This window comes from Hakea prostrata, chromosome 2 (genome assembly GCF_041222555.1).
Source record: "Hakea prostrata isolate BN-2017 chromosome 2, UWA_Hpros_2, whole genome shotgun sequence".
Classification (NCBI taxonomy): domain Eukaryota; kingdom Viridiplantae; phylum Streptophyta; class Magnoliopsida; order Proteales; family Proteaceae; genus Hakea; species Hakea prostrata.
This window is the reverse complement of record NC_142601.1, coordinates 16,142,291-16,286,469: the sequence shown is the minus strand read 5'-3', so window position 1 is coordinate 16,286,469 and position 144,179 is coordinate 16,142,291. Positions and strand designations below refer to the sequence as shown.

General features: G+C 39.1%; 1 protein-coding gene across 1 annotated transcript; it reads left to right on the top strand.

Annotated features, from left to right (window-relative positions):
* Positions 1 to 115,932: 115,932 nt before the first annotated feature.
* LOC149023879 (BAHD acyltransferase DCR-like) lies at positions 115,933 to 117,589 on the top strand. Its single transcript, XM_089142857.1, has one exon. It carries the CDS (start codon positions 115,985 to 115,987, stop codon positions 117,446 to 117,448), a length of 1,464 nt encoding a protein of 487 aa, XP_088998983.1. The 5' UTR covers positions 115,933 to 115,984; the 3' UTR covers positions 117,449 to 117,589.
* The last annotated feature ends 26,590 nt before the right edge of the window (positions 117,590 to 144,179 follow it).

The window sequence follows — 144,179 nt, the reverse complement described above, 5'->3', positions numbered from 1 at the left end:
ATCCCTCGGGACAAACCTTGGCAGGGGGTTAAGTCAACACACTCTCTCACAACCATTTGGTATAAGTACCGGCACATGTCGAGGTAAAACCTAGCCAAATGCAAGTCTTCTACTTAGTTACATCAAGTCGGATCCAGATACTTCCATTCCTCGTCCCCGACGATCCTTTCCGGTATCCTTCACACTAGAGTCAGCGTATCCTATGGCACCGACCAACTCGGACTACGGACTCATCAACCCTATTGATCATCCACATATGGTAAACGGGAAGCTCTCACGTCCTCTCACGGGTTGGTTACCGGTCTTAAGCGCCCGTGAGCCCAAGTCTAACCATATGCAACCCTACCAATAAATGGCCCCCACAATGTGATTCCTGTCCTCTCACGGGTTGGTTACCGGTCTTGAGCGCCCATGAATCCCCATTGCTACCACGGGTCGTTCGGTCTCAATACCCCTCCGATTAGGGTCCGACATAACAGGACATCCTAGCCAAACACTACTAGACAATCCTAGATATGTCATCCAACAGTTTAGGAAGGTGTCCAGAGGGCATCTCCGGAAACATCCCATAATATTCCCGTAGTAGTCCAAGGACAGAAGTGTCGAAAGGACACCTCTCCTTCCTAAACCATACTTAAGCATACACATGCATCAATTCATATCATCACATATATGGTAACTTCATATATGGAAAGAAATCAGTAATTACAATCACTTGTATATAATTGGTAAGTAAATCATACATGAATCAATTTATTATGAATAAGTAATGCTACTGTAATCAAAGTTATGCAACAGTAGTATATCATTGTAAAAATCTAATTTAGGAAACATATTAATGATATTCAAATATAGAAACTAGATTCATGCTATCTATGTAATTAAGGAAATAACCATCCTTACCTTTTATAACTCGCAAGGAATCCTAAGAAATCAAGTAAGATCTTGGCAAACTTGAGAAGAAGGTCCTAAACAAGTATATACAACATATTAGGAAAGATCCCTAACAGAAAAGATATCAAAACATCCGAAACAGACCAAATCTGGAGTTGCTGTACCCATTGGTCGAGTGGATTGGTCGAGTGGTCCAGTCGACCAATCAGTCGACCAATGCAGACAGAAGCCTATAAAATCAGAGTTTTAAGATATGAAATCCGAATTTGGTGGTTCAAAAGGGTACTAATCAAGGGGTAGACTACATCAGTAGTATTCTAACAAATAGGGGACCTCAAAACACCAATCAAATCAAGATATCAAGATCCAAATTAGGAAACAAAAAGTTACCATAATTAACTCAACCATGGATCTTGATGAATTTGAAATAGAAAACAAAGACAAGAACAATAAGAGGATGGATCATTGCTTTCGGTAATGAAAACATGAAAACATACATGGATCTTCATGGAATAAGGCTTAGAAGCATAAATCTAAATAAGGAAATAAAACCTACCATATATGTAACTATCATGCATCATGAAGAACACATAGTATGGTAGAAGAGAACAACTAGAAATCTATAGATTATGGATCATGGAAAGAAAACACAGTAATTAACTACTAACATGATCAACATAGAAGATCCAAAGAGATCAGAATTCAGATTAGAAGTTTAACAGAGATTAAATCATGGTTTGATCATGATTCCTTCAAAAGCTTGCAATGATCATGGTTAAGATCATTGTTCTAGCCTCAAATCCTTAGGATGATCATGAGAACATGTTCAGAGATGTTTGCAATAGAGAATGCAGCATCTCTTCTACTGTCTCAACTCAAAAAGGAAAGAAAAACAAAGATGGAGGAGAAGAAGAGAGAGTAGACATACCTTTTGATGCAAAAAGAAGAGTTTCGACGAAGATCCGTCAAGAAAACACCAAGGATGCAAGAGAGATGACTTGCGAGAGGTCTTTGGTTCGTTCCGAGAGTTTGGAGGCAGCAAATACGAAGTGGACTCGAGATTGGACTTAAATAGAGCAAGAACAACCTAATTGCCAAAGACAAGCACTCATTGGTCGAGTGGATTGGTCGACTGGCCCATCGACCAATCAATCGACCAATGCTGACAGCAAGACCAAAACAGGGAATTGAAGGTCCAGATCAAATCCAATCCTAAAGGGGTTTTGCACACAAGTCAAGTGACTTACCTAATAGGTAGAAATGCCTTCAAACCCAGATAGAGAGCACTCCAAGTCCATCAACTAATTAGATCTTCATCAGGATTCAGTTTCCATAAATAGAACCTCATCATCAACTTTCATGGATTCAAAGCCAGACACCAAGTCCTCTACTGGGATGGCCCAAAGCTGACTTCTTACTTTACTTCGGGTCATCGGACCTACAAATAACAAGGTTTCCGGGTCAAGGTTAGGGCTGGGTTTTACAAACAAACCAGGCTACACGCCAAGACTGGACCAAAGACACCCCAACTGTTTGACGCGAGGCACGATGTTGGTGACACCGAGACCCGGTTACTAAGAAGGAGGTCTAAACTTTAAACTTTAGTAGATTCTTTTCTTCTCTTTTTTATTTTTTAATTTTAATTTTTCATATTATACTTCAATTCACTTCACATTTAAATAGTCTAAAATCGGTCTCAACTTGTCACCATAAGCACAAGGCAATACAAGACAACTAGATGGTCAAACCTTTCGGACTACTTGGAGCTCCTATTTTTCCGATTCAACCTCAGTCTTAAAATGTAAAACCCACTACTATGCTCTCAAGAGGGTGCTCATTACATCAGATGGAATTTCTAAAACACTTAACTCTCATTTTGTATCTAAGCAAGGAATTAAAACATTTATCTTACCAAAGCCAGAAAAAAGTTGGGTGCTTTTATCTTTGTGACAATGCTCTATCAACTATCAATGAGTCTTACTTGAGTTGACACCCCCCCCCCCCACATACACACACTTAAATTGTGCAATGACCTCAGTGCATGGAAGATATAAAAAAAACATGATAGATACAAATAGAGGAAAGAGTGTACTCGATGTTTGAAACCGTGATAGAGCACGCAACAGTAAAACCTAAGAAAAAACAAAGAAAGAGAAGAAAAAGAACAAGAAATTGATTGCCTCCCATGAAACGCTAAGTTTAGAGTCTTCAGCCAGACTTAGTGAGATGCAGCCAATGGAGGTGGAGGCTCAAATCTAAATGTGAATGGTGATTGCTCCAAAGAAGTTGAAGAGTCCATCAGTGTGTTGACTTCCTCAATATTTAGGTCAGATTCCCCAATTGGCAAGTAATAATGTAGGGGATCATCAATAAACAGGTTTGGAGTATAATCAGCCACTACCTCATCAATCAAGTTAATCACAAAGCACTCTTCATCCGTATTTGGGCTTAAGGATGCATTGAAGATGTTGACTCTAAGTTTCTTATTTCCAAATGATATGTCCATGACACCCAATCTACAATTGATGCAAGCATTCGCAGTGGCTAAAAAGGGTCGTCCAAGAATGACTGGTGGTAACTTATTAGTAGTTGTATTGTCCATATCTAGGATAAAAAAAATTAACAGGAAAATATATATCCTCAACCTTTACCAAAATGTTTTCAAGTAGCCCATGGGGTCGTTTGATTGAGCAGTCTACCAATTGTAGAATCACATCAGTGGATTTCAAATCTCCTAGACCAAGCGCTATCATAAACTGAACCGGGTAAAATATTCACATTGGCTCCCAAATCAAGCAATGCTTTACTTATGAATAAATCTCTCATGACACATGAAATTAAAGATGTACCTGGATCTTTAAGTTTAGGGGGAAGTTGGTTGGAAATTACTGAGTTGACTTATTTAGTTAGGTGCACAGTTTTAGGTGTTTGAGTCTTCAACTTACGCTTTTGGGTGCATAAATTATTTAGAAACTTAGCATAAGCTGGGACTTGCTTGATAGCATCTAATAGTGAGATTGATACGAACTTGTTGAAATAAATCAATAATCTCTTGCATCTTAGCATTCTTTCTAGAATTTGGATTTGAGGACTTAAGAGCTTCAGGGAAGGGGGCTTTGGGAGTGTAAGATTTAGGAGTAGGACCCTCTACAATCAGAATGTGCATTGGTGTCTCTTTACTAGGCTTGTGTGCATCATCACCAGTCTCATAGGTCAAATCAACCTCTTCTTGACTCTCAAGATCGATGCGCAATGGCTTAGGAGTAGGCAAATGTGCATAATATTCCTTCCCACTACATGTCACAACAGAGACTGCTTGGACTTGGTCTTTCTTAGACCCAATTTGATGATTAGGGTTAGCTATTGGTTGACTAGGTAACTGGCCAACCTCCCTCCTGATGGCATCAACTAGTTGACTAAGTTGGGTTTCCAATTTGTTAATGGATTGAGAATGGGAATGCAACAATTGAGTGTTTTGCTCTAGTCTACTAATCACCTTTAGTACATTACCCTCAAATGATGAATTATGTGAGGGTTGTGGAGATGATGGTTGCTCATTCCTATAGGCATTTTGTTGCATATTAAATGGAGGTGGCCTATAAGGTATTTGATTAGAGGGATTGGGCATTGAGTTTCGCCATGAAAAATTGGGGTGGTTTCGCCATCCTGGGTTGTAGGTATTCGGGCAGGTGGACATCCAGCAGGAGAAAGTCAAGTTGGGATGATGACAATGTGCAAGGTGAGAGCCTCCTACATGTTGATTAAGGTTGAAACAGTGTTAGGTGTTGGTGCTATTTCTGCCGATCGTCTCGAACCGTAGTTTTCTGCACCGAACTCCTCAGATCTGATTCGATCTGGTTTGCTCTTCGATCGATCAACCTCTCACTCCTGAAAGAAACAAAATTTCAGTAAGAAATGGAGCCGATCGTCTCGATCGGCGTCTCGTCTCCGACGATCTAGTCAGTATGGTGAAGATGATGTTTCAGAGCTCTCTGGAGCTTCTAATATGCTAGTAATGGAGTTCAATCAGAGTGAGCTTAGCGTTTTGGTTGATTCTAGAGACTTACCTTGTTACGAATCTTCCCTCGTTTTATACTAGCTTTCCCGCTTATAACACTTTTTCAATCATAGCCGTCGGATCATCGCTCCTCTTTGGACGTCGCTGATCATCCTTCCTTTATCTCTCAATCGAACACGGCTAAGATTGGTTCGACCAGTATGAACCGGCAGTGGACATTTTAGTCATAACATTAGGGATCAACCAGAAGTGCATAGCACCCAACTACTGAAAAGTACTAGGGGCAGTTTCGTAAGGCGGTTGATTGGCCAAGCATCCACCACCCCTGACAGTTGATTGCAAATTTTGGCCAAAAATGCTTGTTTTGCCCTCCGACACCCTATTTAAGGTCCCTAGAACCTAATTTCACATTATTTTAATGCTCTAGACTGTTGGAGATGGCTGCAACGTTAGAAGGCATGTGGAGAAGAAGAGGACCTTGATTTGCAGAGAGTTTCATGGAGATTCGGTTGACCGTTGAGCTCTAGAGAAGGTTAGTTAGACTACTATCTTATTCTATTAATTCTTCACTTTAAAGAGTAGTTGTATCTTTTGAATGTTTGCTAGAAGATGATTGGGGATGAAGAATATTTATTCTATTGTTTCCAATTAGATCGCTGAGAAAATGGATATTAAAGTATAATGAGCATCATCCATGATTCATAATTAACAAGTAGACAGGCATAACAGTAATTACAACAAGATATAGAGTCAATGTTATGTTTAAAATAAAACGCATATCAACATTTCAAACAATCCCAGTTATGTAAGTCACTGCGTCCTTACCTGACTTAGCAAAAAAATACGGATAAACATGCTAAGTCCTCACAACCAACAACTCCAATAGATCCTAGAAAACCCCTAAATTATGAAGTTATGTTAGAGTTTAGGAATCAAACTAGGCAAAAATAACCTCAAAATAGGCTCAGGAAACTGATTAGTTGCTTAAGGTGGTTGGTTCAATCAACTGCCTTAAGAGACCACCTTAAGCAATCACCAGCTTTTCTGGCAGTTTTCTAAGTTTGAAATTCAGACTTTTTGATTATCTGCCTTTGATAGATTTTGGGATGATTTGAAGCCTAAATGATGTTCTTAGAGCAACATAGTAGCCTCTCCAATCTCAAGAAACTAAAAATACAAACCTTGACATGGATTTGAGAATTAACAACTCTCTTTGAAGTAACTAGCATTAAGTCCGATTACTTCGAAATTCGAAGGGGAGTTCCCCAGAAAGATAATAAGACTATCTATGAAGGTCTAAGCACCAAACAAGGTTAATGGAATAGAGTTCTAATCAAACCATAAAAATTAGGGTTTTACCAAAGAGGTTCCATGTATCTCATGGAAAGACTAGAGAAAATGGGGATTCACTCTAGGAAAAAAAGAATAATATTTAAAATTAAGAATTGGCATTGGGAAGGGTCTAACAAGAATGAAAACAAGGTCTTCAAATGGATACCCCTTCTTGAAGGTTACCCTAAAATTTCCTTCAAAATAAATCCATAGTAGATTCTCAAAGTAAAAGAGAGAAAAGGGATTCACCCAAAAATTATGGGGACAGAAGGAAAGGTTGTAACAATGGTGTGAGACCTTCCTCACAATCACAGAGGTTGATAGAAAACAAAGGGAGAGTAACTCATGGTCTCATGCCAAATCAAAAACATGGAACATCACCATATGGCTTCAAGGAAACATAGAGTGAACGGGGATTCACTCTAAGACTGAGGATTATAGAATAGGCCATTACAAAAGTGTAATACCTTCCTCACAATCAAAACAATTAGAAGAAATAGAAGAGAGAGTAGATCTAGAGAGAAACAGATCGATTACTAACCTTGAAGAAGTAGATTCGATGGAGAAATTCTAAAGGATGCTTGGGGATCTTCCTTGGCTTCGAAGAGGAGGTTCTAAGGTCCTTCCCACGTTCTCCAGAGGCTTAGGAACATAATGGGAATGATTACCACTAAATTCCAATAATTACAGCTTCAAAAACCCTAAAAAACAAAGTTTTACCAAACTGCCCCTGCCTGTGGGTTGAGTGGCCCAGTCGACCCAGGTTGACAACAAGCCCAAATCAGTGAATTGAAGCTCCAAACTTCAAAATTTTCAATGGGGCTTCTCCCAACTCAAAAAGCAATTTACCTAGCATTGAGGGACCTTCCAAAACATGTCCAATTAGGCCTCAAGTCCATCAACAAAGCTCTTCAACATCAAGATGTAGTTCATCTCCAAAATAGAAAAGGTTTCCAAGAAGGGAACTCCATCATCAATCTCCATGGGTTTTGGATCAAACACCATGTCTTCCATTGAGATGGCACACAAAGTCTTCTTCCTTCTCTTTGGGTCTTTGGATCTACACTAAGGGATAGGTCTGACTTGACTTCCTAGGACCTTCCAAAGATATCAGCACTGTACTCAAGGTCCAACTTCAAGGTTAAACAACAAACAAGTTCTTCTTCATCCAAAACAAATAGGGTGTCTAGGTTAGGGTAATGTGGGATTTCACACCTCCTATGTCTAGATCCATTGCATTCAAGATCTCAAAGGTAAATGATCTTGAACCCATATTTGCAGTAAATGGTTAACAACCACAAAGTACATAACATCTGATAAAGAATATAGATGTTGTGGTGGATGTACCGGAGCTACAATAGAAACCACATTCAATACTTCCTCTATGTTCTAGCATTGCCACTGCCTTCAGCAGCTCAACTGTATGGGTTAAATAATAGTGAGATATTTTATCTCTATTGTTAATGTTTGCACTGAAATAATCATCTTCAGTCTTGAAAGAATCATAAACCACCTGCATTTTCGGCTACAATCCAGATATGTCATCTAAAATAATTGACATCAGTTCCTAGAATTTCTCAGCCCTATATCAACATTTTATTTTAAGAGACGGATTTCACTTGACTATGCTATTAGTATGACATGCACCCTTGAACACAACTATCTTGGGATGTCTAAAAATGATCATCTTACTGCTTTATAAACAAATGAATTCCATGTAACATTTTTTAAATGATTTTATAACTGAACATGTTCTTTTTCCCCTTTTTCCTTTTGATCATTCTTGTACAAATATAGGACCATGCATCCACAGATGGAATGAGCTTTTGACAGGCTTCTTTGCCTCTCAGTTTGCAAAGGTTTAGTGACCAACCTTTGGAGAATCAATCATGTTTCCGGATGGGTTTGATGGGATTCAAATTGTTCAGGCTCAGAGTGAAATCCTACATGGTTCTCAAACATGCTTTTGTACATTTATGTTTGTTGGGTATCACTAGCAAGTGGCAACACTCCAGCAAATGGTGAAAATGAGTGACCACAGAGCCAGTGGGAAGCAAATCAAATGGAAATGATGTTAAAGTGGTAAGATTTATCTATTTATAATTAATTCAAATGTTCATTTCCTTGTATATGTGTTTGTTATGTGGATTTCTGCTAAAACTTTACTGACATTTGCCGTAAACTAAAATAAGAAAGGTTGCAAAAGAAGGTGGGGCTAAATGAAAAGCATGAGCGATAAGGTGATTAAATAGTCATTTCCATAGCGATGTGGGAGACTATGGGAATCTACTAGGTAGTGATAAACTGCTTTTTACTTGCATCAGAGAGTTGGTCCAAAAACTGTATTGTTTGAAGTGTTAGTTTCAACCTAGTTCACATCTTCAAGGAGCAATAACAGTAGTAGGGCGTAACCGGGAAATTCACTCTAAGACAATGAGGATGAAGAAGTAGGTCATTACAGTAGTATAAGCCTTCCTCACAATCACAACAATGGGTTGAAACAGAAGAGAGAATGAAGGGCTTGATTGAAATTGAATAGAAACATTCAAAAACGGGATTTTTCCTTCTTCATTATCTGAATATAATTATTTTTCCTCTTTTTCTTTCTTTAATCAAATCACAAATAGGAAATAAGATATTGAGGTATGCAATGACTCTTTTCTCCATTTGGACTCTCTCAATAATATCTCTGTAGATTTGATTGATAATTTATAATCTTAGCCGTAGATCAAATTTGCCTTCTTTATCTCTTAAATATTTCGTAGTTGGCTCATAATCATATCTCTCGCCTATCATGCTTTAGATCAAGCCCATTTTTACATTTGAGAATTTGAATGGACCTCTTGACGTGTAAAATTGCATGATTCATACCCAAAACTCCAAATATTTGCTTAAATAATGAAAAGTCCTAAAATCTGCAAAACAACATAAAACCCAAGGTAGCTCCACTCTAAGTGTGTAAAATGCATGTTTTATGCCCTAAGATTTCACACATAAATGTGCTCATCAGTTGCATTATTGTATTGATTTAGATTCTGATTGGTTATTTGTTTGTGAACTACTCGCTGATTTTTTCTGAGCTCACCCTTCATGGTTATTTGTTTGTGAACTATTCGCTGATTTTTTCTGAGCTCACCCTTCAGGGACAATGTTGTTTTAAACTTTGTTGTAGATACACATGTTACCAAAATCCAAGAATACAAGACACCAACGATCGATCCGTGCGATGTACAAGGTTTTGGCGACTATGAAGTTCACGGTGAAGAATGTTCGTGTCTCGACTACGCATACCAGAATTAGCTTGACTCATGAGTTGATCTATACCATTCACAATACATAAATTTTTGAATTTAGGAAATATATTTTACTTAAGGATACCTACCTAATGTAACACTTAGGATAGTTTTGATATTTCTTTAGGAAATATAGTTTCTTATTTTCTTATAGTCTGATATTGCATTTGTGAGATTGTAGCCTATTTTCAATCAATTTCACACACACACACACAACTATTTTCACCAAACTTTCTTACTATAAAACTAGATCTGCTTATGAACCTATTAGTCACTATTCTATTTCTTATTTCTTATTTCTTATTTCTTATTTCTCATTTCTCATTTCTTATTTCTCATTTCTTTTCTACTTTCAAGATCAAAAAAAAAAAAAAAAAAAAAAAAAAAAAAAAAGACATGCTCTCCCTCCCACATCAACAACAAATAAAAATAGATAATTAATAAGAAAAACAAAATCTTCGTCGTATTTTGACCTTTCATAGCGTTTTATTGTTAAGTAAAGTTATGATTTTTTGGTTGATCTATTAAGCAAACTTTACAACGTTACAAAGTTACAAAGAGCTTCAAGACATTATAGCTATCCTTGGGCTTTTCCAAATCCAAGTTTTTCCTCTATTTGTGTGTAAAAAAAGAGGAGAGAAGACTAGAGAATAAATAGGGAGAAATTTTAATGACTTAGTTTCAAATTGGAAGTTAATTGTTTCCTCCTTAAAAGTTAAATTTTAATTATAACAGTTAGGTAGAAAATAAGGAGTAAATTCCTAAAGTTTAGCTTTTCCAAATCTAACTTTTCCCTCTATTTATGTGTAAGAAAAGAGGAGAGAAAGGTTAATCTGGGAAGTTTTAAGAGGACTTCCATAAAAAGGTTTTGATCTTAATTAGAAGCAAGAGGCAAGTGCGAGAGAATGCTGGCTGCATAGTCCAGTAGCCGCCAGTTAGTCACTAGATTTGAATCCCATGTCTTTGTATGTGGGTGAATGAAATCTGAAATAGAATATGGGACCTTACAGGGGAGTGGGAATGGTATTGATAGGGGAGGCTTACCTCTTACTTGAACCAGTAATCTGTCCAAGCATTAGTTGATTGTCCATCGCCGATATTTTTCCATCCAAGCATTAATTGACTGTCCATCACCGATGTTTTTCGTTAATCCCTTATCAAAAAGAACTCCTGCAAACAATAAAGATTTCCATCCTCATGAAGCTGATTGGGAGAAAGTAATTTCCATGCCTTCCCAGCCAAGAGGGGTTGATTCAAATTCTCCACATTTTTTATGTTTAGATGGATGGTTAGGAACCTGATTCTCAGTGGAGAGGTCATGGGTTCAACTCCTACCGGCGGCATATGTAATATCCCTATCCCTATATCTAAAAAACTGTCTTTTGTAAAAAAAAAAAAAAAAAAAAAAAAAAAAAAAAAAAAAAAAAAAACAACTATCACCCCTCTTGGATTAGGAGATCTCTTTGTTGAATCTTTTATAAGTGAGGGGGAAAAAATATTTAAATATCAGTCTTGATTGCTTTCTCACGTAATAGTTTTGCAAGCTCGGGGAGTAAATTACTCTTATTTTAGTGCTCTTTGTAGAAGATGGGATAGATATAAATAAGGCTGGGCTGGGCCTGTGCTACTCTCAAAGTTGGGCTGGGCGTTCTTGGCCTTATCAGGGCAAGTCCGACTTAATGGCCCATCAACCATGAGATTGAGGCTAGTCAGGTCAGAGTTGGGTGTGTGGACACCCAAGTAGGTCAGTCTGAACATGGGTTTAGGTTAAAAATCCTAGGGTTAGGTGAGGGTTAAGCTCAGCCTGATAGGTTGATACCCTTATTTCCATCGAAATGAGGTCAGCTACATGGATTCAGCCAACAACAAAACGAGTCCAATTCTTCTACAACCTTTAGGGTCGAAGATAACCCTCCCCTAATAAACGCCTAATCGCTATACATTTAGGAGGGGTCTACCTTCTGAATGTGCAAAGATGGACCTCCCCCTTATGAATCAAGGGAAGATTATCCGCTATCCACAAAGGTAGAGGATCGTAATTCGAAAAAGTCAGATAGAGTTGGAATATGATTTAGACATGTAAGGAAACAATGGGTCCTATACACTCATATTTTATCATGTCTACTCAATAACTATTGGACTAATTAATTGAAGTTTTCAAGAAAGATTTGGGATTTGATGCATATTAATCTTTGTAGTGCAAGGTGAGCTTTCAAAATCTTTGTGTACCCACTTGTGGAATTTGCTCGAATCAATCCCTTAAATCAAGTAGATGTTCATTCATGATTCTTTTTCTTTTTTGTGTAGTATAAAAACTTTCCAATAAATTTGCTATAGTTTGATATTTTCCTATACACAATTACAATGTTCAAATGAAATTGTTTTGAACAATTAACTCTAAATGTTAGTGAAAAAAAAAAAAAAAAAAATTTTAAAAAACACATTTTTTTTTTTTTTAAAACCCTTTTTTTCAATTAAAAAAAATTATAAAAATATTTTTTTAAAATAAAAATTAAAAAAAAAAAAAAAAAAATAAAAAAAAAAAATTTTTATATTTTTTTTTTTTTTTTTTTTTTTTTTTTTTTTTTTATAAAAAAAAAAAAAAAAAAAAAATTTGTTGGTAATACATCAAAAGTAATTCAATTCAATTAATTGATGGGGAAAAAATTCCTTACCTGAATTCGCTTTCCCTTACTTGAAGTATTCGCAGCGGAAGTCTAGATCCACGTTCTCGCTCCACCACCAAAGGTTTACCGGCGAGATTCCTCAATCACAGGGAAAGGGAATAATATCCACAACCCAAATGCCGTGGATTAATGGAATGAAGATCGAATAATAGCAAAGAAGAAAATCTAAGCCTGCGATTCTTAGAGAGAGGGAGAGAGAGATGGAGCCGCCGTTTCTCAGAGATTCGCTCGTGCGAATGAATCACTCCGTTACTTACTCACTAATGCGGTGGTTACTAAAATATATAACCTATTTTGTAACCGCCCTAATAGTGAGTTTCCAATATTGCCCTTGAGCATTTAATTTATTAATCAAATTAATAAATTCCAACAGCTCCCACTTGCACAAGGGCAAGTGTTAATCTTTCAATGTGTCCCGGACACACTTGTATATCCCGAGATATACACATTCAATCTCTCCGCTACGTATCCCGGATACATAGACCTCTTGTGTCCTGCAGACACACATGCATATCCCGGATATACATATATATTGATCTCTTCACTATGTATCCCGAGATACATAGACCACCCGTGTCCCAGACACTAATATCCACAAGTCATACGGCAAAATGGGTTGTGCGACCGGTGATATACCTGCACGCGTGAGCCCCAAACTAGAAACCTTCCCAGAAGGCCAGAATGGCACATCACTCATAGAAACAAATCAAATAAGCATTAGTATAACACAGTGTCCTAGGTTTATTCAAACTCACCAGACTACAGGTATCTCGATCCCTCTGAGAGATCACCTTCTTGTCCTTAAAATGTTCACTACTGTAACACATACGGTTGGCCAAGCAAACACTTTTTAGGGTGCAGTTGAATCAAACCTTTCCTTTCGCCCCAGACCATCACTACACTTAGGATTGACTCCTTTCCCGGTAGTGCCCCTTTAGGTCGAATCTATCATGACCATAGGTAACACCCCAAAGTAGCCACATCAACCCTTCGTTTCATGATGTCGTCGAAAGTCACTAAGAACACTAATGGACCATAAGGTCCAGGACTCACACAATGAGAGGAGCAGGGATCCATCCTCTCATTTCCAATGATCGCTAAGCACACATAGTATGATATATGTGCTATGGTGGAGCATTCTATATACAATAGAACGTATGTCCATCTCAACACCATACAGGTCTTAGTCCAGTCGCAACCCCTTGCGCCTAACTCGAGTTACTTTATTGTCGCCACCCTAGCGCCATATAAAGTACTCGCACCTTGCTCCTATAGGCAACATGAATAGTGGGAACATTCATGTCGATTCTCTTCACAATAGAGAAACTCATCTTGATTCCAAATCAAGGCGACATCATGATTATGAATTGACCTACACAAAGTCATTCACAATCCGTCTCATCTCTGCTCGCCTCCAAGGCGCCAGAGGCGAATGCTCGTGTGAGTGAGCCATTCTCTTGCCTATTGACATATGTTGTTTTATGCTAGAAGAAAACACAATCACACAGAAAGTGAATAAAAAAATGCTGGAATGAACTCATATTATTCATTAATAAGAAAGTCTCAGTACAAAAATAAGTCACAATCTACGCAAGCCCAAGGATTTTACATGAGAAATAAAAACATCCTTGGCTATAGGTTTGGTAAGAGGGTCAGCTACCATCAAACTAGTAGATATGTGCTTAAGTACAACTTTCTTTCTTGATGTAATGTCTCTAACAAAGTGGTATCTTAATTGTATATGTTTGGTCTTCCCATGATACTTGGGGTCCTTGACATAGCTAAGAGCTGCCGTACTATCACAGTAGACAAGGGCAGCCTCTTTGGATGTCATCACAATCCCAGTATGTCGAAGGAATCTTCTCAACCAAACAGCCTCTTGAACCGCAGCTGAGCATGCCACATACTCTGCTTCCATGGTCGAGAGGGATATACAAGCCTGCTTCTTGCTACACCACGAAATGGCCCCGCCATTCAGCAAGAAAGCATATCCAGAGGTTGATTTGCGCTCATCGATGTCTCCAGCCCAGTCGGCATCACTATAGCCAACTAACCGCAAATCCGATCCTTGGTAACACAACATGTAGTTACTCGTTCCTCTGAGATATCTCAATATCCTCTTGACTGCTTTCCAGTGCTCTATGCCCGGGTTTGATTGGTACCGACTAACCAAACCCACTGCATAACAAATATCCGGCCTAGTACACATCATAGCGTACATAAGGCTACCCACTGCACTGGAATATGGAACTCTTTCCATCTTGGTTTTCTCCTCTGGAGTCTTAGGACCCATATCAAGGCTCAAATGCAAACCCTTCTCCACTGGAGTATCAATTGGTTTGCAGTTGTGCATCTGGTATCTCGTCAAGACATTGTCAATATAGGTCTCTTGAGATAAACCCAGTAATCTCTTTTGCCTATTTCTGACAATCTTGACACCAAGCACATAGCTTGCTTCACCCATGTCCTTCATATCAAATACGGAGGACAACCATTTCTGAATGGTTTCCAATAGCTCCTTGCTATTGCTAGCCATAAGTATGTCATCTACGTACAGTGTCAGAATGACATAATTATTATCAGATCTCTTGGTGTAAACACAGTGGTCTTCCTCAAGCATGGAAAAACCATTTTCCATCATAGCTTGGTGGAAGCGCACATTCCACTGTCTAGATGCTTGCTTTAAGCCATATATGGACTTCTTAAGCTTGCACACTTTGCGCTCAAGTCCATGTGCTTCAAAGCCTTGAGGCTGATCCATATAGATCTCTTCCTCAAGTTCTCCATTGAGAAAAGTAGTTTTTACATCCATCTGATAAAGCTCCAAGTCCAACTGAGCAACAATGGCTAGTATGAGGAGAATTGAGGCAAACCTAACCACAGGGGAAAAAGTTTCCTCATAATCAACGCCCTCTCGTTGGGTGTAGCCCTTAGCCACTAAACGAGCCTTGAATCTCTCAATAGATCCATCCGCCTTTCTTTTGATCTTGAGAACCCACTTGTTCCCAATCGCCTTTCGGCATGATTAACTTTCATCGACTCCAACTCTTCCTTTATTGCTTTTAACCATTCCTTTGAGCTTGACCCCGCAAGAGCTTCCTTCACGCTCTTTGGTTCATGCTCATCGACTGAAATCATCTCACGTCGATCTCTTCAGAGTTACCATGTAGGCTTCATCCTCTATGTCGAAACGTCGACGAGGAACTAGCCCGCGCCTACTACGGCGCAAGTGCATGTCAGATTGCTCACCGTCTAAGGTAGCTATCACATCTGCACTCCCACTCCCACTAGGATCTTCTGGATGAACCCCCGGGTTCATTATCCAGAATCTGAATCCCCGGAGCGACAAGACCACTATCTTGTATCTCAAAGAATTCCGATGATTCTTTGTTAACTCCCGAAAGAGATGGAAAATCATTCTCCAAGAATGTTGCATCCCTAGACTCAAGTTCCGTTCTCCTCTCATTCTCATCTAGTCCAATGAAGACATGGCCCTTTGAGGGTTCGGAATATCTCACAAAGATACACTTTCTTCCTCTCGGGTCCAAGCTTTCCATATTGGTGAGAAGTAGAGTGAACATATGCTGCACATCCCCATGCGCGCGAGTAACTCAAATATGGCTTCCTTCCGGTCCACAACTCATATGGTGTGGAAGGAACCGATTTGGTTGGAACTCGTTGAGGATATAGGCCGCAGTCAAGCAAAGCATCTCCCCAATAAGAGATGGGTAGATTTGCCTGCGCCATCATGGATCTCACCATGTCTAGCAAGGTTCTATTCCTCCTCTCAGCAACCCCATTTTGTTGTGGAGTCCTTGGAATAGTAAGTTGTCTAGATATCCCCTTTTCATCACATAACCCTTTGAACATATCAGAGAAATACTCTCTTCCTCTATCCGTTCTAAGAGTTTTAATCCTTTTATCTAATCGATTCTCAACCAAGCTCATGAATTTCTTAAAACATTCCGGAGCTTCGACTTATGAGAAATTAGATAAATGTGACCATACCTTGTATAGTCATCTATGAATGTGATGAAATAAGACTGTCCTTTTCTAGTATGCACATTCATGGGTCCACACACATCTGAATGGATAAGTTCTAAAGGAAGAGAGGCTCTCAAAGCCTTTTTAAATGGTTTTCTAGTTGCTTTTCCTGCTAGACATGACTCATAGGTTGGCAAATCAGATAGTGAACCTTGGCCTAAGAGACCTTCTCTTGCCAACCTGTTCATCCTATCTAAGCCAATATGTCCTAGTCTAGCATGCCACAAATTAGAATCAATACACACAGTATTTTGGCAAACAAAAGCATTACTAGAATTAAATGAATAATCAATTGTATCCAATACAATGAAACCATTATCAAGAAAACCATAACCATAAACTGTATCACCCAGATACAAAACCAAAGAATTGTTTTCAAATACAATTCTAAAACCATGTCTTAAAAGATAAATAACAGAAACAAGATTTCGCCGAATGTCTGGAGCATACAGCACATCATGGAGTAACAACGTCTGGCCACCTCGCAAAACTAATTTGCATGTGCCTATGCCATGAACCTCCACGCTTGAGCTGTTCCCCATCGTTATCCTTTTGCTTCCTCTTGGAATATGACGGTATTCCACGAAGCTCGAGCGTTCCCTTGTTATGTGTTCTGTCGCACTTTGAATCAACAATCCACAAAGGATTTAGTTCAGCAAGCATAGTAGAACTTGTTACATAACAAGATGAGGTATAACACACAAGACATACCTCTTGCTCAAGTGCAATCATGAGCAAAATGACCAGGCTTTCGGCACTTGAAGCAAATCAAAGCTGATTTCTTCTTGCCAAGCACTAGTCCCCCTTGAACGCTTGGGCCCACTCTTGTTTTTGTTCCCACCCTGGTTACTTTGCTTGGACCGCTGAGGTTGAGCTTTCTCTCTCTTGCGCTTGAAGCCTGCACTCTTACTAGTGCTAGCTTCAGCAGCAAACACATCACTTTGAGGGGTATCGGCCAACATCCGATCCTCATCAAGCTCAAGGTGCTTGGCAGCTTGATCGAAAGTCTTGACCTCATCAGCATGAGTCAAGAAGATCTTTATATGCTCCCAAGTCTTTGGCAATGACCTGATGACTGCGGAGACTTGCTCCTCATCGTCTTCGGCGCCCACATGCGCTCAACTCACTAATCATGTTAGACATGATGGTTATATGCTGCCTCATGGTGTGACCCTGGCGCATCTTATAACCGTCAAAAGTGAGTCCGAGCTGGCGGCCTCTTGTGGTGGAAGTCCCTCCATACTGGAACTTCACAGCCTCCCACAAAGACTTTGCAGTCCTATGCTTCTCATAACGAAGCATCAGGTCATCCCTCATGGAGCTCAGGATTGTAATCCTGGCTACCCGTCTTTCCTCTTCCAAGCATTGTATATATCAAGGTCCCTGCGATGCTGTGCAGTGGTACCTTCCTCGGGTGGGTTCATGGTCTGGTTTATGGTCTCTAGCATATCCTGCGCTTCTTCCAGGAGATATTGCACCTTTCGGTGCCGGAGGTCATAATTCCTCTCATTCAGCTTATCTCCTTTAGTGAGGTCAAGCAACAATGCTCTTGGTAGCAGCCATTTTTCTAGAGATATTACATACAAGAATGAGTTCAATAAATCTAGCATAAAACACAACTCATGCAACAAAAATCACACTAGCATAGTCAACCTATGGGATAAGCACTTAAACCAAAAGAGATGCTAAAAAAACATTCAATCAAATTCTCATGCAAACCCACATAGACTTATACACTAACTTCATTCTGTGCAAAAAAACATGATTGATAGACCCATAAATAAAAAAATAGTTTTATTAAAATAAAACATGCAATCATGTTAAAGCTATGAGGTGGTTCACACAGAACACTTCTACCTCATTAGCTCCCACTAGGCCCCAATAGGCCCTTAATGCCCAAACATCACACAGATCGTCGGGCCATTGGTGTCCAAATAAGTTAGAAACACATTCGAATCGGACCGACCAATATCCAAAAAAATCCATCTCCCGGACGGATCGCTGCCGTGCCCCAGACGGAATTCCGTCTGCCTTTTATGCCCAGACGGATGACCGTCTGCCCAGACGGAAATTCCGTCTGGCATTCTGTGACCAGACGGATGACCGTCTGGCCCAGACGGATGACCGTCTCCCAGACGGAAATTCCGTCTGGGTCAGTGTGACCACTCTGATAATAGACGGACGACCGTCTGGTCAGACGGTCGTCCGTCTGGTCCACAGTGACCAAAAAACGGCGATTTTTCAATTTTTCTTGAACGGAAAAAAAAACGGTAAAACACGTTTTTTCGCTCAAAAATCATCCAAAAACACATGAAAAAAAAAAATCCAACAATAAATTTTAAACAAAAATTTTCATCATGGATTATCAATTCATGCAAATCTCCATTAGGGAAATCCACAAGGATCTCCCACTCGGATCCGAATCAAAATTAAAGGTTTCCAAAAACCCTATCAATTCTCCCATGGGTTTCGTATTAAACCCTTGATCCTCCCATTGGATCCATACAATAAAATTAAACAATGGGGAGGAACAATAAACGTGGGAACCTGGCTCTGATGCCAATGTTGGTAATACATCAAAAGTAATTCAATTCAATTAATTGATGGGGAAAAAATTCATTACCTGAATTCGCTTTCCCTTACTTGAAGTATTCGCAGCGGAAGTCTAGATCCACGTTCTCGCTCCACCACCAAAGGTTTACCGGCGAGATTCCTCAATCACAGGGAAAGGGAATAATATCCACAACCCAAATGCCGTGGATTAATGGAATGAAGATCGAATAATAGCAAAGAAGAAAATCTAAGCCTGCGATTCTTAGAGAGAGGGAGAGAGAGATGGAGCCGCCGTTTCTCAGAGATTCGCTCGTGCGAATGAATCACTCCGTTACTTACTCACTAATGCGGTGGTTACTAAAATATATAACCTATTTTGTAACCGCCCTAATAGTGAGTTTCCAATATTGCCCTTGGGCATTTAATTTATTAATCAAATTAATAAATTCCAACATTAATAAAAGAAAAGACTAAAAAAACGAAAAAAACAAAAAAAAAAGGGGGGGAGGGGGGAAAAAAAAAAAGAAAGGAGAAGGGGGGGGGGGGGGGGGGGGGAAAAAAAAAACCCCCCCGGGGGGGAAGGAAAAAAAAAAAAAAAAAAAGAACACAAGTATTGACCTCTCAAAAATGATTCTCAAATAAACACCCTTGAAATTGCGACACCATCGTCACCACTGTAGCTAAGTCTAAACAGATAATCATACGGGGAATGTGCAGCTGTATAGTTTGTAATAGCCCCTTTCTAATAGCCTATAGTTCCATCAAAATAATACTACCCTCCACCAAGGTACTGGAAATAGAAAAAATACATTGACCTTGAGAATCCTTGTCTATAGTGCCATAGCCGCCCATCTCATTCTTGACGGCACCATCATCACAACATATTGACTTCCACCATGGAGGTGGTTTCTTCCAAGACATTGCAAGAGCCTTTTCGTAAGTAAACCTGACCTTTGATTTTCCATCGATGGAAGAAGCAGTTTCTGCAGATGGCATCATCAAGAAATAACCATTGTTGATAAGATAATCTTTTTTTGGTATCGGCAACTACTTGATGCAGCGCTTTCTTATGACATACAACAGTTTCATTGAATATCATTAAGTTTCTCTCCTCCCAAACCCGATAAATTAAAGCACTCAAGCTGAACTTTCAAACTTGCTGTATGAGTGAATTTCCTTTGAATCTGGATTATCCAATTGCACTCCGCCTGCAAGAAATTCCGGCCATGAAATCTAAGACTATAATTAAGGAAATTACCCGATCAAAGAATGATTTTTTTTTCCTTTCAAAAATATAAATTTTGTATGAATGACAAACACTTCTTGAATATTAAAATTCTATTTTATTTATTGATCGATTGATTTATTGAACACCCTGATGGTGAAAGGACTAATAAGGGTCTTTTCGTACTTTTAATTTTTTTTTTCTTGTTGATAGGTTTGGATTATTGAGAAAAAGCCAAATCTTTGTGGATTCCTTTCTAAATAAAGAGACAATGCCCTTACTCTCTCTAGCTAGGAGTATTTTATCAATCAAATTATTTCTTTTTGAGATTTTTTTTCTTGGTTGAATTTTGAAATATTAGTTCTGTTCACAAAATGATCGAAAACTCTCATTCTCAATTGAAATATCGATCTTAATTGATATTAATACAATATTACTTATATGATATCCTCATATACTATCCATGCATGTCAATACGTATCAACTTGGATTGAATGGTTATACACTTTTACCCCTAAATTGTCCGAAAAAATAACTCATTTACATATTCACCCAATGACCCTTGAACAAGTATTTTTTAGGTCATTTGAAATTGGGCTGCATAGATATTGTATGAATCATCTAATACGGCCAACCAGATACTGGTTCCTCAAATCATTTTTCTCATATCAAAAAATGTTGATTAAGTTTTTTATAATGATTGACCGACTAATAATTGCCGATGTGTAACTTTTGGAATGTTTCTATCTAGTCAAATCCAATTTAATTATGAAAGTTAAAATGCTTCATTCCACGCTTCTCAGTGGAGAGGTTGTGGGTTCGACCCTTATAGACAATGTCTCCCCATTGAGAATGTAATCAAGGTGTGTGCAAGCTGGCTTGGAGAAACCTCAACTTTCAAAAAAAAAAAAAAAAAAGCTTCATTCCAAGCCATCATTTTCAATCAATTGTGTTGATTAAACCTCACGTGATAGTTTATTAACTAATCAATGATATGAAAGTTTCAGCATTTGATAAATGATGTAACTTGTATTGGTAATATACATTGCATACATGCCACTTAGATTGTATGACTCATCATTAGTGATACACAATGAAGGTTGTCTTTCATGTAGAAACACATTCCATATTTTTCACACTCCATCTTTTCTCATCTCTTGGCCTATGGGTTCTCAATCCTTATGACTAATTTGACAATAATTGAAAAAGAAAAAAAAGAAAGAAATCTCTTGGTAGACCCTATCTCATTAATTGGATAATTTTTTTGAGTAAAATCATTAATTGGATAATGACATAATGACCCACATAAAGGTAGTTTGGATTTCTTTACTTCTTACCTAAATTGTTGCTTGTATAATTTCTTTGATGGATGAGTGGTCTATAAATGTGATTTAAAACAAAGTATTAATCACAATTATTAGGGAAGAGTGTGCAGATAGTTTGGTACCATCATTTTTACCACTTTTTCTTGTAGTGAACATAGTGCTACTCCTGAGATTTCTTATCTCATAGAAATCAAAACATCTAATTTATTGAGATCAAAGAGTTGTCATCCTGATCTATCAACCTAGATCTTGTGAATGATTAAGCCGTCAAAAGTATTAAATTTTGAACTTCACTTTATTGCTTCAACTTTTATGGAGACTTCTCTTAGAGACTTAGAACAATGATGCATTATGTGCAAGAATCTCTGTATGAAGTCAGATACTTTCCTAATTATTTTTGTTTTCCTCCACTAAATCTATCTCTAGAGTGAAGAAGTTAATCCTGCAACAGTGAGTAAAGAGAACTTTGTGACTTTGTAAGGATTAAAGTCTTCACTTCCTCACGAGTCCTTTAAAAACGATGAGAACGACATTAATTAAGTGCTTGAAAGCAAACAATATCATGATATGCATTTCTTAATACAAAGGAAGAGAACTGAATTTTACTTATTGATAGGAAATAAATTGATGAAATATGATATGGGGTCAAAATACAAATCACTTATTGGGTTGGGATTTCAGCATACTTTTGAATTCTTGATCAATAGTCACTTTGCCATGATGCTTTGAGTCAAATTTATCAACAAGATTCTTTATAGTTTTATCACAAATTCATTAATGGTGATTTTTCGAGGTAGGATCTTCTATTTGTAGGGGGTAGAGTATGTGCTTTCTTAATTTATATTCTTTTATAACATATTTAAGAGGGGACTCTACCCTTGAGCACTGACAAGATAGACCAAAGGTGAACCTCCCTCCTAACTGTGTGAGAGAAGCATGGTTCTCTTAGAGGATCCCGGCCAACTCATTTTCACATATGTGAATGTATGTGCGGTGTTCAATGTAGGACCCACTTATGTTTGATTGGATATGAATATCTTAGTTCTTATAAGTATCACATAACTCACATGCATTTATGTAGCTGAAGATTCATTGCACTCCTTCATTGGGCTTCACATTGATGTGTGCATACATTACATGACCAACTTGGCTTGACATCGGTTACACTTTTTTGTAGATAGGTTGATCTAGAAGCTCAAATTTTAAATTTTTTTCGAGTTTGTAGAAAACTTATACGGCATAGTTGTATAAGGAGAAAAACACACACTCTTGAAGACTATATTTACGTGGTTCACTTGAAAATCATATCCACGGCCAAACACTAAAATGATTTCACTATGAGATGTAGACAAAACATATTATAACCTTAAAAATAATCTTCTACCTTCAATAATAATAAAGAAGAGTTTGGAGCATTTTTTTTTTCGGTTTTTAGGATTTTGAAATAAACATTATCAAAACAGAAGATGGTGGTAGGATGCATGACCCTAATACCTAAGTGACGTTCTTCCCCCCATTCCATCAAAGCAATTGAATGGAATTAGAAGCTAACCTGAAACGACCAAGTTCAGGCCCTCTTTCATAGTTTCATTCCCATTTCATTCTTATATTAATGTTTCCATAGATGAACCAGTTGACCATTTGTGCTTCCTAAATGGGGTGAGTATGATTCTGTTTCTGTTGGGTTGTAGCAATTGGTGGGCCTCCTCATCAACCATTATCAATTAGTTATTAACGCTATTATTAATTTGTCGTTAGCACAAATTTATTTTATTTTTTTTTCTCTTACATATTCACTATAATATATTGGTTCCAGTAGAAAGGGTAAGAGTTGGTGGTGGTGACAGTGGGTGGTGTTTACTTACGTACCCGTTAAGTTTTCATTGTTTTGTAGTTTTTAGTTGGTGGTAAGGCCGCTGACATGTATGAACTCACACGGTCACACACTCACACCCCATGCTTTGCACCTTAGAATGGAATGATGCCATGGGAAAGAAATATTACCTGATGTAATTTAGTTGGTTTATATTAGTACCAGATAAAGGGTGTAAAACGATACAGTATCAATATATACAGAAAATCGGTACCTAAAACCGAAACCACTTGCAAATTTGAAACCTAGTTATCATATAATTTGTGTGATTGTAGAACTGTAACAGAATTAATTTCGGATTCAAATTCGAATCGAAATATGAAGTCAAATTTAATTCCCACTCTATTAAACTGAATCAAAACTCACCTGATTAGTGAATTTTTTTTTCTTTCTCATCTTTTACATGACCCAAAAACCTTCGCAGCCATGGCTTTCCCCTTCACTTCTCCAGCTGCAACAGAAGGATTTATCAGACTACCCTCACACCTTCTTTCTCCATCAAGCCTTGTCCACCTCGACATTACCATCTATGCTGCTGAAAGACCTCAAGAACATCAACGGGCGCAATGGCGATCTCAAACCCTATGCAGTCTTCTGGTTGGATTCCGATCGCCAAGCATCAATCCCGTCTGGAGCCAAAGCGTTACTCTTCCCATGAAACGTTCCTTCAGAAAGACTGTCCTTACACTCAATATCTTCGATTCTGATTCCTCTGGAACCTCCAAGCATCCTATCGGAACCCTAAGATTACTTTCTGAGGATCTCTCTATACCTGACGATCTTATTAGTATGAAATCCTTTGAGCTTCATTGACCGATGGTCATGAACTGGTTTGGATTGAATGAACCAGCGAGAGCGTCATCTCACGGAAGAGTCTGCTCTGTTGCTAGGGCAAGATCCTTGGGTTGGATGTGGGGATCATTCAGCTGGCTTCCTGCTTGCAATCCTAATCTAAGTGCCACCATGGCTTCTTGATCGTTTTCCCACATATGACGTCAAAAACTATTGCTTCAAAAACCTGTTTGATAGCGCGAGCGAACTAACCTGCAAAAATGTGCTCGACCGGATTGGTCGAGTTAAAACCTCCACCGACCAAGTTAGTGAATGCACAAAAACTTAGAAGAACACAAGTTGCGGAGCTCTCTATGTTAGCAAGAATACCCAAAAGAATGCGTACCTGGTAATAGTGAAGGTATGAGTTTATATTTAACCAAAAAACAAAAAAAAAAAGGTATGAGTTTATATAGATCTTAGAAGGTCACCTAGGCTATGTAGTGATGGAGTTCGACTAGAACTATCACATCCCCCAACTGGTACCCTAATTGCAATACCAGAGATGTGATGCCAGAAGATCAAGTCGAGATGTGATACCGGAAGATCAAGTCTCAACAATCATCCTCTCACATAGCACAATAGTATAATCATGAGCAAGAAATAATCATTGTATTAATATAATTAATAAAATAAACAAAAAATGGATCTCAGAAAGATCTCCAAACAATATCAGAGCGCGGAAAAATGATACTAAAATAATCAGAGTAAGAGAGTATGCGGAATTTCTTCTGTACTGATGTATGCTGATGATATTTTTATTTTTTCAAATGCTTCTTTATGTTATGTTAAAGCTTTGAAAAAAAATTTCTCGAAGTATGAAGAATTTTCGGGTCAACATATCAGTTTGGAGAATAGTAAACTTTTTCTTTGAAGTGTGCCTTCTAGTCGGAAACAGAAAATTGTGGACATATTAAATATCCCAATTGCTCTCTTTCCTACTCGATATCTGGAGGTAGATGTTTTTAAAGGAAGAGTTACTCGTGTCAGATTGCTGTTAGTTTTAGACAAGATTAAGAATCGGTTACAAGGGTAGTGTGGAAAGCTGTTATTTTTGGCAGGTAGATTGGAGTTGATACGTTCAGTTATTTCTAGCATGCCGATTCATAATTTTTCAGTGTACTGGTGGCCTAGCTCAATTATTTCTCAAGCAGAGGCTTGGATGCGTAACTTCATTTGGACAGGGATTATAGAGGCTGTGAAGAAGGTTACAGTGTCTTGGGCAAAGCTATGTACTCCAAAATGTAAGGGTGGTTTGGGTATTTAGAGATTAAGAGATGTCAATTTTGTTTCCTTATACAAGTTGGTTTGGACAATTAAACATAAACACTCGACTTTGCTCCTTTTTTTTTTTTAAAGGGAAAGATGGTGGACAAAAGGGGAAATTTAAAGATTTATGGGCAGCAGTCATCTTTGATGTTGGGATTGAGGAAGGTTTGGGGTTTTGTTCAAGCAATGAACGGTGGTCAGTTGGAGATGGTTAGAATATAAATTTCTGGTTTGACAGATGGTTGGGGAATTTTACCATTGCAGCCTATGTTGGTATTCCTCTAGATCTAGAGGGTCATTTGAAATTGACTGTTGCAGATTGTTTACAGCAAGGGGAGTGGAGATTTCCGTCAGTGGACAATGCCCCAAATTTCAAGAGGTAATCTCTCTAATTATGTTATATCCTGTTCCTTATGCTGGTTTTGTTGATGTTTGTCCTTGGCAAGGTTCGGTGGGGGGAGAGTTTAGTTTTCGATCGGCATGGGATCTCTATGTAGAAAAGGAGAACAACTGGAATGAGCTAAAAGTATTTGGAAGACTTCTTTGCAGCCTAGACAACAAGTTTTCTGTTGGAGACTTTTTCATGATAGGCTACATGTTGATGCCTTGTTGACTCAGAAAGGGATTATGCTGGCCTCTTGTTGTAATCTATGTGGTAAAGCTTCAAAGGACATAGGACATCTCTTTCTTCACTGCTCATTTTCACGTGGATGTGGAGAAGCTTTTGCAGCAAAGTTTGGTTATAGCTAGACAGAAAAGTTACTCCTACCATTTTTGTCGGATGCAGGAAGACTGGGCCTTCACTTCTCTGTCTTTAGTGCTGCTCCTCCACAAGAAATTTTTTGTTGTCTTGCTGCAGGTTGGGTTAAACTAAATATTGATGGGTCTTCTTTAGGCAATCCAGGAAGGTCTGGCGGTGGAGGAGTATTTCGAAATGAAGTTGCTGCGGTGGTTTTCAATTTCAGTATTTTTTTAGATGTTAAAATCAATTTTGAGGCTGAATTGGAAACTTTCATTCACGGATTACATTGGGCAAGGCATTTACAAATTACAAAGCTTTGGGTAGAAAGTGATTCAAAAGCTATGGGGACTTTAATACCGCAGAAGAAAATACCTTGGTATATCTTTCATATGTGGAGAGATTTACAAGAATATTTGTTGACTATAGATTGGAAGATTTCACATTGCTATCGTGAAACTAATACAGTGGCAGATTTTTTGGCAAATTCGGCAGCTAGGACAGGAACTTTTGATATTAACATTCCTTGGTCAACTTCAATCCTTAATGAACTTGATGTGGATGCCTCTAGATGTCCTAGATTTCATTTTATGAGTTAGTGGTTTTCTAATCTGAGTAGGAACCAGTGAGGAAGGGTGTATTGGGGGCAACAGTTGTTGCGGGTAAGGGAGGTTGGTTCCTTATAAGGTATTAATTGATGTATTTTTAATATTTCTTCTTCGCTTAATATAATGATCATTTTAGTGAAAAAAAAGAGAGTATGCGGAATTAAACTCTAATAGTCAAACGCGGAAGAATAGTCAACTTAAGTATTACAATTGGAAGAATTAAAGAAATCTCAAAAACATCATAAGTACTATTCATAATATGTCTCTTTATCAAAAAGGTAATGTCTATATTTAAAGATCTTTGTATCCAATACAGGGTACTTCATCTCCAGAATAGGACTAATCTTGGTACGCTTAGTCGTCACATGGACATTCTTCACTATGATGTTCGAGATCGCCAATACTCTGTATACTGTACGGCTCACCCGCCATGGTCTTGTACTCCTGGGTCTCAATGTCATCAACATCTGCATAAAAATCTAAAGCAAACCATATCTCCGAAGGGTGAACTCAAAAGAACTCAGCAAGTAGTTTGAATACAAATAACAATTACAATCACATTCAAGAATAAAGCATGATGCAATATGATATGAGACAACATGTAGGTATGCATCTAACTCTAACATATGCTAATCTCAAGTAATCCCACAAGCTTCTAACCTGCAAGGAAATCAATTGCCTCAAGATGGACGGCTAGAGGACAGGGAGTTGAAGCTGGGATATGGCTGAGCGCAACCACATGACCACTCCTAACGACTGTCCAAAGATAACTCAACAAAGGAAAAGAAAAGGTTGGTGATCCAACTCAAAAAACACATGGAGTAGCATCCATTGAATTGGCCGAGGATGATAATGAAGATTATATATCTGAAATACACGATAGTCGACCACAAGCCAACCACCATGAAGGAATGGGCGACCATAATGTTCCAAGTAGAGAGCTGCCTATGTCACACCCCACCCCGCCGTCTCGGTTACCCGCCCGACAACCCGTGGGTACGATCCGTCACAGGATCCACGGTCTTACCCATCAATAATAATAATGCAAGAAATAGATAATCAAGAACAAGAGCAAGTTCAAATAAATAAATCAAAGGAATTATAGGAGTCCAAATACTCCAATAAAGAATCAAAGAATCAAATGAAAGTACTCAAGTTCAAAAGAATATCGAGTTTAGCGGAAGCAAACAAATAAACTAAATGACCTTCTTTCCCGTAGCTTTCTCTAAAGCTAAGGTATTCTCTTCTAATTTAACAATAATGGGAGTTCTACTGTTCTTCTCCAGGGACTTCTCAAAATGCTTGACGATCTGCCTTCTCCGGCCATCAATGGGTGCTATAAGCGCACTCCAAGCATCCGCAGGAGGCTTCATGGACCACATCTCCGTCTCCCACTAACGGTGCCACATCCTCTTCTAATAAGAGATTTGACCCATGTGGAACTTCTCCCGGTTTCTGACGACGTGTAACCATCTATACAGTTTAATATAACATACCAAGAAAGGAATGAGTTCTGACGAACTCAGTAAGGATAACACATTTCTCATATATATGTCAACATAATCAACAATGCATATATGAAATGAATGATATGCAATAATATGAATGCTACTATGATCTAACTATGCAAGTCTCCAGATAGTTTGTCACATCCACCCAGCCGGTACCCTACCTGGTGATACGGAGGAAATATGATAGAACCTGGTTCGTACTAGGTTTGACCCTCGACCCCGGTCGAGGCGGAGGGAATCGACTCGCTTCCGAGCGAGCCGGGTCCAGAAGATAGCTTGCTGAGGAAGAAAAATAAATCGGCAAGAAGCACGCCCTAATCCGACTTATGGATTAGGTTAATTACCCTAATGATGGCAGACACAACTTGGCGGTTGTCACTTATCATTATTGAAGGGATAATCATTGAATAACCGTGAGATTATCTCAAGAGTCCTCTACTAGTTCAAACTAGTAGAAGTCTATCGCTCAACAGATCTAACTGTTAGAATCCAACGACTATCCGAAGAAGGCTCAAATGCATCCAACGAAGAAGATTAGAAGGTACACTCTATATAAACCTTACTTACCTACGAGGTGAGGGGGGACTCAGATCCATATACACACTGGTAGACATAAACTATTAGAGGCTTACGATCTAGATCACTTTCCCAGTTTTTCATTCCTTAGCTCTGTGTCTAACAGAGCCTTTTGTGATTAAGTTCATCAACTCACTTAGCCTTCGGAGGTGGACTCCCGACCCCAGCGGTCGGGCCACATCTAACGCTTTCGTTTTGTAGGTCATCACAAGGAGATCTAAGGGCTGAGCAGATTTTGGACGCATCATTTGGCACCGTCTGTGGGAAAGACTTATAAAGCTATGGTGACTAGATTGGCAGCAGCCACAACCGCTGCTGCACAACGTGATATTGGTGTTCAAATTCTTGGAGAGAATAACCCAGATATTCCCCAGGGAAGTCTACCTCCTCTTGAGGTAGATGGTGGTCAAGGAGGACATGATCCTCCGGGGACATTCCAAGATCAATTGAATCAGGTAAAGATTCAACTTCTGGAGGTGAGCCAAGCACTTCGTGGGCTAACCAAACGAGTGGTATTACCACAAGAACTGGATCATCGCGATTCAGGGAGGCGTGTATTGCCATGTGATCAAAGATTAACTGAAGATCGGAATATCGGTCAGAACTTTCGCGAAGGTGACCGAGGGCCTAGGAGAATTGATGATCAACCTAGGCAGGACGATCGGTTTGACAGACCACAGGAAAGTACGACCGATTCAAATACAAGGTTGGATACAGGAGTGAGGACTCACTCACCGACTGTTAGACGAACCGTTTGTGATGATCGAGCAGTTCGCGATGAGTGGAATGTTCGTGACGGACGGGCCGTTTGTGATGATCGAACAGCTCATGAAGATCGTGTTGTTCGAGGTCGTGATCGTAATGCAGAAGATCACTCGACTCATATTGGTCAGGAATTGGCCAATATCAATAAAAAAAACTAGGACAATTGGCTAGAGGAAGAATAACTGAGGATATTTATTCAGTTATTCGGGAAAACCCCTTTGCCGAGCCAATTGCTGGGTATCAGTTTCCCCACAACTTCCATTTGCCTACCTTTTCTACATTCGATGGCTTCGGAGATCCTACGGCCCACATCGGCTATTATCAGCATACCATGGCAGTTGCAGGTAATTCTGATGAAATTCTCTACAGGGTTTTTGGTTAATCTTTAACCGGAGTAGCACAAAAGTGGTTTTCGAATCTACCATCTGGAAGGATGGCAAACTTTGATGAATTGGCGGACAAATTCATAAGGCGATTCCAGAGTGGAATCCAGGTTAAGAAGACGGAAGAAAGCTTGTTTACCATCAGACAAGGAAAGAGCGAATCGATCAGAGAATATCTGAAAAGATTCAATAGAGTAACAATGGAGATAGAGAATTTGGATGAGCAAGTAGATAAAACTGCTCTATTCACTGGACTCACTAACCGAAGACCCCTGGAGTTATTACTACAGGATATGCCTACAACTTATGTTGAGTTGGTACAGAGATGCCAAAAGCAGGCTGAAGTCATGGAGATCTTAGATGGGCGCCAGGGAGACAACAAAGCCTCCACTAAAGAACCGAAGGCTCCCTGAGCAAAAGCGAAGCCAAAGCAGAATTTTCGAGATCGAGTTGGAAAGCCTCAGGCTTGGCGACAGAGATCTCCCAGTAAAAGTGAGTATACTCCATTGAATGCTCCTCGGGCTGATATTCTGAATATCATCAAAAGGCGAAATATTTTGAAGTGGCCACCCAAAATTCCTTTGAAGCCTGGAGAGCAGCAAGATCGAGAAAAATATTGCCGATTCCACAAGGATTATGGTCATTATACTAATGATTGTCGTCATTTAAAAGCAGATATTGAGAGATTAATATCTCAGGGACATTTGTCCAATTTTGTTAGTAGAAGAAGGGAGAAGCCATGTGAGGTTGCCCCTAAAAGAGATCATTCGGTTAGTTCATAACGACCGAAGGAGGCTCCAAAGTCTAAAAAAGGTAAGGAGGTGATTGATGCTACTCGGTCACCGATCCTTACAATTTTCGGAGGCCCAAAACCCGAATCACTCCGAAGTTTAAAGACAAAATCTAAATCTGTTGGAACCGAAGAGGCGCAGAAACAGAAGAGGCCAAATGGTGAAGATTCTATCACCTTTGGCGAGGAGGATGAAAGAGGAGTTTGTCTACCTCATGATGATGCCATAGTCATCAAGGTAGAGATTGCGCGCCGAGAGGTACATAGAGTTTTAGTTGATACAGGGTCTGCAGCTGACCTAATTTCTTATGAAGTGTATCAAAAGCTGAAGGTGGATGAGGATTTGATGGAACCGTCATCCACGCATTTATATGGCTTTGCAGGATCGTCCACAGTAGCGGAAGGATCTGTCCAGTTGGATTTATCTATTGGAAGTTTTCCCAAGGAGACTACCGTTCGAATCAATTTTTTGGTGGTTCGGGAACTTCCAGCTTATAATGTTATCCTTGGACGGCCATCGTTGTCCAAGATTGGTGCTATTGTTTCGACGAAACACTTGAAGATAAAATTCCCGACTGACATGGGAATTGGTCAAGTTTCCTCTGATCAAAGGATCTCTCGGCAATGTTATGTTGCCTACTTAAAGGACAAGGAGGGCCCGAAGAAAGTGACGGCCTTGCCTATAGAAGTTCGAGATGATCGGGAAGAAGCAGAAATGCAAAGGCCCAAGCCAGTAGAAATGTTGGATTAAGTCCAGTGTGTAATTGAGGATGAGAATAAGATTACTTATATCGGGTCTGAGCAGCTGAAGGAATTCAAGGAGGAGTTGAAGTTTTTTCTTCAACAAAATAGTGATGTATTCGCATGGTCTGCCGAAGACATGCCAGGAATTGATCGGACTGTCGCAGAGCACAAACTCTGGATAGATCCTAAGGTGAAACCAGTTATCCAAAAAAGGAGAAATTTCTCCATTGAAAAATACGAAGCCGTTCGGGGCGAAGTTGAAAAACTGAAGAATTCTGGTTTCATAGAACCAATTGAATGCCCAACTTGGTTAGCCAACGTGGTAATTGTCAAAAAGGCAAATGGGAAGTGGAGGATGTGTACAGACTACACAGACCTCAACAAGGCTTGCCCTAAAGATTGCTATCCGTTGCCACGGATTGATCTCTTGATAGATGCAACTGCAGGATATGAAACTTTGAGTTTCATGGATGCCTACTCAGGGTATAATCAGATTCTTATGATAAGGATGATGAAAAGTTTACAGCTTTCGTGACTGATCGTGAAAGCTTTTATTACAAAGTCATGCCATTTGGCTTGAAAAATGCAGGAGCTACATATCAGAGGGCCGTCAACAAGATTTTCAAGGACTTAATTGAGAAGAATGTTGAAGCTTATGTTGACAACATGCTAGTAAAGAGCTTTACAAGAGCAAGTCATATCGCAGATTTAACCGAAGTATTCTCAGTGCTGCGAAAATATCAAATGAAGTTGAATCCAGAAAAGTGCGCCTTTGGAGTTTCTTTAGGCAAATTTTTGGGTTTCATGGTATCGCGGAGAGGTATTGAAGCTAATCCAGCCAAAATACAGGCTCTAATCGACATGGAAGCTCCCAAAACTGTTCGTGATGTGCAGTGCTTAACAGGGAGAATTGCTGCTTTGAATCGTTTCATCTCCAAGTCTGGGGAGAAATGTTTACCATTCTTCAAAGCACTCAAAGATTTGAGGGGCAGCAAGGAAGCGAATTGGACTGAAGAGTGCCAGAAAGCTTTCGAGGAGTTAAAAGAAGCACTGGGACAGCCACCACTTTTGTCCCGACCGGAGAAGGGGGAAATCTTACAGCTATATCTAGCGGCGTTCCTTTTAGCAGTCAGTGCAATACTTGTTCATGAAAAAGATAAGAAACAGTGGCCAATTTACTATGTGAGTCACGCATTACTTGATGCAGAGACACAATATTCGCAGATTAAGAAGCAGGCTTTAGCTCTCATGACAGCAGCCAGTAAGCTACGGCCATACTTTCAGGCTCATCCAATAGAGGTATTTACGACTTTCCCTCTTAGTAAAGTTCTTAATAAACCTGATTTGTCTGGAAGGATGGTAGCCTGGTCGGTCGAACTCAGTGAGTTCCAAGTGAGTTTTAAGCCCATAACGGCAATCAAAGCTCAGGCGTTAGCTGATTTTGTAGTAGAAACTACTGCACCAATGGAGACCACTATTGAAGATCCCATTATACCAACCATTTGGGAAGTATATGTGGATGGCTCGAGTAATAAGCATGGAGCAGGCGCTGGAATTCTATTGAAAAGTCCAGCAGGATTTATCATTCGATATGCATTGAGATTTGCATTTGAAGCTAGTAATAACGAAGCAGAATATGAAGCCCTGATAGCTGGACTTAGGTTGTCAAAAGCATTGGCCATAGCACATGTTACTATTTATAGTGACTCTCAACTTATAATCAACCAAGTCCAGGGGGAGTATGGTATTAAAGAGCCTCGCTTGCAGAAGTATCAAGAGATTTTGCAGGCATTTCAAAAAGAATTCAGGACTTTGAAAGTATGTCAAATTCCGAGGACAGAAAACACAGTGGAGATGAGCTATCCCGATTAGCCAATGCCAAAGAAAAAAATCTAGACCCTTCGGTCTACATTGAAGAGATAACATTTCCAAGTTATCATGAGAAAGAAATTTTCTATATTGAAGCAGAGTGTTGCTGGATGGATCCGATAGTTAAATATCTGAGAGATGACAAACTACCTGAGGATCCGAAAGAGGCAAGATACGATCAGCAAGATTTGTCATGTAAAATGGGAGACTATACAAAAGATCTTATTCTGGACCCCTTCTGAAATGTTTAGGTCCCGAAGGAGCAAACTTGGCTCTCGACGAAGTTCATGAAGGAATTTGTGGAGCTCACATGGGTGGACGAGCCCTGGCACACAAGATTCTAAGACTTGGGTTATATTGGCCTAAAATCCAAGAAGCTGCTATGGAGTATGTTCGTCGATGTAGCAATTGTCAAATTCATGCTACAGTATCAAAGCGCCTAGGGGAAACCATGACCTCGATTCTAGATCCCATCCCCTTCGCGATGTGGGGAATCGATATCATGGGCAAATTCACCAAGGCATCAGGCGGACGGGAATATCTGATAGTAGCAATTGATTACTTCACAAAATGGGTTGAAGCCAGCGCCTTGGCAACAATCACTGAGAAAAAAGTGGAGAAATTTGTGCTTGAGTCAATCATATATCGCTTTGGGATTCCAAAGATTATCATCATTGACCATGGCACCCAGTTCGACTGTCCACAATTCGAGCAATTTTGTGGAACATATATGATCGAGCATCGTATGTCCTCAGTGGCATACCCCTAGAGCAATGGACAGGTAGAAGTTACTAACCGAACGCTGCTTGAGGGGATAAAGAGAAGACTTGAGGCTGACAAGGCCTTATGGGTCGAAGAATTGCATAATGTACTGTGGGCTTATCGAACTACGGTTCGAACACCCACAGGAGAAACTCCATTAAGGTTGGCATATGGGTCCGAAGCGTTGGCACCTGTGCAGATAATGGCGGAAACATTACGGGACAGAGAGTTTGAAGAAAAAGCGAACGGCCAAGGACTACTTGATAGTCTTGATTTGTTGGACGAAGTTCGGGCAAAGGCAATAGCACGAACTCAACATTATCAAAGAAGGATAGCGTCACATTATAATGCCCGAGTAAAGAATCGTCGGTACTTAGAGGGAGATTTGGTATTGAGAAATACCTTAGCTTCAGATCCACGCCACCAAAGAAAACTGGACCCTTCCTGGGAAGGACCTTATATGGTTGTAAAACCAGTCGGTTCAGGAGCTTACAAGCTGAAGAACATCAACACCTAGAAAGAGTTGGATCATTCGTGGAGTGCCAGGCATCTCAAAATTTTTATCCTCGATGATGATTTCAATTTTGTTCGTGATGTAACCATTTTCAACTCAATCAATGCAATTATTGGCGTTCAACAAATTATCTTTTGATTAGAAGGCATCATACACCACAAGATCCAATTACAAGGCATCGGATGAGAATCCGTGTGGGTCCTTCAACACTTATTGAATTTTTTCGGAATTTCTTAAGTCAAGGCATCAGATGAAAATCTGAGTGAGTTCCTTTCGCAAGGCATCGGTTTGAAACCCGAGTAAGTTCCTTCAAGACTTATTGAATTTTCAAAATATCTTTAAGTAAAGGCATCGGTTTAAAACCCGAGTGAGTTCCTTCTCAGACTTATTGTATTTCTCCTGAAATCCTTAAGTAAAGGCATCGATTTAAAACCCGAGTGAGTTCCTTCTCAGACTTATTGTATTTCTCCGGAAATCCTTAAGTAAAGGCATCGATTTAAAACCCGAGTGAGTTCCTTCTCAGACTTATTGTATTTCTCCGAAAATCCTTAAGTAAAGGCATCGGTTTAAAACCCGAGTGAGTTCCTTCTCAGACTTATTGTATTTATCCGGAAATCCTTAAATAAAGGCATCGGTTTAAAACCCGAGTGAGTTCCTTCTCAGACTTATTGTATTTCTCCGGAAATCTTTAAGTAAAGGCATTGTGACTGACAAAGTTCAAGATGAAGTTAATTTCTTATTTCTTCAAAAGACCAAAAGAGGCCAACCTTTATATCAAACATACATATGAGATTACAAGAGTTGGGATACAATCTTCGGTCAAAAAAGAAAGTCATCACCGGTGATCATTAAGAAATCATACAAGATCAGTATAGCTTTGCCAGAACAAACACAAGAGTCAAGCAGCAGCATGGATTCAATAAAAAGAAGAGGAGAAACAGGGATTACAAAAGCATTTCAATGTGTACAAAATCCTCTGCAATTTCATACTCTTTGTCCAGCTTGTCTAGAAGAAGTATGGTCCTCGACCAAACTTGAATTCAAGGCGAGCTCTTCATAATTGAATCCTTCCAGGGGAGAATAAACAGGAGAATCTTCTAGGTAATGCATAATATCTGGATCAGAAGGCGGAGGATCAGTCTTATTTTTGGTCCAGACAGGAGAAGGAAGACCCAGGTTGGTAAACACTTCAGGATGGCAAACAGCGATGTATGGAGTCGTATCAAAATGAGGATCTTTCCTTAGTATCGATTCCCATACTTCGTTCTCACCATCCCAGTACGCTTGCAAGTTATAAGCATTCAGCATGTCAACAAAGGGCTTACTGTGTAAATACTTGGAGATGCAGGCTCTGCGAACATCAGCTGGAAAGGATTCGGGCAAAGGAATGACAGCTTGCCTTTGAGGTAACGCTTCAGATCCTTTGGCTCCTGACTTTCCAACTTCTCGCTCCAGTTGCCGGATCGTCTCCCTGGCATCATCCAAGTCTGACCGAAGACGCTCGATCACCGAATTTTTTTCTCCTGCAACCTCCTAAGCTAGCTTCCTAAGGCAAGCAATTTCAGCATCCTTGGCTTTGGAGTCTTCCCGAAGCCTGGAAACCTCATTCCTCAGTCTACTGAGCCTAGAGGCTGCTTCCACTTGGTTGTGGAAGTTACCAGTAAGACTCCTGTAAAGAACTTTCGAGTTAAACAGGAGCAGAAGAGTAACCTTCAGAATCAAAAGATAATGAAGAAAGACTTACATCACCATTGACTTCATAAAGTCCTCGTTTGGAAGTTTGGAAAGAATTGTGCTCTCAGAAGTCATTCAAGTAGCAATACACCATTCCAACGCTTTGTCAAACTTGTTTGACACTAATTCAGGTGAAGGATGAGAAGGATGAGCTGCATCACTTGCCAACCGACGACGCTTCCTAGTGGCAAAATCCTCCAACTCCAAAGGAGAGGAAGAGGATGCCAAACAAGCATTAGAGTTGGAAATAGAAGCAGCACCTGCTGGGACCGCACCTTCATCAGACGCCAACATAGTTGCCTCAGATGTCCGAAGGGTCTCCTTCGAGGATGCACGAACAGTCTCTACAGCAGGGCCATCAGCAACGGAGTGATCAAGATCTTCCTGGGAAGAACGAGCGTTCTCTTCATGCAGAGGAAGCGTAGGAGTGGCATCAGTAGAAACTGTGGGAATCTGACTTGAAGATTCACCAATAGCAGTCGCCTTACGCTTAGAGGATTCACTAGATGAAACCACCTCACAGGCCCCAACCGCCGCCGATACTGGAACTATTTTCTTACAAGATTTTGCCCTAATAAAGTTCGGATCGATTCTGGGAGGCACTGTGTACACAGAAAAAGCCGTATCAGTACAAAAAACCAACAACACAAGAAACAAAGGAAAACCCTAGTTTTCTATCAGATTTGAACTCTTCAGAATACCCATTAAGTAAACCCCAAGTATTACTACTATGAAGTTTACTCAGGGGGAAGGAGAAGAGATTGGTGATAGCAAAAAGCTCACTTGTTTAGAGGCTGATAGAGCTATTGTTGGAGTACGAGGAATACGGATGCAGAAGACGTAATGTCGTTTTTGCAAATCTAACTTGCAGATAGAAGGATAGATGGAGAGTACCCTCGAAGGACTTAAATAGCCTCAGGTATTAAGATGACGGTTGAGAGCCAAAGGCAACCAATGGCCCAAATCGAAAAAATGCTTCGAAATCCTCAACAAGCAAGATCAATGGTCATAAGGAGGCCACGTGGAAAGGCACCTGATGCGAGAATACCTCCAACCGTCGCACCACCATTTAAATAATGGTTGTATTACCAATTCATTGAAAATAGTGAATGGTATACCAAGGCAAGAAAACGTGTGGACTTTGCAATAAATGAAGGAGTAAGGAAGAATAAAGGCTAAGGCATCTTTCCAAAACATCTCGTCATGATATCTTTACAAGATTATCATTCGTCTATGCGAAGTTAAGTGATAAGTTTTATCATTTATATTTTGATATTCAAGACAAGCTTTCGATAGGAGACGAGGAAATATTAAGGCAAACATGGAAGAAGTATCTATTCATTAATGAGGAGGATCAATCTTTACAAAAAAAAAAAAAGGGTAACTCCCTAAGCTTCTTCCTCATTGTTGCTCGAAGAGTCCTGCACAGGAGAACCTTTCTCAGGGTCCTGAGAAGAGCCTTCCTCAGGATTGTCATTATCAGAGTCCTCTTCAGCAGCAGCCTGTGACTTTTCCTCTTGAAGTGGCCGTTCGTCAGCAAGATATTCCTCATATTTTGGGTCAGATGGAAAAGGATCATCCTCTTCCTGAGCCCAGTCAAGGAGATCCATTTTTAACTTCTCGAAGACCTCTCTATGACACACCTCACGAAAGGGAGTTGTATCGAAGGAAGGATGGATTCAAGAATTTTTTCCCAAACGTCATTCTGCCCCAAGCGGTAAGCTTGGATGTTGAAGGCACCCAGCAGTTTGGAGAAAGGTATGTTGTTCAGGTACTTCCGAACACAATCCTTTCGAAGCTCCGGCTTGATATGCTCGGATTTGCTAGGAACCGCCTACTTCAGATATTCTTCGTTCTCTGCACACTTAAATTCAAGTCTGTCACCGAACAATGTGGCAGCTGCTTTCTGCTTCTTAGCCTCGCGCTCGGCAGTAACAACGTGAGCCGTTGAAGAGTCGAGGGCCTTCTTTAAGGAGTTCATCTCCTCGTCATGCTTTATCTGCAGCTCCTTGGCAGCTGGCAGCTGCCGGTCTATCTCGGAATTGGCCTTGGCCAAATTCTCTTCACAGGTCTGCAATAAGGAGTCGTTGCGGCCAACCCGGCTCAATGTTTCCATGTGCTGATAAAAACTCAACACGACATTCCTAGGGAAGAGGAGATTATCAGAAGAAGTCATAAGAGATTATGAAAATATCAATGAAAAATCAAGAAGGCCGGTACCTTGTGGACTGACTAACAAGGGCATCATCGTTCAGGGCTTCAAAATCCCGACGATCGGAGGGTAGAAGACTAAGGGAGCTCCATTCTGCAGCTTTCTCAGGGTTTTTTGTCACCCTATCAGTCTGCTATAATGTCCACTGAGGAATGAAAACCTCCTCACAATCTTCAGTATTTTTGGATTTTTTGTGGGAGGAAGCATCAATTGTATCATGCTTCCTTTTGGTTCGAGCGAAGGGGGAGATATTTGACCTCTCCACCATCGGCTTCTTCCCTTTTCCCGAAGCGCCAACCACGGTTTTGATATTCCTGATACCCTTGTAAGAAGGGTCGGGAGAGGGAACAGAAGCCTCTTGATCAGCAGTTAGGGCTCGGGGCGACCGTTGCTCAGTTGTCACAACGGCCCTAGCAGCCTTCGCCCAAAGATGCTCAGGGTTCATTCTTGGAGGCACTACAAAGAAGAACAAGAATCAGAATTACGAAAAGCCATATCACTTTAGTAAATTTGAAGGATGATGGTTAGAAGCTCACAATGAGCCAAGCCCTAGTACTAAAGGATGGAGTTGTAGTCCACCTCAAGACCATGTATCTCCTGGTACCATGGAATGGATTTGATCGTCTTGACTGCCGTCTCGTCTTCTTTGGATAAAGGAAGGACCTGGTTACTTTCAGAGTATGAAGTATACTGTTTCCAGACGATCGGGAAGTTGAGATCTGACTGAGGCACACGACAGAAAAAGTATCGTTCGCGCCATCCTTTGTGCTTAGAAGGGCAAGTTCCTTTGGCAAGAACGCTACCCCTCCAGTCAAGCTCCGTCTTATTACGCTTGGAGAGTACAACCCAGCCGGGAGGATGGGAGATAGAAAGAAGATGAAAGTGCACAAAAAGAGCAAGAGATGGCATAGCGCCAAGTTCAAAGCACAAACCCAAGAAGCCGACGATGAGACGCCAGCTATTGGGAAGGAGCATTCCAGGGCAAATGTCCCAGTGATTAAGAATGGATAAGAACAAAGGATTGAAAAAAGGAAAGCGAACCCCGCTTTCTAGTGCATCTATGTACAAGGAAAACTCGCCCGAAAGGGTCGAATCAACCCTCTCATTAGAATGGGGAGCCCTAATATGATAAGAAGAAGGAAAATCAAAACCCTGGATTGCCGGAAGAAGGGTTTCCTCCTTGTAAGAGGAGGGAATAGAACCAAGTCCGCCATTAGACCTGGAAGTTTGTTTTGACTGCCTAGAAGACTCGGCAGTCACCCTAGGAGTCTTGGAAGACCCAGACTCAGGAAGGGCAGAAGAAGTTTCGGCTTTTCTCTCTAAACTTTTATGGGAAACTTCAGCAAATTCGAGCCAGAGGATAGTTAGGGTTTTATTATCACTATCCGACTGTTCGGAAGGAAGGGAAGCAAAAGCTTCGTTACCACTACTATTACTGACAATGGGTACCAGGGAAGAAGAAACCCTATTATCCTCCATTACTAGTTTCAGTAAGGTACAAAAAAAACCTAGAGACAGGAAGTTTAAACTTTGCAAAAGGATCAGCAAACTTACTGATTCGGTGAAGCAAAGGCTTGAGAGCCAAAAGGTGCGAAGTGGACGACGAAGGTTCAAATTCCAGACAAGAAGAATGAAACCTACGAAGACAACGAACCACTTTTAAGCACTCGCACAAGTGTTCGAGGACTTGAACGATCGAGATTGATTCAGCATCAACGGTCGAGATTTGAAGACGTTTTGAAAGTTTGAATTCACGAATCCAAAACAGGTGTTCGGAAACCGTCGCTTGGGTTAGGTGAGCCATGATAGATTGCCTGCAAAGAGACGCGTGGCATTGCCCTCACAAAGCTCGAGGAAACGTGACCACCGCATTAAATGTGACATGACATTTAGAGGGATATGCAGAGACTATTGCCTGACGAAGAACCCAATTAAAAACGAAGCCCTCGGAATCGACCGAACGCTTGGTCTGGTGGGGGGCTCATGATACGGAGGAAATATGATAGAACCTGGTTCGTACTCAGTTTGACCATCAACCCCGATCGAGGCGGAGGGAATCGACTCGCTTCTGAGCAAGCCGGGTCCAGAAGATAGCTTGCTGAGGAAGAAAACTAAATCGGCAAGAAGCACGCCCTAATCCGACTTATGGATTAGGTTAATTACCCTAATGATGGCAGACACAACTTGGCGGTTGTCACTTATCATTATTGAAGGGATAATTATTGAATAACCATGAGGTTATCTCAGGAGTCCTCTACTAGTTCAAACTAGTAGAAGTCTATTGCTCAACGGATCTAACTGTTAGAATCCAACGACTATCCGAAGAAGGCTCAAATGCATCCAACGAAGAAGATTGGAAGGTACACTGTATATAAACCTTACTTACCTACGAGGTGAGGGGGGACTCAGATCCATATACACACTGGTAGACGTAAACTATCAAAGGCTTACAATTTAGATCACTTTCCCAGTTTTTCATTCCTTAGCTCTGTGTCTAATAGAGCCTTTTGTGATTAAGTTCATCAACTGACTTAGCCTTCGGAGGTGGACTCCCAACCCCAGCGGTCGGGCCACATTTGACGCTTTCATTTTGCAGGTCATCACAAGGAGATCTAATGGATGAGCAAATTTTGGACGCATCACCTGGCATACCTGAGTGTGTGATCCACAACCCCGAAGACCAAGTATCGAGTAATCAACCTCCCACATAGACAATAACATAATCATGAACAATAATAATCAATGTGCAAAAGATAAACCAAAGATCCAAATAAGGAAAGAATACACCATGTATATAATCAGAGTGTCTAAATCAATAAGTAAAGTGAGGCGGAATCCCACTCTACAACCAGCGGAATAGTAGTTCTAAAAGAAAAGAAACAGAATGAAATCTAATCCCAATAGCAGGTACAATAGGTAACTAAATTGTTCTCAATCTTATAGACAACATCTCTATAAGTATAAATCTCAAAAATGGCACAAGGGCGCTTCCACTCTATGGTCGGACTAAGCATCGTACGCAGCATAACCACCCGCGGAATCTTTATTGTAATTGTCGTAACCGCAATCACCTTCCTGGAGATATGCCTCTTCTCCTTGCACTTCTTCATACGAGCAGTCATGATACTCAGAACCTGTAGAGTAGTCTAACAAAACATTGTACAAAAGGAATGAGCTTCAAGGAAACTCAGTAAGGCAGTTAATCCATAACAACATATATAGCAGGATTTAAAAGCAAAGTAAAATGCTATATGATATGAAACACATGATGCAATATGATTGTAACACTATGTATGCTGGTCTCTATTGGCAGACATGCTTTAAGTCATGACACCGTACTTCTTTAGGAAGGTCTCATCACACAACGCCATTTGGTAGTGGGTCCAGCATCCCTCGGGACATTCCATGGCTGGGGGTATAGGTCACCACTCTCTCACATCACCATTGGTCTAAGTACAGGCGCATGTCAAGGTCAAAACCTAGCCAAATGCAAGTCTCCTACTCAGTTACATCAAGTCAGATTCAGATACGTCCATTCCTCGCCCCTGGCAATCCTTTCCGGTATCCTTCACACTAGAGTCCTCATAGTCCCTGACTACGGACTCATCAACCCTATAGGTCATCCACATATGGTAAACGGAAAGCTCTCACGTCCTCTCATGGGTTGGTTACCAGTCTTAAGCGCTCGTGAGCCCAAGTCGAACCATATGCAACCCTACCAATAAATGGCCTCTTTCGAGTATCCACAATGTGATCCATGTCCTCTCACAGATTGGTTACCAGTCTTGAGTGCTCACGAATCCCCATTGCTACCACGGGTCGTTCGATCTCAATACCCCTCCGATTAGGGTCTGACATAACGGGACAACCTAGCCAAACACTACTAGACAGCCCTAAATATGTCATCCAACAGTTTAGGAAGGTGTCCAAAGGGCATCTCCGGAAACATCCCATAATATTCTCGTAGTTGTCCAAGGACAGAAGTGTCAAAAGGACACCTCCCCTTTCCAAACCATACTTAAGCATACACAAGCATCAATCCATAACATCACATATATGGTAACTTCATATATGGAAAGAAATCAATAATAACATTCAACTTGTATAAAACTGGTAAGTAAATCATACATGAGTCAATTTAATATAAACAAGTAATGTTACTGATATCAAGATAGTACAACAGTAGTATAACATTGTAAGAATCTAATTAAAGAAATAAACTAACAAGATTCAAATATAGAAACTAAGATATACAATTTATGTTGTTAAGGAAGTAACCATCCTTACCTTATATAACTCGGAAAGGAATCTTAAGAATTCAAGTAAAATCTTGACAAACTTGAGAAGAAGGTCCTAAACAAGTGTATACAACATATTAGGAAAGATCCCTAAAAGGAAAGATATCAAAACATCCAAAACAGACCAAATCTGGAGTTGCTGTACTTATTGGTCGATTGGATTGGTCTACTGTCTCAGTCAACCAATAGAGACAGTGTCCTTCAAAATCATAGATTTTGAGAATAACCGAATTTTGTGGTTCAAAAGGGTACCAAACAAGGGGTAAACTACAATTGCAGCCTCCTAGTATATAGAGGACTTCAAACCACTAATCGAATCAAGTTTTCAAGTTACAATTTAGGAAACAAAAGTTACCATAATTAGATCAATCATAGTTCTTGAAGAATTCAAAGTACAAATCATAGACAAGAACAATAGGATGATGGATCATTGATTTTCATAAAGAAATCATGAAAGGCATGCATAGATCTTCAAGAAAATAGATCTAAGACTGAAGAACATGGATCTAAATAAGGAAACAAAACTTACCATAGATGTATCAGTCATGATTCTTGAAGAAAGCATGGTATGATAAAGGAGAAACAACTAGAGATTGATAGATCATGGATCATGTAAAGAAAACACAGTGATTGATTACTAATATGATCAATAAAATAGATCTGAGAAGATCAGAATTTAAATCAAAGATGAACGAAGACAAGATCATGATTTAGATCATGATTCCTTCAAAAGCTTGCAATGACCATGATTAAGAACATTGCTTTAGCCATTAATCCTTAGGAAGATCATGAGAGATAAGTACAGAGATGTTTGCAATAGAGAATGCAGCATCTCCTCTACCGTCTCGGCCCAAAAAGGAAAGAAAACAAAGATGAAGAAGAAGAAGAGAGTGTAGACATACCTTTTTGTGTAAGAACACGAGTTTTGACGAAGATCCATCAAGATAAACACCAAGAATGCAAGGGAGATGACTTGCAGAGGTCTTTGGTTCATTCCAAAGAGTTTGGAGGCAGAAAATACGAAGTAGACTCGAGATTGGACTTAAATAGAGCAAGCAAGACCTAATTAGCAAAGACAGAACCCATTGGTCGATTGGATTGGTCGACTGGTCCAGTCGACCAATCAGAACAGCAAGTCCAAAACAGGGAATTGAAGGCTCAAATCAAATCCAAACATAAAGGGGTTTTGCACACACACCAAGTGACTTACCTAATAGGTAGAAATGCCTTCGAACCATGATAGAGAGCACTCCAAGTCCATCAACTAATCCGATCTTCTTCAGGATTCAGTTTCCATAAATAGAACATTGTCATCAACACTCATGGATTCAAAGCCAGTCACCAAGTCTTCCACTGGGATGGCCCATAGCTGACTTCTCGCTTTACTTCGGGTTGTTGGACCTACAAACAACAGGGTTTTCCGGGTCAAGGTTAGGGCTGGGTTTCACATAGTTGACATGCTTTAAGATATAACACCAACCCTCCTCTGGGTAGGTCTAGTCACTCTGATCCCTCACAAACTGGTTACCTTTATTAGGATCCTAGGTAAAGGAGTTAAGTCCTCATCAAGCATCTATGACTGGGGTTTAAGTCAACACTCTCTTACCACGACCATTGGCATGAGTATTGCTGTATGTCAGGGTTTCTAATCCAATGCAAGGTCATACTAGTAACACACTATATGAAGTCCAAATACTTCCCCTATGGCACCAACCAAATTGGTTTCGTATCCTTCGCAACCTAGGAATGAGAACCTCACGGACTGGCTATTGTTGTTGAACTCCATTCCCTAACCCTATGGTCATCCACATATTATTGGGGCAGAATGCTCTCATGACTCCTCACGACACCCGGGCCGCTCCTTCGACGTCCATAAGCCCAACCCTAACATATGCAATCCTACCATTGCATGATCAATAGTGGACCACTGAGTCTCCGCACGGACTGGTTACCGCTGTAGGATGAAACAGAGTCATGTCACTATTCTCACGGGTCATTCGGCTTCAATTCCCCTACTGAAAGGGTAATAGCATGTAGGGTACCTAGCCATGTAATTCTAGACTCCCTAGGTATGTCATCCAACAGTCATAATAGTGCTAGAGGCATCAATGAGCATGTGTCCCATACCACAGCCCTCTAATATCTCAAGCAAAAATACCCAATTGGATACCCTTTCCATCACAACTACACCACATCATTCACCATCATAATATAAACAGTTGTTCAATATCATAAAGTGATAAAATATATTGAAACATCTCATATAGTATGTATAGAACAATATTATAATGAATTTTACAACTACAGCAAAGTACATGATCAATTATTGATGTAAGAAATTACATATTCATCATATAGCATGTTATTGCATATAAACAAGAAGGTGTGTCCTTACTTGTAATTATGTAAAAGCTTACTAGAATGCAATCAAACCACAATTACAAGATTCTAGCAAACTGAACACCTAAACATAGGGTTACAATAATATATTAAGGACATGAGTCAAATCAAAGCAAACACAAATCTCATACAGCCACTGTGACCCAGCTAGTCGCTTGGGTCAAGCGACCGCCCCTGTTACAGACAGTCTTCCAGATCCGAAATTCAGACTTTTGATCATCCAATTTCAATTCGGTTTTGGGATGATCTTAATCTAAATTTCAATCTTAATAAGTCTATAACAAAGGTGCAAATTAGTAACCTAAAATTAACACATAACCATAACCCAATGCATCTCCCTTGATTAGATCCATCCTTTATTCGAATGCAAGGATTCATTTTCGGACAGGATCATCTCAAAATCATTGATTAGGGAATAGAACTGATCACAATTAGGTTACCCCAACATAAAGGAGATGGATCCACACCATTCCAAAGTTGAGGGAAGAGAATGGAGTGAAAGGAGATTCACTTACCTCAACCAGATTCTCAAAACAGACAAGGGAATGGATCCATATTGCAATCCATGCTTCTCTCACCTTCCAGCACGTGTCTTCTGCCACCTAACCATCCACAGTAGCAATCCTGAATATAATAATGAGTTAAAAAGATGAGGTTTGCTATTTATAGAGGATAGGGAGCAAATTAGGGCAAAATCCAGCAAGCTAACCATGGCGATCGCTTGGGGCGGTTGATTGGGCCAATCAACCACCTTAAGCAACTGCCCCCTATTACTTTGTAGTACATGTGTGCTTTGCTCAAGCGGTTGATTCCCAACTCCAACCTAACCCTAAACAACACATGGGGGAGGTCTTTCCTTCAATCTGGACATCTTCAAACACCTCTTGACCCTAACTGGAACTCCACTTTCCCAGCAAAGTAGGTTCTTCATCAAGAGAATCCAGATCCATGGGTTTAGGGTATGGATCATGGACTTCAATCCGAATACTCCATAACTTAATCCGACTTGACCTTCGGGTTATCGAACCTGCAATACGGATTTCGGGTTAGAAATACGGGGGTTGTTACATCCTATGTTGATAAGCGGTTCGAAGAACTAGATGAAAAACTAAAGAAGTTGAAAGATGCAGGGAAGGATGACTTGTATTTTGTGTTGAAGGAAGACCCTTTTGTTCAACCTATCTCAAAAGTAGATACGCCAAAGGATTTCAAGTACCCTACCATCATTTTGTTTGACATAACTCAATGTTCAGGACAACATATCATGCACTATAAATCAATGATGTCCTCATACAAGCATCACAAAGTAGCTTTATGACGAATTTTTTTAGCTTCGCTAAAGCATTATAGGATTAAAAGACAGCTCAATTTCCAATTTCAAGCAGTTGGGTCGAATGTTTCTGTCACATTTCCAAAGCAGAGTAAGCACAAAGAAGAGAGAAGACATCATATTCTCAGTTAGACAAGGTCGTTCAAAATCAATCAGAGACTATCATCAGAGATTCAATAATTTCACTATTTAGATTGAAAATCTAGACAAGAAGATAGCTTCAAATACTTTATCAAAGACTTATTCATGAACGCCTACTGGAGAATCTCATGCTAGATATGCCTGAGAATTATGTGGATCTGTTCGACTGATGCCACAGGCAGGAAGTGATACCCGAAATGATCAAATCTAGAAAGAAAGAGCCAGCCACAGAGACAAAGCTAATAAAGAAAAGCTTTAGTATAGCAAGAGTTCAACTGTGACTATCAATAGAGGTGGTCGGCCAGAGCCCAAAAAGCAATCCCCTGAAGGAGCTTTCACTTCACTGAACACAAACCAATCAGAAATGGTCGGCCAAAGCCCAGAAAGCAATCCCCTGAAAGAGCTTTCACTCCACTAAACACAAGACAATTAGAAATATTGATGTAAATCAAGAGTCAAGGCCTTCTTAAATGGCCAAACAAGCTTCAATCTCATCTAGAAAATTGAGACAAAAGTAAGTGTTGCGACTTGCACAAATATCATGGTGATTAGACTAACAATTGCAGGAAATTGAAAGTAGAAATTGAGAAATTCATCTCATAAGGACATTTGAAGAAGTACATACGAACAAGATAGGAAGTTGTTTGATCATCACCCAAAACTCAAAAAAGAGGGAGATCGACCAGCAAAGAGAGGCAAAAAGTTCCTAGTAGAGATCGACCAAGCTCTAGAGAAGACAATCAAAGAAAAGGCAGACTCCAATTTACACAGTGCTTGGTCGTCCAACAGAGGAGTCTATTAGGCTGGCTAAAAGGAAGGCTCAATACGTGGGCAATGCTGAATTAAATGGCTGAATGCTAGGGTTACATCAGAACCTATTACTTTCTTTGCAAAAGATATGCAAGATATCAAGACCCCTTATGATGATGCCTTGGTGATCAAGGTAATCCTGGCCGACTACGAAGTCCATCAAGTTTTGGTCGCCACTGGATCTTCAGCAAATATACTTTCCTTGAAGGCTTTCAAAAAACTCAAGCTAAGAGAAAAGATGCTTGTCCCATGTGGTACCAAACTATATGGATTCATATGAACTTCAACTCAGGCTGAGGGAACAATCAGGTTGGATATGAGGATTGGCGAATATCCTTGTGACAAGCTCATCCAAACAAACTTTATGGTAGTAAAAGACTTGTTAGCTTGTAATGTCATCCTCGACTGACCTACCCTTAGTGCCTTAGAGGCATTAGTCTCCACCATGCACAAGAAGATGAAATTCCCAACGGTGAATGGTATTGGAGAATGCAGCGTCGACCAGAAAGCTAGTTGATAGTGTCATGTCAACTACATGAAAAAGAGAGCCAAAACAAGCTCCACCATGATAGTAGAGATAACGGATGATCAAAATGAAGAAGCTATGCAGAGAACAGAGCCAATAGAAAACTTGGAAAAGATTCAGCTTAGTTATAAAGATCAGGTCGGGGAACGATGATTGGTGTTGAGCAAGATGCAAACCTTCAAGACAAGACTAACCAAGTTCCTAGAAGAGAACTTTGATGTCTTTTCGTAGTCTGAAGATGATATGCTAGGTATTGACATAAGTGTAGCCAAGCACCGATTATGCATTGACCCTTAAGCAATTTTTATTTTCTAGAAAAGAAGAAAAGTCTCTGTTGAGAAACATGAGGCAATCCAAATAGAGGTCCAGAAGCTAAAACAATCAAGATTTATCAAACCCATAGACTACCAGACCTTGCTATCCAACGTAGTGATGGTCAAAAGAGCTAATGGCAAGTGTCGAATGTGCACTGACTACATAGACCTCAACAAAGCTTGTCCAAAAAACTATTTTCCTCTTCCAAGGATTGACCTTCTCATAGATGCAATTTCCAACCACAAGATGCTCAGTTTTATAGATGCCTACTTTGGGTAAAACTAGATTCTGATGCATCTAGATGACGAAAAGTACACTCCCTTCATGATTGAAAAAGACAACTACTATTACAAGGTAATGTCCTTTGGGGTTGAAGAATGCTGGAGCAACCTATCAAAGAGCAGTAAATAAAATTGTTGCCAACCAGATTGGCAGAAATATGAAGATCTTTGTAGACAATATGTTAGTGAAGAAAATCTCCAAGACTAACCATATTGCCAATCTGGCGGAAGTGTTCGATGTACTCCAAACATATAGAATAAAGTTCAACCAAGAAAAGTGTGCATTCGGAGTCTCATTAGGAAAATTCCTAGGTTTCATGATATCTCAATGAGGAATTGAAGCCAATCGAGAAAAAGCCAAAGCCATCCAAGACATGAAGCCACCAAGGAATATAAAAGAAGTTCAGTGTCTCACTAGTCGGGTAGCAGCACTAAATAGATTTATTGCTCAATCAAGAGAAAAATGCCTACCTTTCTTTAAAGCTTTGAAGAATGTACAAATCAGAAGGCTGAAGTTTGGAATTAGGAATGTCGTAAGGGTTTTGACAAGTCAAAGGAAAATTTAACCAATCCTTCATTGCTCATCCGGCCAACCCCAAAGAAGCAACTGGTTCTTTACTTAGCAACATCATCAACTACTGTTACTGCCATGCTCGTCCAAGAAGAAGGTACTATTCAAAACCCTATATATTATGTAAGTCATGTATTGATTGATGCTGAGACCAGGTATAATAGCCCCCATGTTCCTAACCTGAAACCCGAAATTGCAAGTCGGAGTACCCGATGCTCTAGTAAGAAGAAGCTATGGGCCATTTGGATTGAAGCCCATGTTTTGGCCTAGAGTCCATGGATCTGCATAGTATTGGTGAAGAACATGCCTTATTGGGAACCGGAAGAAGATCAGTCAAACCTAGATGGATTGGGTAGGTGGATATCCAATGTGAGGAAGATCGAGTTGGAACATGCCCATGAGCGAGGTAAGAACCCTCCACATGTTAGTTAAGGTTTAACAAAGCTAGGTTCAACCGGGAGTGCAAAACACCCCAAGCACTGAAAAGTACTATAGGCGATTGCTCAAGGTAGTCAATTAGCCAAGCAACCACCACCTGTGAAATCCCTCACAACCCTAACTTGGAAATTTATATTGTAGGTCCGAAAACCCAAAGTGTAGGAAAAAGACAATTGTGGGCCATCCAACCCCATTAGATCTGACTGAGAACCAATGGAAGTAGATGGAGATGATGCTAAGATAGAAACCTTGTTGGATTTCAGAAGATCTAACTTGAATAATGACTGGCTTGATAGATGGACCAAGAGCACAGTAATGACACAAGTGGAAGGTCCCGGAAAACTAGGTAAGACCCTTCTATTACATGGTAAAGGACCCAAGAGGAAGATAGAGATTTTGGAGGACCAAAATACGATTTTGACCAAAAAGGTAAACGTTGGCGGCCTGCCTTGGTCGCCTCAAGTGACCAACCCAGGTGACCAACCAATACCGGGGCAGAATTGACACTTTTTGGAAATTAGGTTTCCGAAGCCCTATTTAATCAATTTTACTTCAAATTTGTGCCATTGTGTCATAAGGCTGTCAGAGAATGTCAAAGGCACTCTAGAGTATCCATGAAGGAAGATTTCCAAGTATCCATGAAGTTTTTCGACCGGTGAGTCTTCTTCTACAAGGTTAGTGATCACTCTCTTCCTTCTAGTTTTACTTTATATATTGTATCTACCTAATGTAGAGACATTGAAGGTCTTAAGCTACTATAATGACCTACTCTTCCATTCTCTTAATTCTAGAGTGAATCTCCAGTTCATCCGTGAACTTCACAGTGTGATTACGGCAAAGGCAATCTATATGATTGTTATCCTCTTTGATTAGTTTGATTTCCAATCCATGCTAGATCATATTATATATTGTTTTTAAACCTTATTCTACTATCTTAGAGTGAATCCCCATTCACTCTAGTCTATCTATAAATCTGCGGTTTGATTTTAGATGAAACCTAATATAGGACTCGTTAGGTTTTCACTCCTTTGACCATGATTGATACCTAAATCATACTAGATAGTGTCCTACTATTATTTCAGAGTTTTTTTAATTAATTAAGGAGTGTTTTGGAACCCAAATGATGATTTTTGATCAATTTTAGGTTTTACTGTGTGTACACAGTAGCCTTGGTCGATTGGCTTGGCAGCCTTAGGCGACCAAAGGGTACCGAGACAGCAAAATGACTTGATCTGCCCTCTTTTCATCTGCGAACCTTTAGGGTTTGTTCCTAACATTAAATCATCAAATTATTAGGGCTTCTTTGGCAAGTTTGAACCTACCTTTTGGTCTACTATTCAAAGGTTTCAAGTCAACAACAAGGTGAGGACGTTCACTTACATATAACTTAGATTACATTCTTAATTCATAATAGAACTTTAATGCATGTTCTAGGTTTCTATTTTAGGACTTAATCATGATTGATATGCCTCTGTAATTTCATAATGTTATTTGTTATGATCAGAATGTAAACGTTTGGAATGTGAATGGATTATAATATGATGTTATATTTGAAATCATATTGTAATGTGATTGCTTAGGTTGTGATTGTGGAATGCAAATTGGGTTTTTATTTATTGGGACATCAGTGGAGGTGGTATGAGACGCTTTCCTATGCCCCATGGCTCTTTCCATGATTATTGGATGTCATACCTAGGATTGTCTAGAAGTGTTTGGTTAGAAACCCCATCATGTCTCACACTATCGGCATGGGTATTGAGGCCAAGTGAGAGGACGCAATCACATTGTGGGGGCCATTAATTTGTAGGATCACATTATAATAAACTTGGTCTCATGGGAGCTCAAGACTGGTAGACAACCTGTGAGAGGACATGAGAGCTTCCCATTTATTATATGTGGATGACCAATAGGGTTAAGAGTCCATAGTCCGAGTTGGTAGGAGCTATAGAATACAATGACTCTAGGAGGAAAGCTACCGGAATGGATTGCGAGAGCAAGGAAGGGAAGTATCTAACTCTAAGATTGATGTGACTCAGTAGATGACTTGCGGGCTAGGTATAACCTTGACACGCGTAAGTACTCATACCAATTGGTGGAATGAGAAAGTGGTGACCTGATAGTTTGAGATGGATGCCTTGGCCCAACTACCACGGTGAACCCAAAAGGCGTGCTTAAGAGTCGTGAGGGAGAGTGACTAAGACTGCCCAGAGGGGTATGGTGTTCTATCTTAATGCATGTCCGCCAATAGAGACTAGCATATGTTAGAGTTAGAAGCATACTTGCATATTGTCTCATATCATGTTGCATCATGCTTTGTTCTTGAATATTGATTGTAATTTTTATTTGTATTTGAACTACTCATTGAGTTCTTTTGAGCTCACCCTTCGGGGACAATGTTTGTTTAGATGACTATGGAGGTGAGGAAGAGATCCCAAGCCCCTGTGCAAAGGTCCCTTCCCTATATTATGCAGTTGAGGAAGCAGTGGGAGATGATAGTGGCTCATGGTACAACTCGAGTACCAATATGGAATACTATCACAGCATCAATCAACAATGACAAGCATCGCCTTGCCTGCCAATTGGATTTTGAACTTGATGTTGATCCCAAGCTACAAGAATACAAGCCCACTAATAAGAAGGCGAGAATAGAAGAAGAAGAAGAACCATTAGAGGATATATATTAGTTTTATAGTCTTCTTTAATTCTTTCAAATGTAATACTTTAGTTCTATTCTACCGCGTTTGACTATTAGAGTTTATTTCTGCATACTCTTTTACTTTGATTACATTGGTATCATTTTTCCACACTCTGGTATTGTTTTGAAATCCTTTTGGGATCCATTCTTTGATTATTCTTTTAATCACATTAATACATTGATTATTTCTTGCTCATGATTATACTATTGTGCTATGTGGGAGGATGATTGTTGAGACTTGATCTTCAGGGTGTAGATAGATCACACCTTCGGGTATTGCAGTTAGGAAACCGGCTAGGGGGATGTGACACACCCCTTAGCAGTTGATTGGAAAATTTTGCTGAAAAGCCCTATTTTGCCCCCGGCACCCTATTTAAAGCCTTCCATGACCTAACTTCCTATTATTTTATTCCTGAAGGCTACCATGGACTGAGAAGAGTCAAAGAACACATGATTGGTGGAAGAGAGCCACTTTTCATGGAGAATCTTCCGAGTTTTCTTTGACTTTCAGATCTAAGTGATGTTAAGTGTAACCACTCTCTTAATCTATTGAATTTCATCCCATTAAAGAATAGTTATTCTTCCTCTAGTTTTGTTATGGTGGTTTGGGTTAATATTTTGCCTTCCTATCAATGATCTCGATTAGATTGTACCAAGAGGAATGGATTTATATCCAATTTAATGGCGGATCTTGTCAAAGAAGATGATATAGATCTATATCTTTCTCTTCTGTGACCTGTAGTTAAAGTGGCTTCTCTGGTGTTCTAAGGACATGGTTTAGACTTGGAGTAACCCAAATACAGATCGAGGATGGGTGATCCAAAGTTCAAATTTTGGACTTGGAATTCTATTAAGACTTGAGGCTCTCACTTAGAGCAACCAGCTGGTTTCCAGAGACTACTTTGGAGTTGTCTTTGCTCAATTTAAATCTCAGACTCTGATATAACTTTATGATCTTAATCTAGGGGTTTCTTGAATCTTCTAGAGTATTTACTTATGGAACTTAGCACTTTTTTCCATACTTTTTCTTCTCAGTCAGGTAAGGACACAACTGTATATATAACTGAATTACTTAATATGATGTTTTGATTATTGATTTAAGCATGTTAGTGACTTTATAACTTTCTGTAAATATTGTCATACTTGTTTACTCATTGATTATGATTTATGAATAATGTGTATTGTATTTTTATTTCTTTTGTGGAATGTGTTGTTGTTTGGTGTGACTGTGAATTGGGGAATCCCCGGCTTGGTACTCCCAGCTTGAGATATCAGGGGCTGTGGTATAAGACACTGTCCTCTGACGTCCCCAACACTTTTATGGTTGATATACTTCATGACTAGGATGTCTAGATGCATGGTTGGGTTACCCATACATGCTACTTCCCTTTCAGCAGGGGTATTGAAAACGAGTGACTTGTGATAGCAGTGACTTGGTCCTGTGGGCATCCAACAGAGGTAACCAGTCTGTGAGGAGACACAATGGCCAACTAGTTATCATACAAATGGTAGGGTTGTATATGTTAAGCTTGGGCTCATGGGCTTCCAAAAGACATCTTGGGTGTCATGAGGAGACATGAGATGCATCTGCCCCAACAATAAGTGGGTGACCATAGGGTTAAGGAATGTGGTTCAAAAGAGATAACCAATCCGTGAGAATTTACATTCTTAGATGGAGAATGATACTGGACCAAAAGGGCACTAGGCATAAGGGAATGTATCTATACCACATGTAGTGTGTTACTATATGACTTTGCATTGGGATAGAATCCCTAACATGTGCAAGCACTCAGACCAATGGTTGTAATGAGAGAATGCAGACCTATACCCCAGCCAACAAAGGTAGCCAATCCATAAGGGATCAGAGTGATGAGACCTACCCAGAGGAGGGCTGGTGCTTATCTTAAAGCATGTCTGTTTAGATAGAGACTCACATGGTTAGACTTTTAGCTGCATTCATAACCTAGAACTTCATTTATTCATTTCCTTATCATTATGCGGTTGCGGTTTATGTATGGAATTGTTGCCTTATGGAGTTCATCAGAACTCATCTTTGTGGATTTTCTTTCTTTTCTTCAAATGTCTTTGTAGAAATAGGGAAATTCCCTATGCATGGGAGAACACCCCTGAAGAGATATTGGAGGCGCTAGTGAGACCTAGTTATGTTGAACACAAAGTTTCGTGTGGGTGCATGGAGTGCTCTTACGACACCCATTGACAGAAAAAGAGCTTTGGTTGTTCACCACATGGATAAGGGGATGAAGGAGGTTCTTATGACTCCTTTCATAGAATGACTTGAAGTAGAGTACCCCAAAATGCTGAAAGATGAAAGATGATACCATAATGAGATATATTTGTTATTTTTGCTTCCGTTGATAGTTTCCTATTTGATTCATTCAATAATCATTCTTGGATTTTGAAACATTTATTTTCCTTAATAAAATATTGAACTGTTCTTTTTTTTTCTCGATTATGGGATTATGTGTCTTATTTATGATTAATAGTGTAATTGAGATCTGTGACTGTGGGTCACACTCATGGGTTATCCAGGCGGGTTTGACTCCGTCGGGTGGGGTGTGACACCAGGTATTTAGAGGTGGAAAAACAGGTTTTAGTCTTAGTGACAGCTTCTCAAAAACTTTGACCATATTTCCAATCACACCCAATAGCAATACTAACCAATTTTCCTCTAAAGAAAATCTTATAGTGACCAAACTTAGCTAGCCAATTAGTCACCTGGGCGATTGAGTTCAGTGAGCATCAAATTGAGTTCTGTCCCCAAGCCGGCCATAAAAGGCCAAGCCCTGGAAGACTTTATAGCTGAAACTCAACATCCATAGGAAGAACAGCTAGAAGAGGAGATTGTTCCCGAGCATATAAGAAGATGGGTCTTATCTGTAGATCGATCCAGCAATGCTCAAGGCAGTGGAGAAACATTACCTCACCAGAGTTTGGGAGGATTCATAATAAAGTATGCTCTCCACTTCAAGTTTTGAGCTTCTAATAACGAAGTTAAGTATAAAGCACTACTTGTTGGCCTCAGATTAGCTACAACACTTTGAATCCAAAATCTAGAAATTAAAAGCAATTCACAATTAATTGTAAATCAAGTAAATGGAGCATATTATGGCAAAAGAAAAAAGGATGCGCAAGTATCTCACCGTGGTCAACCAGTAGAGACTCCAATTTTTAGATCTAATGATTAAGCAAGTACCCAAAATAGAGAATGACCAAGCAGATGCATTCTCATGCTTGACCATAAAAGATTTGACATTACAAAACCAATAGTCTTTCTAGAAGAATAAAAAAATTTGAGCATATAGGTGGTCGATCAGATGCAGATACAGGTTGAACAGGGGTAAATGGAACCAATCATTAGCTTTCTAGAGCATGATTAGGTACTAGAGGGACAAAAAAAAAGAAGCCCAAACTATTCAACAATGAGTTGTTCGATATACGGTTAAAGGGGGCTTACACTATAAAAAGTCTCTCACTTGACCACTACTCCGGTGTTTGGGATCTCCAAAAGCCAACTAGGTCCTAAGGGAGATTCATGAAGGAGTATGCAAAGTACATATTGGCATTCAAGCACTAGCAGATAAAGCACTGAGCCAAGCCTACTTCTGGTCGACCATGCAAGAGGATGCAACAGCTTATGTCTGAAAGTGTGACAAGTGCCAAGCTTATGCCACAATACCTCATATGCTAGAAATACCATTGGCATCAGTCCTATCTCTTATACCTTTTGCAGGATGGGGAATTGACTTGGTAGGGAAGTTACCCAAAGCATTAGGAGGAAGAGAATACCTGATGGTCGCCATAGATTATTTCACAAATTTGGTTGAAGCAAAACCTCTGGCACCAATAAATACTACTTAGATTGAACGTTTCATCACACATAACATTATATTTAGATACGGAGTTCCAAAGATTATTGTGACTGACCACAGAAAATAGTTTGAGAATGCTGCCTTCGAAAGATTTTGCAAGGATCAGGGCATCGAGCACCGTCTATCTTTAGTGGCCTACCCTTAGAGCAATGGACAAGTTGATGTCACCAATCACACCATGTTCAATGGGATGAAGAAGAGGCTCGACCAGCTAAAAGGAAGATTAGTCGACAAGCTTCCAAGTGTACTTAGGTCGTATAGAACAACTACAAGGACGATGACTGGAGAAACTCCTTTTAGACTTGCATATGGAGTAGAGGCACAAGTGTCAGTTGATGTCACATCCACCCAGCCAGTATCCTATCTGGCATACCCGGGATGTGATCCACAGCCCGAAGATCCAAATCGAGCGGCCATGCCTCCCACATACACGATAACATAATCATGAACAATATAATCAATGTATAAAGAAATAATAGATAGATCAAATGAATAAGACAAGATAGATAATCAAAGTGCAGAAACATTTAAGTATCAACTTCAAAGTGATAACATCTCAAAGAGAAGGAGTGATCAGAAGTCACTCCTTCACAAATAGCGGAAGCAGTAGTAAATCAAGTTTAGTTACAGACAGTATCATAATCAAATCCATAAAAACTGGAGAGAGAAGATTCCAATGATTACAGTCATCCAGGGAAATGGGGCCTACACATAGGTTTCTTCTATCCTAATAAAAACTTCCTCGTAGGTATGGATGAAGTGAATCCAACGTGGCCGCTCCCTCACAAGAGTGGGGCTAACCCTGGAACGAACTATAATCCTCCTCAGCACCGAAATCCTGACTCTCATAGTAGCCATCACCCGCAGGGTAGTATGAGGGACCATAGCTCTAGTCGTAGGACGCGCCATCAAGATCGTCAAGTACTGCAGGAAAATCTAACAAATTGCACAAAAGGAATGAGTTCAAAAGAACTCAGCAAGGCAAGTCGTTTCATAATACATAGTCCATTCGATACAATTCACCATACGATGCGATATGATATGAGGCAAAATGAAATATGATTCTCTATTAAGTATGCTGGTCTCTAAGACATGCTTTAAGCCGTAGCACCATACTCCTTTGGGTCGTCATTCACACCCCCTCAATCATAAGATATCTTGGGTCTGCCCGGGGAAGTTCGGTAAAGTCATCTCATAAACCATGGTTGGGGAATCAGTCACCGCTCTCTCACATCACCGTTTGTTATAAGTACAGGCGCATGTCACAGTAAAGCCTAGCCCAATGCAAGTCATCTACTCAGTCATATCATGTCAAATCCAGATACGTCCATTCCTCGCCCCCGACTATCCTTTCCGGTATCCTTCACACTAGAGTCACGGATATTACTCACCGGACTCACCAACCCTATTGGTCATCCACATATAGTAAACGGGAAGCTCTCACATCCTCTCATGGATTGGTTACCAGTCTTGAGCGCCCGTGAGCCCAGGTCTATCCATATGCAACCCTACCAATAAATGGCCCCTTTCGGGTATCCGCAATATAGTTCAAGCTCTCTCACGGAGTGGATACCGGTCTTGAGTACTCTCGCTCATATCCTACCATGGGTCGTTCGGTCTCAATACCCTTCCGAATAGGGTCTGATACGACAAGGAAAATATCCTAACCATACACCTAGACAACCCTATATATGTCACCCAATGATCCGGGAAAGTGTCGATAGGCACCATCGGAGAACATCCCATACTATTCCCTCCGATGCCCAAGGACAGAAGTGTCGAAAGGACACCTCCCAATCCCAAGTCATACGTAATCAATCACAAGCTCAATCTCATCATATCATACTTAAATCAATAATTCATCAGATAAACAATGTATATCATAACATGGTTGATCATACTTAAATTCATGAATCATAATTGAACATGATATTCTAAATGATATATGACATTATATTACTGATAAAAAGCATTTAACAGTCATGTATGGTAAAGGAAATGCTCATATTAGCATAATCATTAAATTCCCATAATATAAGCATGTTGATGTAATTAACATACTTAAGTTAACGACTGTCCTTACCTTAATCAAGTTGTAATTAAATTCAAGGATCACCAAGAATGGTTCCAAAGTCAGTGTTGTTACCCTAGATAACACACAAGCAACATCAGAGAAGAAAACATTCAAATAGGGGTTCAAACGGATCAATTCGGCTGAGTACAGGGCATTAACAACTCTTGGTTGACTGGCTTGGTCGACTGTCAGTCAGTCGACCAAGCAGTCGACCAAGACTTGTTAACTTCTGAGCAGTAATTGAAACGTGCTCAGAAGCTGCCCTTCCACTGCTCCGATTGACATGAAATTTGGAGGGCATGCTTATAACAGTAAGAGGATACTACACACCAATTTGCATGATGATCCAACGGTTCAATCAAAAATGCCCAATTCGAAATATTAGGTTCTATATGGTAATCCTCAAGAATCAAAATGGAATTTATAGAAATTGTAAAGGATGGTAGGAATCAATCAAATAAATGATAAGAATTGAGTTAGAGTCTTAATTTCAATATAGTCTAAGCTTAACATGCATCTACATATCAGATTGAATCCAAATTGATTAATATTGAAGAGGATCAAAGTGATGAAGTGAAATTAATCTTAATTGAATCATAGCATATCATGAGTGAAGATGATTAAGGAATTGAAGAGGGGAAACTCATGGTTGAGTGTTTGCAAGATTGCAGCACTTCAGCCATGGTCTCAAGATTATCAAATGATAGGAAAATGAATAGATTAGAAGAGGATAGAAGGAATCATACCTTGGATTGATGATTAACACATACACCAATGATTAGAGTCAAAGATCTTCCCAAACTTCAAAGAATAGCCCAAGAGAGTGTCCAACCTCGAGCTCTGGAGTGCCAATGATTAGGTTAGGTCCTCATTCACGAGTTCCGAAAATCTAGGGGCAAAATGGGAAGAGATTTCATGAATATTCGAATTTCATGACTCTTGGTTGACTGGCTGGTCGACTGTCAGTCAACCAAGCAGTTGACCAAGCCATGACAGCAACTTCAGGAGAGGATTCGGAGGGCTATACAGGGTCAAATCGAGCGGGGTTTTCTCCTGCAAGTCAATCAACAAGTCTAGTTTCAGAAAATACCTTCGGATTAATCACGGGGTTCCGAGAAGTACTTCAACTAATTCAATCTTCATCGATGCGCAGATTCTCACTCAATACCGACAATGTGCTCAAGTAAGGGGCATCATTTTCAATGTTCATAGGCTCCGCTTCTAGCATCGAATCAACAACTAAGAGGGCCCACAGGTCTCTTCTACCACCACTTCGGGTCTTCGGACCTGCAATAGTATAAAATCCGGACCGGGTCAGGCTTAGGATAAGGCCGGATTTTACAGTTGAAGTGCAGGTCGACTCTCTTAGAGAAAAAGAGTTTGATGAAGAAGCCAATATCAAAGGAATGACAGCCAACATAGACACAGTTGATGAAGTAAGAGACAAGGCACAATATCTATTAGAAGAATATCAAAAGCGGATTGCTACCTACTACAATGCCAAATTAAAGCTGAGGCAATATTCACCAGGTGATTTAGTTCATCATCAAACAATAGCTTCAAATCCCACCAACCAAGGAAAGCTAGCACCGAATTGAGAAGGACCATACATTGTCATCCAACAGGGCGCCCCAGGAGCATATCACCTGCATGACCTAGAAAACGAGCAAGAGATTTCTCGATCATGGAACTCAAGCAATCTCAAAAAATACTATCAGTAATCTATTTCAGTTCCTACTTTCCTTAAGAAACTTTGACTTATTTATGAAGGGTTTAGCCCTAATTTTGTTTCCCTGGTTAGCAACACAAGCATTAATGCAAATTTTTCGCTTACTTGAGCAACTCATATTTTTGTTTTGAGCAATTTGCTACTTAAGCAACACTTTGAAACTCAAAATATCTTCTAGAAAATGTGGCCAAATTTGCATTTTAACTCTTCAACTCACCATGCTTAGGTGAAGCAATAGCATAAGACTTCCACTAGGAGAACAAAGAAACATGGCAACTTGAAAATGGGATGATCGGCTAGGAAGATGGTCAATAAAGGAGAGGAGTAGTGTTTCACTAGAAAAAGTGTATTTACAAATATGGTCAGCCGAATGCAAAACGACCAGCAAAAATCAGAAAAGAGAAGTTCTAAATACATACAAGAAAAAGAAAAAAAATAGTCAACCAACACATAGGCTCGACCAACAAAAGTTGATTGCATTCAGAAAAAGAAGGCCTTTAAGAAAGAAATGAGTTGCTTGGAGATCACTTTACTTTTCCACAATCTAGTTGTCCTCTCTATTGCTCGAGGCATGCTCACCCAATTCACCTTCCTCATCCAACCCACTCTCATCAATTTCCTCCTCTTCAAAGGAGTTCCCCTTCTAGGCAGGCTATGAACTACTCAACACACTAAACTCAGGTTTGACTCCTAGTTGGAGTCTAAAAAATCATTCACGTCCACCCCTTGGGGCTTCGAAAAGCAAGGTCGACAAAAAGAATCTTGGGATTATCATAGATCCCAACATCCACGAACTCCTTGAAATTATCGAGGTTGAGATTTATAAAACTCTCCAACGATGCTTGAGAAAGTAAGGTGGCGAGCATATTAGTAACCAGGTGTAGCAACCTTCACCATATACTCCCTACATTTCTTTGTCTTCATCCATCTCCTTATAACCTAGTGACAAAGTTCATTGGGAAGATCCTTGAAGGTGGTCGGAGCTCTCTTAACAAGCAATTGGGTTAGTCGAGCAACCTCACGGTCTAACTTCTATAGCTTCTCAAGCAACCCCAAGACTTCTTTCTCCTTGTTGGCAAGTGTTTTGTCCTTCCCGACCAAAGAACCTTGTGCTTCTTCCAGTTGAGTTTCAACATTGCTCTTCTCAACCTCCATATCATCATACTTTCCTTCCCAAGCAACAATCTCCCCAACTAGATCGGCATCCCGAGATATCCAAGCATCCTTGCTCGAATGCAAAACAAACAATTCTAACTCCTGATCCTTTACACACTTCTCCAACTGCCAGACAAATAAATGATCTTCCCGAGCAACACGTATAGTCTCACCCAAAGATTGGATAAGGGCACAGGCCATCCTGTGACAAGGAGGCTGACCATTAGAAGTTTGAGTAATGTTTGTGAATTTTAAAAGTAACCGCAAGCGCATGCTATTGTGTAGCTAACGGGTCGATCTCAAGGAGATATGCCACTTATAATTCAACTTCTTAATAGTAATGCGAGAGTGGAATGATTCAATTTTTGGTAACTAATTAACTAAACTAAACGATCCTAATCAATACATCTAATGCAATCGATTGAAACGAAAAATAAATTAAACACAATCAATGCATAAATAAAAGACAGGAAAAAAATGCGAACAATAAAAATAAAAAGGAAAAAAAAGTAAAACCGGTTAGTATGTTAAAGCAATCAGTAAAATTTAGTTCATAGCTAAAATGCATATGCAACACCACCCATCACCAGAAGCAGAGGCACGACTGTAGGCTTGCTCCGGTTATGTGGTCCGAGATGATGAATGAATAGGCAAAAAGTAAATAACAGAAAGTAAATAACAAAGCAATAAACAAAGGAATAAAAGGAAAAGGAAGCCTTAACCAAAGAGAGGCACGACTGTAGGCATCTCTGATCAAGGATCCAGTGGAAGGGAGAACAATAAATAATGCTGAAAGTAAATCCTAAATTAAGAATATGGAGGGGTAGATAGAAGCAGGAATGCAGGGAGGAGAGAAGATTAATAAAGAAGGTTACTTACTTGCGAATTGAGCAAACGATTCGAATCTCAACCAACCTTATCAACCAGATCTAGATCTAGAATGATCTAAATCTACAATTGCTAGACCCAGAGAAAAATGAATCTAAAAAAATTGAAACTTGAAGCTTGAAGCTTGACATTAAATTGCATTACATAAAAAAATTAAACCTAAACATTGAATCTAGAAATTTAAATCTCACCAATGCAAGCAAAGAAAACTAGAGAAAACCTAAATAAACTGAAGAGAGAAGAAAGAATGCTTCTACTAAACTCTAGAACATATCCTCCTTTGATGGAGTATGCTCTCCTTTTATAGAGTTTACATGAGATATGAAGCACGTCTAAATTTGAATAAAACTCAGGGTTTCTATCTGACTCAGCCAATTAGGGTTTTGACGTAGTAATCGCACTGAATTAGAGATATCAGATGCATAATTCCACCGTTGGATTTGATGTTTAAGTAGTTGTGAAGCTCTCCTCCAAAAATCAGCACGATCGGACATCGGATGATCGTTCGATGAAGGGTTTGATCGAAACTAGACAGAGGCATTCAAAAACGGGATTTTTCCTCTTTTTCTTTCTGAATATAATTCATTTTCCTCTTTTTCTTTCTTTAATTAAATCCAAGATAGGAAATAAGATATTGAGGTATGCAAGGACTCTTTTCCATTTGGACTCTCTCAATAATATCTTTGTAGATTTGATTTAAAATCGCAGCCGTAGATCAAATTTGCCTTCTTTATCTCTTCAATATTTCGGAGTTGGCCCATAATCACACATCTCTAGCCCATCATGCTCCAGATCAGGCCCATTTTCGCATTTGAGAATTTGAATGGACTTCTTGACATGTAAAATAGCATGATTCAAGCCCAAAACTCCAAATATTTGCTTAAATCTTTAAAAGTCCTACAATCTGCAAAAACAACATAAAACCCAAGGTAACTCCACTCTAAGTGTATAAAATGCATGCTTTATGCCCTAAGATTTCACACATAAATGTGCTCATCAAGTAACATTGAAAAAGAACGCAAGAAATCCAACCGAGCACGGGTAGTTCGAACATACCTCATGGCTTCAAGACTACCCATCCCACGAAGATTTCAAAGGTTGGCTGGCAAAAGTGCATCGACCAACTAGTAATTAATAATTGTTGAGCCATCTTGGTCATTGAAGATAGATGTCTCATTCATGAGGCGACCAATCTAGTTGCAAAATGTTTCTCTTAGGAGGCGCTCCAAAGCCTAGCGCAGGACATGAAAGGAGTGGTATAAGTAGAGGCAGACAAAACTGTAGTCGTTCTAACAAGACTGTTGGGGGGGGGGGTTCTCTCATCATTCCTTAACAGTCGGTTCGCTAGAACAACCACTTCCTCCAGCTTTCTTGCTCAGTCAAGGAGGAAGATCAAAGGAAGTTTCAAATCTCCATCTCTTCGGTGGTGGAGGAGTTAGTTTCCTCCTTGAGGTAGATGTTTGGGATGCTTGACCATTTTCAGTCTTGGTCAGGTGATGACCCTCTATGTGCTCAAAGTCCCACTAAATAGTAGCCTCTTGAAATTCTTCTACCCCAAGCAACACTACACCCACAACAATCGAGCATCAAAGTTTAGAAAAACTTACAAATTGAAATTCCATCTGGAATTCGAGGAAGAAGATGGGAGCTCACCAAGAAGAAACCCTCAAAAGCACAGAATGCTTGAATACTCCGGACAATACCCATTTACTGCTCTAATGTTTTGGTCCTCGATAGGGATCCATAGGATTAAGTTCTTGGCCTCCTGCTTGGATGGACTCAAATCTGAAAAATTGTTCGACAGTGGGGCTTCTCAACCATAAGATCAGGAATTAGGAGTGGAGGGTGGTTGGACAAAAACATATCTAGGCCTCCAACCTTTGGTGTTTGTCAAAAGTGTGAAACCCAACCCTAACTTTGACCCGAAAACCCTATTGTTTGTAGATCCAAAGATCCAAAGTAAAAGAAGAAGCCAACTATGGGTCATCTCAGCCGAAGACATGGTGTTTGACCCAGAACCCATGGAAGTTGATGATGGTGTTCCATACTTGGAAGCTTTGATATAATTGGAAATGAAACTGCACCTTGATGAGATTGAGATTAGTTGATGGACTTAAAGTGTAGTTGGACATGATTTGAAGGCATTCCTCTATACTAGGTAAGTCATATGTTGTGTTGGGAGAAGCTCATTGGATTTGGAATTGATTTAGACCTTCATTTCCCTATTTTGGCCTTGCTGTCTTGCTTGGTCGACTGGGTGGTCGATTGGGCCAATCACCCAATAGGGACCGAATCTGCCAAAGATCCCTTGTTAGGTCTGTTGGTGCTCTATATAATAGAAATACGTGTTTCTTAGCCTCCTTTGTTTCTAAAACCCTTAGAGAACGTAGGAAGCCTCTCTTAAAGCCTCTCATTGGTGTTTGTGAAGAACTCTTGCAAGATCTCAAGTTCTTCATCTCTTGTTCTTCAATCAAATGTTAGTAATCTCTCTTGTATGGTATTGATCTACTCTTACTATGATTTATTCTGTATTGAGATTATGAAGAAGATGTTGCATTCTTGCAACCATCTCTTCTACAATCTCCGTTCATTCTTATGGTACTATGATCTTCATATTGATCTTAACCATGATCCTTGTGATTTCTTCATGAAGCCATAATCATCCTTTCGATTTGATTTCTCTAGCATGTTAGTTTCATGAATGATCTTTTGATTATGTTCTACTAGAATGAGATCTAATCATCTCTAGTTTTTTTCTTGACTTCATAGCATGCTTTCATCGAAAACTATGAATTTTACCGAATTAGAAAGTCATGTTTCCAAATTAGTAAGTATGGTTTTTTTTTTTAATTTATTTATCATTGTTAGTGTCTAATCTATGCTATTTTAGTGTTATATTATTGTTTTAGAGGTTTCCTCCAAGTTTCGTAGAGTTCCAGATCTTGTAGAATGAGTTTTGGATAAAAAATCAGATTTCTGCTGTGTACTGTTCAGGTGGTCAATTGCTTGGTCGACTGGGTCAAGTTACCACCCAATCGACCAAGGCTGACAATAGCTGTGTTCTTCGTCCGATATGATTCGTTTGATCTCCGATCTTCTAGGCCTCTTTCCTAATGTTGTATCTATGCTTGTTTAGGGTTTATTTGCTAAGTTTGGAACCATTCTCTTTGATCTTTAGATATTCATCGAAGCTATTTAAGGTAAGGATAGTTGTTTCCATATTAATATAGATTGCGTGAATCTTAGTTTCTATTTTGGGAATTTCATAGATTCACTGCCGTTCTTATACTAGCATAGTATGATGCTACTGCTGTAAGTACTACAAATACAGTAGTACCTTACTCATGTGTCTCTTTATTATTTGATTCATGTATGACTACTTATCCTCGTCAACTACATATGCATTGATCATGTTTATATGTATTTGTCTGTATGATAAGATATCAATTGTGTATGTTATTACTAAATTGGGAATGTGATTGATTAGATATGATTTGGGATTGGGGAATGTCCTTTTGACATTTATGTCCTTGGACATCAGTGGGAATAGTATGGGATATTTCCAATGGTGCCCTTTGACGCTTTCCCATATTATTGGTTGTCATACCTAGGGCTTGTCTAGCAATGTTTGGCTAGGATGTCCCTGTTATATCATACCCGATTCGGAAGGGTATTGAGACCAAACAACCCATGGTAACATTGGAGATTTATGGGCGCTCAAGACCGATAGCCAACCCGTGAGAGGACATGAATCACATTGTGGGGGCCATTTATTGGTAGGGTTGCAAATAGTAGACTTGGGCTCATGGGCGTTCAAGACTGGTAGCCAACCCATGAGAAGACGTGAGAGCTTCCCGTCTATTATTTGTGGATGTTCAATAGGGTTGATGAGTCCGTAGTCTGGGACTATGCTGACTCTAGTGAGAAGGATATCGGAAAGGATCACCTGGGGCGAGGAATGGACATATTTGGATCTAAGTTGATATAACCAAGTAGATGACTTGCATTTGGCTAGGCTTTACCTTGACATGTGCCAATACTTAGACCAATGGTGATGTGAGAGAGCGGTGACCTAAACCCCAGCCATGGAATGTCCCGAGGGATGCAGGACCCAACTACCACCGACAAAGCGCAAGATACCTAGATGGTTGAGGGAGAGTGACTTGACCTACCTAAAGAAGTATGGTGCTATGACTTAAAGCATGTCTGCCTATGGAGACCAGCATATGTAGTGTGAAACCCAACCCTAACCTTGACCCAGAAACCCTATTGTTTGTAGGTCCAACAGCCTGAAGTAAAGCAAGAAGTCAACTATGGGCCATCCCAGTAGAAGACTTGGTGTTTGTCTTAGAATCCATGAGTGATGATGACAGTGTTCCATTTATGGAAACTACACCCTGATGAAGAAGGAATTAGTTGATGAACTTGGAGTACTCTCTGACTTGGTTTGAAGGCATTTCTACCTACTAGGTAAGTCACTTGGTGTGTGTGCAAAACCCCTTTATGTTTGAATTTGATCTGAGCCTTCATTTCCCTATTTTGGACTTGCTGTTCTGATCGGTCGACTCATTGGTCGACTGGGCCAGTCGACCAATCAATCGACCAATGGGATCTGATTTTGCTGATTAGGTCTTTGCTTGCTCTATTCCAATCTTGAGTCTACTTCGTATTTTCTGCCTCCAAACTCTTTGGAACTAACCAGAGCCCTCTGCAAGTCATCTCCTCCGTATCCTTGGTGATTCTCTTGACAGATCTTCATCAAATCTCGTGCATTTACGCAAAAAGGTATGTGATCATCCTCTTCTATACTTCGTCTTTGATTCTTCATTACTTTTCTTTCCTTTTCTGTTTGAGGATAGTAGAGATGATGTTGCATCTCTGTTGCAACTATCACTTTACTCATTCCCTCTCTTTTCCTAAGGATCTAAAGCTTGGTGGATGATCTTCATCAAGATCATCACTCGCTTTTGAAGGAAAACATGCATCTATTCTCTTTCTTTATTTAGATTGATGTTCTTCAGTCTTATATCTATTTTCTTGAGGATCTATGCATGCTTTTCACGATTTCTTTATCGGATTAGTGATCCATCATCCTATAGTTTCTCGTCCATGATTTTTACTAAGAATTCTTCAAGAACCATGATTGATCTAATTATGGTAAGTTTTTGTTTCCTAAATTGTAACTTGAAAACTTGATATGATTAGAGTTTTGAAGTCCTCTATATACTAGCATACTATCCTTATAGTTTCCCTCTTGTTTGGTACTCTTTTGAACCACCAAATTCGGTTTTATATTCTAAAATCTTTGATTTTGTAGGCCACTGTCTTTGTTGGTCGACTCATTGGTCGACTGAGGGAGTAGATCAATCAATTGACCAATGAGGACAGTAACCTCATATTTGGTTTGTTTTGGATGATTTGATATCTTTCCTTCTAGGTATCTTTCCTAATATGTTATATATACTTGTTTAGGACTTTCTTTCCAAGTTTAGACAAGGTCTTACTTGATTCCCCTAGATCCTTTACGAGTTATAAAAGGTAAGGATGGTTATTTCCTTAATTACATAGATTGCATGAACTAGTTTCTATATTTGAATCTCTCTGATTTATTTGCTTAATTAAATTCTTATACTGATATACTACTGATGCAACTACTTTGATTACAGTAGCATTACTTGTTTATGCTAAATTGATTCATGTATGATTTATTTACCCAATTATATACAAGTTGGATGTTGTTCTTGATTTCTTTCCATATAAGAAGTTACCATATATGTGATATGATGGATTTATGTTTGTGAATGATTAAGTATGGTTTGGAAAGGGGAGGTGTCCTTTTGACACTTTTGTCCTTGGACAACTACGGGAATATTATGGGATGTTTCCGGAGATGCCCTTTGGACACCTTCCTAAATTGTTGGATGACATATGTAGGGCTGTCTAGTAGTGTTTGGCTAGGATGTCCCATTATGTCAGACCCTAATCGGAGGAATATTGAGACCGAACGACCCGTGGTAGCAATGGGGATTCATGGCGCTCAAGACCGGTAACTAACTCGTGAGAGGACAGGAATCACATTGTGGGGGACATTTATTGGTAGGGTTGCATATGGATAGACTTGGGCTCTCGAGCGCTCAAGACCGGTAACCAACCCGTGAAGGGACTTGAGAGCTTCCCATTTACCATATGTGGATAACCAATAGGGTCGATGAATCCATAGTCAGGGACTATGAGGACTCTAGTGTGAAGGATGCCGGAAAGGATCGCCAGGGGCAAGGAATGAACGTATCTGGAACTGACTTGATGTAACTAAGTAGGAGACTTGCATTTGGCTAGGCTTTGACCCTGACATGCGCCAATACTTAGACCAATGGTGATGTGAGAGAGCGGTGACTTAACCCCCAGCCATGGAATGTCTTGAGGGATGAAGGACCCATTATCAACTGATGATTAGTGATTGAGACCTTCCTAAAGAAGTATGGTGCTATGACTTAAAGCATGTCTGCCAATAGAGACCAGCATACATAGAGTTAGAGTCATATTGCATCATATGTTTCATATCATATAGCATTTTACTCTGCTTTGAAATCCTGCTATTTATGTTATTATGGATTAACTGCCTTACTGGGTTTCTTTGAAACTCACTCCTTTTTGTACAATATCTTTTGTTAGATTACTCTACAGGTATTGATGACTATGAAGGTCAATACGAGGAAGCGCAAATTGAAGAAGCGTACTTTATGCAAGGTGTTGGCAACCATGAAGATTACACTGAGGATTCCTCGAGTGGTCTTACTTGTTACCAGGATTAGCCCTACTGTGGAGTGGGAGTGTCTGAGCGTCATTGATGAAGTTTATGTTTATAAAGACGTTCTTTATAAAGTAGAATAGACTCTAGCTTAGTTTGTTTTATCTTTCTTTCTTGTATTTAGAACCAGTTGTAATCTTTCTTTTGACTTTCGAACTACTTTTCCGCTGTTTGTAGAGTGAGATTCCGCCTCACTTTACTTTATGATTTAGATTCATTGATTGTCTTTCGTACTCTGATGATATATGATTTATTCCTTCATTATTTGGATCTCTCATTTATACTTTGCACATTGATTATTTATGTTCATGATTATGTTATTGATTATGTGGGAAGTTGATTACCTCAATACTTGATCTTCGGGGCTGTGGATCACACACTCGGGTATGCCAGGTAGGGTACCGGCTGGGTGGATGTGACATGTAGAGTTAGATTCATACATACATTTTCTATTTCATATCATATTGCATCATGCTATGTTTTGCTATCATGTTATATATGTTGTTATGGAATAACTTGCCTTGTTAAGTTCTTTTGAACTCACTCTTTTTTGTGCAAATATCTTTGTTAGATTATCATGTACGTACTGAAGAATATGAAGGCCAGTACTACGAGACGCAAACTGATGAAGCACACTTCGCTCAAGGTGCTAGTGGTTACGAAGATTATATTGAAGATCCCTCGAGCGATTATGTTGCATACCAAGATTAACCCTACTCTAGAGTGGAAGCGGCTTTGCTTAGTTTCTTTTGTTTATTTTTATGAAGATATTCTTTATAAGACTGAATAAACCTTAGTTTAGTTTGATCTTTTCTTTTCTCTTTGTCTTTCGAGGATCAGTTGTAATCTTTCCTTTTTAGATTTCAAACTAAATTTCTGCTGTATTCTATGGAGTTATTTTCTACGCACTCTACATTTTGATTATTATATATTGGTATCATTATTTTTGCATTCTGATTATATTGTCATTCTCTCTTCTTATCTTGATCTCTTGTTTATGTTATTACACATTGATTATATCTTGTTCATGATTGTATTATTGTGCATGTGGGAGGATGATTTCCTATATACTCGTTCTTTGAGGCTGTGGATCACACACTCGGGTATGCCAGGTAGGGTACCGGCTGGGTGGATGTGACAAAAGGAGTTTATGGTTATACCTGTGTCTGGGTCCCCTATGAGTTGATGATTTGTGTAAGCTGGGATTGTAGCTGAGCAAGAATCCTTTCAATTTGAGACACTCTATCCTTTAATTCAGTGTTAATCCTTTCAGTTTGAAACACTCTATCATGTAAATTAGTGTTCTAATTAGTGTTCTCCCACCTTAAGTCTTGAATTTCTTCATCATGTTTATGTGCACACATTGCTTGTGTCCCCTACACTTGTTTGGTGTTTCTGCAGCACCTTGAAGGTGCATCCATCCATGACAATCCCTGCTGAACACCGTCCGAAATGCATTTTCTCGAACATCCCTATCTGATTGTTTCTCTTCACTTTTTTTTTTGCAAGCTCCTCCATGATTTTGGTCTACACATGAACCTGAAATTAGAATTGTTATAATTACAATTTTAAATAATGACTTTTCAAAACCTCATTGAAGGCCCACAAACCATTTTGTCTTCTGACTTTGCATCTTTAAAATGTCCATTAGATGTGTGTCTTATCAAAGAAGATAATGCGACTATGGGGCATATGGTAAGGATCCTCCAAGCGCTTCATAATTAAACAAAAAACTATTAGATATTAAATCTATTAGGAATGGAAGAAAATATTGTTATAGAACTCAACAATACAACATATGCTTTTTACCATCTATTCTTGAATAGCTACAAACGATGTACTCCCATCCTATAGTGCATCTTATGATTTTCAACAATTTTTTTGGTTTTTTTTTGACATAGCCTATGAAATTTTGTTGACACCAATTTTGTTTACATAATTAAAAAATAAGAATTTCATAGAAAATTGAAATAAATTTTACCTGGTGTTTGGGATAATTCCACATGTCAAACAACAACATCCAATCTTCATCTGGCAGCCGTGAGAGGTTGATGTTCACCATCTTCTCTACATCCGAGTCGTAAACATCATAATGTTTCCGCTTCAATGCATGTTTGTAATCTCTCCAATAACCTTTTAATCTTTCTAATGCCCAATCTCTACAATCATCTGCCATGTCAAACTTGTCATGGTGCCATCTCATATCATTTGAGGTCTTGGATGACATATATAGCCTCTATAATCGGGGGAATAAAGGAAAATGATGTAATATCTTCTGAGGAACCTTCTTTTTCTCACACGCATATCTAGAAGTGCCACATTTGCAACAAGATGTTTCATTCTTTGTTTCTTTCCAATACAACATATAAAACTAGGGTCAGGCATAAATGTTAGTGTAATTGAGACCTAAATCCTTGATAATCTTTTTCATCTCATATATGTTGTGTGGTAATGTATGTTGCTTTGGAAATGCCTTGTTAGTAAGTCTAATAGCATTGACATTGCTTTGTTCGTTAAATTGCAAAGCGTCTTTATACAATAAAGACAAAGAATGAACCACAATTTACTGAATTTTTTACTTCCTCGATACAACTCCTTCTCAGCGTCTTCCCTCAAATGGCCAAATTTATCTAATTCAAGACCTATCCCCTCTAGCAATTCACTTGTGGTAACATCATCTTCTACCTCCTCATTTATATTTCTTCCTTGCATCTCATGTAGCATAGCTTGCATTGCATTATATCTTTCTCCTTCATTGCTTCTCTCGACATTGTTTGCACCCTCAACTCTATTTCTAGGATGCTTTGTGTGTGAGGAGAAACATTTCCCCTGGAAGCTTCAAATTGTATAGCTCCATATGATTCCATCACATATAAGATGTTCTTTTACGACATCTCTAGCCATCACAATCTATTCACGCATTTCACACAGACATAGGATACGATCCCCTCTAGATGCATAAAGAAATTCATATCCTAAGAAATTTTCAACCCAACTGTTTATTCAGCAGATAATCTGAAGGACGGATCCTTCGACATTATAACCCAACTCCTAGCCATATTTCCAGGGTAATTAAGTGTCATCTGTGTGTAGGACACTTTTTGGGGTATAGAAGAATAAGCAACCTACTACCAAACACAATATGATACGTACCTTTCAAATTAGTATTTTTTTTAAAAAAAAAAGGAGTAAAGGTAGATACTCCTCCATACTTAACTAACCAATAAAAGAACACTCAAAACATGCATTGTCGATACCTAATCAAGCATACATGTGATGCAATCTAAAGAGACAATATTGTGTAGATGAACAACAGTTGTATTTAATCAAATAATGAAAGTTCATTCTTAATTGTTTCCACCGTTACAAGTGACGATGAAACTTTCAGATTGTACCCAAGAAAAATCACCTAATCTTCCTAAATGAAAAAATATCTTTAGTGTAAGTATCCTTTGAAAAAAAAAAATGAATAGATCATTAATGCAATCCAATAGCTAATCAAGCATGCTAAACTAGTATTTCTTTCACTAAATACGTAAAACTGAACTACTGTTTTGCAGTATTCTGGTGCTTCATGAACAGGTCTACTCCAATCATCTCTAAAGATGTTAAGAGAAAACATGCGGTTGAGTACAGGAGAAGAATTGCTATAGAAACTAAAAGCAATTCCAAAACTTTTTCCAAAAAAGACTCAGAAAATACAGGGCAAAGATAAACCAACAACAAAGAAATTAGAGGCCTTTGGTTTAAATTATCTCAGGAAAAAAAAATTACAAGCTGTATTTCCTGACTGTAATCTCCGCCCACATGAAATTGTTTTTTCAGTTGTTTCGTTTATATTTTTGTATATGACCTCTGATGGAGCCTAATGGAGGACTAGGATTCATGTTATCGACACGAACGAACTGCTGGGTTTACCTATTAGGAATAATGAAATTTCAGCCTTTTATTTGTTATTTCAATCAAAGCTAGGAAAAAGGAAGGGCCTGAGCAGTAACAGGTGGAAAGACAATACCCATTGCTTGCAGAAACAAGACTATTGTCTCACACTCATCAATTGCATTCAATGGACGATCAACATATCTATTAGACTTTTCAACGAGAGAAAAAATAAAAAGGCAACAATAGAAAGAAGCACACAATAAAGCATCATGTTAGGGGTGTTTTACCTTGGTTCTTGGAGGACTGTAGCTGCTTCGGAACCAGATTGTTTAGAATTCAAAAATGCAGTTGGTATTCCATACTTGAGATTGAATGTTACAATTTAATCTTAAATGAGGGAAAGAAGAGGCTTGTAACAACCGTAGCACCTTGATACAAAGTTGATGGTATCTGTAAAAAAGAAATAAAATTAGACTATCAACCTTGCAAAGAAAACCCTGTTTTTAGGCAGCCAAACTTAATTTAATAGGTCTCTCATAACAGCATTCTTTATTTGCCGCTTAAAATGGGCACAAAAGTCTCCTCAGGATGAATATTTGGCAGGTTACAACCTTTGCTAGCTATACTATGAATGTGAGAAAGAAAATCTCTCACATTAACGTGAAGCATCATTAGTTGATAAAAAGATACATATTATAAATGAATTTTTACCTCTAAAAGAATGATTAGTAAAAGTGACATTTGAACAACCAGAAAACAATTCAGAATTATAAACTCCAAGACAAAAAATTTGAAGGAAGAAAGGATAATTGTGACACATGTATAGAATCATACAAACTTTTTCAAGAAGCTGTAGGCCTTTTTTAATTCAAAAAAATCCCTGATTAAGAATGCCATTACACATACCTGGGAGCCTGTTTATCTCCCAAACAAGAAGAATGCACTGCTACCTGTTAATTTTCCTTTAAAATCTATACTTTCAAAATCATTAAGAAATTTGAGACCTGCAAATATTTAACACTGCCAGAAGAAGGAATTAAGCATATTTCAGAATAAATGAGACCTGCAATTTTCTTAGGTTGAGATCAACAGCTCATCATGGACTATGAAACTCCTAAAGAGAAGAGAAGAAAGCAACTGGTCTATATTAATTCAAACATCATCATGACATCTAAAAACAGTAAACCTTTCATCACTAACAGGTATTGTTGAACGATCCTTGCAATTTACTAATTGACCTATTAATGATGCAGTTAAGTGTGAAAGGAAATATGTTTGGCAGGTGTCCCTCTACAGTAACATGGTTGTTTTGGAAGGAAAGAAATGTTCATCTCATTGATGACAAGAGGAAAATACATAAAGCTGTCTCTTTTACAAGCAAGAGCAAAAACAGGGACATAGTTTAAGTACCTATCAGGGGGCTAATTTGAAGATGGTTTTGGTAATCGATTCATCAGTAAGCCCTAAAAGAAAAGGGTTCAACAACGGCACTTAATGTAGGGATATCGTGGCATTTTTATAAAGCGCCGGCAAAGGGTTAGAAATGCCGGCATTTAACACTAAGCACCGCTGAATGAGAATGTATCTTGGCGTTTTCAGAAAGTGCCAGTATATGTAGAGTTTTCCCAGCATTTTCCAGAAGCACCGCTACATGTGCATATATTCCGGCACTTCCTAAACGCCAGTAAAGGGGATGTTGTACATATCCCGGCGTTTTTATAAAATGCCGCTATATGTCTATATATCCCAGCATTTCCTAAACACGAGCAAGGAGATGCTGTACATATCAGGGCGTGTTCGTAAAACGCCGCTAGTTGTCTATATATCCCAGCGTTTCCTAAACGCCAGCAAAGGGGATGCTCTACATATTCTGGCATTTTTGAAAAACCCCGCTACAGGGCTATTATTCCGGCATTTTTGAAAGCCCCACTACAGGTCTATGGTACATATCCCGATGTTCTGTGAAAAACGCCACTACAGATTAATATATGTTGGCGTTTTCACCGGCGTTTGCTTTTAGTGCCATTGTTGTAATATTGTGGTGCTTTTGTCGGCTTTTTTTCAGGCGTTTTTGAAGCGCAAGAAAGGTTTATGGCGGCACTTTAAAACGCCGCCATAGGCCCATTTTCTTGTAGTGAAGGTATGTTAATGGTGTAGTTGGTACAATTTGATTATTTTCCTTCATTTTAGTTAGTTGGGGATTTTCTAAGGTACTAAGACCTTGTATTTTTGCTGACCTAACTCTGTTCATCTATCAACAAAACTATGGAATACCCTTCACCTTGCTCTGAACCCCAAATGCAAAAATCTCCAACCACAATCAAAAAAATATGTTTATGGCTCCGAAAACGAAGGAAGAGAAGTCATGAAAGCTAAATAGCACTTTTTAGACCACAACCAAATAGTGAAATTCGTTTGGACCGCTTATTCTCATATTTGGGCTTTCAAAGGTTACAGCCCTACACCACTACTATCCCAAAGGCAACAAGCAAAGCACCAGAAAAGAAAATCTAGATTTACTGAACAAGCTTGTCTCGGATGGAAATTTCTAAAAATATTGAGCACTATTATTTTGCAATACAGAGAGCACCAAACCAATCTAGATTAATTTACCTAATTTTTCTGAAAATGCCATTTCTATTTACTAATTTTTTCATTTACATTTATTAACAGATTTAGGTTCAAGATCATTGTTTTATTTCATTATATGCAAAATTGTTTGTCCATAACTATATCTTTTTTATTCTATCTTTTTCGTATAGTGACATAACTAATCAAGATTTGCTTATCATTTTCAGATATTTGAACATCTTTTGAAGTTTTATGGAAAGTTATATCTTCGAGATTTTCATGAGCAATTGTCTCATATTATGACTATTTTGATAATTTGTTCTTTTTTTCAATTTTCTAGGATTTTTATCCTTGACATCGATTTGTCTTCCATGTTTTAAACATAGTTTAGTTACATTTGTACAAATATATTGTTTTAATGAGACATCAATCCGAATTGAAGCATTTATAGATGGAATATGAGATTTAGTAATTCTTCACAAAAAAATAAAAGCATTTGAGAATTGATTCGTAATATTTTGTAAATAAATTATCTTTTGAACTTCAGGTTCACATTACTAAATGTAAGGATCTAATGTAATAATGATAATGCATTATAATCGATCTCCTTTTTCAACTATTTATTCTATCCCCCTAGTATTGAAGAATCTAGTTCATCAAAATGATAATCAACAAGTTTTGCTTTAAATAAATCTCCAGTCATTGATAAGACTATTGAATTATGGAAGAAAATTCATATCCAACACATATTTCTAATTTTCTTTGGACACACATCTTTGTGAGTTATGGTAGAGCAATTAGAACATAAGCTACATATCCAAAAATTATAGGATAAAAAATATTTGGCTCTTGACCATATGCCAATTGTAATGAGAAAAATTTATGATAACTTGTTGATCTAATACGTACAAATGATGATGCATGTAAAATAGCATATGCCCATGTCGACGCACGAAATTTTATTCTCATAAGCAATGATCTAGCTATTAATTGAATATGTTTAATAAATGATTCGGCCAAACCATTCTAGGTTTAAACATGAGTAGGGATATCAATTTGCAACACGAACCGTTAAAACTGAACTAAACCGACCTTCTATAGCCTGAACTATACCAAAGTGAATCTTAATGGGCTATGTTTGGGCTGAGGTGGCAAAGCTTGAATGGTTTGGGTTGGTTTGGGCTAATCTTTGTGCACTCGTTAGCCTGTTGGTTCTATTAATATAGTTTTACAAAGGTTTTAATGGACTAGTTCTACTAAGCCCGTCAGCTTTTTTATTTATTTATTTATTTATTATTATTTTTTAAGGTCTTAGTTTTCTACTAAAATATAGTTTTAGAGATAGAGTTTTCTATTCAATAGCATCTGCATTTATGAATCATCTATAGGCTCAATTTTGAGCTCCAGTTCTCTAATATATTTCAAGTTTAACAAACACGTAATGCCATCAAAATACCATTAAGCTAGGTATGAGCCTTTTACTTGAACCTTAGGTGTTTAGGATCAGCCAAGAGGGCAAACCTCCCAAGTATTGCAAAGTACTGGGGGCGGTTGCTTAGGGCGGTCGCTTGACCAAGCAACCGCCAACCTAGATGGTTGACTGGAATGTACAAGCAATTTTGTCTCTCTTGCCCACGGCACCCTATTTAAAGCCTCCTAAACCATATTTTCGCATTAGTTTAATGAAAAGGTGGCTATGGTTGACTGGAATGTACAAGCAATTTTGTCTTTGTTGCCCTCGGCACCCTATTTAAAGCCTCCTAAACCATATTTTCACATTAGTTTAATGCAAAGGTGGCTATGGACACCTGCAAGGTCAAAGAGCACATGTTGGTGAAGAGATGACCTATTTTTGCAAAGATCCTCGTGGATTTTCATCGAATAATGGATCTTAGAAGTGGATTAAATAACTTTCTTTTCCATTATTCTATTGTTTGAGAGTAGTTATTCTTGTGAACCTCTACTAGAAGAGGACTTGATATGGGAAAATATTATTTTATCCCTAATCCCAACCAAATCATGCTAGGGGAATTGTAACAACCCCCGTATTTCTAACCTGGAATCCGTATTGCAGGTCCGAGAACCTGAAAGTCTAGTCGGATTAATTTGTGGAGTGTCCAAATAGAAGTCCATGATCCATACCCTAAACCCATGGATCTGGATTCTCTTGTTGAAGAATCTACCTTACTAGGAAGTTGGATCTCTAGTAGAAGGCAAGTGCTGTTTGGAGATGTCCGGAATGAAGGTAAGACCACCCCCATGTGTTGATTAGGGTTAGGTTGGGTTTGGGTTTCAACCCCCTGAGCAAAGCACCCTTGTATAGCAATATACTAGCTAGGGGACGGTTGCTAGTGGCGGTTGATCAAACCAAGCTACCGCCAGTTTCGCTTTGCGGGAAAATGCCCTATTTTGCCCCCTGTTCGTTATAAATAGCATCCCTCACCCTATTAACGCGTTATTATGTTCGGGATGCTATTTTGGGCAATTAGGCGGCAGTGGAAACGTGCTGGAAGGTGGGCGAAGTGTTGTTAGTGATCTTAAACCTTTTCCCTTCTATTCTTGGGGATTTTGGTTAAGGTAATGAATCTCCATCTGCTATTCTCTTCTTTTAACCTCTAATTGATATGAACCCATCCCCATTTTGTTAGTGGTTACCCAATTGATTAGTTGTAACTCCCTTTCCAATGTTCTTGATGAGATCCTGTCCAAAAACGAATCCCTGCATTTGTTAATGGATGGATCTAATCAAGGGGAAAATTTTGGGTGGTTGATCTTTGTTAATTTTAGGGTTTCGTTTCACCCCTTTATTATAGACCTATTAAGTTTGAAATTTGGACTAAGATCATCCCAAAACGGATTGAAATCGGATGATCAAAAGTCTAATTTTCGGAGTTGGAAACTGTCGAAACAAGGGGTGATCGCTTGTGGAGGTCGCTTAACCCAAGCGACCGGCACAAGCAACCGGCTGGTTGCCAGTGACTGTGTAGGTTTGATTTTGGATTTGTTTTGACTCTTGACTCTTATACATTATTGTAACTGTCACATCCACCCAGCCGGTACCCCATTTGGAATACCCGAGATGTGATCCACAGTCCAAGGATCAATGATCTGAGGTCCATGCCTCCCACATACACGGTAACACAATCATGAACAGTAATAATCAATGGTAAAAACAGTTAATACTAAGTATCATGAATAAGATAAGATGAACTAAATCAGAGTGCGGAATATAGATAATAATAGAGTGTGATCAAAATCATAAAGGGTGAGAAGGTGTGGTAGCCACCCTCTCAGAGCAGCGGAAAAGAAGTAAATCAAGTTAGTTACATATCCAAGTGTCACCAGAATAATCCAAAAACAAGTTAATTACAAGATCCAAGGTTCCACAATTACACCAGGGGAATGGGGCACTATGCTAGGGTTTCTTCTATACTAATGGTAGTCTCCTCAACAGTACGGATGAAGTAAACCCAACGCTGCCGCTCCCGCACAACTGTGGGGCTAACCCTGGTGCGGATAGTAATCCTCCTCGGCTCCAATATACGGATCCTCACCGACGCCACTACCCGGAGGGTAGTATGTGGAATCATAGTCCGCCTCATAGGAGGTGCCATCATAATCTTCGGTACCTGGAATGTAATCTAAAACATTTGCACAAAAAGGAATGAGTTCGAAGAACTCAGCAAGGAAGTTATTCCATAATTAGAAATCATACACATTCAGAACATATAATAATGCGATGCGATATGGAACATATGATGCAGATATGAGCCTAACTCTATGAATGCTAGTCTCTAGGGTAGACATGCTTTAAGTCATAGCACCGTACTTCTCTGGATCGCCAGTCACTCTCCCATTTCCATATCTTGGGAATGCCCGGGGAAGATCGGTAAAGTCATCAAAAAGCCGTGGTAAGGGGATCGGTCACCACTCTCTCACATCACCATTTGGTCAAGTACTGGCGCATGTCATAGTAAAGCCTAGCCCAATGCAAGTCATCTACTCAGTCGGTCAAGTCAGATTCAGATACGTCCATTCCTCGCCCCCGGCGATCCTTTCCGGTATCCTTCACACTAGAGTCAGCGAAATCCCGGATTTCGGACTCATCAACCCTATTGGTCATCCACATATAGTAAACGAGAAGCTCTCACGTCCTCTCACAGATTGGTTATCGGTCTTGAGCGCCCGTGAGCCCAAGTCTATCCATATGCAACTCTACCAATAAATGGCCCCTTTCAGGTATCCGTAGCATGGTTTATGTCCACTACCGGATTGGCTACCGGCTTAGAGCGCCCATCCAACCATACACTACCACGGGTTGTTCGGTCTCAATGCCCTTCTGATTCGGGTCTGACACGACAAGGATGAACCTAGCCACACAACTAGACAATCCTATGTATGTCATCCAATAACTCGGGAGAGTGTCGATAGGCACCATCGGTGAACATCCCATACTATTCCCTCCGATGCCCAAGGACAGAAGTGTCAGTAGGACACCCCCCAAATCCCAAGTCATACGTAAGCAATCACACATCCAATCTCATCATTTCTCATGCATCCAATGCATATTCATAATAGTAATCAAATCATGATATTGAAACGAATCATTATAAACATAAGCAAATCAAAATGATAAAGTAACACAACAAGAGTATAAAGATTTAAATGCTACTGTTCTAACACATATGTAACAGTCTCATAATGATTGAAAGGAAATTTAGGGATTTCATTCTTTAAATAAAGCACAGTTCAATATTTGGTGACTTATATGTTTATGGATATAACCATCCTTACCTTGGATGAATTGATGATGAATTGAGAATACCAAGAATAGTCCAATAGAATTGTTAAGGCCCTAAACAAACATCAATAATAAGTTAGAAAAGAAGTCGGGAAGATCGGATGTCATTTGGGTCAAAACTGACCAAGGTTGCTGTCAGCAACAACTTTGGTCGATGGTCTTGGTCGATGGTATCGACCAAAAGGATCGACCAAAATTGTCTTCGGGACAGAATAGTGGATTTTGGGGATTTTGGTCCGAAATGAGTCTTCCGGTGTTCGGCTCAATCTGAAACTTGGAGGCATACTTAACAACAGTAATAGGACACTATAAATCAAGGAATTAACCCAATCCAATGGTCTAATTAAAAAGCCCCAATTTGAGCTATCAAGTTCAAGTGATAAACATCATGGCATGAGTTGGAATTGATTGCATTGATGAGGAATAGCATGCAATAGTTAGAGGAACTAATAGAAATTCGATTGGAATCATATGGCAATGTTAAACATGAACATAATACACTCTATAGCTCAGTTTGATATCAAATGGCATGATGTTAATAGGTAAATCATGGAATACATATGCTAGGCATGAGATAGAAGCATAGCATCAATGAATAGCTAAGGAAATCATGGATTGAACATGAGTAGGCACTTGGAGTGGTGGTTGCAAGGTTGCAACACCATTCCCAATGTCTCATCAGCAAGGTGACAATAGAAAAGAGTAGAAAATGGTAGGGTAGAGAGTGAAATGAGGAGTCATACCTTAGTGTGGAAGATGAAGACAAAAATCAATGATAAACTAAGTGTCTTTGATGAGGAACCCTTCACACTAACCAAGGAGCTGCTTTGGGAAGCTCTCCCCACGTTCTCAGGTGAGAAAATGATTGCAAAAGGCTCAAGGCTCGAGGTTATATTAAATAGAAAAGGAATATTCCATTGAATCATTAACTTGGCAGACTGGGATATTTTGGTCGATGGTCCTTGGTCGATGGTATCGACCAAAAGGATCGACCAAAATATTTCCAGCAGAAAACTCAGGTTTAGAACAGCAACTTCAAGTAGGGATTTGAAAGGCTATACAAGGTCAAATTGAGTGAGGTTTTCTTCCACAATTCAATCAAGAAGTCTAGTTTTGGGGAATACCTTTGGATTGTGCACAGGAGGTCATTTGGTACATCTACGATATTAATCTTCTCCGATGCGCAGACTTTCCTTAAACACTAACAATGCATTTAAGCAAGGGGTATCATTGTCAATGTCCATGGGCTCGGTCTCCGAATCATGATCATCAATCATAATGGTCCATAAATCTCTTCTTCCACCGCTTCGGGTCTTCGGACCTGAATACAACAGTGGATCCGGGTCAAGGTCAAGGTTAGAATAGGGCTGGATATTACAGTAACCCTATGCCTAGGTGTCCTCTGTTTCTACTAAAAGTCTTATAATTATTATTGGATTGCAACTTAAAGAGGTTCTACTAAATTACAAGGTAAGGACATGCATTCTTATTTATATGCAATTACATATACATGATGATTCAGCTGTTCTATTTACTATTCTTTAATCATGTAACTTACTGTAATTTTATAAAGCATGTGAATCTTATTGTATACTTGTTGTTTGTGGTGTTCCTTGATGTACTTCATCTTTTATGATATTGCACAACTATTCATGGTATGATAAAGAGTGATCTAGTGTAATTGTGATGGAAGGGGTATTCCATTGGGATATCTTGGCTGGAGATATCAGAGGGCTTTGGTATGGGACACATGCTCACTGATGGCTCTAGCACTATCATGATTACTGGATGACATACCTAGGAGATTCTAGAATTGCATGGCTAGGTACCCCACATGCTATTACCCTTTCGGCAGGGGAATTGAAGTCGGGTGACCGGTGACAATGGTGACGTGACTCTATTTCATCCTACAGTGGTAACCAGTCTCGAGCATTGACTCAGTGGTCCACTATTGGTCATGCAATGGTAGGGTTACATATGTTAGGGTTGGGCTCATGGACGTCCAAGGAATGAACCGGGTGTCGTGAGGAGTCATGAGAGCATTCCGCCCCAACAATATGTGGATGACCATAGGGTTAAGGAGTGGAGTCCAATAGCGGTAGCCAGTCCGTGAGGGTTCTCACTCCTAGGTTGCGAAGAATACTGAACCGAGTTGGTTGGTGCCATAGGGGAAGTATTTGGACTCCATATAGTATGTTACCAGTATGACTTGCATTGGATTAGAAACCCCGACATGCGCCAGTACTCATGCCAATGGTCGTGGTGAGAGAGTGTTGACTTAACCCAAGCCATGGTTTGAGAGCCAGGTTTGGACTTACCCCTTTGCCCAGGATCCCTACAGAGGTAACCAGTCCTTGCCGGATTAGAGTGACAAGACCTACCCAGAGGAGGGCTGGTGTATATCTTAAAGCATGTCAACTGTTAGAGACTTGCATAGTTATATCTTAGTAGCATTCATATTTCTACATACCATCCATATCATTTCATATGTGCATTCGTGGATTGTATTGACATATATATGAGAATTGCCTGTTCCTTACTGAGTTCGTCAGAACTTATTCCTTTCATTGTATATATTATATGAGTTGTACAGATGGTGGCACAACATTAGAAGTTGGAGATGATTCGTATGAAAGAGCCTTCTCGTATGAAGCTGATGTGTCACAGACAGTGGTACATGAACTTGCAGAGCATGAAGCCTCCTGATGAGAAGAGGAGACAGGTTGCCAAGCAGTTTGCTCTTCGTATGGAGAAAGATTGGAGGACCCCTTTACTTGCTAATTTAGAAAACCAGTTTTTAGATTTAGAAAAGAAAACCGGAAAAAAGATTATTTATTTTATTTATTTTGCTTCCGCTGAACTCGATATTACATTTGATTCTTGATTCTTTCCTTTAACTCTTTCTTGGACATTTATTGGAGTATTTGGACTCTTGTAACCTTTTTATTAATTATTGCACTTATTCTTGCTCTTGATTGTCAATACTTGTGTTTATTATTACTGATGGGTAAGACCGTGGAACCTGTGACGGTTCACTCACACGGGTTGTCGGGCGGATAACCGAGATCGGCGAGTGGGGTGTGACAGGAATAGTTCTTATATCTATGTTAATGGCAAATACTTTTGGAGAGGGTTATTTAGGTTATATTTGAATTTTGATTAGATTTTTTCACTTTTGAAGTTGGGGGTGTTTTTATAGTATTTAGGAACGTGATCTAAGCCTAGGATCATCCCAAAGCCTATATGGAATGGGAGATCAGAGGTTGAATTTTCAGACTTGTGCGCGTAGCATGAAAGTCGTTTCCTTGACTATGTTAGGAGCGCCTATGTTGCTTGTTGTCCTTGAGTTTGATTCGTTGGGTTGTTTAAGCCCTGTCTGTTTGACCAGGCGGTTGCTACAGGCGATTGCTACAGAAAGTTGGTTAGCCAACAAACCAATGCAAGCGATCGGCCCTATTCAATGATTGATTTGGTATTTTTGGTTCATAAGCATGAATGTAACTATATGGACATGATCATAGGATTTGCTAAAGTGTTGGGTTGTGAGGAATTAAGTCAACTATCCAGTAGGATAGGTAAGGAAACAATTGCATTTATACTTGATTCTTTGATATAATGTTTTCTTTAATATTTTAAACATGTCTATGATATGTTAGTATGTTGTAATTACCGTTTATGCTTGATTAATTGCAGTATGTGGATCTTGAATATTTATAATTGTCCTTTACTTAATTACATGGTTTGATATGATGGCTAGTGTGACTTTGACATGAAGAATACCTAGGTTTGTTTTCCTAGCCTTAACCATTAGGGATTGTGTTCTAGGCCATCGTTCTTGGTGTTTTTAGTACATCCCCTAATTGTTGTTTATGCATGTTAGGAAGTCTAAATGCTTGCTTAGGTCACCCATTTACATGATATTACCCTTTCGACAAGGGAATGGAAGCCTAGTGACCCATCATGGTAGTGGTTGAGTCCTATGGGCATCCAAAAGAGGTAACCAGTTTGTGAGGAGACACAGTTTCACTATTATCATGTAATCATAGGGTTGCATATGTTGAGGCTTGGGTGTTGTGAGGATACATGAGAGGCATTCGCCCTAGCATATGTGGATGATCATAAGGTTCCAAAATGTTAATCCAAAAGAGGCAACTAGTTCATGAAGAATACCATTCCTAGTTGGAGAAAGATACTGGACCAAAAAGGCACTAGGCAGGGGGAAAGGTATATGGACCACATGTAGGGTGTGAAACCCAGCCCTAACCTTGACCCGGAAACCCTATTATTTGTAGGTCCGACAACCCGAAGTAAAGCAAGAAGTCAGCTATGGGCCATTCTAGTGGAAGACTTGGTGGCTGGCTTGGAATCCATGAGTGTTGATGTCAGTGTTCCATTTATGGAAACTACACCCTGATGAAGATGGAATTAGTTGATGGACTTGGAGTGCTCTCTATTATGGTTCGAAGGCATTTCTACCTACTAGGTAAGTCACTTGGTGTGTGTGCAAAACCCCTTTATGTTTGGATTTGATCTGAGCCTTCATTTCCCTGTTTTGGAATTGTTGTTCTGATTGGTCGACTCATTGGTCGACTGGACCAGTCGACCAATCCAATCGACCAATGGGATCTGATTTTGCTAATTAGGTATTTGCTTGCTCTATTTAAGTCCAATCTCTAGTCTACTTCGTATTTTCTGCCTCCAAACTCTTTGGAACGTACTAGAGCCCTCTACAAGTCATCTCCCTTGCATCCTTGGTGATTATCTTGACAGATCTTTGTCAAAACTCGTGCTTTTATACAAAAAGGTATGTGATCATCCTCATCTATGTTTCATCTTTGATTCACCATTATTTTTGTTTCCTTTTCTAATTGAGGATAGTAGTAGTGATGTTGTATCTCTGTTGCAACCATCACTATACTCTTTCCCTCTCTTTTCCTAAGGATCTAAAGCTTGGTGGATATCTTCATCAAGATCATCACTCACTTTTGAAGGAAAGCTTGTATTCATTCTCTTTCCTTATTTAGATTGATGTTCTTCAGCCTTAGTTCTATTTCTTTTGAGAATCTATGCATGCTATTCATGAATCCTTTGTCATAATAGTAATCCATCATCTTATTGTTCTTGTCCATGATTTTTACCATGAATTCTTCAAGAACATGATTGATCTAATTATGGTAACTTTTTGTTTCCTAATTTGTAACTTGAAGACTTGATATGATTAGTGTTTTGAAGTCCTCTATATACTAGTATACTGCCATTGTAGTTTCCCCCTTGTTTAGTACCTTTTTAAACCACCAAATTCGGTTTTATATTCTAAAAACTTTGATTTTTGAAGGCCACTGTCTCTGTTGGTCGACTCATTGGTTGACTGAGACAGTAGACCAATCCAATCGACCAATGAGTACAGCAACCTCATATTTGATCTGTTTTGGATGTTTTGATATCTTTCCTTTTAAGTATATTTCCTAATATGTTATATACACTTGTTTAGGACATTCTTCCCAAGTTTAGTAAAGGTCTTACTTGATTCCCTAAGATTCCTTTGCGAGTTATATAAGGTAAGGATGGTTATTTCCTTAACTACATAGATTTCATGTTCTAGTTTCTATATTTGAATCTTGTTAGTTTATTTCCTTAATTAGATGCTTACACTGATATACTACTGATGCATTACCTTGATTACAGCAGCACTACTTGTTTATACTAGATTGATTCATGTATGATTTACTTACCAAATATATGCAAGTTGGATGTTATTATTGATTTCTTTCCATATAAGAAGTTACCATATATGTGATGTTATGGATTTATGTTTGTGAATGATTAAGTATGGTTTGGAAAGGAGAGGTGTCCTTTTGACACTTTTGTCCTTGGACAACTACGGGAATATTATGGGATGTTTCCAGCGATGCCCTTCGGACACCTTCCTAAACTGTTGGATGACATATTTAGGGTTGTCTAGTAGTGTTTGGCTAGGATGTCCTGTTATGTCAGACCCTAATCGGAGGGGTATTGAGACCGAACGACCCGTGGTAGAAATGGGGATTCATGGGCGCTCAAGACCGGTAACCAACCCGTGAGAGGACAGGAATCACATTGTGGGGGCCATTTATCGGTAGGGTTGCATATGGATAGACTTGGGCTCACAGGCGCTCAAGACCGGTAACCAACCCGTGAGGGGGTAACCAACCCGTGAGGGGACGTGAGAGCTTCCCATTTACCATATGTGGATGACCTATAGGGTTGATGAGTCCGTAGTCAGGGACTATGAGGACTCTAGTGTGAAGGATGCCGGAAAGGATCGCCAGGGGCGAGGAATGGACATATCTGGATCTGACTTGATGTAACTAAGTAGGAGACTTGCATTTGGCTAGGCTTTGACCCTAACATGCGCCAGTACTTAGACCAATGGTGATGTGAGAGAGTGGTGACTTAACCCCCAGCCATGGAATGTCCCGAGGGATGCCGGACCCACTACCAAAAGGCGTTGTGTGATGAGACCTTCCTAAAGAAGTACGGTGCTATGACTTAAAGCATGTCTGCCAATAGAGACCAGCATGCATAGAGTTAGAATCATATTGCATCATGTGTTTCATATCATATAGCATTTTACTTTGCTTTGAAATCCTGCTATTTATGTTGTTATGGATTAACTGCCTTACTGAGTTTCTTTGAAACTCATTCCTTTTGTACAATGTTTTGTTAGATTACTCTACAGTAACTGATGACTATGAAAGTCAATTCGAGGAAGCGCAAACTGAAGAGGCGTACTTCACGCAAGGTGCTGGCAACCATGAAGATTACATTGAGGATTCCTCAAGTGGTTTTGCTTGTTACCAGGATTAGCCCTACTGTGGAGTGGGAACGTCTGAGCATCATTGATGAAATCTATGTTTATGAAGACGTTCTTTACAAGATAGAATAGACTTTAGTTTAGTTTGTTATTTCTTTCTTTCTTATCTTAGAACCAGATGTAATCTTTCTTTTGACTTGCGAACTACTTTCCGCTAGTTGTAGAGTGAGATTCCGCCTCACTTTAGTTATTGATTTAGACATTTTGATTGTCTTTCGTACTATGATTATATATGATTTACTTTTTCCTTATTTGGATCTTTTGTTTATTTTTTGCACATTGATTATTTATGTTCATGATTATGTTATTGTATATGTGGGAGGTTGATTACCTCGATACTTGATCTTCGGGGCTGTGGATCACACACTCGGGTATGCCAGGTAGGGTACCGGCTAGGTGGATGTGACAGAGTGGTATCAGAGCCCAAAGTTCAAGGAAATCCTAACCACAGAAAACAATAACGGAACAATCCTGAGTCATAGATCTGAAATGACTCCTCTACTCTTAGAAGTGAATAATAGAACATTTGGATTAGAAACCTAACCAATGAAACATAACTGAACATTTCTGAATAACATACCATAAATATACTTAAACAAATGTCACTTAATGCAATAAAAGAAAAGTGCATAATACACAATTGTAAAACCCAGCCCTAACCTTGACCCGGAAACCTTGTTATTTGTAGGTCCAGTGACCCGAAGTAAAGTAAGAAGTCAGCTTTGAGCCATCCCAGTGGAGGACTTGATGTCTGGCTTTGAATCCATGAGAGTTGATGATGAAGTTCTATTTATGGAAACTGAATCTTGATGAAGATCGGATTAGTTGATGGACTTGGAGTGCTCTCTATCATGGTTTGAAGGCATTTCTACCTATTAGGTAAGTCACTTGATATGTGTGCAAAACCCCTTTAGGATTGGATTTGATCTGGGTCTTCAATTCCCTGTTTTGGAATTGCTGTCTGCATTGGTCGACTGATTGGTCGATTGGACCAGTCGACCAATCCACTCGACCAATGGGTGCTGTCTTTGGCAATTAGGTCTTGCTTGCTCTATTTAAGTCCAATCTAGAGTCTACTTCGTATTTGCTGCCTCCAAACTCTTTGGAACGAACCAAAGACCCCTGGAAGTCATCTCCCTTGCATCCTTGGTGATTTTCTTGACGGATCTTCGTCAAAACTCTTCCTTTTGCATCAAAGGTATGTCTACACTCTCTTCTTCTCCTCCATCTCTATTTTTCTTTCCTTTTTGAGTTGAGACAGTAGAGGAGATGCTGCATTCTCTATTGCAAACATCTCTGGACTTGTCTCTCATGATCATCCTAAGGATTAATGGCTAAAACAATGATCTTAACCATGATCATTGCAAGCTTTTGAAGGAATCATGATCAAACCATGATCTAGTCTTTGTTTATCTTTTGATTTGAATTCTGATCTCCTTGGATCTACTAGATTGATCATGTTAGTAGTCAATTGCTGTGTTTTCTTTTCATGATCCATGATCTATCAATCTCTAGTTGTTTCTCTTCTACCATACCATGTTTTCTTCATGAATCATGATAGTTACATATATGGTAGGTTTTGTTTCCTTATTTAGATTTATGCTTTTAAGCCTATTTCCTTGAAGATCTAAGTATGCTTTTCATGATACCTTTACCCGAATCAATGATTCATTCTCCTATTGTTCTTGTCTTTGATTTCTATCTTGAATTCTTCAAGATCCATGGTTGATCTAATTATGGTAACTTTTTGTTTCCTAATTTGGATCTGGATGGCTTGATTCGATTAGTGTTTTGAGGTCCCCTATATGTTAGGATACTACTGATGTAGTTTACCCCTTGATTAGTACCCTTTTGAACCACCAAATTCGGATTTTATATCTCAAAACTCTGATTTTTAGGATACTGTCTGCATTGGTCGACTGATTGGTCGATCTGGACCCGATCGACCAATCCACTCGACCAATGAGTACAAAGCAACTCCGAATTGGTCCGTGTTGGATGTTTTGGTATCTTTTCTGTTAGGGATCTTTCCTAATATGTTGTATACACTTGTTTAGGACCTTCTTCTCAAGTTTGCCAAGATCTTACTTGATTTCTTAGGATTCCTTTGCGAGTTATAAAAGGTAAGGATGGTTACTTCTTTAAAAACATAGATAGCATGAATCTAGTTTCTATATTTGAATATCATTGAATTGTTTCCTTAATTAGATTCTTAAAATGATATATTACTGTTGCATAATCTTGATAACAGTAGCATTACTTGCTTATATTAAATTGACTCATGTATGATTTACTTACCAATTATATACAAAGTGATTGTAATTATTGATTTCTTTCCATATATGAAGTTACCATATATGTGATGATATGAATTGATGCATGTGTATGCTTAAGTATGGTTTGGAAAGGAGAGGTGTCCTTTTGACACTTCTGTCCTTGGACTACTACGGGAATATTATGGGATGTTTCCGGAGATGCCCTCTGGACACCTTCCTAAACTGTTGGATGACATATCTAGGACTGTCTAGTAGTGTTTGGCTAGGATGTCCCGTTATGTCAGACCCTAATCGGAGGGGTATTGAGACCGAACGACCCGTGGTAGCAATGGGGATTCATGGGCGCTCAAGACCGGTAACCAACCCGTGAGAGGACAGGAATCACATTGTGGGGGCCATTTATTGGTAGGGTTGCATATGGATAGACTTGGGCTCACGGACGTTCAAGACCGGTAACCAACCCGTGAGAGGACGTGAGAGCTTCCCGTTTACCATATGTGGATGATCAATAGGGTTGATGAGTCCGTAGTCAGGGACTATGAGGACTCTAGTGTGAAGGATACCGGAAAGGATCGTCAGGGACGAGGAATGGACGTATCTGGATCTGACTTGATGTAACTAAGTAGAAGACTTGCATTTGGCTAGGCTTAACCCTGACATGCGCCGGTACTTAGACCAATGGTGATGTGAGAGAGTGGTGACCTATACCCCCAGCCATGGAATGTCCCGAGGGATGCCGGACCCATTACCAACTGATGATGAGTGATTGAGACCTTCCTAAAGAAGTACGGTGCTATGACTTAAAGCATGTCTGCCAATAGAGACCAGCAAATGTAGAGTTAGATTCATTCATTCATTGCTTGTCTCATACCATATTGCATTTATGTTTGTTCTGAAATCCTGTCATTTATGTTATTATGGATTTAACTGCCTTACTGAGTTTCTTTGAAACTCATTCCTTTATTGTACAATGTTTGTTAGACTATTCTCGCAGTATCGAATATTATGACGGCCCCTATGAAGAAGCGCAAGGAGAAGAGGCATATCTCCGGGGAAGGTGATTGCGGTTACAACAATTACACTGAAGATCCCGCGAGTGGTTATGCTCCGTACTATGCTTAGTCCTACCATAGAGTGGAAGCGCCCTTGTGCCGTTTATGAGATTTATACTTATAGGGATGTTGTCTATAAAGTTGAGAACAATTTAGTTACCCATTGTACCTGCCACTGGGATTAGATTTTGTCTTGCTTATTCTCTTTTAGAACTACTTTTCCGCTGGTTGTAGAGTGGGATTTTGCCACACTTTACTTATCTGTTTTAGACACTCTGATTATATCTAGTACTCTGATTTATATATGATTCATTCTTTCCTTATTTGGATCTATGGTTTATCTTCCGCACTTTTATTATTATTGTTCATGATTATGTTATTGTTTATGTGGGAGGTTGATTACTCGATACCTGATCTTCGGGCTGTGGATCACACTCTCGGGTATGCCAGATAGGGTACCGGCTGGGAGGATGTGACAACAATAATAAAGTGAAACAAAGTGAACTTCATTAATTTCAAAAGTTTTTACAACGATTACATCAGTTAATGCATAAATGGAAATCCTAAAGTACAATCTATCTAGGTGATCTCCTCTGATCTCTGAAAGCTCTGAAGTCCTCTGCTAGTTGAGTCACCTGATGCTCTATCCTATCCTGTCGTGACTCCATCTTCTCATACATCTGCTCCTGTCTGACCTCCATCCTCTCCAGCATGGAAGTCATCAATCTCATCTGTGCACTGAGATCTGAAGTCTCTGGAACTGCATGAGACAAGCCACCTGTCTCGAAGTGTGATGAAGGAGGAATCTCGTGATGCTCCGGCTCAGCCTCGTGCATCTCTGTATCATCTTCGGCCTGATCATCACTATCAGGGCCGACATCCTCTCCTCCATCCTCAGACTCCTGCTCCTCCTTTGTCTCCTCATCATCCTCACCCTCTGGACCAGGAGACCTCACTGTTTGTTTCAGTTTCATCTGTTGGATAGTCCTAGTCCCGATCGTATATCCCAGTGAACCAGTGTCCACTAGTGTATCCTCAAAACTCACTCCGAAATGCCGGAAGATCAAAGTCAGTAGCCTCCCATAGCAAAGGTTCCACATACTAGGCCGCAGAACCAGATCCAACATGACCTGCTAAATGATGTAGGAAAGGTCTATTTGGAAGCCCATGTAGATGCGGTAGATAACCAAGGCCTCCATCACTGTGACTTGATGGTGATGTCCAGCCTTCGGCATAATGTTTCGGCCGACAATGCGACCGATAATCCGTGCCGAATGTATCATCCGCCCGTTGTTCCATGGAGGGTGGCATCAGCAATCATCCCATAGCGTAGAGCATATCTCGTGCAGCTCGTACGGCATCAAGTAGCTGTCTATCCCTGCTCTCGCAGGTATCCACACGCACTGTCGTGGGCAGTAAGGAACCCGCAATGTGACATCCAGCCCAAACCTAGCCAGGATACCCTATCTGTTTTGGGATAAAGAAAGACTTGTTTAATGTTTAACCTTAATATTGGACTTAATTTATGTGTTATTGTCCTCGAGAGCCTGAGGGGATTATGTGTGACCTCTTCCTTAGAGTAGATTCAATGTCTTGAAGTGAAGGAAGAATGCTTGTGGACTCTTTTGGTTGATGATTTGGTGTCGGAACCCAAGCCCATGGACATTTACGATGATACCCCTTGTTTGAATGCATTGTCAGTGTTTAAGGAAAGTCTGCGCATCAGAGAAGATTAATCTAGTTGAAGTACCTAATGACCTCCTGTGCTAATTCAGAAGGTATTCCCCGAAACTAGACTTTTTGATTAAATTGTAGAAGAAAACCTCACTCAAATTGACCTTGTATAGCCTTTCAAAACCCTACTTGAAGTTGCTGAAGTAAACCTGTTTTTCTGCTAAGAAACATTTTGGTCGATCCTTTTGGTCGATACCATTGACCAAGGACCATCGACCAAAGTTCCCCAGTCATCCAAGTTAATCATTCCATGGAATATTCCCATTCTATTTATTATAACCTCGAGCCTTGAGCCCTATTGCAATCATTTTCTCACCTGAAAACGTGGGGGGAGCTTCCTAAAGCAACTCCTTGGCTAATGTGAAGGGTACTCCACCAAAAACTCCTTGTTTATCATTGATTCTTGTCTACATCTTCAACACCAAGGTATGAATCACCATTCCACTCTCTATCCTACCATTTTCTATTCTTTTCTATTCCAATCTTGCTAATGAGACATTGGAAATGGTGCTGCAACCTTGCAACCACCACTCCAAGTGTCTACTCATGCTCAACCCATGATCTTCTTAGCCATCCATTGATGCTATGCCTCCACCTCATGCCTAACATATGTATTTCTTGATTTTCCTCTCAACATCATGCCATTTTGTATCAAACTGAGTTGTATGGTATGTTATGTTCATGTTTATCACTGTTATATGATTCCAATCGAATTTCTATTAGTTCCCCTAGCTATCACATGCCATTTCCTTGTCAATGCAATCAATTCCAACTCATGCCATGATGTTTGTCACTTGAACTTGTTAGCTCAATTTGGGGCTTTTTGTTTGGACCATTGGATTGGGTTAATTTCTTGACTTATAGTGTCCTACTACTGTTGTTAAGCATTCCTCCAAGTTTCAGATTGATCCGAACACCGGAAAACCAATTTCGGATGAAAACCCCCAAAATCCACTATTATGTCCCGAAGACAATTTTGGTCGATCCTTTTGGTCAATGCCATCAACCAAGACCATCGACCAAACTTGTTGCTGACAGCAACCTTGCTCCGTTTTGATCCAATTGACATCCGATCTTCCCGACTTCTTCTCTAACTTATTATTGATGTTTGTTTAGGGTCTTAACAATTCTTTTGGACTAATTTTTGGTATTCTCAATTCATCATCAACTCAACCTAAGGTAAGGATGGTTATCTCCATAAACATATAGATCATCAACTTATGATTTATGTTCTTATTTATGAATAGAATCTCTTGATTACTTTTAATCTTTATAAGACTGGTATATATGTGTTAGAACAGTAGTATTGAAATCTTTATACTCTTGTCATGTTACATTACTATTCTTGTTTACTTATGTCTATGATGATTCATTTCAATATCATGGTTTAACTTGTATTATGAAGATGTATTGGATGCATGAGAAGTGATGAACTTGAATATGTGATTGCCTACGTATAACTTGGGATTGGGGAGTGTCCTATTGACGCTTTTGTCCTTGGGCACCGGAGGGAATAGTATGGGATGTTCTCCGAAGGTGCCTATCGACTCTTTCCCAGGTTATTGGATGACATACATAGGATTGTCTAGTTGTTTGGCTAGGATGTCCCTATCGTATCAGACCCGAATCGGAAGGGCATTGAGACCGAACGACCCGTGGTAGCAGTGGGGATTTGTGGGCACTCAAGACCGGTAACCAATCCGTGAGAGGTCATAAATCTCATTGTGGGAGCCATTTATTGGTAGGGTTGCAAATGGATAGACTTGAGCTCACGGGCACTCAAGACCGGTAACCAACACGTGAGAGGACGTGAGAGCTTCCCGTTTACTATTTGTGGATGACCAATAGGGTTGATGAGTCCGTAATCCTGGATTACGCTGACTCTAGTGTGAAGGATACCGGAAAGGATCGCCGGGGGCGAGGAATGGACGTATCTGGATCTGAGATGATATGACTAAGTAGATGACTTGCACTGTGCTAGGCTTTACTGTGACATGCGCCAGTACTTATACCAAATGGTGATGTGAGAGAGCGGTGACCGATCCCCTTACCATGGTTTTTGAGATGACTTTACCGATATTCCCCTGGCATTCCCAAGAGATGGAATGGGAGAGTGACAGACGACCCAAAGAAGTATGGTGCTATGACTTAAAGCATATCTACCTTGGAGACCAGCATTCATAGAGTTAGAACCATACTTGCATCATGTGTTCCATATCATATTGCATCATATTATGGCTTGTATCATATGGTTTATATTTTATGGAATGACTACCTTGCTGAGTTCTTTTGAACTCACTCCTTTTTGCAACATATTTTGTTAGACTTTTCTACAGGTACTACCACTATTGACTGTGGCAGTCAACCCTCTGGAGGCCGAGTTGAAGACTTGTATCATACTGGTGGCGATGAACCAGTTGATAAAGACGAGTAGACCGAGATCGGGACTTGTTTGTAGCAGTTCAGTTTTATATTTGTGTGTTAGGGATGGGATGTCGCCTCATTCCCTTTTTAACCTTTTTTATTTGAATTGTCGGGACTATAGCTTAGTTGTTTCACTTGTTATTTGGTGAATTGGTTGTAACCTTTACTTTTAGTTGACTCATCTTCCACTATTATGTAAGGATGGGTTTCCTCCCTCCTTTTCACACTTTGACTATTTGTCCTATTTGTATCATTTCCGCACTCTGATATTATTTGTGAAACCTTCTGAGATCTTTTCTAGACTTTTATTATTAAATTATTTGGATACAAGGAATTGTTCTTGCTTTTGATTATATTACTGTGCTAAGAGACTATGATCGTTCCTAAACTTGATTGGCGGGACTGTAATTCACCCCCGGGTAATCCAGATAGGGTATCCCCTTGGTGGATTTAGGGCAGGATGTGACACAAGATCTCAGCCATTGATCTCGTGGAGAAATCAATCCATGTTTGAAGGACCCTGCTCCTGAGGACTAGCCAAAGAGGATGTCCTGGACCTCTAGACTCCTCTGTAGATGTAAGGTTGCTAAAGAACAACCTCACTAGCTCCGGATATACCGGTAAATCCTCGGTGAAGAGATGTGTCCACTCCATAGTGTCAAATCTCTGCCGAATCCTGAATACCCTGAGTTGTTGAAGGTGAAGTAGAGGTCCAAGCTCGATACTGCAGTAACTGAAGTAGGCCTCATACAAGAACTCGGCCTGAGGAGTATCGAATCTGTCTGGTCGTCGAACCTCCTACCTAGGCTCTGAAGGAACCTGACCTCTACCCCTGAGTGCACCTACGATACGACCTTGACCTCATCCTCGCCCTCCTCTCTGCATGGTGTATGTCTGTGGAAGAGACAAAAGACATTGCTTGTTAGTGCTATTTCAAGACTTCAACCAAAAGGGTATTTTCATAATTTTTCGGAAAATTTCAAATTTGGGGAAAATTCGATTTGAAGATACTAACATGTGCACAATACTTGGAATTGCATGATCATGAAGTTTATTTGAAGAAAATCGACAAAAAACTTGGTTAAAAGTGGAAAATTCAGCAAGAAGAATTTGGGGATTTTTGCAAACTATGTCAAAATTGGATTTTTGAAAAGTTGGAATTGGTTAAATCAAACTATATGGACATATCTACAATATCATCTTGAGCATGTAGCATTTGATTTCGTGCGAAAACTCCAAGCGGTTTGTGAGAAATCGAAGTTTTTCTAAAGTTAACGATTTCAGTACGAAAATGTTGTGAAAATGCTAGAATGTGTTAGAACTTGTTGTCTATGTATGTCATTGTGTTTAAAACCTAGAGAATATGTTTCTAAGTATTCCTAAGCATGATTTCTAACATTGGATACAAGCAAAACATGGATTTTGTTGAAATGCAAGCATGAGAAGATGAAAATGAAAGAAGGAATGAGAGATTTACCTTGTATGTGATGAATGTGTGATGTTGTGTTGTTGTTGAAGCACTAAAACACCTCAAGAACACTTGGAAGAACCTTAGAAGACTTTCCCCAGAGCTTTCTCACGTTTTGAAGTGGTTGGAATGAAGTTAGAATGAGGAAATGAGGCTTAAAATGCGAATTTTCGTATTCTATGAGCATTGGTCGACTCATTGGTCAACTGGGCCAGTCGACCAATCAATCGACCAATGGACACAGTGACCTCATTTTCTGCTAAATTTTTGGAAAATGTGATTTTTGTCCTATGGATTATTGTTTGATGACTAAATGGATGTATCTAAGCATGATTTAAATTTTCAAATCATTTGGACTTGTGGATTATGTTGAAACTTTGAAATTCAGTGTTTTTTATGTTTTCAGTTTTTACAGAATGGTTACTCTGAGAAGTGGACGTGGTGGATCTAGTAGCAATGGTGGTCATGATGAGATACCTCACGGAGGTGGTGAGAACCCAATGGGGGTCATGATCAGCAGACCAACAATGACAATCAGAATACCCATGACATACCCGGTGCCCCGAATGTTGGAAGCTTTCGTGATATTGCCAACATCATGGGCAATATGATGCAGCAACAAGCAGCCCAGTTTAACCAAATGCTTGACGGGTTTTATGACTCGTATAATGAGACTCGTGTTGGTGCTAATGTGAATCCTCATGCCGCAGTTCTGAATGTCGGAGGTTTAGCTGGAACTCCTCATACTCGCCTGATGGAGAGTTTCTTAAAACTGCAAGTGCCCACCTTCACTGGAGTTACCAAGGACCCCTTGTTCCCTAACAAGTGGCTTCATGAGTTGGAGAAGGCTTTTCGACATCTGCAATGATTTGAAGCCCAAAAGATTCTGTTTGCTGAGCAGAAGTTACAACATGAAGCTGACGCTTGGTGGACCTCCACTCAGCCTGTTTTGGAAGGTTTGCATGCGGGTGTTGTAACTTGGGAGTTGTTCAAGGAAGCTTTCTGCATGAACTATTTTCCTGAGCCAGTGAAAGATGCGAAGGAAGCTGAATTTATGGTTCTTATGCAAGGATCTTTGTCTGTGTTGGAGTACCAGTAGAAGTTTGAGGAGCTTCATTTCTCTGCTCCTGATTCTCTGAAGCTTGACCTCGCCAAGGCCAAGAAGTTCTTTAAAGGACTGTGCCTTGCCATTAAAGCTTACCTCGCTGTCCAGCCTATAGTGAGCTATGCCCAAGTGGTGCAGAATTCGAAGAAGTTGGAAGAAACTGAGAAGAAGAATGCACGTGTGCAAAGGCCCTGGTAGCCTAGGAACCCTGGTTTGGTGGATCGTAATGGTCGGCGCTTTGTGAGACCTACACCCTACTCCACTCCTACTTTTCAGCCTAGGAGTGTAGGTCAGAGCCCTGGTTTTTAGCAGCCCGGCCAGTTTAGACAATATGGCAGGAATCGACCACCAGTGAATGCAAATGCTAGGCCTGTGATTGCGAATCCTAGGCCTTTGGTTCAGAAGCCCCATGTTGTAGCTACCCCAGTGGGACCTAGCAATCCTATTTTCTTTTCTTGTAAGCAAGCTGGTCATTTTGCTCGTGCCCTTCCGAAGCGACCTGCTCAGCACCCTGCTCCTGTGGTGAAGAATGCCCTTGCTCCTTCCTCTGGTAGAGGGTTCAGTATTTCCAATACTAAACAAGAAGCAAGCCATGACGTGATTACAAGTACATTGTTAGTCGCTTCTATTCATGCATTTGTCTTATTTGATACGGGTGCGTCTCATTCGTTCATGTCATCTGCATTCATCAAGAAGACTGACCTAATCCCTGAGAAATTATCTAGTTGTTTATTGATTAGTACACCTACTGGTCCTGTTGTTAAACTAGATAAAGGGTTAGTTAAATGTCCTGTGTTGATTGGTGTGAAGAACTTGGAAGCCAATTTGGTACTTCTTGATATGAAGGACTTTGATGTCATTTTGGGAATTGATTGGTTGACAACCCACAAAGCTGTTTCTTTGTTCCTCAAGGAAAATTCAATTCCAAATTTGTGGAAGTCCGGTCTTTGAATTTCAAGGTGAGAAAAGAAGGGTTTGTAAGAAGATACTGTCTGCACTGATGCAAGTCTATGCCCTAGTGGATGATGCCTCATCTGAAGGCAAGAGTAAAGCGGAGAAAAGAGTTGACGAAGTCAAAATTGTCTGTGACTTTGTTGATGTCTTCCCTAATGATCTATCGAGAGTGCCTCCAGATAGGGATGTTGAGTTCTCTATTGATCTTATCCCTGATGCCGCTCCGGTATCTAAGGCTCCGTATAGGATGGCTCCTACTGAGTTGAAGGAGTTACAAAACCAGTTGAATGAGCTCATTGATAGAGGTTTCGTACAACCTAGTGTGTCACCTTGGGGAGCTCCGGTTTTGTTTGTCAAGAAGAAGGATGGTAGTATGCGTCTGTACATCGACTACCGTGAGTTGAACAAGCTGACCATCAAGAATAGATACCCGCTGCCCAGAATTGATGATCTCTTCGATCAGTTGAAGGGTGCAGCTGTGTTCTCGAAGATTGACTTGAGATCTGGATACCACCAGTTGAAAGTGAAGCCAAGTGATATCTTCAAGACAGCTTTCCAAACAAGGTATGGTCATAATGAGTTCAGAGTCATGCCTTTCGGTTTGACTAACGCTCCTACAGTGTTCATGGACCTCATGAACCGAGTATTTCATGATGTGCTTGATAAGTTTGTGGTTGTATTTATCGACGACGTCTTGATCTATTCGAAGAATGAAAAAGAGCATGCGAGCCATCTAAGTTTCACTTTGCAAAGACTACGAGAAAAGAAGTTGTACGCCAAGTTTAGCAAGTGTGATTTCTGGCTCAAGAGAGTAGTATTCCTAGGCCATGTGGTTTCAGCTGAAGGTATTCGTGTTGATCCTGAAAAAGTCCAAGCAGTGGCTGATTGGGAAAGACCGAAGACGGTTACAGAAATAAGAAGTTTCCTTGGATTGGGGGGTTACTACAGAAGATTTATTGAGAACTTTTTTCGGTTGGCTGCTCCTATGACTAAGTTAACCAGGAAAGAAGAGAAGTTTGTTTGGTCTAACGCTTGTGAGAAGAATTTCCAAGAGTTGAACGATAGATTGACAAGTGCCCCGGTTTTGACTATACCTGATAGTTCCGGCGGTATGACAGTCTATACTGATGCATCAAAGATTGGTTTGGGTTGTGTACTGATGCAACATGGTAAGGTTGTAGCCTATGCTTCTCGGTAATTGAAAGATTATGAACGGAATTACCCCACTCATGATCTAGAACTTGCCACTGTTGTCGTCGCTTTGAAGATTTGGAGACATTACCTCTACGGTGAGAAGATTGCCATTTTCACGGATTATAAGAGTTTGAAATACTTCTTTACCCAAAAGGAGTTGAACATGAGGCAAAGAAGATGGTTGGAATTAGTCTCTGATTATGATTGTGATATTCAGTATCACCCTGGTAAGGCAAACGTTGTTGCTGATGCTCTTAGTAGGAAGAATCAGAAGAAGACTTTGGATTTGAATACCTTGAGTCTACCCTTGTTGTCTTCTATTGAGAGTTTTAATTTGGAAGTTGTCCCTGAGAATTCAGATTTTGTTCTTTCTGCCATGACGGCAAGATCTAGCCTCAGAGATAAGATTGTTGCCTTGCAGAGTTCTGATCATGAATTTAAGGACAAAGTTGAAAAGATTTCTTCGAATCCTGAGTCGGACCCCGATTTCATATATCCATGGATGGTGCTTTATTGTTTAGAGGTAGACCGTGCGTGCCAGCAAATGAAGAAATTAAGAAGGAAATATTGAAGGAAGCACACCAATCAGTCTTTACAGTACACCCTAGAAGCACTAAGATGTACAGGGACTTGAAGGAACATTTTGGTGGATTGGTTTGAAGGCTGATGTTGATGACTTTGTTGCCAAGTGTGAGACTTGCCAACGTGTGAAAGCCGTTTATCAATCCCCATCTGGATTACTTCAACCCCTTCCTATTCCTAGTTGAAAGTGGGAGGATATCTCTATGGACTTCGTGACTAGCTTGCCTCGTACAGATCTAATAGAAAGAAATCAACATATAATAAAACAAAGTATGATATATATAAAATATATGTCAAAATACATATTGACACAACTAATAATTATCATGAAACTTCATGTAATTACTAAAACAAGTGTCTAGAAACATAAAACAAAATGTAATTAAAGAATAATAGCAAACCCGTTACTTGCTATAAAAAAAACTAAGAATTGAAACCATAAATCATAGGTCATAATTTAATCTATTGAAAAATCATATTAATATATTTTCTAGTATTACATTGAAGATTTTATATTTTCAACTTACTACAAAAATGAAATTTCCAAATACATTATCAATAAAATCTTAAATTACAAAAAACAAAAAAAAATACTGACAATCACGAATCAACTAACTAATTTAAATTTAAAAAAATCATGCAAATGTCACAATATTTCATCTTTTATTAGGCTCAAATATTGATAAAATTCTCAAAATTTTCATTATACCAATAAAACTTAATGACCTAATAGTTCATTATTTGTTTGACACTAAGATTCAATAGATTACTTGTCATAACCACAATGCACTTATATTATAAGATGGACGAGACAGATTCCAGTATTTATAGAAAGCAAACGCGAGAAAGTCAATTATTATTTTCACTTTGGAATAGAAAACATAATAATATATAGTTTGTCGTCTTTTTTTTTCTTCTCAAAATACAAGTATTTTAAGTGGAATCATGCTAATAACATGTTATGAAACTGAAGGATTACTAGAAGAAATTTAGTAAAGATACGAAAGAAATTAGGACAAGATGAAAGCAATCTCTCCATTGCATTATGCTGTGTATATCTTTTATTTATAGTGAAAGTAAATATATTACATTATTTTCTAACATGAAAGTATCAAAGTTTACAAGGAACTATAATATATGATTTTTGCACATAATATGATGCTCTTTGCATGGACTGATAGATTGCTGCTACCTATGATAGAAAATGCATAGAATGAAAATATTGCCAATATTATGAATTGAGATGGCTATAATATTCAGTTGATATGGAAAGTGAACGGGTAAGATTACACATTGAGGTGGCTGAGATCTTCAATTTATGATTTGTAAACCATTTAGTATTATCTCTTTCGGATCATGGACATCTATAATTAATATTATTTCTAACATATTTTATTTATTTAAATAGTTGATTTATTTAACAAAATTTTAGACTTTGATAGGTGACAGGACTAATAAGGGTTTTTCATACTTTTTTTTTTTTTTCATGTTGATAGCTTTTGATTGTTGAGAAAAATTGATCTTAAACAATATTAATACTGTTAAGAAAACTATACCTAATGCAGCAGAATAGCAATAGAAATGAAAGATAAAAACAAGACACAGAGATTTACTTGGTTTAGTCTCTAGGACCTACATCCAAGGATGAGTTAGTTAATTCATCAAGTCATGTACTATAAATAACAGAGATAAGGTTATAGCCCTAATGCTTCACAAGACATCAACTATATACATGGACCAAGAGACAATATAAAGCATTGAACAACTACACCTGTAATCAAAAACCGAATCAGCTCCTCTCTTCATACGCAAACCAAGAACACCAATAGTAGCAGTAGTGTCATGAACACATCACAAGCCTAAGCTTCTAAACCTCCATGTAAGATCAAACCAAGAAGAAGAAGCAAAAAGCTAGAGCAAAACCAGAACCAATGCAATAGAGTTCCAACCACGCTCAGGAGGAAAAACACGAATGAGAGAAATGAGAGTGAAAACTTAACCCTAAGCCTGATATTTTGACAATGCATGAACCTGAGAGTTAACACAAAACTTATCAAATAATAACAAAACAAAAAACAAATTACAGAGATAACAACTTCATCATGTTCAAAGCAGATTTGAACTTTCTAATATGAACAATCTTAGTCATAATGTCAGTATGATTGATAGATGTATCAATCTTGCAAACATTAATAAGACCTTTAGCAATGATATCTCTAATAAAATGCAGTTTTACATCAACATGCTTTGTTCTTTCATAATACACACTATTCTTAGAAAGACACAAAACACTTTGAGAATCACAATATACAAGAGAATGTAACTCATCTAATCCAAACTCACCAAGAAGCCCCTTAAGCCCCATACGTTCATTAACAGCTTTAGATAAAGCAATATATTCACCTTCAATGGTTGAAAGTTCCACCACATGTTGAAGTGTAGACTTCAAACTCACAAGATTCCCACCAATTGTAAACAAGTATCCAGTTAAAGATCTTCTTTTATCCAAATCAGCAGCAAAATCAGAGTCACAAAACCCAACAATGCTAAGATTATTAACACAAGAATTATCATGAACTATTTTATAAGAAGCCTAATTTTTCAGATATCTTAATAACCACATAACAACATCCCAATGTGCATTACAAGGCCTACTCATGAACCTATAAACTAGTCCAATAGAATATGCAATGTCAGGCCTACAATACACCATTGAATACATAAGGCTGCTAACACATTCTTGATAAGGCTTATCAGTTACAGCAGCATTAAAATCAGTTCTAAGCTTAAAATGTGCACCAAGTGGAGTATCAACAGACTTACTGTCACACCCCACTCAGCCGGATCCGGCCAAACCCGAATACACGTGGGGGTGATACACCGCAGGACCTAGGTTCAGTGATAATTCCATACAACACAGGATAGAGCATAATTAAAAGGACAAGAATAAATCAAGTTCTAATAATAAGTTATTAAATCTGGATTATCAAAAGGTTACAATCATCCATTATCTAAAGTTAATCAAAATAGACATTAGAGTTTGAAGGAAGCATAGATTGTCATAGCGGAATTTAAACTAAACTGATTCCCTAATGGAATCCAACCTCATAAGAACAGTCTTTGCACGGGCATGAAGCTCCATGCAAGTCTACATCTTCTTCAGTCACTCCTTCAAGAAAGCCTATCGGTAACGAATCCTCCACTTGGAAGGAGTCCTCATAACCTGCAGAATATTCTAATAGAAACAGACATATAAAAAGGAATGAGTTCAATAGAACTCAGTGAGGTCAACTCAACATCTTAGCATACATTCATCCACAAGATTCTACATCATATCATGCATTCGTACACAAGATCCCACACAACACATATAGCTTGAGTATTGATAATTTAATTAATGATAGTGATATGATGTATGAATGATTATGATATTATGCTCCTAACTCTATCATGAGGTCTCTATGGTAGACACGCATTAAGTTTGTACATCAATCTCCTTTGGGCGGTCTCAGTCACTCTCCCTCAACAAGAGACGTCTATTGGGTTCTCCGCGATTGTTGGGTAAAGTCCTGTCAAGCCATGGTTGGGGTATAGGTCACCACTCTCTCACATCACCGTTTGGTATGAGATTGGCGTGTGTCAAGGATAATCCTAGCCCAGTGCAAAGTCATACGGTCTCATACTACATATGGTCCAAATATCTCCCCTCATGCCTAGTGCCCTTTTGGTTCAATATCTTTCCACCTATGAATGGAATCCTCAACAGGAGGCATCTGTTGGATCTCATTCCTTAACCCAGTGGTCATCCACATATAATGGACAGGATGCTCTCCATGTCCTCTCACAGATCATTTCACCGGTCTTGAGCGCCCAGGAGCCCTTATCTATTATATGCAACCCTACCTCTCTATGATAATAGTGGGCCTGGTTGACACTCAGGACTCAGCCACTAACATCACGGGTTAACCGGCTTCAATACCCCTGCCGGAAGGGTAGTAGTACTCATGAGGTTACCTAGCCAAACACTTCTAGACACTTAACATTTATGTACTTAAGTCTAGATGCATACTCATGTAAGTTCACTAGGGTAATGGGCGAACCCACAACCCTAGTTTAAAACATAAAATAAAAAGAGTAATTTAATTCAACATCATCCATATATCTTCATATCAATAATTTAGAATTTGAAAATAAAAGAAAACACTCAATCCATTCAATCTCATCCATCTCATACATTCTCATATTGTTTTCAAAGAATATTGAAACTAGAAGCAAAGATACTTGCTTACCTTTTATTCGTGCAAAGTCCCACACATAATCACAAGATAATAAATATTAAAGCAATGCAATATATCAATAATGAAATTTAATTACATAATTAAACATGCAAGATAAGGTTGAGTATATTCCTCACCTTTTTAGTTAGCATAAGCTCTCCAAAGTTCCACAAAGTCACACTTACGAGTTGGTGATTATAATCAAAATAAACCTAATCATGTAAGAGGATCATTATAAATAAATTAGAAGGCAATTGGGTTTTAATAAAGTTCCCAAAATCACCCAACAAAAGCCTAATCTGCCAACTAGTTTTGAACCCACCTTTCTCAACCTAGTGTCGGCGAAAATCAAATTTCACCATCGATTCGAAGTCGAAATGAAACTTTGGGAACGTCTAATTGGAAGCAATAGGGTCCTAATTATACCTTCAATTTGATATAATTCCATCTCAATCAAAAAGCCCCAATTGTGGGCTCTCGCGAGTGCTCTCGGCTGAGTCTAAGAGCCAAAATGCAAAATCGTTTGCAACGATTCGCACAAACCACTCACAAACAAAAGGGTAACATAAATGAAACTATTTGCAAGCATTAAAAACACATATCATGTTACAACTACTCAAATCCAACATTTATAGCGAAGAACTACTCCTAAAACAAAGCCCAAAGAAGAGGGTTTGATGATTCTTACCTTTCCTAACGTTTCCGCAATTATCCGGGTGCCAGCACGCGTCCGAACGGTTAGGGACCTTCCTCTCTTTTGGTTTCACCTCCTCCTTGAGCCTCAGCCTTGTACTAGCAACATAAAATGCAAGTATGAGTGAAAGAGAGCTTTAAAATAGGGTTTTAAAGGGTAAAACCTGATTCTGCCCCGAACTGGGTTGGGAGCGGTCGACCAGCCGTTCAACCGGCCCTGGTTGAGGGGCCAAATGAAGTCCAAATTTGGATATCTTTGGCTTGTTGTAAAGGTCTTTTGACGCTCTTCGTTTTGATACCTTATTCGCGTCAATCGGATTCTCCATCACCAATCTATGGCCGTTCCAAGATCACCCTTTCTACATCATCGTGATTAATCTTCTCTCTTCAATTAAACTTTAGGAGAGTTAATGAGTCATCACAAGGGTCATCCACCAACATTGGTTCCATTTACAATCCTTCGGGATCCACTTTAATGGCCCACATTTGTCGTCAACTCGAGGCTCGATTTTCTCGATTTTGAAGCCACGAGTTAAAGGGGTAGAAATCCAAGGGATTTCACACTTACTGTTATCATTCCCAAACTTATTTACAAGTTTATGAACATAACCAACTTGAGACAATGTCAAAATACCTTTAGGTATATCCTTATGAATATCAATGCCAAGAATTCTTTTAGCAGCCCCTAAATCTTTCATTTCAAACTCAGATTTTAACATTGACTTAAATTTACATTTACAAATCTGAAATTTATTCTTAGATGCAATAAGCATGTCATCAACATAAAGCAAAAGATAAATGAAATAATTAGAATTAGACTCACAATAATAAACAACTATCATAATAGCTTCTTTTATACTTATTCTTGAGCATGAATTCATCAAATCTTTTATACCACTACCTAGGTGACTGTTTTAAACCATACAAAGACCTTAACAACAAGCAAACTTTTGTCTCACTTTCTTTAACAGCAAAGCCTTCAGCCTAAATCATGTAAATCTGCTCTTCTAACTTACCATTCAAGAAAGCAATTTTAACATCTAATTGTTCAAGTTCTAAGTCAAAGATAGCAGCAAGGGAAAGAATCACTCTAATCGAAGTGTGTTTCACAACAGATGAAAACACCTCATTATAATATATTCCCTCAACCTGAAAATAACCCTTAGCCACTAATCTAGCCTTATATCTAGGATGTTCTACACCTGGAATTTCAGCCATATACTTATAAACCCACTTACAACCTATTAGCTTCTTTCCATTGGGTCTATCTACAAGAGTCCAAGTCTGATTTTTTACTAAAGATTCCATTTCATCCCTCATGGTAGCAAACCAATACTTGTTGTCCACACACTCAAGAGCCTTTTTATAGGTTCTAGGCTCACATCCTTCAAGCTGGTCAGCAACATTACATCCAAGGATGAGTTAGTGAATTCATCAAGTCATGCACTATCGAATAACAGAGATAAGATTACAGCCCTAATGCTTCACAAGACCTCAACTCTATACATGGACCAAGAGAGAATTTACAGCATAGAACAACTACACCTATAACCAATAACTGAATCAGCTCCTCTCTTCATGCGCAGACCAAGAACACCAACAGTAGCAGTAGTGTCTTCAACGCATCACAAGCCTAAGCTTCTAAACCTCCATGTAAGATCAAACCAAGAAGAAGAAGCAGGAAGCTAGGGCAAAACCAAAACCAATGCAACAAAGCTCCAACCGTGCTCAAGAGGAAAAACACGAATGAGAGAAATGAGAGTGAAAACTTAACCCTAAGCCCTTAAACAATATGTACATATATAAAACACTAAAAGGACCTAAATGACCTCTCAAACAAATCAATAAGACATCCCTGTCCTAATAGAATATAAAGATTGGTACACCCCCAAATGTATTTACAACAAATACAATACTAATATGCTATCAAACTTGCTAGTCTATATATACTTGGATTGAATGGATACACACTTTTAACCCTAAATCCCCACCCCAAAAAAAAAAAAAAAAAAAAAGACGACAAGTTCATTAATGTTTTCACCCTTATGACCCTAAAATAGATTTTTTTGGTCATTTGAAATTGATCTCCATAGATATCATATAAATTGACTAATACGACCAACTAGACACCATTTCTTCGAATAAGTTTTCTTTTATCAAAATGGTTGATTAGGTCTCTTATAAGGATTTGTGGACTAATAATTGCAAATGTGTAAATTTTGGAATATTTGTATCTAATCCAATCCAACATAATCATGTTAGCCAACGTAGAGATGTTGTAGTGGTTGAAACCAACACTTCTTAGTGAAGATGTCATGGGTTCAACTCTGCTGAGGCATAATATCCCCATCCCCCGGCTTAATAAAGCCCCTTTGTACCCAAAAAAAAAATGCTTTCCCCCAAACCATCATTTTCAGTCAAATGGATTGATTAAACCTCAAGTGATGACTTATTAACTAATTAAGGATATGAAAGTCTCGGCCGTTGATAGATGATGTAACTTGCATTGGGAATATAAGTTGCATACATGCCATTTAGATTGTATGATTCAATTGCATAAATCTAAAAGTGCATGTCTTGTGGCCCAGTGATGGTAACCTCTTATGTAAAGACATAGTAAGATTAAGGAGGCTTTGAATTCAAACCTAAATTCCTTCACATCTTCCACACTCCTTTTTTTACCCATCCACTGGCCTATGGGCTCCAATCCTTATGAAGAGCTTGACGATGATTGAAAAGAAAAAGAAAAAGAAAAAGAAAAAGAAAACTCTTGGAAGACCCATCTCAATAATTGGATAATGACCCACTTGTAAAGGTACGTTGGATTTCTTTTCTTCCTACCTGAATTTGTTGCTCATATAATTTCTTTGATGGATGAGTGGTCTATGATGTGATGTAAAACAAAGTATTAATCACGTTTATTTGCAAAGAGGGTATGCAAACGAGTCTGGATCACCTTGCCGTCAAGGGAGATGAATGTGCTCCTCTAACATGTCCCCACAATACAATAGTGGTGGGATCCACCTATAAATATTGGAGGAAAAGTTCAAAGATAAAAATTCCAGTGGTCCAATGTGAGTCTCATCCCAACTGTGTGGTTCAAAAGCATTAGGAGAATACATTGTTCTCCCGGGCAGCTGATCCGGATAAAACTCTATGTAGATAGTTTGGTACCGTCGCTTTTACCACTTTTTCTTATAGTGAACATAGCTGCTTGTAATGCTGCTGAGATTTCTTATCTCTTATTAGAAATCAAAACATCTGATTTATCAAAAGGGTCATCATCCTCATCTGTCAGCCTAGATCTTGTGTATGATTGGCCTTCGAAAGCATAAGATTTTGAATTTCACTCTACTGCTTCGAATTTGATGGAGACTTCTTTTTTAGCATGATGCGTCATGTAGTGCAAGGATCTTTGCATGAAGCCAAATACATTCCTAATTTTTCTTTTTTTCCTCCCCTAAAATCTAGCTTTAGAGTGAAGTTTTGGTCCTCAAAGGGAACTTTGTGACTTTTGCAAGGATTAGAGTCTTCACTACATCATGAGTCCTTCAAAAACTATGAGAACAACATCAATTAAGTCCTTGAAAGCAAACAATACAATGAGATGCATTTCTCACTATAAAGGAAGAGAAATGAATTATCCATATTGATAGGAAAGGAATTGATGAATATATGTGGAGTCAAAATACAAATCACTAACTCAGTTGGGATTTCAGGAAGTTTTGGTCCTCAAAAGGGGCCAACAAAGTAGCAGCTTCTGGAGCATACTCTTGAAATCTTGAATAGTCGCATTGCAATATGATGCTTTTGGTCAATTTATCAATAGAATTCCTTGTGGGTTTTTCCCATATTCATTAATGGTGGTTTTTTAATACGAGTCTTCTATTTGTAAGGGTATAGTATTGTGTTCTCTTTGACAAAAAAAGAGTTTTGTGCTCCCTTAGTTTACATCTTTTGACCACTTATTTTCTCGCATGTAAAGTGTCCAATGTAAGACTCACTTATGGTAGATTCGACATGAATATCATAGTTCTTGCATGCATCATATAACACACATGCATTTATGTAACTGAAGATTCCTTGCACTCCTTCATTGAGCTCGGTGTTGATGAATCCATATATTACATGATCAAATTGGCTTGACACAAGTTACAACATCATCTATACAAGTTGGTTTGGAAAGCTAAATTTTTTAAATTTTCTTCAGAGTTTAGTTGTATTGGTGATGTAGTTCTAAATTGCCCTTGTATCAGGAAAGTAAAATGACAAAGTTGTGAAAAGATGAAAACACCCACTCTTGAAGATTATATTTACATGATTCACTTGAAAATCATATCCATGGCTTGACACTGAGATTTTTTCACTATGAGATGAAGAAGAAACATAATATAACCTAAAAAATAATCTCTACCTTCAATGATAAAAGAAGAGTCGTTGCATTTTTTTGGTTTTTAGGATTTTGAAATAAACATTATCAAGACAGCTAGATGATGGTGATAGGATGCATGACCCTAATACCTAAGTGACGTTCTTCCCCCCATTCCATCAAAGCAATTGAATGGAATTAGAAGCTAACCTGAAACGACCAAGTTCAGACCCTCTTTCATAGTTTCATTCCCATTTCATACTTATATTAATGCTTCCATAGATGAACCAGTTGACCATTTGTGCTTCCTAAATGGGGTGAGTATGATTCTGTTTCTGTTGGGTTGTAGCAATTGGTGGGCCTCCTCATCAACCATTATCAATTAACTATTAACACTATTATCAATTTGTCATCACCCACCAATCCAATTTTTTTTCTTTCTTTTTTTGTCATTTTCTTGCGCCGTTAACCTATAATTTGTTGGTTCTAATAGGGAAGATAAGAGTTGGTGGTGATGATAGTGGCGTTTACTTGCGACTTGTACTAGTTGAGCTTTCATGGTTTCATTAGTTGGTAAGGCGGCTGAGATACATGAATTCACATCCTTTTCCTGTTGAGCCTGTTTTAATATCACTAGCTTGACATCTCTTTTCTTTCGGTGATCATACTCTCAAGCATAAAATATCTCGTTAGCTTTTAGAGGTGGGTCTCTCTTAAATGTGTGAGAAAAAAAAAATTTATCAACATAACAGAAGAGGAAAGAAAAATAACTATTTCAGTAGTCGGGGCACAGCTAATGACAGAATACTGAATTCCAGTTATTGAAAACCTTCTTCTCGGTCACTTTTTTGCCAACCCTATCTTCAAGAAGAAAGAATGCGACTAGAGATCCATAATAGAGCCCCACCGCAATGGGAGTTTCGAGCTAGTGTTTGCCCATGAGAGGACTATGAGTGATTCTGGATCTTGATGCTTCCTTATTGACCTATTATGTCTCTATCAAGAATCGTTGACAACTTAAATTTGTCTCTCTGATTTTTGTCCTTATTTTGGTGATTGATCTTGCTTTGATATTTTTATTTTTATAACGGGTCAAATAAGCAAAAGGCTTGAGTCGACAGAAGTTGGAACTAATTCATAGTGTGGAGGGTTAAAACCCTTGCAGTACCGCCAAATGGTTGGTCTGTTTGGCCAAGTCACTATGCCTTACTGTTTGGGTTTTGTGACATTTGAATGTTCTTGGGAGAATTTTGTTATAATTTTCTTCCATTACACAAAGAATACTTCTTCAATGTTGTCAGTACATCACATTGATGTGTATATCATATACAATTATTGTGTAGTTTTCGTTCATGTTTTTATTATTTTCAATGCTTTCTTGCCAACCTATTTTTCTGATTTAACCTCCTATTGGGTGCCAGAAAAGAATATTATATTTGTAATATAATCGCATTTTTTTTCTTTTGGAATTGGTTGAGTATGAATCATTTGTTTCTCATGCGTGCAGTATTTGTTCTTTGTCTTCTAGATCCATTTAATCTTGCTAAGGCCTTTCACTTTCCATGGCTAAGAAACCCAGAATCAGTTGAAGCTGATGTGTGATGATAATCTAGTTTATTGATCCATTGCATCATTTCTTATTACAAGCATTTTACAATAATTTTCTATTACACAATTAAGCTAAGAAAGCACCTTTACTGGTTAAGCATTTCTCACTTTAGCATTCACTTCAGTGCTAGTTATTATTGGATTCATATGAGAGAAGAAATTAAGAACTCTACCAAGTGGCAAATAGCTAGTCTTGGATGAAATGATAGAGGGAAGGTAGTGTTTGCCTTAACTGGTAATGCAAGACGAAAATAATGTAGGCATGGAAGTTATATCACCATATATTAGGAGGGACTGGGGTTCATTGGGAGTCTCATCTATGTTGATCTCGTTGGAATTCAGAGGTAGATTCTCCTCCTAATATGTAATAGAAAAATGTGTAATAGAAACACAAACCTCTTTCCCGATGAATGTAGAATCCCAACTTATTGCACTTTTACATAAGGTTTCCACATCCCATGAAACACAATAGAGTTTATTGAAGGCATCAAGGAACTTTAGCTTAGATTACGTAATTGTACATTTTCTTCATCTGATTAAGGAGTCGAATACGTTGTGCACACTTATCACAACTCATCTTACTTTGGCGGGAGAGGTCTAGGGACTTAATTTTCCATTTTATGTTTTCTTTCTCTTTTTTATATAGATATCTATAAAGTTTTCACCCTTTATTTAACTTACCTTTTTCTTTTACTTGACCTTTTATTAAAGAGGGGAGACCAAAGAGAAGGTTTCTTAATCATTCGACCTAAATAAGGAGATCAGCTATGAAAACAATTTTTCTCCTGCGAAAGGTCAACTTGAATTGAAATTTTGCAAATGACTAAATGGAAATATAAGTTAACATACAAAGTCTCAATCTTAATGAAATTAATTATATAGCAAAACAAAAAATCAGAATTTTCAAGAAAGAAAAAATAGACATACATTGCGAGTACGCATCTAATATGTAAAATTTTAAAAAATACAATCAAATGTACATTAAAAATTTAATACACTAATCAATTCAACTAGTGTTCCACTTGTGTATTATCATTATTGCCGTGTTCGGTATGTTTACTATCCCCGCTTCATTTTATAGAATTATCTTTTTTGTTCTTATTCTTAATTTTATTACAATAGTTTATTTATAAATTTTGTAATTTGACCCCTTAGGCTAGGACAAAAATTTATGTTTATTTATAAGCCAAAGTTAAAATTTGAAGAAGCGACTCTTGGCTGATTTGTACACAAAAAATTTGATGACATAACTTGTTCATGCAAAATATAATTCTACAATTAAAATAGCCTATTAATAGATAAGCCATGAGCGACCAAATGGGTTAGAGAGTCTCTCTTTCTTTATAGAGAGGATATGCACTTGAGTCAACTGCCAACCGCCCATCATTCTTGTGGATATTTTGTAGTCAACAGAGAGAGAGAGAAATCTGTTTAGTTTTTAATTACATAAACCGACCGATCAGAATGGGCGGTTTGAGGTGGATTTTAATAGCAAAAATAAATGCTTATACTATCCTTAAATATTTTTTTTGTTTTTCTACAGAATAGATATAATATTAAGTAAATATAAGTTTTTTTTTGTTTTTTTTTTATTTTATTTTATCTAAGTTCATCCAGACCAGCTTGCGCGCATTACATCTTTAGGAAGAGTTTTATTGTTCACAAGGGTCGAATCCAACTTCTCCATAAGAAGTATGGATCTTATTTTATTATGAGATTGATTTTCTTGTATAGTATTTTTTTAAAATTTTATTTATTTATTTATTTATTTATTTATTATTATAACCAAAACGAAAATATTATATTAATAAAACATTAAGCTAATACAAAGCTAACAATGAAAGAAATGTCAACCCTCCATTTTTTTTTCACAAAATGTTCTGTGAAATTTGTCGACCAAACCATCTACCTAAGATTTTTTTTTTTGGGATGAGGTTCCTCCAGGCCAGCTTGGACACACCACGACTACATCCTCAAGGCGCTTTGGCTTTGCCCCTGGCCCCGAGGAGATTTGAACTCTAACCTCCTATGTGGAAGCGTTGGGTTTTGCCAACTGAGCCACCCCTAGGGGTTATCTACCTAAGAATTTTTTTTGCATAGTTCTACATCGTACATGATCATACAAAGTTTGGTTTGGGGCCGGTCCAACCCTAGCAGCCTTTAACTTAGGTTAGGCCCACCTAACCCTGACTATAGGTTTAGCCTGACCCAAGGTCACTTTGATTGACTATGATTGGACTGAATTAGGCCGAGTTGACCTTGATTAACCGAACCTATCGTTGCTTACATTTATCAAACCTTCTTACGAGTTACGACATAATCACATACTTAATAATTTGATTAACAGAACCTCTTGAGATGATTAATTAAATACGACTCCTCCGGCTATTTTAAGAGAATCGGTGAATGGAACCTCTCCGACTACTTAGGGAATCTCCTTTGTTTTTTCAATTAAATAGATTTGGGCAATCATTTGGATCTATTATGAGTTGAATCAAGCTTGAGCTCTTGTGGCAATTCAGATGTTTGACTTTATATTTTAAGAAAAGAAATAAGTCAACGGTATAAGATTGGTAGGTTTTCTAAGCGTTGAGGAACAAACACAAAACTCTAAATGTATCAAGGTGTCATAAGATCTGTCGTTTTGACTTCTAAATATTTGAATTGTTTCTCAAAAGTCAACTAATATTTTTCTCAATTCTAGAGATGTAAGTCAACTTCTCTGAAGGAAAGGGGTAGGATAGGTTGACTCATAAGAATCTTGACCTTCTAAACTTTTAACAAACTGGGTAAGATTCAGAGTTTCTTTTGGGTTGATGATTTGCTTTTTCGCTTAAATCCTCTTATGTCGTGATATTCAAGCTAGTTGACTTCCTTTGTGTTTAGAGAGATTTACTTCGTCTAATTTCAACCATGATGTGTTTATGCCTTGTGATTAAGCATATCACATCAGTATAGATGTCGATCTAAGGCTTTATTATTGTTTCAAATGATCTCGTTAATTTGGATAGAAAATCATGGTCTCTATCTAGCTAGAATGCCTGAAAACAACATTTGATGGTTTCTTACAAATAATTGTTCAGTTAGAAAAGAAGGATGTGATCCCTATCTTATTCAACACAACTGTAAGATCTGATCACCAATTATCAAAGTGTTATAATTATCTGATACGAGGAAAATTTCACCGAACCCATTGAACCGGGTTCACACCCTTCGTTCTGGTTGGAACACGATCGGAACCCACTTTAGCCTAATCTAAAACGATCAAGAGGGCGCCACACTTGTGTTACCAGTCACGAACGACCTCCCGAATCTTGTAGTAGGTGAAGCTGGCTTTTAGGAAGCAACTATTGTCAAGGTAGAGAGGGAATTGTGCTGACATTGGTAACTACCAGCACCCCTGAATATCTAAGGTAAAACCCTATGATCGGACGGCCACCTAAAGAGATCGAGAATTCACCCAACGGTCGAAAATTGGAAGTAAAGTCTATATAAACCGGTGATCTACTCACCTCAGAGGTATATGAATCGTTTCCCTACAATTCGTATTCATTTTAGACTCTACATCTAGCCAGAGCATTGTGATCAATTCAGCGACTGACTTAAGCTTCAGAGGTGGCCTCCCGACCCCAGCGGTCGGGCCACGTCTAACCCTGTTTTGCAAATTATCTTCACAATCCGGAGGCTTAACATTTTTTGGACGCATCATCATCATATTTGACATTTACTTCCTTTTTAAATGTTTTAAGTTCCTTGACATTTCTATGAATGCAAACAACTAAGTTGTCTTCCGAACAAGAAGGACCTTGTCTTCAATATATATGTCAATTAATCCAACTTCTATCCATGAATGAAGGAGCAATGTTGTCCTTTATATGTGAGTTCATTATGCTTCTTTGAATATTTGAAAGTTTCTCGCGATTATTATTGAGTCGAATGTCAAGGATATGATTGTGTATCTTCAAGACCTTATAACACTATCAAATTGCGATACTTGTTATATATACCATGTACTTTCTTTTTTTGAGAGTTTCAAGTTCATTTATATTTCAATAAACGCTAACAACCTAGTTGACTCCCAGGCAAGAAGGATATTGTCTTCAACGTATACAACAATTTACCTCGGTTCATTCAGTGGATGGAGAAACTTGTCTTTCATCCATGAGTTTATTATGCCTAGCTAAATAACTTCTTTTCTATTAAAAAGTGTTCTAAATTAATATTTGTAATGTTTTACAAAAAAATAAATGATGCAAAAGTCTATGTTAAAGAAATATTGTCCTCTTATTCATAGTGGAAAACTAAGTTTTATGCCCTAGCATTGAACTAGGGAAAGCATTGGACGAGTTGAGGGTTTCTTATTGTTTTAAAGTACTATTTTACTCAGACTCAAGTTTTAATCAAAATTCTATTTTTGAATTATGCTTTTATGTATTTCTACACATTACAAACGAAAAATAGACAAATCAGATCTCCAGTGTGAATTCATAGCAAAGGACTAATCAAAAACAATCGAAACAATATGAAAATTGTGAGCCTCTGAACTTAATTCCTCCTTTTATAGAAAACAACTGCTCATTTTAATGGTTTTTGGGTTAATAACTCCTTTTCCTTTAGGGGTATAGATACATTGAATTATACATTGAACTTGAATAGGATAGTGTCAATACCATATGCATATCAAATTAGATTTGGATAGATTTGAATAATTTCTCAATATTTATTTTTTGAGTTAAAATCCTACTAAATCAATATGAATACATAACAAATACAAATTTAAAATTTTTATGTGTAAAAATGGTAAATTTCATCAATTACACTCTGGTGTCACCCCCAACTACTCCTACATCTTTTCTATTCTTTTTTTTTTTCCCCTGTGCTTAACAGTGTTGATTTACTTAATTACCCCCAATACATATCAGATATCACCTTTCCAGTCTCATGAGATATTCTGCTTTGCTGTTGAAGCTCTGTCATTTATTAATTTTCCCAAGAAAATGCTTTTCCCCCACCCCTCCTACAATCCTACATTCTCCTACTAAGAGATAGAAAGAAAAAGAAAAAAGAAATTCAAAATTAGAATATTCGAGGAAATAAATAAAGCCAAAAAGATTTCCTGCTGAAGTGCATGAATCTCCTTCACTATATAAACCATTCCCTTCCACCTCTTCTTCATCCATTCTCACTTGCACACCATACAGAGAAGAGAAGAGGCGACCAGAGGCTAAAGTTTCAAGCAAAATGCCTTCGGATTCTTCTTCTCCAATTCTCATTTCCAGATGCACTGTTCTTCCTGAACAGAAATCCTCAATTGGGCTTCTCAAGCTTTCCGTTTCTGATCTTCCCATGCTTTCATGTCATTACATACAAAAAGGGGTTCTATTCACTCGCCCACCTTTCTCCATTGACGTTCTCGTTTCTCTTCTCAAACGCGCCCTTTCTCAGACGCTCTCTCACTTCCCACCTCTCGCCGGTCGTCTCATCACTGACTCCAACGGCTACGTTCACATTTCATGCAACGACGCCGGCGCAGAATTCTTACACGCCAGTGCAACTTATCTCTCCATCCGTGATATTCTCTCTCCTCTCCGTGTACCAGATTCTGTCAAAGAGCTTTTCGCTTTTGATGGTGCCGTTAGTTACGAAGGCCATTTCAATCCGTTAACTGCTGTTCAGGTAACGGAGTTAGCCGACGGAGTTTTAATTGGTTGCGTCGTCAACCATGCTGTGGTTGATGGAACCTCATTTTGGAACTTCTTTAACAGTTTCGCTGAGGTTTGTAGAGGAGTGAAGAGAATCTCGAGAGAACCAGATTTCAGCCGGAATTTCGTAAAAGATTCTCTCGCTGTTCTTCGATTCCCTGACGGACCTCCTAAGGTAACGTTCGATAAAGATGCACCGTTAAGTGAGAGAATCTTCCATTTTAGCAGAGAAGCCATTCAAGATCTCAAATCCAAAGCTAACCCTTCCATGCGAAAAAGGGTTTCGTCCATAGAAGCTGAAATTCTTGGGAAGCAAAGCAACGATAGGAAAGTTCACGCTAACGGCAACGGCACGATGAGTGTCCTGTTGGAGAGCTTGTTATGGAAGAGTGGCACTAACGCCGTTACCATTTCCGAAACGGATAAGGAAGAGGAAGAGGTGGTGGTGGTTTCATCTTTTCAGTCGCTCTCTGCGCAGCTGTGGCGTTCAGTGACACGTGCGAGAAGGCTTTCGTCGACGAAACCCACGACTTTCAGAATGGCAGTGAACTGCCGTCACAGAGTAGAGCCACGTGTCGATCCATACTATTTCGGTAACGCAATCCAGAGCATCCCGACCGTTGCTTCCGCGGGTGAGGTCATGTCTCACGATCTACGGTGGTGCGCGACCTTATTGCACGGTAGCGTGGTTGCGTATGACGATGCTGCTGTGCGCAGTAGGGTGGACGAGTGGGAGAAGGACCCACGCTGTTTCCCGCTGGGGAACTTCGACGGTGGAATCATCACCATGGGGAGCTCACCTAGATTTCCGATGTACGATAATGATTTCGGGTGGGGTAGACCGGTGGCGGTTCGAAGCGGTCGAGCCAATAAATTCGACGGTAAGATTTCTGCATTCCCAGGGCGAGAAGGTGGGGGAAGCGTTGCTCTTGAAGTGTGTTTGGCACCTGAAACCATGGCTGGGTTAGAAGCAGATATGGAATTCATGCAATACGTCTCGTGAATTGTTTGTTTAATGTGCTAATTTAGCGTTGCATGAAAGAAACCTGGCTCGCTTTTCTATATGTACCTATCTACCTTTTATTCCTTTTTTTAGTGAAAATCTACTTTCGCTTTATTGGAAAACGCTTTTGAAAACATTTCTAATTGGGTTTAAAAACGGCTGTGGTTGGCTTGGACGGTTATGATCCCATCACAAGTGAGTCAGTGTCATGAGCGGCGCAGCCGAATTTGTCTGTAACTGTTGTGGGCCCATGGTCCCATGCCTATGTCATCTATCACGTAGGATAAAGCCGCAGTCAGTTTCTTTTTTTTTCGTGAAAAGCCACAATTGATCTTGCACGGGATATAAACATTTATTTCTGTGCTTAGCACCTTAAGTGGGGCCCAAATTCCTCAACTCCCCGAATATATTTATGACGCCCCTTCGCATAAAGTAAAAATTGTCTAATTAATGGTCAAAGTATTTTGAAGGTCAAGTTAGAAAAAAATAATTTTTACCAAAAAAACAAAAAAAATTATAAAATAATCATTATATCCGTTAATGTTAAGGATCAAAATAACCCCTCATCAATCTTTTTTTCATATCCTACAATTTACCTCCGTCATTTTTAACTGTTTCGAAAGAAACTCTTTCTCCTCCGCCCCAAACTTTGTCGTCTTCAACTTAAGAGGGCACATGCAAAAAACTAACATTCTTTTTATGTGTTTTGAAAGAAAAAGAAAAAAAATGAATGACGATATTGCTCATATGCAAGTTTTCATTTATTTAAAATCCTTTTGTGACGGTATAGATCATTAATCTTCACCTATACGTAAACGTAAATGAATGAAATTTCAAAAGGTGACTAAGTTAAGAAAAAAAATCAATACTTCCAAGTAGGAGGTAAGGATTCAAATTTTCTCGAAGCCAAGAAAAGAGATATTTAAAATAAAAATCAATTGTCATTGAAAAAATATATCTAATTCGGCAAGCTAGCTAGGATGGACCTTAATTAGGAACAAGTTTTGAAGAGGTTTGAATATTAGACGACCAAATCTATCACCTTGTGGATTACCTTCAGTATAAGCATGGTAGTAATATAGAATTATATATTGCTTTATCATTTTGTAGATAGAGTTGGATTCAAGATTAGGACTAGGTAAAACTTAGGATAAGGGCTGAATTTTTTTTAATTAGATAAATTTTCCTAGATAGTTAGATTTAAAAAAGATTTATTCAATAAGATATTTAAATATATATATTTTTTACTTAGATGGATTCTATTTTTAAAAATAATTATCAAACCTTAAATTTCATGATAATTTTTATGGGCCAACTAATATTCTACCTTGAACTACCCCTAGATTACCCTCAAGTCTTTTTTATAAAAACTTGTGAAAAGTGCTTACCAATTCCTTCAATCTCTTAGCAATTTTAATGCCAACAACATCTTGTCTTTTGTCGCTCTCAGTCCTTTTATCGTTCGTCAGTTTCATCATTTGCAATGAAAGACTCGAAGGTAAATTTAGATAACTTATAATAGAATATTAGTTGAGCGAAAAAAATTATCACAAAACTTAGGATTTGATAATTATTTTGAAAAATAGAAACCATTTAAGTAAAAACAAAATTCAAATATCTTATTAAATATATATTTTTTAATCTGACTATATGAAAAAAAATTTCTTCTATTATCATTATTTTCTTTATGATATTTGGCATTTAATATTTTTTTTTGGGGGCGGGGGGGTCAAAAGGTCATTTAGGATTACGACTTTAGAAAATCTGACCTTACCGATCCCATTATAGATTTAAAAACCTCATCTATAATTTTTTATATTTTTTGGTAAATAATGCTCATCTACATTACCTTACAAGCATTCGTGTACGTTTACATGTATGAAGAATCTCTACAACGCTCAATGCAGGGTAGAGATTCGAATTCCCAAACAGTAAAACCCTAGCGCCGCTACTCTGAAAAACTCGCTCTGAATGAACCGAACATTGCCGCCGCTCTGAGGTGGAGAGCCTCTGTCTCTCCACCTCCACCCATAAACCTTAGATCTACTTCCTCACCTCCTCTCTTCCTCTCTCTGCCTCTCGTCTCTCCACCTCCACCCATAAACCTTAGATCTACTTCCTCACCTCCTCTCTTCCTCTCTCTGCCTCTCTGTTTCGGTTTCTCACTTCTGTGCTGCTCCCTCACCTCGTCTCTTCCTCTCTCCGCCTCTCTATTTCGGTTTCTCACTTCTGTTCTGCTCCCTCACCTCCTCTCTCCTCCCCTCTGTGCGTCTTCTCCATCTCCACCTCTCTGTGCTGTGCGCCTTCCCCAACTCTCTCCTCTTCTCCACCTCTTTTCCCTCCACCTCTCTCCCGTGAAGCTCCTGTTTAGGAGAAGAAAAAAAAAGGCTCTGTTTCTCATTCTCCTCGTAAAGTTTTGTTTAGGAAAAAAAAAACACTCAGTTTCTCATTCTCTCCATATCTCTCTGTTTCTTCTTTTTCCCCAATCGAGTTTTAGGTTTTTTGAAACAAAATAATAAAAAAGGTTCAAGTTGATGCGAGATCTGGTAGTGCATTCCGTAGGTCTAAAGGTTTTACATCGGAGCTGGAAGTATCTCCCGTGGATCTGGAAGCTTTGTTGGTGCGAGAATCTCGTGTTGATATTCGTGGTCGGTGTGTTTTCGCCGTGGCTGTTGTTTTCGCCCTTGTGGCGTGTTATCTCTCCGTCCTTGTAGCGTGTTATCTCTCCCCCCTTGTGGCGTGTATTTCCGCCCTTGTGGTGTGTTTATATCCGCCTTTGAAGTGTGTTGCCTCTTTGGGTGTTTGTGATGGAAGATACGTATGTTGTATCCCTTGTGCTTAATCGGTGTAATGGTTGTTACAACCACTATTCTAAGGGCTTGGGCTTGACCCATTCCTTAGCCAGGATGACCTTGTCTATTGCATGTATGACATTTGATCAATTTCCATTCCTTGGTTCAAATCGAATCTTGTGTTTTCATGCATTTATCTTTTGTATTTCTATATTTCTTTTGATGTGTCTGTATTTCCTTTCAAGTTCATGAATGAAGTTTTTTCAAGTTCGTACAAAAAAAAAAAATGCAGGGTTGGTACAACGGTAAGATCCATACTTCTCAGTGGAGAGATCATGGGTTCGACCTTTGCGGACGACAAAGCTCCCCCTGAGGATGTAATCAAGGTGCGAGCTAGCTGACCAAGATGAACCTCAGATAAAAATAAAAATAAAAATAAAAATAAAAATAAAAAAAATAAAAAAAGATAGAAAAAAAAAATTTGCATAGCTCTTCTAGTGGTGAAACCAACACCTCTTAGTGAAGATGTAGTAATTTCGACTCTTGTTGAGGCATATTAATATCCCCATCCCCCGGCTTAATAAAGCCCCTTTAATGAAAAATAAATATCAACAGTGAGTTCCCCACCCCCCCCCCCCCAATGAAAATAAATATCTTCCCATGTCTTCCTTTCTCAGTTTGTGATTTCTTTTCAGGTACAGGACCTTATGACTTTTAATACGTGGTTAATTTCATAAATATGAATTTATTATATGTGATTTAAATTTTATATTTGACTTTGAAGATTGTTCTACACTTGATATATTTTGGTAGACAATTTGTAGGATCCATATATTATAATCTGTGGTGGAAGTAGAAGGCTAAGGCATATGGGTCCCCTATTTCCCAGATTGAAACTTTATATATGTACCTTATGTTCTCTTATGGAGTCCTTCTAAGATGGAGGTTTTTGCCTTGAGGTTTTTAGTGATAATTTTTTGTAATGTTGTTTTGATGATTGGTTGAAAAACTTTCATTATAATCTTCTTCATACATAGTAAAAAATCTTCTTTTTGGCGTATAGACATTACACGTTCCATTGGTGTGTGAACCATATTAAATCTCTATATTATTTTGATTTGTTTTCGTTTCAATTCATTTTTTTCTTGGTGTTCATTTTAGTAGAATCTACCTAAATATATTGAGTGATTTGTGAAAGAGTTTGACAAAGTATATTTTTGCGTTATCAAATGTTTAATCTATCCTTTTATTTATTTATTTATTTATTTATAATCGTATTATCTTCAATTTTTGAGGTATGAATATGTACATTATCGATTGATATTTAAACTTTTTTTTTCTCCTGATTGAGTGACCTTGACTGAATTAACCTTTGTTGTAATTACTTTGACAATTTCAAACTGAAATTTAGATTTAAATCAAAATTATAAAGATCAAACTTAATTTTACTTGGTGCCAGTTTTTAACCTCTTCATTTTATTGTGATCTTCAGATTAAAATCAAAAGTCTGCTCACTTCAAGGGCTCACTTGTTTAATATTTAATCATGGGTTCAAATCCTCGAAAATGCTTGTTTGAACCATGTATGGCTGTATATATATTTAACATCTCTACACTTTAGACATGGGAGCCTTCCACGTTAAGTACAATATTTTTCACTTAACTTTTTTTCCCCATGTCACTAACTCTATTTGAGATGAAATGACATGCGAGCAGGAAAAATTTATTTGGGATATGGATGTACAACCATGAACATAGAAAAATACAAGAGGAAAAATATACAAGAGGAATTTAACGTGGTTCAGAAAAACTTTGCCTATGTTTATCAGAGAGAAGAGATTTCACTATTTCCAAGAAACTTCACACCATTCTCATATTCACAAAGTGATACCTTTTGCTTGCACCTAATCCCTATCATCAGGATGGATCAATCCCTGTAGGGGATTGATACATCCAGGCTATCATCGGGATGCGCCAATCCTTATAAGGAAACCTAAAACCTTAATCTCAATATAATTACAATTTCCACCAAGTACTAGTAATTGATGTAATCTTGTTTCAATTACAAATACAACCAAAACTATAATCATATAGACCCATAGAATACAAGACACCCAAACCCAACAATCTCCACCTTGTTTGAATTCTGCAAACCATTTTGAAGAAAACCGTTGATGATGTTTATTTGCAATCACTCGTCTTTGTGTATCTACTGCACCTTACCACATGGTCCACATCCCCTCAAGGGATGCTTTCCATATCTCCATCACTAAATCAACATAGCACACAACCCCCATCTGCGGTGTTCTGTACAACTCATCGTTGTTGTATGACGTGATAATGGCTCCACCTCTCCTTCTGTCACAGCCAGCTCCGAGAGATAACTGCCACTCACCAAATCTGAAGCGAAAGTCACACATTTGCTTCACACATTTGCCCTTGTTTGACGCTTGAATAACCTACAAATTATGTCTGCCTCTATCATTTACCCAAGTGTCAACTGGAGTTCCACATGTTTCCACACTCTCTACAAAGCTTGTACAATTCACATGATCTGCGCCTTTTGTATCTATCAATCAACCTAAAGAACTTGAACGTGGATCTCTGTATGAACCCACAGGATCAATACCAACCTAATTTGTGCCCTTCCTACCTATCATTAACTTAAAGAATTTGACCATTGATCTTCGTATGAAATCACTAGATCAATACCAATGGAATGATATTCCATCCATCACTTCCACTGAGTCTGGAACACCCAAAAACGTTAGGAACACATAATTCTATACAAAATACATTCACACAAAATCCTATGAGAACAACTCATATGATCAATCCGATTTAGAAAAAAAAAAAACTTTTCATTTGGTTTTTTTTTTCTAGGGAGTAGTGCTGCTCTCAGCAGCGCCTGGTTCAGATACACTTTGGGGTCCATAGAAAATCTGGACCGTTGATTGAAAATTTCACTCAATGGTCCAGATTTGCTCTAAACTCAAAAGGATTTGAGCCTTTGACTGCTAGGAGCAGCGTTGCTCCCAAGCAAATTTTTTTTTTTTTTTTTTTTTTTTCTGCTGTTTTTCCGGTTCCTTTGTTTTCTCTATTTTGGGTCCACGCTATACTTCTCAAGTGCATTTCAAACTTTTTTTTTTCTTTTTCAAACCAATGTAGTCATCATTACATTAAAATACAAGACACTCAAACCCAACAAAATTGAGAGAGACGTACTTACAAAATTACAAGTCTAATTGATCAGCTATATAACTAGACCAAGAGGCCATGACCTCCCAAGAAATCAAAACCTATTTACCCTCAATGACTTGCGAGTGTCTGTATGCTTTCAGCCTAACTAACCCCGAGGGTCCATATTAACCTCACACTCGCATAGCGTGGGAATTTTACTTTTACATACGTATTCTTTAAAAAAGATTGATTAAATATGGATTCAAGAAAGATAAACTCATGAGAGCGTTGAAATAGATCGTCCACCCAGATAGAATTCTTTTTATCTAAGCTCATAACCTTGACCAAGAGTTTTTGACCTTCCAAGAAATCAAAACTTATTTACCCTCGAATAACTTCTGAGGCTTTGACTAACTTGTATGCTTTCAATCTAGGCTAGCCTTGTAGATCCATATCAACCTCACAATCGCATGGAGTAGGATTTTTACTTTTATATGCATTTTTAAAAAGAAACTGATTATATCTGAATTCAGAAAGAAAAGACTCATGAGAATGTTGAAATAGATAACGCACCCAGATAAGTTATTTTTATCTACATTCATAAAAAGTTTTGCACTATTGTGAGGCCAATGAGGAGTCATCCAATGTGGGAATATTGGATTGATTCATTTTATGAACTATTTGGTTTACCTAATAGTAATGATTCTTGAATTATAAGAATACTATGGGAAGTAATTTTGCCCTTCTGTATATCCGAGAGACATTTTCTCCCAACCATTCAGATTTGGGTGGTGGGAGACACAACAAGATATGAAGATCATGGGCTGGATCTGATTCTCAGGTTTTGGATTTCATTATGATGTAGCCTTTGTAGTACCCCAGGCCAATTGATTTTACTCGAGAAAATCTTGGCTTGACAAGAAAAGAAAATTTGGGGGTTCCATAAGAATCACACTTTCGCTTGTGATGCATGGTCTATATGAAACTGCTCTTTGATTTCTTCTTTTCTGCTCTGCGATTTGTGTTATACAGTCCATATTTGCATCATTTTTGTTTAGAAATGTTCAGTGCAGGACAATCATTATGTGCTTGAAATCTATGGGCAATTGGGTTTGCTTCTTGAAGTGGAAGCAAAAAGGGCACTGGGACACAGTACTCTGAACTTATGGCAGATGGCATTTAACATTTACTAAGATTACAAGCAGCTTGTTTACCAACAAAAAAAAAAAAAATAAAATTTTAAAGCAACTTGTTGGGATCACGTTTGGTACTATTTTGATACTCGTATATAATTCCATCTTCTTATTGGATCGTACGTAAAGATTTTCTGAAGTTGAAATCTTTCCTTAATCATACACGATTCGCTACTTCAAATTTGAGAGTAATTTGAATTTTTATTTGTTGCAGGATGCAGCCTGCAACGAAAGGTGGAGATCTCATCATGTGTACAAAAGGCAATTCAACAGTGTAGGATCAAAAGGCAGAGGTTTAGTTGTAAATATAACTTTTTATTTTTACATTTGAAAGTTTTTAAAGTTTACAAATTTCGAAAGGGAACCCCCTCACTCTACCCGACTTTGATCCCTTTTATCTTTTCGCCCTATCTGGAGACTAGCATGTCTCGAGTTCGATTATTTAAGAATCAACAATTCTTGAGCATAAATCCGATGGCCTTGAGATTTATTACCTGCAAACCTCAATGAAGGTATTGAAGAAGTTCCTGAACGAAGTTTCGTCAATGACGTCATGGTGAACGGTGCATCCGATGAAGATGTTATCAACGAGCTCCATGACTTGGATGGCAACTATAGGTTTGAAAGGGCCATCGTAACTATTGCTCCAAAAACTTGTTCGGCAGTGCAAGCTAACAACCTGCAAAAAAAAATGTGCTCAAAATGATTGGTCGAGGAACGTCTCCGACAATCAAATTAGTGGAAGTGCACAACTTTAGAAGATGAAAACAACTTGCAGATCTCACAATGCTAGAAAAGGTAACCTGAGAAGGCATACCTGTTTATGTTGAACGCATGAATATTTATAGACCTAAGGGAAGATCTTAGTTGTGCAGTGTTGGTGTTCGACTTGAACTCTATGATTGCTCCTAACCTCTCCCAAATAGAAATGGATTCTTATCTGCAAAGAGAATATTACTCATATTGTTATCGTGGTGCCCGATCTGGACTAGTTTCCTATCTTGATCAAGCTCCTTACTTCTAACTTTAAGGAAGTTGGTTACAACTTAGAATGTAGGAGTATCTTGTTTCGTGCACAGTCCGACCAAGGGTTTGGTTGGTTTGGCTTGTCTTTGTGAACCAACTCGGTCTGTTATGAATTGACCACATCAGTAATTGACGGCATCATCAAAGGTGAAGAGCTTCTTGATGGAATCAGGCATGTAGATTGGGGAGAGAATTTCATGGATAGATAGGTAGGTGGCATTGGGGTGGAAGAAATCGACATTTGCATCATTACAACTTTGGTGGACGTATCCGGCGGAGTCAAGGATGACACGGCCAGCTAGTGGTGGGAAATGTGTGAGGATCTGAGAGAGACCTCGCTTCAAAATAGACACGAGAGCGTTGATGGGGAGATTGGGGAGAGTGAAGTGAACCCCTTTCTGTATGAATATACATGAATGCATAGGAAGATCAGATATAGAGAGTTTCAAATACCCAATTGAGGATTCCTATTCTGGGAAAACAATGCATTTTGAGATGAGTGTGGGCGAAGATGAAGAAGAATAAGGAAAAGGCATTTTCAACTCTCTTTTCTCTTCTGGTAATCCTCTTCTTCAATTTTTTTGCGCTCTCCCTCTTTGTATCTCTCGCATTTTGATTCCTAAATAATCAAACTTCAGATATTCTAATCTCCAACTGTGTGAAATGAGAAAAGTTGTCACACCCCACTCAGCCGAATCCAGTCATACCTGAATACTCGTGGGGGTGTTACATCGCAAGACCTAGGTTCAGTGACAAATCTATACAACACATGATATAATATAATTAAATGGATAAGAATAAATCAAGTTTCAAATATAAAGTATCAATTATGAAATAATGATTACAATCATCCATTACTTCAAACAAAAGCTAAACATTAGAGTTCTAAGAAAGAAAGAAAGTCTGCAGTGGAAGAAATATTCTAAGGAAAGATCTAATGGAAGTAGACTCCATAAGAGCAATCCTGACACGAACACAAAGCATCATGTGCATCCACATCCTCCTTGATCATGCCCTCGTAGTAACCACCCGACAAAGGATCTTCAACGAAAGTGGGGTCCTCATAACTTGTAGAGAAACCTAAAGAACAAACAAAATAAATGAATGAGTTCATAGAACTCAGTGAGGTGACTAACATTCACATCATATATTCATCCAATTTCCATGTTAATTCATAAGACAATCATGTAATTAATAATATAAACAAACAGATGCATGGTGATGATATGAGGTTCTTAACTCTAAAATGTAGTCTTTAAAGTAGACACGTATTAAGTCATACACCAGTCTCCTTTGGGCGGTCTCATCACTCTTCTCTCACGGCACTAAATTATTTTTGTTGGGTTCTCCGCGGCTATTGGGTCAAGTCACATCAATCCGTGGCTGGGGTATAAGTCACCATTCTCTCACATCACCATTTGACATGAGAACTGGCGCATGTCAATGATTACTCTAAGCCCAATGCAAAGTCATACGGTCTTGTACTACATATGGTCTGGATACTGCCCCTATGGCACCAACCAACTCAGACTACATTGACACTTAACCCTATGGTCATCCATATATAATAGACAGGATGCTCTCCATGTCCTCTCACTAGTTGGTTACCGGTCTTGAGCGCCCATGAGCCATTGTCTATTAAATGCAACCCTATCATCTCATGATAGCAGTGGGCCTGCTTGATGCTCACATGACCAAGCCACTGACATCATGGGTTAACCGGATCCACTGTTGTTATTGACCTATTCTCTGATTTTTGCATTTGCATATATACTATAAGCATTGTTTTGATTTGATTTATAGTTGCCTGTTATGAATACCACAGGCATTGTTCCGATTTAGTCTTTACTTATGCATTACGTACATATCATATGTGTTGCTTGATTTAATCCTTACTGATTCATTGCATAAAGGCCATATGTGTTATTTTGATTTATTCTTGCTATATGAATCTGCCTAGTCCGTATGAAATATCTGTGAGTAATGTTTGAATTCCTTTTGACTATTTGAGAAGTCAACCAAGAGTCCATGCTTCTTTACCTATTAGACTTATTTCTCGTTGTACTTTCCTTTCCCTTGGTAAAGATTTGGTGGAACAATCACACCCCTGAAAAAGTTTCCTCATCTTATTGGAAGTCCAGGTATGCTTTCAATTTCGAGGACGAAATTATTTTAAGGGGGGAGAATGTGAAATCCCGCCTAATCCTAACCTTGCTACTGTGCCAAATCCATACCTACCTTATACATTGTTCGATTTATTCTCTGTTGTATGAGTTGCCTAGTTTCATTTGGTGGAAGTTTATCTCGAAGCTTATCTTTTTCTCCTTCTATTTCTTCCCTTTGATGAGAGAGTGATCTTAAGTCATTTCCATGATTGATTTTTCTATACATGCTATTGTATAGAGGATCTCCATGCACTCTATAATGATCCTTCTACCCTGCTGTTGTAGAGTGGACCTCCATACACCCTATAACCTTGTGAATTCTCCACATGACGATTTTGAAGGGAAATCAAGTGTGATCTTCATGATTTGTTATTCCTTCTAATTATTTCAAGACTTCAAGCTTTTCATCTCTTGTTTTCAATCAAAGGTTAGTAACCTCTCTTGTATTGTATTGATCTACTTTTACTATGTTTTATCCTTTGTGATTGAGATTTAGAAGAAGATGCTGCATCCTTGCAACCATCTCTCTACAATCTCTTTTCATTTTTTTTAGGTTTTATGATCTTCATATTGATCTTCACCATGATCCTTATGAAATCTTCATAAAGCCATGATCGTACTTTACTCTTACTATGTTTTATTCTTCGTGATTGAGACTATGAAGAAGATGCTGCATCCTTGCAACCATCTCTCTACAATCTATTTTCATTTTAAGGTTTTATGATCTTCATATTGATCTTCACCATGATCCTTGTGAAATCTTCATGAAACCATGATCATACTTTTGATTCGATTTCAAAGCATGTTAGATTTATTCCTTGTTTCTTATAAAAGACTTTTTGTTAATTGTTTTCCGAAGATTTTGGGAGAAGAAAGGTCAAGATAAAAGCAATGTCCACCATCTCCTTAGAAGCCTAGTACTCTCCCAATTTCGAGGACGAAATTATTTTAAGGGGGGGAGAATGTAATATCCAGCCCTATTCTAACCTTGACCCTGACCCGGATCCACTGTTGTATTCAGGTCCGAGGACCCGAAGCGGTGGAAGAAGAGATCTATGGACCATCCTGATTGATGATCATGATTCGGAGACCGAGCCCATGGACATTGACAGTGATACCCCTTGCTTAAATGCATTGTCAGTGTTTAAGGAAAGTCTGCGCATTGGAGAAGATTAATATGGTTGATGTACCAAATGACCTCCTGTACACAATCCGAAGGTATTCCCCGAAACTAGACTTCTTGATTGAATTGTGGAAGAAAACCTCACTCAATTTGACCTTGTATAGCCTTTCAAATCTCTACTTGAAGTTGCTGTTCTAAACTTGAGTTTTCTGCTGAAATCATCTTGGTCGATCATTTTGGTCGATACCATCGACCAAAAGCATCGACCAAAATGTCCCAGTCTGCCAAGTTAATGATTCCATGGAATATTCCTTTTCTATTTAATATGACCTCGAGCCTTGAGCCTTTTGCAATCATTTTTCTCACCTGGGAACGTGGGGAGAGCTTCCCAAAGCAGCTCCTTGGTTAGTGTGAAGGGCATCTCATCAAAGACACTTAGTTTATCATTGATTCTTGCATTCATCTTCTACACTAAGGTAAGACTCTTCATTCCACTCTCTACCCTACCATTTTCTACTCCTTTCTATTGTCATCTTGCTGATGGGACATTTGAAATGGTGCTGCAACCTTGCAACCACCACTCCAAGTGCCTACTCATGCTCAATCCATGATTCCCTTAGCCATTCATTGATGCTAATGCTTAAATCTCATGCCTAGCATATGTATTCCATGCTTTACCTATTAACATCATACCATTTGATATCAAACTGAGCTATAAAGTGTGTTATGTTCATGTTTAACATTGCCATATGATTCCAATCGAATTTCTATTAGTTCCTCTAGCTATTGCATGCTATTCCTCATCAATGCAATCAATTCCAACTCATGCCATGACGTTTATCACTTGAACTTGATAGCTCAAATTGGGGCTTTTTAATTAGACCATTGGATTGGGTTAATTCCTTGATTTATAGTGTCCTACTACTGTTGTTAAGTATGCCTCCAAGTTCTAGATTGATCCGAACACCGGAAGACTCATTTCGGACCAAAATCCCCAAAATCCACTATTCTGCCCGAGGACTATTTTGGTCGATCATTTTGGTCGATACCATCGACCAAAACCATCGACCAAAGTTGTTGCTGACAGCAACCTTGGTCAGTTTTGACTCGAATGACATCCGATCTTCACGACTTCTTTTCTAACTTATTATTGATGTTTGTTTAGGGCCTTAACACTTCTATTGGACTATTCTTGGTATTCTCAATTCATCATCAACTCATCCAAGGTAAGGATGGTTATATCCATAAACATATAAGTCATCAAATATTGAACTATGCTTTATTCAAAGAATGAAGTCCCTAAATTTCTTTCAATCATTATGATACTGATACATATGTGTTGGAACAGTAATATTTAAATCTTTATACAATTGTTGTGTTACTCTATCATTTTGATTTGCTTATGTTTATAATGATTCGTTTCAATATCATGATTTGAGTACTATTATGAATATGCATTGGATGCATGAGAAATGATGAGATCTGATGTGTGATTGCTTACGTATGACTTGGGATTGGAGGGTGTCCTACTGACACTTCTGTCCTTGGGCATCGGAGGGAATAGTATGGGATATTCTCCGATGGTGCCTATCGACACTCTCCCGAGTTATTGGATGACATACATAGGAGTGTCTAGTTGTGTGGCTAGGTTCATCCTTGTCGTGTCAGACCCGAATCGGAAGGGCATTGAGACCGAACAACCCGTGGTAGTGTATGGTTGGATGGGCGCTCTAGGCCGGTAGCCAATCCGGTAGGGGACATAAACCATGCTACGGATACCTGAAAGGGGCCATTTATTGGTAGAGTTGCATATGGATAGACTTGGGCTCACGGGCGCTCAAGACCGGTAACCAATCCGTGAGAGGACGTGAGAGCTTCCCGTTTACTATATGTGGATGACCAATAGGGTTGATGAGTCCGTAATCCGGGATTACGCTGACTCTAGTGTGAAGGATACCGGAAAGGATCGCCGGGGGCGAGGAATGGACGTATCTGGAACTGAGATGATATGACTGAGTAGATGACTTGCATTGGGCTAGGCTTTACTGTGACATGCGCCAGTACTTGACCAAATGGTGATGTGAGAGAGCGGTGACCGATCCCCTTACCACGGTTTTTTGATGACTTTACCGATCTTCCCCGGGCATTCCCAAGATATGGAAATGGGAGAGTGACTGACGACCCAGAGAAGTACGGTGCTATGACTTAAAGCATGTCTACTTAGAGTTAGATTCATATTTGCATCATATGTCTCATATCATATTGCATCATGCTATGCTGCGCATCATATGATTTATGTTATTATGGAATAACTTTCCTTGCTGAGTTCTTTCGAACTCACTTTTTTGCAACATACTTTGTTAGACTTTCCCCGCAGGTACTACCACCGTTGACTCGTGGCGATCAACCCTCCCGGAGGCCGAGTTGAAGACTTGTATCATACTGGTGGCGATGAACCAGTTGATAAAGACGAGTAGACCGAGATCGGGACTTGTTTGTAGCAGTTCAATTTTATATTTGTGTGTTAGGGATGGGATGTCGCCTCATTCCCTTTTTAACCTTTTTATTTGAATTGTCGGGACTATAGCTTAGTTGTTTCACTTGTTATTTGGTGAATCGGTTGTAACCTTTACTTTAGTCGTTTCATCTTCCGCTGATATTATAGGATGGGTTTCCTCCCTCCTTTTCACACTTGATTGTTTATACTAATGAAATCCTTTCCGCACTCTGATGTTATTTGTGAATCCTTCTGAGGTACTTTCTCGACTTTTATTATTGAATTATTTGGATACAAGGAACTGTTCTTGCTTTTGATTATATTATTGTGCTAAGTGATTATGATCGTTCCTAAACTTGATCGGCGGGACAAGTAATTCACTCCCGGGTAATCCAGATAGGGTATTCCCTTGGTGGATTTAGGACGGGATGTGACATCCTAGCCAAACAACTAGACAATCCTATGTATGTCATCCAATAACCCGGGAAAGAGTCGATAGGCACCATCGGAGAACATCCCATACTATTCCCTCCGGTGTCCAAGGACAGAAGTGTCAATAGGACACTCCCCAATTGTAAAACCCAGCCCTAACCTTGACCCGGAAACCTTGTTATTTGTAGGTCCGATGACCCGGAGTAAAGTAAGAAGTCAGCTTTGGGCCATCCCAGTGGAGGACTTGGTGTCTGGCTTTGAATCCATGAAAGTTGATGATGAAGTTCTATTTATGGAAACTGAATCCTGATGAAGATCTGATTAGTTGATGGACTTGGAGTGCTCTCTATCTTGGTTTGAAGGCATTTCTACCTATTAGGTAAGTCATTTGACTTGTGTGCAAAACCCCTTTAGGATTGGATTTGATCTGGGCCTTCAATTCCCTGTTTTGGTCTTGCTGTCAGCATTGGTCGACTGATTGGTCGACTGGGCCAGTCGACCAATCCACTCGACCAATGAGTGCTGTCTTTGGAAATTAGGTTTTTTTTGCTCTATTTAAGTCCAATCTCGAGTCCACTTCGTATTTGCTGCCTCCAAACTCTCTGGAACGAACCAAAGACCTCTGCAAGTCATCTCCCTTGCATCCTTGGTGTTTTCTTGACGGATCTTCGTCGAAATTCTTCTTTTTGCATCAAAAGGTATGTCTACTCTCTCTTCTTCTCCTCCATCTTTGTTTTTTCTTTCCTTTTTGAGTTGAGACAGTAGAAGAGATGCTGCATTCTCTGTTGCAAACATCTCTGAACATGTTCTCATGATCATCCTAAGGATTTGAGGCTAGAACAATGATCTTAACCATGATCATTGCAAGCTTTTGAAGGAATCATGATCAAACCATGATCTAATCTTGTTAAACATCTGATTTGAATTCTGATCTCTTTGGATCTTCTATGTTGATCATGTTAGTAGTTAGTTCTTGTGTTTTCTTTCCATGATCCATGATCTATCAATCTCTAATTGTTCTCTTCTACCATACTATGTGTTCTTCATGAAGCATGGTAGTTACATATATGGTAGGTTTTATTTCCTTATTTAGATTTATGCTTCTAAGCCTTGTTCCTTGAAGATCTAAGTATGTTTTCATGAAACCTGTACCTGAAGCAATGATCCATCCTCCTATTGTTCTTGTCTTTGATTTCTATTTCGAATTCATCAAGATCCATGGTTGATCTAATTATGGTAACTTTTTGTTTCCTAATTTGGATCTTGATGTCTTGTTTGGATTGGTGTTTTGAAGTCCCCTATATGTTAGAATACTACTGATGTAGTTTACCCCTTGATTAGTACCCTTTTGAACCACCAAATTCGGATTTCATATCTTAAAACTCGATTTTATAGGCTATCGTCTCGCATTGGTCGACTGATTGGTCGACTGGGCCAGTCGACCAATCCACTCGACCAATGAGTACAGCAACTTCAGATTTGGTCTGTTTTGGATGTTTTGGTATCTTTTCTATTAGGGATCTTTCCTAATATGTTGTATACACTTGTTTAGGACCTTCTTCTCAAGTTTGCCAAGATCTTACTTGATTTCTTAGGATTCCTTTGCGGGTTATAAAAGGTAAGGATGGTTATTTCCTTAATTACATAGATAGCATGAATCTAGTTTTTATATTTGAATATCATTGACATGTTTCCAAAATTAGATTCTTACAATGATATACTACTGTTGCATAACTTTGATTACAGTAGCATTACTTATTCATATTAAATTGACTCATGTATGGTTTACTTACCAATTATATACAAGTGATTGTAATTATTGATTTCTTTCCATATATGAAGTTACCATATATGTGATGATATGAATTGATGCATGTGTATGCTTAAGTATGGTTTGGAAAGGAGAGGTGTCCTTTTGACACTTCTGTCCTTGGACTACTACGGGAATATTATGGGATGTTTCCAGAGATGCCCTCTGGACACCTTCCTAAACTGTTGGATGACATATCTAGGATTGTCTAGTAGTGTTTGGCTAGGATGTCCTGTTATGTCAGACCCTAATCGGAGGGGTATTGAGACCGAACGACCCGTGGTAGCAATGGGGATTCATGGGCACTCAAGACCGGTAACCAACCCGTGAGAGGACAGGAATCACATTGTGGGGGCCATTTATTGGTAGGGTTGCATATGGATAGACTTGGGCTCACGGGAGCTTAAGACCGGTAACCAACCCGTGAGAGGACGTGAGAGCTTCCCGTTTACCATATGTGGATAACCAATAGGGTTGGTGAGTCCGTAGTCAGGGACTATGAGGACTCTAGTGTGAAGGATACCGGAAAGGATCGTCGGGGACGAGGAATGGAAGTATCTCGGATCCGACTTGATGTAACTAAGTAGAAGACTTGCATTTGGCTAGGTTTTACCCCGACATGCGCCAAGATTTATACCAAATGGTTGTGAGAGAGTGTGTTGACTTAACCCCCGCCATGGTTTGTCCCGAGGGATGAAGGACCCATTACCAATCGGCTGCTCAAGACCGGTGAAATGATCCGTGAGAGAATCCAAGATATCTTAAATGGTTGAGGATGTGAGTGGACTTTCCTAAAGAAGTACGGTGTTATGACTTAAAGCATGTTTGCCAATAGAGACCAGCATACATAGAGTTAGTTTCATTCATTCATTGCTTGTCTCATATCATATTGCATTTATGATTGTTCTGGAATCCTGCCATTTATGTTATTATGGATTTTAACTGCCTTACTGAGTTTCTTTGATACTCATTCCTTTATTGTACAATGTTGTTAGACTATCCTGCAGTGTACTTGAGTACTATGACGGTCCCTATGAAGAAGCGCAAGGCGAAGAGGCATATCTCCAGGAAGGTGATTGCGGTTACCACAATTACTCTGAAGATTCCGCGAGTGGTTATGCTCCGTACGATGCTTAGTCCGACCATTGAGTGGAAGTGTCCTTGTGCCATTTATGAGATTTATACTTATAAGGATGTTGTCTATAAAGTGGAGAACAATTTAGTTACCCATTGTACTTGCTATTGGGATTAGATATTGTCTAGTTTATTCTTTTAGAGCTACTTTTCCGCTGGTTGTAGAGTGGGATATTTGCCTCACTTTACTTATCTGTTTGACACTCTGATTATATCTATTATTCTGATTCATTTATGATTCATTCTTCCTTATTGGATCTATGATTTATCTTCCGCACTTTTATTATGATTGTTCATGATTATGTTATTGTTTATGTGGGAGGTTGATCACTCGATTAGGGTCTGACATAACAGGACATCCTAGCCAAACACTACTAGACAATCCTATATATGTCATCCAACAGTTTAGGAAGGTGTCCAGAGGGCATCTCCGGAAATATCCCATAATATTCCCGTAGTAGTCCAAGGACAGAAGTGTCAAAAGGACACCTCTCCTTTCCAAACCATACGTAAGCATACACATGCATCAATTCATATCATCACATATATGGTAACTCCATATATGGAAAGAAATCAGTAATTACAATCACTTGTATAACATTGGTAAGTAAATCATTCATGAATCAATTCAATATGAATAAGTAATGCTACTGTAATCAAAGTTATACAACAGTAGTATATCATTGTAAAAATCTAATTTAGGAAACATATTAATGATATTCAAACATAGAAACTAGATTCATGCTATCTATGTAATTAAGGAAAATAACCATCCTTACCTTTTATAACTCGCAAAGAATCCTAAGAAATCAAGTAAGATCTTGGCAAACTTGAGAAGAAGGTCCTAAACAAGTATATACAACATATTAGGAAAGATCCCTAGCAGAATATATATCAAAATATCCGAAACGGACCAATTCTGGAGTTGCTTGTACTCATTGGTCGAGTGGATTGGTCGAGTGGTCCATCGACCAATCAGTCGACCAATGCAGATAGAGCTTATAAAATCAGAGTTTTGAGATATGAAATCCGAATTTGGTGGTTCAAAAGGGTACTAATCAAGGGGTAGACTATATCAGTAGTATTCTAACATAAAGGGGACCTCAAAACACTAATCAAATCAAGGTATCAAGATCCAAATTAGGAAACAAAAAGTTACCATAAATAAATCAAACATGGATCTTGATGAATTTTGAAATAGAAAACAAGGCAAGAACTATAGGAGGATGGATCATTGCTTTCGGTAATGAAAACATGAAAACATGCATAGGTCTTCATGGAATAAGGCTTAGAAGCATAAATCTAAATAAGGAAATAAAACCTACCATATATGTACTATCATGCATCATGAAGAACACATAGTAAGGTAGAAGAGAACAACTAGAATTCTATGGATTATGGATCATGGAAAGAAAACACAACCATTAACCACTAACATGATCAATGAAAGAAGATCCAAAGAGATCGGAATTCAGATTAGAAGATTAACAGAGATTAAATCATAGTTTGATCATGAATCCTTCAAAAGCTTGCAATGATCATGGTTAAGATCATTGTTCTAGCCTTAAATCCTTAGGATGATCATGAGAACATGTTCAGAGATGTTTGCAACAGAGAATGCAGCATCTCTTCTACTGTCTCAACTCAAAAAGGAAAGAAAAACAAAGATGGAGGAGAAGAAGAGAGAGTAGACATACCTTTTGATGCAAAAAGAAGAGTTCCGACGAAGATCCGCCAAGAAAACTCCAAGGATGCAAGAGAGATGACTTGCAGAGGTCTTTGGTCCGTTCCGGAGGGTTTGGAGGCAGCAAATACGAAGTGGACTCGAGGTTAGACTTAAATAGAGCAAGAATCAACCTAATTGCCAAAGACAAGCACCCATTGGTCGAGTGGATTGGTCGATCGGCCCGGTCGACCAATCAGTCGACCAATGCCGACAAGAAGGCCAAAACAGGGAATTGAAGGTCCAGATCAAATCCAATCCTAAAGGGGTTTTGCACACAAGTCAAGTGACTTACCTAGTAGGTAGAAATGCCTTCAAACCAAGATAGAGAGCACTCCAAGTCCATCAACTAATTAGATCTTCATCAGGATTCTGTTTCCATAAATAGAACCTCATCATCAACCTTCATGGATTCAAAGCCGACACCAAGTCCTCTCTTTGGGATGGCCCAAAGCTGACTTCTTACCTTACTTCGGGTCATCGGACCTACAAATAACAAGGTTTCCGGGTCAAGGTTAGGGCTGGGTTTCACACCCCTTGTTTCCCAACAAGTGGCTTCGTGAGTTGGAGAAGGCTTTCCGACATCTGCAATGCTCGGAAGCTCAAAAGATTTTGTTTGCTGAACAGAAGTTGCAACAAGAAGCTGATGAATGGTGGATCTCCACTCGGCCTGTTTTGGAAGGTTTGCATGCAGGAGTTGTAACTTGGGAGTTGTTCAAAGAGGCTTTTTGTATGAATTACTTTCCCGAGGCGGTAAAAGATGCGAAGGAAGCCGAGTTCATGATTCTTACTCGGGGATCTCGTCTCGTGTTGGAGTACCAACGGAAGTTCGAGGAGCTTCATTTCTTTGCTCCGCATTCTCTCGAAGGATGACCTCGCGAAAGCAAAGAAGTTCTTCAAAGGACTGCGCGCCCGCCATTAAAGCTTACCTCACAGTCCAGCCTATAGTGAGCTATGCTCAAGTGGTGCAGAACTCGAAGAAGTTGGAAGAAACAGAGAAGGAAAGTGCTCGTGTGCAAAAGCCTTGGCAGATCAAGGAATTCTGGTTTGGTGGATCGTAATGACCGTCGTTTTGTGAGACCTACACCCTACCCCACTCCTACCTTTCGGGCTAAGAGTGTAGGTCGAACACGGGTTTTCAGCAGCCCGGCCGTTTAGACAAGATGGCGGAAACCGACCACCAGCAAGTGCAAGTGCAAGTGCAAGTGCAAGTGCAAGTGCAAGTGCAAGGCCTTTTGTTCGAAGCCCTCTGTTGCAGCCACCCCCGTTGGATCCAAAGCAATCCCGTTTGCTTCTACCGCAAGCAAGCTGGTCATTTTGCTCGTGCCTGTCCGGAGCGGCCCGCCCAAGAGCTCCGCCCCCAGTGGTGAAGAGTGCTCCTGCTCCTCCCTCCGGTAGAGTTTTCAGTATTTCCGGTCTTGAGCAGGATCCAAGCCATGAAGTGATTACAGGTACATTGTTAGTTGCTTCTATTTCGCATTTGTCTTATTTGATACGGGTGCATCTCATTCGTTCATGTCATCTCGCATTCATCAAGAAGACTAACCTAATCCCCGAGAAGTTGTCTAGTTGTTTATTGATTAGTACACCCACTGGTCTGTTGTGAAACTAGATAAGGGGTTATCTAAATGTCCCGTGTTGATTGGTGAGAAGAACTTGGAAGCCAATTTTGTGATTCTTGACATGAAGGACTTCGATGTTATTTTGGGAATTGATTGGTTGACAGCCCACAAAGCCGTGTTCCTTTGTTCCTCAAGGAAGATTCAGTTCCATATTTGTGGAAGTCCGGCCTTTGAATTTCGGGGTGAAAAGAGAACGGTTTGTAAGAAGGTCTTGTCTCAGACCGATGCAAATCTATGCCCTAGTGGATGATGCTTCATCTTAAGGCAAGGGTATAGTGGAGAAAAGAGTCGATGAAGTCGAGTTGTCTGCGACTTTGTTGATGTCTTCCCGATGATCTATCGGAGTGCCTCCGGACAGGGGATGTCGAATTTTCTATTGATCTTGTCCCCGGTGCCGCTCCGGTATCTAAAGCTCCGTATAGGATGGCCCCTACCGAGTTGAAAGAGTTGCAAAATCGTTGAATGAGCTCATTGATAGAGGTTTCGTACAGCCTAGTGTGTCACCTTGGGGAGCTCCGGTCTTGTTCGTCAAGAAGAAAGACGGTAGTATGCGCTTGTGCATCGACTACCGTGAGTTGAATAAGTTGACTATCAAGAATAGATATCCGCTGCCCAAAATTGATGATCTCTTCGATCAGTTGAAGGGTGCAGTTGTGTTCTCAAAGATTGACTTAAGGTCCGGATATCACCAATTGAAAGTGAAGTCTAGTGATATCTTCAAGACAGCTTTCCGAACGCGGTATGGTCACTACGAGTTTAGAGTCATGCCCTTCGGATTGACCAATGCTCCTGCGGTGTTCATGGACCTCATGAACCGAGTATTTCATGATGTGCTTGATAAGTTTGTGATTGTTTTCATTGATGACATCTTGATCTATTCGAAGAGCGAAGAAGAGCATGCGAGTCATCTAAGTTTCACGTTGCAAAGGTTGCGAGAAAAGAAGTTGTTTGCTAAGTTTAGCAAGTGTGATTTCTGGCTTAAGAGAGTGGTATTCCTTGGTCATGTAGTTTCAGCCGAAGGTATTCGTGTCGATCCCGAAAAGGTCCAAGTCGTGGCTGATTGGGAAAGACCGAAGTCAAGAACGGAAATAAGAAGTTTTCTTGGATTGGCGGGTTACTACCGAAGGTTTATTGAGAACTTTTCTCGGTTGGCTGCTCCTATGACTAAGTTGACTAGGAAAGAAGAAAAGTTTGTTTGGTCTGACGCCTGTGAGAAGAATTTCCAAGAGTTGAAAGATAGATTGACAAGTGCCCCGGTTTTGACTATACCTGATAGTTCCGGTGGTATGACAGCTTTATACCGATGCGTCAAAGATTGGTTTGGGTTGTGTACCGATGCAACATGGCAAGGTCGTAGCCTATGCTTCTCGGCAATTGAAGGATTATGAGCGGAATTACCCCACTCACGATCTAGAACTTGCCGCCGTTGTCTTTGCTTTGAAGATTTGGAGACACTACCTTTACGGTGAGAAGATTGCCATTTTCACGGATCATAAGAGTTTGAAATACTTCTTTACCCAAAAGGAGTTGAACATGAGACAAAGGAGATGGTTGGAACTAGTCTCTCGATTATGATTGTGATATTCAAGATATCACCCCGGGAAAGCAAACGTTGTTGCTGATGCTCTTAGTAGGAAGAACCAGAAGAAGACTTTGGATTTGAATGCTTTGAGTTTACCATTGTGGTCTTCTATTGAGAGTTTTGACTTGAAAATCGTCCCCGAAAATTCTGATTTTATTCTTTTTCGCCATGACGGCAAGATCTGGTCTTAGAGATAAGATTGTTGCTCTCGCAGAGTTCGATCAAGAGCTTTTGATCAAAGTTGAGAAGATTTCTTCGAATCTCGAGTCGGACCCCGACTTTGGTATATCTATGGATGGTGCTTTGTTGTTTAGGGGAAGACTGTGCGTGCTCGCAAATGAAGAAGTTAAGAAAGAAATATTGAAGGAAGCACACCAGTCGGTCTTTACTATACACCCGGGAAGCACCAAGATGTACAAGGACTTGAAGGAACATTTTTGGTGGATTGGTCTAAAGGCTGATGTTGATGATTTTGTTGCCAAGTGTGAGACTTGCCAACGTGTGAAAGCCGTTCGACAACCTCCATCTGGATTACTTCAGCCTCTCCCTATTCCTAGTTGGAAGTGGGAGGATATCTCCATGGACTTTGTGACTAGCTTGCCTCGGACAAGTAAAGGCAATGACACTGTGTGGGTGATTGTTGATAGGTTGACCAAATCAGCCCATTTCATTCCTATGAAGATCACTCATACTCTGGATAAGCTAGCAAGGCTTTATGTGGATAATGTGGTTCGTCTGCATGGTGTGCCTTTGAGTATTGTTTCGGATCGTGATCCTAGGTTCACCTCAAGGTTTTGGAATAGTTTGCAGAAGGCCTTGGGAACCCAATTGAACTTGAGTACAGCTCATCATCCACAGGTCGATGGACAATCCGAGCGGACAATTCAGACATTGGAAGACATGCTCGGATCTTGTGTGGTGGATATGGGTGGTAATTGGGATGAACACCTAGCTTTGGTTGAGTTTGCCTATAACAACAGCTTATCAAGCAACAATAGGCATGGCTCCATTCAAGGCTTTGTATGGCAAGTACTTGTAGGACACCTTTGCACTGGATCGAGACAGGTGAAAGAAAAGTCTTAGGTCCTGAAATGATTGAAGCTACGATTGCTATGGTAGATATGATAAGAGAAAGGATTAAGTCCGCCTATCAAGACAGAAATCTTATGCTGATAAGAGAAGGACCGATTTGGAATTTCAAGTTGGAGAGAAAGTTTTTCTGAAGGTTTCACCAATGAAGGGTGTGATGAGATTCAATGTTAAGGGAAAGCTTAGCCCTCGCTACATTGGACCTTTCGAGATTTTGGAAAAGGTTGGACCTGTTGCGTATCGATTAGCATTACCTCCGCCTCTTGCTGGTGTTCACAATGTGTTTCACATTTCGATGCTCCAAAAATACATAGAGAATCTGGAACACATTTTGCAGCAAGCACCTGAAGGACTTAGTGCTGATTTGACCTATGATGAAGAACCGGCCGAAATCTTGGATAGGAAGGACAAGCAGCTACGGAATCGCACCATCCCTTTGGTGAAGATTCGGTGGAAGAACCATACCCCTGAAGAAGCTTCTTGGGAGAAGGAAGAAGATATGAAGGAGAAGTTTCCTTACCTCTTTGGAAGCACAGGTACGCTTTCAATTTCGAGGACGAAATTTCTTTAAGGGGGGAGAATGTAAAACCCAGCCCTAACCTTGACCCGGAAACCTTGTTATTTGTAGGTCCGATGACCCGGAGTAAAGTAAGAAGTCAGCTTTGGGCCATCCCAGTGGAGGACTTGGTGTCTGGCTTTGAATCCATGAAAGTTGATGATGAAGTTCTATTTATGGAAACTGAATCCTGATAAAGATCTGATTAGTTGATGGACTTGGAGTGCTCTCTATCTTGGTTTGAAGGCATTTCTACCTATTAGGTAAGTCATTTGACTTGTGTGCAAAACCCCTTTAGGATTGGATTTGATCTGGGCCTTCAATTCCCTGTTTTGGTCTTGTTGTCAGCATTGGTCGACTGATTGGTCGACTGCTGATTGGTCGACTGGGCCAGTCGACCAATCCACTCGACCAATGAGTGCTGTCTTTGGAAATTAGGTTTTTCTTGCTCTATTTAAGTCCAATCTCGAGTCCACTTCGTATTTGCTGCCTCCAAACTCTCTGGAACGAACCAAAGACCTCTGCAAGTCATCTCCCTTGCATCCTTGGTGTTTTCTTGACGGATCTTCGTCGAAATTCTTCTTTTTGCATCAAAAGGTATGTCTACTCTCTCTTCTTCTCCTCCATCTTTGTTTTTTCTTTCCTTTTTGAGTTGAGACAGAGAAGAGATGCTGCATTCTCTCGTTGCAAACATCTCTCGAACATGTTCTCATGATCATCCTAAGGATTTGAGGCTAGAACAATGATCTTAACCATGATCATTGCAAGCTTTTGAAGGAATCATGATCAAACCATGATCTAATCTTGTTAAACATCTGATTTGAATTCTGATCTCTTTGGATCTTCTATGTTGATCATGTTAGTAGTTAGTTACTGTGTTTTCTTTCCATGATCCATGATCTATCAATCTCTAATTGTTCTCTTCTACCATACTATGTGTTCTTCATGAAGCATGGTAGTTACATATATGGTAGGTTTTATTTCCTTATTTAGATTTATGCTTCTAAGCCTTGTTCCTTGAAGATCTAAGTATGTTTTCATGAAACCTGTACCTGAAGCAATGATCCATCCTCCTATTGTTCTTGTCTTTGATTTCTATTTCGAATTCATCAAGATCCATGGTTGATCTAATTATGGTAACTTTTTGTTTCCTAATTTGGATCTTGATGTCTTGTTTGGATTGGTGTTTTGAAGTCCCCTATATGTTAGAATACTACTGATGTAGTTTACCCCTTGATTAGTACCCTTTTGAACCACCAAATTCGGATTTCATATCTTAAAACTCGATTTTATAGGTTATCGTCGCATTGGTCGATCGATTGGTCGGGTGGGCGATCGACCAATCCACTCGACCAATGAGTACAGCAACTCCAGATTTGGTCTGTTTTGGATGTTTTGGTATCTTTTCTATTAGGGATCTTTCCTAATATGTTGTATACACTTGATTAGGACCTTCTTCTCAAGTTTGCCAAGATCTTACTTGATTTCTTAGGATTCCTTTGCGGGTTATAAAAGGTAAGGATGGTTATTTCCTTAATTACATAGATAGCATGAATCTAGTTTTTATATTTGAATATCATTGACATGTTTCCAAAATTAGATTCTTACAATGATATACTACTGTTGCATAACTTTGATTACAGTAGCATTACTTATTCATATTAAATTGACTCATGTATGGTTTACTTACCAATTATATACAAGTGATTGTAATTATTGATTTCTTTCCATATATGAAGTTACCATATATGTGATGATATGAATTGATGCATGTGTATGCTTAAGTATGGTTTGGAAAGGAGAGGTGTCCTTTTGACACTTCTGTCCTTGGACTACTACGGGAATATTATGGGATGTTTCCGGAGATGCCCTCTGGACACCTTCCTAAACTGTTGGATGACATATCTAGGATTGACTAGTAGTGTTTGGCTAGGATGTCCTGTTATGTCAGACCCTAATCGGAGGGGTATTGAGACCGAACGACCCGTGGTAGCAATGGGGATTCATGGGCACTCAAGACCGGTAACCAACCCGTGAGAGGACAGGAATCACATTGTGGGGGCCATTTATTGGTAGGGTTGCATATGGATAGACTTGGGCTCACGGGAGCTTAAGACCGGTAACCAACCCGTGAGAGGACGTGAGAGCTTCCCGTTTACCATATGTGGATAACCAATAGGGTTGGTGAGTCCGTAGTCAGGGACTATGAGGACTCTAGTGTGAAGGATACCGGAAAGGATCGTCAGGGACGAGGAATGGAAGTATCTGGATCTGACTTGATGTAACTAAGTAGAAGACTTGCATTTGGCTAGGTTTTACCCTGACATGCGCCAAGACTTATACCAAATGGTTGTGAGAGAGTGTGTTGACTTAACCCCCCGCCATGGTTTGTCCCGAGGGATGAAGGACCCATTACCAATCGGCTGCTCAAGACCGGTGAAATGATCCGTGAGAGAATCCAAGATATCTTAAATGGTTGAGGATGTGAGTGGACTTTCCTAAAGAAGTACGGTGTTATGACTTAAAGCATGTTTGCCAATAGAGACCAGCATACATAGAGTTAGTTTCATTCATTCATTGCTTGTCTCATATCATATTGCATTTATGATTGTTCTGGAATCCTGCCATTTATGTTATTATGGATTTTAACTGCCTTACTGAGTTTCTTTGATACTCATTCCTTTATTGTACAATGTTGTTAGACTATCCTGCAGTGTACCGAGTACTATGACGGTCCCTATGAAGAAGCGCAAGGCGAAGAGGCATATCTCCGGGAAGGTGATTGCGGTTACCACAATTACTCTGAAG

Excerpts from the sequence above, each read along its gene's own strand:
- LOC149023879 (XM_089142857.1), top strand. The coding sequence starts at position 115,985 with ATGCCTTCGGATTCTTCTTCTCCAATTCTCATTTCCAGATGCACTGTT.